The sequence below is a fragment of the Schistocerca piceifrons genome, chromosome 2 (assembly GCF_021461385.2).
Source record: "Schistocerca piceifrons isolate TAMUIC-IGC-003096 chromosome 2, iqSchPice1.1, whole genome shotgun sequence".
Classification (NCBI taxonomy): domain Eukaryota; kingdom Metazoa; phylum Arthropoda; class Insecta; order Orthoptera; family Acrididae; genus Schistocerca; species Schistocerca piceifrons.
This window is the reverse complement of record NC_060139.1, coordinates 544,147,566-544,291,744: the sequence shown is the minus strand read 5'-3', so window position 1 is coordinate 544,291,744 and position 144,179 is coordinate 544,147,566. Positions and strand designations below refer to the sequence as shown.

Sequence of the window (144,179 nt, the reverse complement as noted above, 5' to 3'; positions counted from 1 at the left end):
TCTTTCCGTTTGAGCTCTAATTTCTCTTATTTTATGATGATGATCATTTCTCCCTACTTAGGTGGGTATTGCGTTCGGAAGAGAAAGTTGGTGATTGAAATTTTGTAAATAGATCTTGCCGCAAAGAAAACCGCCTTTGTTTCAGTGACTGCCACCCCAACTTGCGTATCATGTCAGTGACACTCTCACCCCTATTGTGCGATAACACGAAACGAGCTGCCCTTCTTTGCACTTTTTCGATGTCTTCCATCAATCCTACCCGGTAAACATCCCATACCATGCAGCAATATTCCAGCAGAGTACGGACAAGTGTAATGTAGGCTGTCTCTTTAGTGGGTTTGTTGCATCTTCTAAGTGTTCTGCCAACAAAGCGCAGTCTTTGTTTTGCCTTCCCCACAATATTATCTATGTGGTATTTCCAATCTATGTTGCTCGTAATTGTAATTCCTAGGTATTTAGTCAAATTGACAGCCCTTAGATTTTTGTGATTTATCATACACCCAAAATTTATTGGATTTCTTTTAGTACCCATGTGGATGACCTCGCACTTTTCTTTGTTTAGTGCCAATTGCCACTTTTCGCACCATACAGAATTTTTGAATCATTTTGTAATTGGAATCGATCATCTGATGATTTTACTAGACAGTAAATTACAGCGTCATCTGCAAACAATCTAAGGGGCTGCTCAGATTACCACCTAGAACGTTTATGTAAGTCAGGAACAGCAGAGGGCCTATGACACTACCTTGCGAAACACCAGATATCACTTCTGTTCTACTCAATGATTTACCATCTATCACTATGAACTGTGACCTTTCTGAGAGGAAATCACGAATCCAGTCACACAACTGAGATGATACTCCATATGCAAGCAATTTGATTAATAGTCACTTGGGAGGAACGGTATCAAAAGCCTTCCGGAAATCAAAGTAGGTAACGGTCAGAATTAGCTCCTTGGAAAGTGCGCTCATTTTGCATACCACATGCTCACATCTTTGATATAAATATATGGTCTATTTGGTTTGCTTCATTTGTTTCTGGTATTTTCCATGTCCCTTTGTAGATATTTTTCCTTGGAAAACAGGTACTTACTGCCTTCAACTTGTTTGCAGAAGCAAACTGGGCAACCCTCATACCATTATTATTACTTTCATCATGCAGACTTTCCTTACCAAACACACTTCCGAGTGCCTCTTCCTTTCCCAGTGTGGCATTCATAGGTCATATCGACAATGAACAACTTAATCTTTGACCTTAGATCACTCTTCCGAGCCGCGATATTAATTCATTCAGTCTGCATTTGTATCTCGTGTCATGTACATGTGTCCGACTACAGTAAATATATATATTTATGTGCAGACATTTGTGGAAAAGTTTGTTCAGTATACCTCTATACACATCCCATTCCCATACCAGTTTTCCATTATAGTCGCCAAAACTATTTTGGGATCATATCTGGGTATTCTGTCGCGCACTTCCTGTAGTTTATCATACAAGATGTCTACAGTATCTTCATCTGATTCTTCTGTTGGTGCATATACATTAACAAAGGTCACACTGTAAAATATGCCTTTCATACGCAGAGTACATATCTCTCATTATATGGGGTAAAGGTGATAACTGATTTACGCATATCCTTGGAGACTATAAACCCAACTCCATACTCCCCTAGTCTTTCATCTTTTCCTCAAAAGTACATCAAGAATGTCTGCTTATAAATCTCTCCTCTTCCCTTTCACCTGATTTCGTGCGGTGCAAAATCTCCCATTCCATACCTTAGCACCTCTTCTGCAACACTATTCATCACTCCTGTTTGCAACAGCGTGCGCACGTTCCATGATCCAAATATAAGCGTTCATAAATCCATATTCCCGTTTCCTAGCAGTTTGTCTACGTAGGGGCAGTGTGGCATTCCTTGTTGAATTATTCACAATAATAGATTTTTTACAAGGCACACAAACCCTGTGCTCAACTCCCAACCTGGAAGACCAGGCTTTCATTTCGGGGTTAGCTCCCCTAGAGGGGTTGACAACCTATAGAGTCCCCCCTACCCTATGGTGTGGGACACACTTCGTCTAGCTCCTCAGTCGAGGCCACTCTGGCTTGGGTGATCCTGCCAGTAGCTACACTACCACTGGTACAGCTCTCAGCCTCATCACAGCAAACAAAGCCTCCCACGCAGTGCTGTAGATGCCTACGATAAGGGGGTGTCCCCTGAGAGGGTATCATTAATCATTAACAGAAACAATAAAGATCCGAGCACTGACACTTGTAGCATTCCAGATCTAATATAAACCAAATTTTACTTCTCTCTACCAATGCACACAACTTGTTGGCAGTTCTCTTGAAAGATTTAAACATATTTATACTGTTGCCATCAAAACTATAATAGAGTACCTTATTCAACAAAGTATTATGCTCTACACCAGTGGTTCCTAACAGGTGGTCTGCGGATCCCCCGGGGTCCGCGAGCTATGCCAGAGCGGTCCGCAAGATGCTATTAAAATAAAAAATATATTTCATATGATAACAGATTTTTTATTTTGGCCGCTTCCTGCATGAGCAGAGCTTTAGCGAATGCTAACTTCTGCATCTAGCATCTTCCTAGAGCCAACTGACACTAGCACACTTAGTGCACAACTAGAATTAACTAGAGGCAAATAGTTCTATTGTATGCTGTTAGACAGTGTGCGCTGCCTCTTTGCAGCTGACAACTGACAGTCACTTTACACAGAAACTCGCATTTCAGATGACAATCGGCCATTGTTAATTTATTGCCAGAGCTTTCACAGACCACGTTGTTTACATATTCAATATTCTGTATTAAAATAGTAGTGTTTGTAAAGCATTGTTTTTCATGGAAGCTACGGTTCGCGTGGTTAAAAACAGACCGTTGGTTAAAAAGTGGTTCATTAAAACGAGAAAAGCCTACAGATGAAGAGGAAGATAATGCATCTGATGTTCCAGCAAGTAAGTGAGTGACTCTCGAACCGAAGTTGTCAGTGTCCATTGAACCTAAATTGTCAGCATCCCTTAAACCTAACCCTTCTAAGATCAGTGTTAAGCTTACTGGAAAAATTAGAAAATATAACTCTGATTACTGGGAAATCGGTTTTACTTTCACTTGATCTGAGCAACAGCCTTAACCTCAATGTGTAATTTGCTATGAAAGCCTTTCGAATGAATGTATGAAACCAGCAAATCTCTGGTGCCATCTTGAAACAAAGCACGCAGAGTACAAAAGTAAGTCATTAGATTTTTTCGAAAATAAATTAAGAGAGTTGAAAATATCTCATAAAACAATTACCAAACACTGTGGTGCAAAAATAAATGAAAATGCAACACTTGCGTCTTACGAGGTGGCTCAGCTTGTTGCTAAATGTGGGAAAAACCACACAATTGCTGAGGAACTTATACTGCCATCAGCAATAATACTTTGCAAGAGAATGTTAGGTGATGCAGCTGCTAAGATAACAGGAACTGTCCCACTCTCAAATAATACTGTTCAAAGACAAATTACTGATATGGCAGTTAATGTGGAAGAAACATTGCTGGCTAGACTTTGCATGAGTGACATGTACGCTCTACAATTGGATGAAAGCACAGACATATCAAAAAAAGCCATAATGTTGGTTTTCGCATGATTCTTATGGGAGGGCCAAGTGTTCGAAGATTTTCTTATTTCATGCGAACTACTGCATACAACAGCAGACAATATTTTTACTGCATTAAATAATTATCTCAATGAACATGATGACACCTGGAAAAAAGTGTAGGCTTGTCGACGGATGGAGCAAAGTCAATGGCTGGCAAAAAAAAAAACAGGACTTCTACCTCATATCAAAGCAGTAGCCCCTGAGGTGAAATGGACTTACTGTTGTATCCTTCGTGAAGGCTTAGTAGCCAAAAGATTGCCTGAACCTTTGCAAAAGATACTTAACGAAGTAGTTCAAATCATCAACTACATTAAAACTCGACATCTGCAATCCAGATTATTTCATTTGTTGTGTAAAGAGATTGGCAGTGAGCATGAGCAACTTCTTATTCATACGGAAGTAAGATGGCTTTCTCGAGGTAAGATCTTGTCAAAAGTTTTTGAATTTAGAGATGAGCTTCATCTCTTCCTTCTTGACACAAAGTTCGCGGATTTTCTCACTAACTTCTCTTGGCTTTGCTCAATTGTGTACTTAGCTGATGTATTTGAACACTTGAATGTGTTAAACTTGAGTTTACAAGGAAAAATGTAGACATGTTCAAAGTTGAGGATAAGATTAGTGCTATGGTCAAAAAGTGTCAGATCTGGGTGTCAAGGATAGAAAACGAGTCACTAACTGACTTTTCTACTTTAAAACAATTCTTGGAGTCATCAGAGGAGAGTTTGCCTGACCAGATCAAGATCAATGTAGCCGAGCATCTACGCAGCCTAGCCACCACTTTTAGAGAGTATTTCCCTGAACCTGACGACAGATGGATTCAAAATCCCTTCAACTGTGAAGAAATAGACAAAATCCAAGGCCTCACTGAAGAAGAGCAAGGTCAGCTTGTGGATCTGTCCAGCTGTGGTATGATGATAAACATTTTCATTGGTGATAAAATTACAGACTTCTGGGCAACAGCACGCAAGGACTACAAGAAACTTGGAGATAAGGCAATGATAAAAATCTTTCCATTTGCAACCACATATTGGTGTGAGCAAGCATTTTCTTCCATGTGGTTCATGAAAAACAAAATATGGGAATCGGCTCGACGTGCGGTCGGATTTCAGAGTGAAAGTTTCAAGTTTGGAACCTAATATTTCAGAAATAAGGGACTCAGAGGTCAGATTGAACTCATCTCATTAACAACTGAAAATTAAAACTAATTATATACTGATGGAGTACTCTGTTGTAACTGTATTTTTTCAAATAAATAATACTTTGTATGAAATTAGTGTTTTCTTATTTTTCACGTCTACTCAATGCAATCTCAAGTGTAGTACACTTGAAAGACCAATACACTCAGTTTAAATTTTTTCCTGTCATTTTCAGTTCATACTCAATTTTTTTTTTAGGACTTTGTTATGCTAAACACCTAGATTTGAAGGCAAAGATTTTGAGCATTAATCAAAAATTTAACAATAACGATGATGGCTAAATTGAAAAAGTTTTAAGCTCAATATTTTTTCAATAATGAATATGTCAATGTTTTTTCTAAGTACCAGAAATAGAAAACTTATAAAAAGACTCTTAATTTGGCTTTTTAGGTACTTGATACTGTGATATGACAAGGTACCAATCATGTTCGATGAGGGGGTCCTTGAGAAAATTTTGTTGAGAAGCCCTGCTCTACACAATCAAAAGCTCTGCTCAGGTCACAAAACATAGCCGGAGCGTAGTCCCTAGCGTCGAACACAACTAGGACAAATTTTACTTGCGAATCCATTGAGTCAGTTGTGCATTTACCTTTCCTGAACCCAAATTGTTTATCATTGATTTGCCGAAATAATCACTAACTTTTTTATACATTATTGTTTCAAAAATTTTAGAAAAAAAAAGGAGTTATGGATATGAGCCTATAGCTAGTGGGACAGTTCTTTTCAACTTTTTTATATATGGACACAACTCTAGAAATTTTTAGTTTCTCATTGAACTTATTTTCATCTAGAGATTTATTTACACAATAAGTTAAAGGATAAATTACACAGTCAATAGCATCTTTAAACAAATTACATGACAAATCATAGTAATCAACACTAGCTGAAGGTTTGAAATTTTTACCTATTTTCGGGATCGTACTTGGACACACTCCTGTGATAGTGCTTGGGAAAGGCTTTTCAAAGCAGTTGTCGCTGATACTAACTGCACTTTCGGGAGGTCATTTATTAACTACTAATTTCTTCAAGAAAACCAGTGTTCTATGAGTTGGAGCTTGGAATGTCAAAGTGGCAGGTAGGTTAGAAAATTTAAAAAGGGAAATGGTCAGGTCAAAGCTAGATATAGTGAGTTAGTGAGGTTCGGTAGCAGCGGGAACAAGACTTCTGGTCAGGTGAACACAGCATTATCAATAGAAATTCAAGCAGGGGTAATGCAGGAGTAGGTTTAATAACGAATAAAAAACAGGAGCACGGATAAGCTACTACGAATAGCATAGTGAATGCATTATTGTAGCCAAGGTAGACATGAAGCCCAGGCCTACCACAGTATTACAAGTTTATATGCCAACTAGCTCCACAGATGACGAAGAGATTGAAGAAATGTATGACGTTAAAAAAATTATTCACATAGTGAAGGGAGCTGAAAATTTTATAGTCATGGGGGACTGGAATTTGATAGTAGGAAAATAAAGAGAAAGAAAAGTAGTAGGTAAATATGGAATGGGGGGGTAAGAAATGAGAGAGGAAGCTGCCCGGTAGAATTATGCATGGAGCATAGCTTAATCACAGCTAACAATTGGCTTAAGAATCATGAAAGAAGGTTGTATATGTGGGAGAGGCGTCAAGACACTGGAAGATTTCAGATATGTTATGTTATATAGTGGTAAGACAGAGATTTAGGAGTCAGGTTTTGCATTGTAAAACATTTTCAGGGACAAATGTGGACTCTGACCACAACTTATTGGTCATGAACTGTAGATTAAATCTGAAGAAACTGCAAAAAGGTGGGAATTTAAGGAGGTGGGACCTGGATAAATTGAAACAACCTGAGGTTGTAGAGAGTTTCCGAGAAAGTGTTAGGGAACAATTGACAAGAATGGGTGAAAGAAATATGGGTGGGTTTGGGAGATGAAATAGTGAAGGCAGCAGAGGATCAAGTAGGTAAAAAGACGAGGGCTAGAAGAAATCCTTGGGTAACAGAAAAGATACTGAATTTAATTGATGAAAGGAGAAAATACAAAAATGCGGTAAATGAAGCAGGCGAAAAGGAATACAAACGTCTCAAAAATGAGATCGACAGGAAGTGTAAAATGGCTACGCATAGATGGCTAGAGGACAAATGTAAGGATGTAGAGGCTTATATCACCAGGGATAAGATAGATACTGCCTACAGGAAAATTAGAGAGACCTTTGGATAAAAGAGAACAACCAGTATGATTATCAATTGCTCAGATAGAAAACCAGTTCTAAGCAAAGAAGGGAAAGCAGAAAGGTGGAAGGGGCATATAGAGGGTCTATACTAGGGTGATTTACTTGTGGGCAATATTATGGAAATGGAAGAGGATATAGATGAAAATGAAAGGGAGATATGATACTGCGTGAAGAATTTGACACAGCGGTGAAAGGCCCCAGAAGTAGACAACATTCCATTAGGACTACTGGTAGCCTAGGAAGAGCCAGGGCCAGGACAAAACTCTACCATCCGGTGAGCAAGATGTATGAAACAGGCGAAATACCCTCAGACTTCAAGAAGAATATAATAATTCCAATCCCAAAGAAAGCAGGTGTTGACAGATGTGAAAATTACCAAACTATCAGCTTAATAAGTCACAGCTGCAAAATATTAACACGAATTCTTTACAGACGAATGGAAAAACTAGTAGAAGCCAACCTCGGGGAAGATCAGTTTGGATTCCGTGAAAACACTGGAACACGTGAGGCAATACTGACCTTACGACTTATCTTAGAAGAAAGATTAAGGAAAGGCAAACCTACATTTCTAGCATTTGTAGACTTAGAGAAAGCTTTTGACAATGTTGACTGGAATACTCTCTTTCAAATTCTGAAGGTGGCAGGGGTAAAATACAGGGAGCAAAAGGCTATTTACAATTTGTACAGAAACCAGATGACAGTTATAAGAGTTGAGGGACATGAAAGGGAGCAGTGGTTGGGAAGGGAGTGAGACAGGGTTGTAGCCTCTCCCCAATGTTATTCAATCTGTATATTGAGCAAGCAGTAAAGGAAACAGAAGAAAAATTCGGAGTAGGTATTAAAATCAATGGGGAAGAAATAAAAACTTTGACATATGCCGATGACATTATAATTCTATCAGAAACAGCAAAGGACTTGGAAGAGCTATTGAACAGAATGGACAGTGTCTTGAATGGAGGATATAAGATGAACATCTACAATAGTAAAATGAGGATAATGGAATGTAGTCAAATTAAATCAGGTGATACTGAGGGAATTAGATTAGGAAATAGACACTTAAAGTAGTAGATGAGTGTTGCTATTTGGGGAGCAAAATAAATGATGATGGTTGAAGTAGATAGAATATAAAACGTAGACTGGCTATAGCAAGGAAAACGTTTCTGAAGAAGAGAAATTTGTTAACATTGAGTATAGGTTTAAGTGTCATGATTTCCTGAAAGTATTTGTATGAAGTGCAGTCATGTGCGGATGTGAAACATGGACGATAAATAGTTTAGACAAGATGAGAATACAAAGTTTCAAAAAGTGGTGTTACAGAAGAATCCTGAAGATCAGTTACATAGATCATGTAACTAATCAGGAGGTACTGAATAGAATTGGCGAGAAGAGGAATTTGTGGCACAACTTGACTGGAAGAATGGATTGGTTTGTAGGACATGTTCTGAGGCATCAAGGGATCACCAATTTAGTATTGGAGGGCAGCGTGGAGGGTAAAAATCATACAGAGAGACCAAGGCATGAATACACTGAGCAGATTCAGAAGGATGTAGGTTGCAGTAGGTGCTGGGAGATGAAGAAGTTTGCACAGGATAGAGTAGCAGGAAGAGCTGCATCAAACCAGTCTCTGGACTGAAGACCACAACAACAATTTCTTCAATGGATTGGATACAAAATTTCTTACATTTGTCTGGGGTTATGGCAATATCATCTTTTTGGTTAGGGTAGACAATAGAGTTAATTTCACTTCCGACTTCTTTGCATTTTTTCTGTTACTATTTTATTTATTTATTATTTTTTTAAATTTTTTTTTTTACTTTTCAATGTTTAGTATATCATGTAGTTTCTTTGCTTCATTGATTGCCTGCTTATACTTACACTTAGCTCTACCATACAATTCTTTATACATTTCTGATTTACCAGTTTAGTACAGTCCAGAATATAGCATAACAGTAACATGGTTATAGAAAATCCATGGATAAACATTGAGAAACTTTCTATTCATCTCTAAGCTACTGCAAAAATATTGCATGCTGTAAGAAAAGCAAAAATATAATGAGAAAGAAATGGATCACACCAGTCATTCCATGGGGAGGAGGGGGCCTGAAACATCCATTTGAGAGGCACAAAAAATATTAAAAATCAAACCAGTAATGAAGACTGCACGAACAGAGAGAGAGAGAGAGAGAGAGAGAGAGAGAGAGAGAGAGAGAGAGAGAGAGAGAGAGATTACCGCAGATTGCTAAAAGAAATGAAGACAATGTTCTTCAAGAAATCAATTACCCACTTAATATGGCAAAGACTGTCTGGACTTTGATTAGCACAGACAGAAAAGAAATACTTGCCAAAAATAATGAAAACATAATACCTAAAAAAAATAAGGAAATGAATTTTTGGACCCACATTTCATCGATTTCATTTTCTATGAACACAATTGTAACTGTGGTAGACAATCTCGTATGACAAAATCCCACAAAACAAAACAAAAAGAATAATATATTTCTTTAAGCATTGTAAATGTAACAGAGTGTTTATTTCTGTTTCTCACAAATGATCTGTAAATATAAAAAATAATCTGCAAAATGAAAATAAAGAAAAAAAAAAAATGCTATAGGGCCCGATGACATAAGTACAAGAGCAGTTAATTATTGTTCAGAGTTTCCAGTGGAGCCACTGATGTTTCTAATAAACAAGTGTAGGGAAGAATCCCTGAGCCTCAAAGCCAACACAGTATTGGGTCAACTGCTTTTCATTCTCCATATAAACGATATGAGTACACTAAAGGGTCCAAATGTCATTATATATGCTGATGACATGGGTCAATGGAGGTGGCCAATCCCACCCGTCAGCTTTGGCCCATGACGTAAAGGTGTTGTGGTGTGTGACGTATTATGGTGCAGAGTTTAGTTTATGAGTGTGTTTTATTTGTAGATGCTGTCTTGTTGCGGTTGGTGGTGTGTGTATGATCCGCATGTTATGTGGTGTACACTGGCTTCGTTTGGGACTCGGTGTGGAAGTGTACTTTTATCAGTCGTGACTTCTATAGAAGAACGAAAATTGATTTCAGTGAGTTAAGAATTAAGTTTCTGTTGTGTTTATGATTATTTGTGGCTTCTATTGTTAGGTATGGATATGACTTCTAGGTTTAATAGTGTGCATCTGCGGCCTAAAATGGGGGACGACATATTGTCCTTTATTAAGATTCTGCAACTTTTTGGGCTTGTGGTGGAGATAGTGAAATGTGGCATATGCAAGCTGAATATGTGATTATCCAGAGTTCTGGCATCTCTGACCAGGGACTGTTGGTGGGTTTTTGTTTTTGGGGGGAGGGTGAAGGTTGGGTGAGGGGCGTTGGTAAGTTGTAGGTGGGTTGGGAATTGGTTTTTGTTTTGTTTTTGTGTGTGTGTGTGTGTGTGTGTGTGTGTGTGTGTGTGTGTGTGTGTGTGTGTGTGTGTCAGAGAGAGAGAGAGAGAGAGAGAGAGAGAGAGAGACAGGTATTGGGGTGGCTGACCTAGTGTGTAGTGCTGGAACTTTTTTGGGGTAAATAGTCATTGTTTTGGGTCTATTGTCCACGTGTTATGATCTTTGGTGGAGTTTTTATATGTTCTTCGGCTGGTGTTATTTACTGCATGTGTTGGTAGTTGATGTTTTGGTATTGGCACTTGTGGTTGATTTATGTATCTTAGGGAAAGAACTCAATTCCAATTTTTTTGGTATCGTCAGTTGTATTTGAGCCATATAGGTCATGGGAAGTGTCTGATTCCAATTTGTCATGGTAACTATGTGAGTTTTTGTATCATGAGCTGCTGTTGACTTATGTAGGTCAAGGGAAGTGTCCGATTCCAATGTGTCGTCATAGCTGTTTTGGTATCGTAAGCTGCTGTTGACCTATATAGGTCAAGGAAAGTGTGTGATTCCCGTTGTTTCATGTGTTGGTTTTGTGGTATTAATAGTTGTGGTGTGATTATAATTTTTGGAGTAGTTGGTTTTTATTTTGTGGTATCGACAATTGCGGTTGAGCTATGTAGGTGAAGGGAAGTTACCGATGCCTATCGATATTGTGAGTGTGGCGGAATTTGTGGTGTTTTTATGTAGTCGTTTAGTGTGGTTTGGGATCGTGGTGTGTGGCTGTATGTGTTTATATTTAGTTTGTCCCCACCCATAAACTCCCAATTTCCCGCACTGGTCTCGTTAGTTTGATTATATTTTTGGAGGAAGATGTGTTTGTTGGTTTTATATCTATTTTTGTGTTTATGTAATGACGTTATAGGCTCTATATTGGAGATATTGAGAATGGCTGTTTCCACCATATTAGTGAGAGTCAAAGCAGACGAGTGGAATCGGACGCTTCTGTAATCCACATAATACATATTTTGTAGTTAGTGATAGCACTTACAATGACCTGGAGAAAAAACTTACTCTGAACATAGAAAATGCAAACCAGTATTTCAGTAGTAACAGTTTGTTCATAATTGGTACAAACACAATGTACATGCAGTTCCAAGCCAGCAGAAATATGGGAACACAGACATACAACAGACAAGTAGCTATATTTAAGTATTTGGGTGTGGTGATAAATCTGGGAAAATTATGTTGATAATGTGTATCCAAAAATATGTACAATTCTTATCAGTCCTGTAACGTAAAACTCTGTTTTTCTTGCTTGTTTCAAGCTGTCATCATGTAAGATGATCTAAAGAGATATAAACGTAAACGTTATTCTTGTCGGTTTATCAAACATCGTGTTTGTTTGTGTTACATGTGCCTGGGATTCATCTATTAATAACGCAGTAATCTCGCACATACAATCTGTGTTCGGAAATTATATGACAAACTGTCACGTGAAACAATAATACCGTTCTCTATCAATACAACCAACGTAATATGGCCTGGTATATCAAAATGTGAAGTTGTGAGAGATCTTTAATGTTAAAGTTACTCAATTACAGATGTTGGAGTTATGTTTCGTACAAATACACTATAAGACATTGTAATACATTCGATCTCTTTTATTGAGGGATACAGTCAGACTGGAATTATACTGTTACTAGAAACCTTGCAATGCATTAATTTAATCATTTTTAGAATGTGGAGGAGGAGGAGGATATTAGTGTTTAACGTCCCGTCGACAACGAGGTCATTAGAGACGGAGCGCAAGCTCGGGTGAGGGAAGGATGGGAAGGAAATCGGCCGTGCCTGGGATTCATCTATTAATAACGCAGTAATCTCGCACATACAATCTGTGTTCGGAAATTATATGACAAACTGTCACGTGAAACAATAATACCGTTCTCTATCAATACAACCAACGTAATATGGCCTGGTATATCAAAATGTGAAGTTGTGAGAGATCTTTAATGTTAAAGTTACTCAATTACAGATGTTGGAGTTATGTTTCGTACAAATACACTATAAGACATTGTAATACATTCGATCTCTTTTATTGAGGGATACAGTCAGACTGGAATTATACTGTTACTAGAAACCTTGCAATGCATTAATTTAATCATTTTTAGAATGTGGAGGAGGAGGAGGATATTAGTGTTTAACGTCCCGTCGACAACGAGGTCATTAGAGACGGAGCGCAAGCTCGGGTGAGGGAAGGATGGGAAGGAAATCGGCCGTGCCCTTTCACAGGAACCATCCCGGCATTTGCCTGAAGCGATTTAGGGAAATCACGGAAAACCTAAATCAGGATGGCCGGAGACGGGACTGAACCGTCGTCCTCCCGAATGCGAGTCCAGTGTGCTAACCACTGCGCCACCTCGCTCGGTGTAGAATGTGCAACTACAATTTATCTATCAGTAATCACTCAATAATACTAGCTTCCTCATGCACAAATGAAAGACCGAATTAAAAATGCCACTGTTTGGAGAGATCTTTAATACGGTGGATCATTACTTTCGTAATACGCAAAATCGAAGGCTTCAATACGAGAAACACCGAATACGTCAGCAACTTCGGAAACCTTGACATTAAGAAGGCGACTGTTATTTACTTGCGTCTCGACTAGAGTCTTGCGACCCGCTGGTCGCAATGCTGCGCTTCTGATTCGCTACTGCATATGACGTCATGAATTTAACTGTCAACCAATCAGCATCGCGCCCAGCGGGTCGCGAGACGCAGGTCAGCGGAAGAGGACTCGGCGTGGCATTGTATACGTTCTGACATAGGGAAATCCACTCCACCACCAATCAAAACAAAGAAGAGGAAACACACATTTTCGAAAGAATATCTACATTTTATTTATATTTTATGTTTCTTTATAAAGAAATTTTAAATTAATGTAAATTTTTTTCGTTTCATGGTTCACTCAAAAAAAGATTATTCATATGTTATTACTTTAAAAATTGTTTTATTAAAAAGAATATTCGTCATTAATATATACGGTGAAATAATAACAGATGCACAATTGTTATAGGTAGAGGGCACTTTTTCCTGTTACCAATCAGGTTACTCTTAAAAACTGCGGTATAAGGTATTAACAGATTAAAATTTACTTTACTTATGACAGTGAACCGATTGTTCTGTACGGACAAGTTACTCTGTAACTGCAACATATGGTATGTTGGCATTTAATACGTTCCAAAATTTCATTTTGTAAACTAAGATATTTCTATCACTAACTGTATCTCTCTTTTTAATTATATTTTTAATTTTGTGTAACAGATCTGAAGATGGGTGGCTAGCCTGAAACCGGTAATTGAAAATAAAGAACAGCGATCAAAGACTGAAATGCCATATTTTAAACCCCATATATTGCAGTACCCAGATTATAATCATGACTATATTAGCTAGGATGTGACTGGTGCTCTTCCTCACATTTAATAAAGTTCAGATTGAAATTTTGATTACAAAATTGTATACAAACAGGGCACAAACAATCAGGTAGCTAATGTGCTGTTGAAAATAAGGAAAGCACAGTCAGCTGATACCAAAACTGGGGCAGATGAAAGAGAGGAAATGCCGATACATGAGGATGAAGAACAGCATGAGATAAGGGCTGAAGACAAAGGTCAAAGTTCGCTACAATTCCGTTACGCACACATAGGTGATAATCAAGGGATTGTGAGATCATACAATCAAATTAGGAAATATCAAGCATGGATCAGTATGAAGAAGGAAATTGAGAACTATCAAAAAATGTGTTAGTTACCAAAAGAATAAGATAAAGCGAAACAAAACAAAAATGTCGTTTGTTATAACACCAACACAAGAAAGCGGAGATGCTGAGTCATAGACAGGCACAACAAAAAGACTGTTGCAAATAAAGCTTTCGGCCAGTAAGGCCTTCATCAAAAATAGACGACGCATGTGCGCACATACGCAAGCACGCACGCGTGCGCGCACACACACACACACACACACACACACACACACACACACACACACACACACACACACACACAAAACTGAAACCACATTATAAGCAGCAACACCAATGCATGATGGGAGTGGCGACTGGGTGGTGGGTTAGGAGGAGGCTGGGGCAGGGAGGGGGAGGGATAGTAGGGTATGAGTGGCGGACAGTGAAGTTCTGCAGGTTAGACGGAGGGCAGGACAGAGGTGGGGAGGGAAGGGGGGAGCAGAAAAGGAGAGAAGTAAAAAGACTAGGTGTGGTGGTGGAAAGACAGCTGAGTAGTGCTGGAATGGGAACACGGAAGGAGCTTGATGGGCGAGGACAGAGAGTAACGAAGGTTCAGGCCAGGAGGGTAATGGACAGTGAGTAACAAAGGTTCAGGCCAGGAGGGTAACAGGAACATAGGATGTATTGCAGGGTAAATTCAGAAAAACTGGTGTTGGTGGGAAAGATCCATGTGGCACAGGCTGTGAAGCAGTCACTGAAATGAAAGATGTCACGTTTGGCAGCATGCTCAGCAACAGGGTGGTCCACTGGTTTCCTGGCCATAGTTTGTCAGTGGCCATTCATGCGCACAGACAACTTCTTGGTTTTCATGCCCACATAGGAGTATTCTATGTAGGCATGACAATCAACAAGCTGTCTGTTCTCTGTGCACATGAATGATCACCGACAAATTGTAGCCAAGAAACAAGTGTACCACCCTGCTGCTGAGCACGCTGCCAAACATGACATCCTTCATTGACTGCTTCACTGCCTGTGCCATATGGATCCTTCCCACCAACACCAGCTTTTCTGAATTGCGCAGATGGGAACTTTCCTTGCAATACATCCTACGTTCCTGTAATCCTCTTGGCCTCAACCTTCGTTAGTCACTGTCCTCACCCATCTAACCCCTTTCCTGTTCCCATTCCAGCACTATACAGCCGTCGTTCCAAAATCACACCCAGTCTTTTTACTTCTCTCCTTTTCCACTACTCCCCTCCTTACCCACCTCTCCCCTGCCCTGTCTAACCTGCAGCACTTCACTGTCCGCCACCCCTACCCTACTATCCCTCCCCCTCCCCGCCCCAACCTCCACCTTACTCCCACCCAGTTGCCACTCCCATCATGCACTAGTGCTGCTTCTCGCAGTGTGGTTTCAGTTGCCTGAAACTGCAGTCATGTGTTTGATCATCAGCCAGTTGACAGTAACAAATGGAAATAATACATATGTATATACTGGTACTAACATTCCAGGAGGACCTAGTAAAGTTCATACCAGAAGAACCAATAGAGAGAAGCAGGATGCTGATACAGTGGCTTTTGTCTGAGTGGAAAGAATAATTCTGAGATCTGGGATACCCACAATAATAATGATTGACAATGGCAGAAATTTTCTGGGCAACACATTAAGGATAGTTTGCAGATTGTTAGGGATTAGTAGAGTACAGGTCTCCTGTTACCATCCATAGTCAAAAGGAGCTTTGGAAAGATAACACCTGACTATAATGGCTTTCCTGAGACACTATCAATAGGGGGCAATCATATTGGGATCAATGGCTCTGATTCACCGTATTTGTGTATCATATCACACTCCATAGTGCAATGAATTACACACCACAAGTTGCTTTTTATCTGAGAAAGTAACATACCGATGACTATGTACTTGAATTATAAGAAGAAATAAGACAGAGGCACCAGTGCACCAGAGATTATAACAAACAGTGCAAGGAGAAGAATACAGAGTACTATGAAGAGGTCAAACTTCAAAAGAATTTCAAATGGGTGATCATGTTCTAACATATAATGAAAGCATTAGAGGGGGCAGAAGCCATACGATATACACACAATCATGTGGCCTGAGAACACTATAGTAAGGGCAAAGGAGCCAAATGTGGACATTCGTGTACACAGAAACAAATTTTTACAGTGCTTGCCAATAGGCTACAGGAGTTCCACTAAAACAGAACTTTTTTTGAATTTCAGAAGAGGAAACTGATGAGAACGTTGCACCTGATGAACTGTACTACAGCAGTGTACACTCTTGGACAATATCAAGATTTTAACATAGAGAAGTTTACTTCATTGATGGGCTTGTACAAGGCATGTCTGGAAAGGAAGTACCGTTTTGGAAAACAACTCATAAAAAGTGTTTCTTTCTTTTTTTTTCGCCCCCAAACCATTATATCTACAAGAGAGATCATGTCTTAAACTATTTTCCTACATAGTTGTCACCACTGCTCAGACATCTGTCACATTGGGAAACAAACTTTTTTATGCCCTCTTCATAGAAAGATTGCAACGAGAGTCTTGTTTAACCCCTGTCCACAGTACGAGCAGCCCTTAGCGGCTCGCCATCTGACAAGTGTTCATGACGTCGCCTTTCGGGCAGAGATTTTTTTAATACGTGACTTGTAAGTACTGCATCTTTTCGAGTCAGTACAAACTTTAATTTTATTAATGTACTATATACCTAATGTTTTAGTACAGTTAGTCTAATTCTGAATACGACGCTCATAGTAGCGTCGAAAACAGGTCAATTTGACTTAATATTTGTGACCGAGGGCTTATTTGTTACAATATAATTCTGACACAGTCACTGAACCTTAGCAGCTATGTTCAAAGTTTCATTATTATTTATTTATTACTAGCTGAGTACCCAGTGTTGCCCCAGTATGTATTCCAATCCTGTTAGTCCATTTTCTCCTGTCTCCTTTGTGATGTTCAGAGCCCATTTAGGTGAAACCACAATGGAGGGATATCTGTTGAGAGGCCAGACAAACGTGTGGTTCCTGAAGAGGGGCAGCAGCCTTTTCAGTAGTTGTGGTGGCAACAGTCTGGATTATTGACTGATCTGGCCTTGTAACACTAACCAAAACAGCCTTGCTGTGCTGGTACTGCGAACGGCTGAAAACAAGGGGAAACTACAGCCGTAATTTTTCGTGAGGGCATGCAGCTTTACTGTATAGTTAAATGATGATGGCGTCCTCTTGGGTAAAATATTCCGGAGGTAAAATTGTCCCCCATTCGGATCTCCGGGCGGGGACTACTCCAGAGGACGTTGTTATCTGAAGAAAGAAAACTGGCGTTCTACAGATCGTACTGTGGAATGTCAGATCCCTTAATCGGGCAGGTGGGTTAGAAAATTTAAATAGGGAAATGGATAGGTTAAAGTTAGATATAGTGGGAATTTGTGAAGTTCGGTGGCAGGAGGAACAAGACTTCTGGTCAGGTGAATACAGGGTTATAAAAACAAAATCAAATAGGGGTAATGCAGGAGTAGGTTTAATAATGAATAGGAAAATAAGAATGCAGGTAAGCTACTACAAACAGCATAGTGAACGGATTATTGTGGCCAAGATAGATACGAAGTCCACGCCTACCACAGTAGTACAAGTTTATATGCCAACTAGCACCACAGATGACGAAGAGATTGATGAAATGTATGATGAGACAAACGAAATTATTCAGATAGTGAAGGGAGGCGAAAATTTAATAGTCATGGGTGATGGAATTCAATAGTAGGAAAAGGGAGAGAAGGAAACGTAGTAGATGAATATGGATTGGGGGGAAGAAATGAAAGAGGAAGCCACCTGGTAGAATTTTGCACAGAGCATAATTTAATCATAGCTAACACTTGGTTCAAGAATCATGAAAGAAGGTTGTATACATGGAAGAAGCCTGGAGATACCAGAAGGTATCAGATAGATTATATAATGGTAAGACAGAGATTCAGGAACCAGGTTTTAAATTGTAAGACATTTCCAGGGGCAGATGTGGACTCTGAACACAATCTATTGGTTATGAACTGTAGATTAAAACTGAAGAAACTGCAAAAAGGTGGGAATTTGAGGAGATGGGACCTAGATAAACTGAAAGAACCAGAGATTGTACAGAATTTCAGGGAGAGTATAAGGGAACGATTGACAAAAATGAGGAAAGAAATACAGTAGAAGAAGAATGGGTAACTTTCAGAGATGAAATAGTGAAGGTAGCAGAGGATCAAGTAGGTAAAAAGACAAGGGCTAATAGAAATCCTTGGGTAACAGAAGAGATATTGAATTTAATTGATGAAAGGAGAAAATATAAAAATGCAGTAAATGAAGCAGGCAAAAAGGAATACAAACATTTCAAAAATGAGATCGACATGAAGTGCAAAATGGCTAAGCAGGGATGGCTAGAGGACAAATGTAAAGATGTAGAGGCACATATCACTAGGAGTAAGACAGATACTGCCTACAGGAAAATTACAGAGACCTTTAGAGAAAAGAGACCCACTTGTATGAATATCAACAGCTCAGATGGAAACTCAGTTCTAAGCAAAGAAGGGAAAGCAGAAAGGTGGAAGGAGTATATAGAGGGTCTATACAAGGGCGATGTTCTTGAGGACAATATTATAGCAATGGAAGAGAATGTAGATGAAGATGAAATGGGAGATGTGATACTGCATGAAGAGTTTGACAGGGCACTGAAAGACCTAAGTCGAAACAAAGCCCCGGGAGTAGACAACATTCCATTAGAACTACTGACAGCCTTGGGAGACCCAGGCCTAACAAAACTCTACCATCTAGTGAGCAAGATGTATGAGACAGGCGAAATACCCTCAGACTTCAAGAAGAATAAAATAATTCCAATCCCAAAGAAACAGGTGTTGACAGTTGTGAAAATTTTGCAAAAACAGACATAATGTCTTATGGGATAACAGCAATCAGTGATTTTATAATGTTACTTTAAATCCGTCTTGATTGCAAATTTTTTTTTTATTATTCATATGACCGGTTTCGGTTTATTCAGAACCATCTTCAGATCTGATATTTAAGTTACAGGAGTAACCCGTCCAATTCAGCAACTTTCACATGCTACGTCACATGTGAAAGTTGCTGAATTGGACGGGTTACTCCTGTAACTTAAATATCAGATCTGAAGATGGTTCTGAATGAACCGAAACCGGTCATATGAATAATAAAAAAAAAAATTTGCAATCAAGACGGATTTAAAGTAACATTATAGTTGTGAAAATTACCGAACTATCAGTTTAATAAGCCATGGCTGCAAAATACTAACACGAATTCTTTACAGACGAATGGAAAAACTGGTAGAAGGTGACCTCGGGGAAGATCAGTTTGGATTCCGTAGAAATATTGGAATACGTGAGGCAATACTGACCCTACGACTTAACTTAGAAAATAGATCAAGGAAAGGCAAACCTACGTTTCTAGCATTTGTAGACTTAGAGAAAGCTTTTGACAATGTCGACTGGAATACTCTCTTTCAAATTCTGAAGGTGGCAGGGGTAAAATACAGGGAGCGAAAGGCTATTTACAATTTGTACAGAAACCAGATGGCAGTTATAAGAGTCAAGGGGTATGAAAGGGAAGCAGTGGTTGGGAAGGGAGTGAGACAGGGTTGTAGCCTCTCCCCGATGTTATTCAATCTGTATATTGAGCAAGCAGTAAAGGAAACAAAAGAAAAATTCGGAGTAGGTATTAAAATCCATGGAGAAGAAATAAAAACTTTGAGGTTCGCCAATGACATTGTAATTCTGTCAGAGACAGCAAAGGACTTGGAAGAACAGTTGAACGGAATGGACAGTGTCTTGAAAGGAGGATATAAGATGAACATCAACAAAAGCAAAACGAGGATAATGGACTGTAGTCAAATTAAGTCGGGTGATGCAGAGGGAATTAAATTAGGAAATGAGACACTTAAAGTAGTAAAGGAGTTTTGCTATTTGGGGAGCAAAATAACTGATGACGGTCGAAGTAGAGGATATAAAATGTAGACTGGCAATGGCAAGGAAAGCATTTCTGAAGAAGAGAAATTTGTTAACATCGAGTATAGATTTAAGTGTCACGAAGTCGTTTCTGAAAGTATTTGTATGGAGTGTGGCCATGTATGGAAGTGAAACATAGACGATAAATAGTCTAGACGAGAAGAGAATAGAAGCTTTTGAAATGTGGTGCTACAGAAGAATGCTGCAAATTAGATGGGTAGATCATGAAACAAATGAGGAGGTAGTGAACAGAATTGGTGAAAAAAGATATTTGTGACACACCCTAATCACATAACTAATGAGGAGGTATTGAATAGAATTGGAGAGAAGAGAAATTTGTGGCACAACTTGACTAGAAGAAGGGATCGGTTGGTAGGGCATATTCTGAGGCATCAAGGGATCATCAATTTAGTATTGGAGGGCAGCGTGGAGGGTAAAAATCACAGAGGGAGACCAAGAGATGAATACACTAAACAGATTCAGAAGGATGTAGGTTGCACTAGGTACTGGGAGATGAAGAAGCTTGCACAGGATAGAGTAGCATGGAGAGCTGCATCAAACCAGTCTTAGGACTGAAGACCACAACAACAACGGGTATATTCCTAATAGAAATGGTAGTAAGCTAAAATAAATATGAAAAAATATCTTAAGATAAGGTATGAGATGATTAATAGTATCTAAGGGAATAACACCAAAAATATATAAAAATAACAAATGAGCAGGGACCGAAGTGTAAGCTGAGAAAGACAAAAAGTTAAGTAGCTGTGGAGAGAGAACCCAAAAGGGACCGAACCCTATTGTTTGTTAATAGGTTTTTTATACATTTCCATAACAAATTTTATTTTATTTTGGGAGTTTGTTGCGTCTCAAAGCACAGGATATTGTTCATAAATATTTATGAATTTAATGGCAAAATCGTCTGTTCACTCCGTTATAAAAGAAAAGCCAATGTCCACAACACAGAAAAAGAATAATGCCAAGACCAAGCTGTACGAGTGCAGCGAACCAACTGGTCAGTGCTTGTTGCCGTCCACACTACTCGCGCAGCTCGCTGCACATCCCTTTGATGTACTGACAACGGCCGGAGCCAGACAAGCCATATGCTCGGGCGGCTCGCAAGCCTGTTTCGCGGAAAGCCCTTGGAGCCTACCTCTGTCCACATTATTCGTAAGGCTCGCAAGTCTCACAAGTACACGAGCCACATGAGTAGTATAGACGCACCTTCAGTCAGATTGCTGGGACACCCAATCTGTGGTGCTCAACACCAGCCTTGGGTAAGCTTTGATTTCTCTCACTCCACGGACTCAAACCAACTTCTGTTGTGTCAACAGTTGAACTGATCATTTCTTCTAATGTTGTAGTTCACCTGAATACAACAAACAGGGGTACTTCAGACCCCTGAGTCTCCTACAAGCAGCTTTATCGAATCACAAAATCTGCAGTTCTCATAGGTGCCTTATGAACAGTGTTTGCTGCAGATCCCATCAATCACCTGCCACCATTGGAAGTTCGTGTTTCTGCATTTGCTCCTAAATGACCTGAAATTGCAGACTGATCTGCAGCCCCCTTTAACTGTAACAAGCTTCCTCTATCCTATGCCAGGACACAAGCTGTTACTGGATAATTTTCTCACAGTACCTTTCAGTTCTTTGTAGGATGTTGGCAGGTATGCTTGGATAAGTACCAAGTCTCTTCCTGTTGCTTTCAGTCTTATAATTATCAATCTGACGTTTATACATCTTACTTCCAAAACCTTTCCTTTCAGACTCTTGTCTATTAGTACTGTGACTCTTGACCAAAATAGTAAAACGTATAATTTCTACTGTCTACCTCTCTACTCTCAACCCACTTTCTTAGTTTGTTCATAGCATGTATGTCCAATTTGTTTTCGTCCATTTCATGTATAGACATTTCTAATTTGCCTTGCTGTTGAAGTGCTGGAATATTCCATGTCGGAAGTGTTATACACCTCCCTTGCCCCCTTTTACTCTATTTCTTCTTATTTTCACCCTCTTCACTCACAGCATGTGGCCTTAATGTATTCCCATCCATGAGATCCACGTAAAGGGAAATTCAGCTCCAGAATATTTTACATAAATGTCTATACCATGCGTATCTAATGAAACACAATACCTTCCTACTTATTTCTACACATGCAAAAAGAGCAGTCAGCCATGGTCAGCGCCCACTCTGGATCAGACGCTGCGATCCTCTACCCATTCACCTGCCCTCTGTGAAGGCAACTGGAAATTTGAAGGGGGAGCTCCTTATTCTGAGAACCAGTTTGCACTAATATCAAACCCTAAATAGAGTGCTGTCTTTTCTACTGACTCCACCATACCACAATTCACCTCCTCTGCTGTTCAAATAACTTACGGGTTTGCTGCCGGGTGACGTCGTCAAACACCGCCGATATTTCGACAGGAGCACACCCTGCCATTCTCAAGGCACAAATGCAAGGAAGAAAAAAATGTGCAAGCAAATTTAATACCTTGGTTCACAGAGGAGAAACATGGAAGACACCACACACAGAACTGTCAACACAACCAAAGATAACCAACGTCAGAAATATCGATAGTTACTATTAATCAACAGGTGAGGTAGCACTAATTCTGTCCCTCTGATTTTTGATTGTGCCTTGAGAATGGCAGGGTGTGCTCCTGTCGAAATATTGGCAGTGTTCAACGACGTCACCCAGCAGCAAACCCGTAAGTTATTTGAACATTCGATTCGCCGGGAAAAGTTAAGGTAACACTTCCTCTGCTGTTGATGTCATTGATATCTTCACCGTCATACCGGACATGTGCTCTGCATTGTACCCTATGAGATTTCATCCCTACCTGAACTTAGCCACTCTTGTCTCTCTAGTTTATTCATGTGTGCAGTGTCCACCCCCACGACATGGGATGTGCCAGAGAGGATTTACTGAAATGGAGGAATAAGGAACATGATCCAATCTTCCTTGTGCCGGATTAATGGCTGTGTACGACACCTTAACCAGATGCAATATGGAGCTCAGTTTCAAAACATTGTCCAGGTGTCACAGGCCCCACAGTTGAGCTACAAAGGTTCCATCTGAAGAGGAATGTGAAGACTAGACACAACTTACTGATGAGTCATATCATGCCAAATGCAATGCTCTAATGTAGAAATTGGGACTCTGAGCATCTCTCACTAGTGACTGCAGAGTTCATGGATACTGTGACTATGGAACACTCAGTCAGAGACACCTTAAACAAAAATATCATGGTAAGTTTTAAGATTCTGCAGATGACACACCTTTGAAGCTGAAGTGGCTGCAGTTACTGGATGTAAATATGTGAGAAAAAGCTGTTCTTATATACAGCCACTGTTCTGCTGTATGAATGAATGAAAATAGTGAGCTTTTCTAATTAAAATGGGAAGACTATATATAAAATATATGATAGTTGCTTATATCACACAATAATCATAAAATGTCATTGAATTTGGTAGAGGAACAAGGTGACAATTTATAGGCCAAGATGGTATGACACCATACGAGAAGAGCTCTTGTTGACATTTTTTATATGTTTATAATATTCTCCTGTTAACATTGACTAAGGAGGACTTGACATTGATGTAAGTACAGAAACAATGGAGAAAAGTTCAGCTCCTGACAGACTTTGTGATTCATAGATGCCCCTCTATTTTTCTCTTCCTCTTTGGTACCATAAGAACACTGTAGTTTTGAAAGATAGAAATACTTTAAATATATTGTTATCAATCAGTACAACTGTTGCAGTACTTTTAGCAAGCAGACTATTCGAGACAGGGTTAGCTTACACAATGTATTTCTATTCCTGACTGTCTTTCCTGGATGTTATCAAAGAAATAATGCAACAGTTATGAAACAGAAAACACTGCAGCCAATCTGAAGTGTAAGTATATCTAGCAAAATAATTTACAGCAAAATAGCAAGTGAGGACTATGTCCTGTTTGTGTAAATAAAGGACATCAAGAGAGTTATAAAATTTGAGCAGGTTCACAACCCAGATTAACTTAATTGTGGATAGAAAAGATATTTTTAGTAAAATAAAAAAAAAATGATTAACTTAACTGTGGACACATAACATGTTTGTCAAAAAGATAACACCTGAAGTTTGTGCCAGAATTTGATCCCCAATTCTCACAAACAATACAGAAGATATTTTAAGAGAGAGTAGTCATGGCAATGACTTCCAGGAATAAGATATATCCATAATTAGCATGAAGGGTACACTCTGCCACACACTGTGTGGTGCCTTGCAGAATATGCATGTGGATATAGTCTTGTAAATGTTACCAGTATTTGGAAGCAATTAAAACCTTGCAGTTAGAACAAAGCTATTAAATTTCAAGCACATTTCAAATTCAATTTCTCTAATGTATTGTGGATCAACTGAGTATCCCCAAAATTAACAGTGTATTCAAATAAGTAGGCTATACAAAGTACCACGTGATTTCAATTACTCCCACCCTCAATTAGTGTGGAATATATTTCCAGCAGAACCGTACAAATGTTGGCCTGGTTCCTGCTTTCATGTGGTATGATCAGTCCCAATCGAGCAGCTCTGTCAGGAGGGTCAATATGGAATAGATTGGCGGCTTGGTGCGGCTACTTTGTCCGGTGTAGGTTTGGTTTGGTTCCTGTTGATGCTATTGGTAGGTGGCCTGCATCTCAGTAGGAAAGGGAATGGTGAATTGCCTTGGATGATATCAAATTCTTTAAAAAGAGGCACTGAAATTCATGGGAATACTTTTTTTCAGGCTAAGAGCAGTGTCTAATTATTCAACATTGATTGAAATTAAGCTTAAAGAGAAGCTCAGACAGGCAGGTAATACAAATGTTGAAAATATCACAAGACACAAGAGTATAGTGAAAAATAATGTTAGTATGTCACAATATTCTCATAAAAGCACAGTGAAAAAATGTTAATATACTACATCAGAATATCAGTGGATTAAAAAAACAAAGTAGATGAGCTTCTTGTTTGTTTAGAAGATATAGAATTTGAGAATGGAACAGATGTACTACATCTGTATGAATATCATATAGTCACAGATACGGAAAAGGTAAATTAAAGTATAAATAAGGTTTTCACACATTTAAGTAGAGACACCATGGGCAGAGGAGTAGTTTACATGTTTGTTAAAATTTATCATGGTGTGAGAACTTAAGAAACTAAAAAAAATTGTACAGAGTAATGTACAGAATCATGTGCACAAGTGTGTGTGTGTGTGTGTGTGTGTGTGTGTGTGTGTGTGTGTAAGCCTATACTAAATAATGGTACTTTTATTATTGTAGCTGTGTATAGGTTCCTACTGAAAATTTTCAATTATTTCTGAAAAACTTGGGTTCTTTGTTGTTCTATCTGTCAGAGAGAGGGATTTCAATGTAGATTTTCTGAAAGAGTCTGGCAGAAAGTTTGATCTTGAAGTATTACTTGTTTCTTTCAATTTGACATTAGTTATTGATTTTCCTACTCGTGTAGTACAGGGAAGCACCACACTGATGTACAGTGTTTTTATGAACCAAGATAAATTTAATCAAATAAAAACTTTTCCTTTTAAGAATGGCTTGTCTAATCACGATGTACACCTTGTTACATTATACGACACAGCTCCATACAGTAATGCAAAACAGTCCCCCAAAATAGTGCATTCAGATAATAATTTAACAACTGAAAATTCTAGGGAAAGCTTGCAACAGTTAGATTTGGATGAGGTGTACAGGGAACTGACGCCAATTTAAAATTTGACCTATTTCATGATAATACCTTTGTGAGGGTATTTGAAAACAGTTACCTTCAGGAAACAGTGCACCATGATTGTAGGAACCATCTAAAAACAGATGGATTATTACAGAGATAAAAAATATTGTAAACAGAGAAGAGAAATGTATCTTGTAGTCAGAAGGAGTAACGATGCAGAAACAGTCAAACATTATAAAAACTGCTCTGTATTACGAAAAGCTGTTAAAAAGTTCAGAAGTATGTGCATTATGTCTGAGATTTGCACATCTGATAATAAAATTAAAATAATTTGGAATATTGTTAAAAGGGAAACAGGGCAACCAAGAGTACAAGAAGACTGTATTTCTATCAAACTCAATAAAAATGGACACACAAAAATCTATTCACCAAGCCGTGGCACGGGAACATACACACAAACAGATTTAACTTTGAAGAGGAAGGAAGAGGTGTGAAGAAAAAGGACTGGAGAGGTTTAAGGAATGGGGTACAGTTTAGAAAAATCACCCATAGCCCCAGGTCAGAGGAGACTTACCAGACGGGATGAGACGAAAAGACTGATTGTTGGGAACTGCACTGGATGTAAACCTGAGAGCTTATAGGTCTTCCACCTTTAAGTTGTCAGGTTTTCAAATCTAATACGGTGCAGTTCCTAACAATCGGTCTTTCCTTCTCTTTTAAGCTCTCGGTCCCCAAGAATCAGTATTTCCTTCTCATCCCATCTGCTAAGTCTTCTCTGACCCGGGGTTCTGGTGACTTTTCTAAACTCTAGTCCTTTCCCTTCACCCCTCTTCTTTCCTCTTTCTACTCTTCCACAAGAAGATGGAGCCACTGGCCCCAAAAGATTGTAAAATTTAAACCCTTTTATGAGTGTGTTCCCCTGCCGCCACTTACTGAGTAGATATTTTTATCTGTCCATGTACGTTATATTATCAATAACTGATTATTTTTGTTGTTATAAACTAAATGAAAAGTTTGTTAACAAAATGTCAGAAGTGGAAAATATTTTTTAATAACCATTTTTAAGTGTTGTACGGAAAATAGGATCCAGCTATTCATTAGAAAATGCAAGAATGTGTATGGAAGAGGCAATGCCTATACAATTTGATAAAACTGAAATTCAGCCTACCTCTCCTACAGAAACTACCAAAATAACAAAAAATGGCTCTGAGCACTATGGGACTTAACATCTATGGTCATCAGTCCCCTAGAACTTAGAACAACTTAAACCTAACTAACCTAAGGACAGCACACAACACCCAGTCATCACGACCAAAATAACAAATTCACTCAAAAGTGAAAGCTTACATGGAATTGATGGCATTTCCCTGAGTACTAAAAACTTGTTCCCAACAGCTAAGTATGATTCTCAGCCACATATGTAGTGGCCCACTAACAGATAACTAACCAACATTTAAAAACAAATTAAAAGAATTTCTGAATAACAACTCATTCTACTCAATAGCTGAATTTCTAGATATGAAGTAGAAACTGAAAAAAACAAGTGTAAAGAAAACTTATGTTAACCTGGCACATCCCACATCATTACGAAATGTTGTATTCATGATCTATTGAACACGTACTAATATAATGTAATGCAACTTCATTAAGTGCAAAATGAATGTCTAGATGTGCAAGACTGGGATTATATGATAAAGTTCAGTTTTGGCTAAAAATTACATAGTGGTTCCCCTTGCAGTATCGTACCTATTGTATGACATATGGAATATGTATTAAAATATTCGTTGGAGATTTATCCATTACTTAACACTCGTTTCCCACTTTACTTTGCAGTTTTAAGTTTTGGTTAAAGGTACATTAAATATGGCGCTACAAGTCAGCCTGATACTACGTAGGCCTACTTTATTTTGAATTTACATTCGTTGGCTTTGTCAACTCACAACCAAACTATGACCTTTCAACCTAACCAAGACTTCAAGCTATGCTACACATCAATTTGTCAACACAACCAAAATTTTGAAACGGGTCCAACATCAACACACTTCGGCCCACCTCAGTATGAAACCTTATGAACGATACCAAAGTCTGTTACCTTAAAATTATAGGATAATGGGAAGTGCCAAGGAATTGATAAGGATAAATATTACATAACATGAATACCCATCCGAATCTTGCCCAAAAATTGGTTAGGCATAGGGTGAAGTGGGGTAAGTGTAACCAAGTTTTGGCATAGTTCAACTTTGACACCAAATTGCCAACTTGTTATTGAAGATATGATTTTGAAATTTCTCATGCTTAGAGTTTGACTTACTGACTTTTAAACATTTTACATTTTGTTTTTGAAAAAAAAAAAAATGGTCAAATAATTGTTTTCAAAATTTTGTGTTGTGAGGTTACACTTGCCCCATGGTTCGGGGCAAGTGTAACCCCGCATTGTTGTACCCATACAGAGAATTGTAAAAGAGACTTGGGGTAAGTGACCTGATTACCCAATTTTTACTGAATTTGAGGATTTTTAAATTATTAAAATATCTTAAATTTTACTCAAGATATGAACTTTTTTGCACACGCCTCTTTGTGTATAATGAAATACGCAGAAAATGTTAGATAAACTAAAAAATAAGTGTTAGCCTAAACCATAAAACACTGAAACAGAATGCATCATAGATGATTTATTTTTGTGTTAGGCCAGTAATTTATTAGTTTAAATTCTACAAAAGTGATATTTTTTCTTTAGTAGGCAATTTAACAAAAATAATAAAATATCTAGTCTCAAGAGAAAAGAAAAATTCACTTTATAAGTTCACTTTCTATTATTTTTCATGGTGATTGAACTAAAGTTGTTGGCAATTTGTGTTTAATGCTAAACTGCCCTAATTCAACTTATTATATTCACACTTAGGCCCTAACTATTATTTAGTCACTGAATATTGTATGAATCAAATGTAACACCAAATGTCAGGTCTCCCTTGTGACCCAAAGTAGGCTCAGGCAGTACTGAAATGACATCAGAGGATGGAACTTCCGTCTCATCTCTTCTATCAGACCAGTAGAATGTGGTGCCATGCTTTGTCTTATTTTTGCATCTGAGGAAAATCACTTCTGGATCTCCTAAATCACTCATTTTGGTAACTTCGCCAATAAAATGAACTTTCTTACATTTTGTTGCAAAAGCTACTAGAACATAGTTTCCAACTGTAATTTTATCTTTGGCTTCAAAAAAGTTTGCCTCTTCTTCTTCACAGTTTATCATTTCTTTCCTGAGATCATCTAGTGTTATGGTCCCATTTTCTTCATCACTACTTATTAAAGATAGGCCTCCTTCAGTTTCACTTTCTTCATTTGTTGATTCAACTTCCAGTCTTTTTTTCTTGTTACCCACATGAGCAACCAGGGATTTTTTTTTTCCACAACATTCTGAGATCCCATTTCGCATAAAGTAACAGCACTTTGTTTGGAAGATTTACTTTTCATTACCAAGCCCTTTTTTATCCCGATAATGCTATTTTGTTTTGATTTCTCCTTATTATTCTTGTTTCCTTTAAAATCTTTTTCTTTATTGATGGCATCTTGAAATTCAGCTACTGATGCAATCCTTTTTTTCTTTGTTTTACCAGTGGTACTACACAGTCGGACTGTTTCCAATAATAAGTTCCAGAACATAATGAAACATTGGTTAGCTCGGGAACGGTTGAGAAAGAACTCTGATACTGGGAGAACTGCAGGGCTCAGTAGACGTAGGCCTATAAAATTCTGGAGGTTGTTCAACTGAAAGCTTCCCAAAAATCTGAGTACTTTCTGTTAAGAGATGTAGCTTCCACACAGTCTATGGCTGCATTATCGTGAGCTGGCAATGGATTTGTTTCTGCCAAAGATTTGGTATGAGCCACATATCTTTTATATGCCTCCGGATCATATTTAGTTTGATCAATTACATCTCTACTGTAAGGGAATATTCCTGCTTTTTAAAAACCACTTTTCAACAATTCAGGTGGTGTTTCATTCCACACAGCAGTGAGGAGATTGGAAAAGTCACGTTTGCTAAATTTTACCCCTTGATGATGTGTCTGGTGACAAGTTAACTTTTGGTCCCAAGTAGATTTCACACTATTAAACACTGCTACATCCTTTGGCTGCAGGATGAATTATCATGCTCAACACTGTTGTCAGTCAAACAATGCTTCACATACTGTACTGTAATTGAAATGGTGGCATTCTTTACAGTTCTGTATCATATTTTATAAAAGGAAACGTGGTTTAAAAATATAATAGACTTAAGTAAAAAATAAAATATATCTCTCTCAAACTCAGTAGATCTACAAATCCAGCACATCAGGTATTCTGGTATCCATATGTACAGGAAGGCCAGTTTAGTTGATCTAGTGTGATGGCAAAAACAAGGTTACGGCTTAAATAAATTAATATGTTCTGGTAAGTTTGTTTGGGGCAAGTGTAACCCCCCCTGGTTACACTTCCCCCACATGGGAAAAAGTTGGGGTAAGTGTAACCATGTCTGGCATATCAAGAGCTTTTATCAGTAGAGTAAAACGAAACTCATATTTGAAATTATCATGCAAAACTTGGTTTGTAACCAAAAAATTGTGCAGTTATCTATAAAACTGCAGAAATGACAGACCACCAAATTCTGAGCATGTCACTCTCTCGCAGAGTGAAAATGTAGACGTCAATTCAAGTCCAAAAATTAATTACAAATTTATGCCAGATTTGACAACTTATGGTTAAATATAACAAAGAAAGGAGTAAATTAACATGTGATAGGTCAGAGATAAAAATACAGCTTCTTTAAGGCACCATAAGCCGTGGTTACACTAACCCCATGGTTACACTAACCCCACTTCACCCCATTACATTTGTTACTCTAAAACGCTATTTACACAATATGAAAATTAGTGTCTTTAATATATCGCAGACACGCCGCGCGTTGGGCAATAGTCAACTAATGTCTTTCTTGCGTTGCAAGCTCTAATAAACAAACTCATGGAGCTTGGAAGGTCTCCCTTGTAATACGTGTTTCTTGAAGAAGGTGTCATGAAGCGAAGTTTCTTTTTCCATAGATTTCGATAATACTGACAATCAGAAGTCACTTCAAATCCCACAATACAAACAAATGAACGACCTCCAAAAAACAATAATGTAAACTGAGTCAATATTCGAATACAGTACACTTGTTTACTTAGAGCATAGCCCGTAGAAATCAATTAATCCCAACAACGCACATCCACGATTTCACTAGAACGGCAGTTATTTCGTTATTTCCATCGGCAGTACATCAAGTGAAAAATAAACAAACACTATAGTGCTCATGGCTCATAGAAACTAACAAACGTAAACAAAACACAAGGTCAGGTACAACACATTTCGTGAAAGCTTCAAAACAGTATACATTCGTTATATTATAAACTTCAATGCCCATTTTCCGTATTTTGCCCTTCCAGCTCATAATAATGAATCTTGTTCCCAAGGTTTTCTTTTTTCTCCTCTCTGGCTGCACATTCTGTATTCCTCCTTGTCCATAGACTTTACATTTAGTTGTTCAAATCTTCTGTCCAGGCCATCACGTGGTCTCTGCCACCCACGTCTGGATTGTGGGTAAACAACAGGCACACGATCCAGATCGCAGAGATACTTAGATCGGCTGCCAGGAAGCCATATTCACCGAGTGATGTCTGCACATTCACGGACACAGGAGAGCGATGCTTGGGCTCTTTTAGCCCTAAAATCGGCACCAGCTAGCCCTTCGAAGCTGCAATGGAGTTCAGAAAGCAAAGGAACAGCAATTGCTCGATTAGAAGGGAGGGAATTCGAATATATGGTGCGACAGAAGAGGATTACTATTGGTCGGAACAGTTCGCGAGGCGAGGTCGATGTAAACATGGGACATTCAAGTTTTATTTCTAGAAAACATATAGAGATTTTCTTCGAACATCCTCATTTTTATATGTCCTGCAGTGGGAAGAACGGCGTTTTTGTGGATGGCGTTTTCCAAAGGAAAGGAGCGCCTTCGTTGCAGTTACCTAAAGCGTAAGTAAAGGCATGTGTAAACAACATGGGTTAAAGTGGGGGGTCGTGTCGTGTCTGATGAAAATATTTGTGTAATGTTTCGAAGGACATTGACTGTCTTCAATTTCTGTAACCGGTCGTGTATAACATGTTTTGCTGTAATTTGATTTGTTTGTTTATTACAGCTCCTGACATCTTTTGGTAGCTATTTATATAACTGAAGCGAATTGTTGACATCGTGCGTAGGAATTGATTTTCATTGCCGGTTAAACATCAACTATTGGCTATTCCTATTTTTATCTGTATTGCGTTTATATCGCCACCGAATACACACATGGAATATATTTTCAACTGGATTTAAGAAAATTGCTGATGGATTTAGAAAATTGATAAACGGTTGAAATGAATGAAAGAATCCACGTGAAATATCTAAGTTTAACTGTGCATAAGTTCTGCGAAATTACTGAGGCTCTTCAAAAGAGAGATAATTACAATATTTCGCCAAATGTTATTGGCCTTCCAAAAAATCTGCTATGAAAATAAACACAGACTGCATCTAAGCTTTTTCTTCTGAGATATAAGTCAAAGCCAATAAAATAGTTATACATTTATTTTTCTTCTGTTGTTAATAATATTTACGGTTCAAACGGATCAGTTTTATTTGAAACCTGTTAAATCACCCTTTCCCCTCCTTGCCTTGCATAGTAGTCTTTCCAATTGGTAGACTTAACTTTCATTGTTTCTATCACTTTATTTAGTTTAAAGTAAACAGGTATAACTTATACAGTGTTAGGCCTCTATTTCAAAATGTAGTAAGTCCTTAAGTTTTTCCTCACATTGGAATATCTGGAAAAGGTCACCATACACATATTCTTTTGTGATTTACTACGATACAGATCAATACAAACGCCTTGGTAAATAAAATTAAGGAAATACTTTATTGCAAAGTCAGAAATCTAACAAGTCAGGGTAATTCCAGCAGTATATAAATGTGGTCTGTTGTTATGCTATCACTGGGATCATTATTAGTTCCAGTTAAGATTTTATGACCACTGTCACCAGTTTGAAATTATGGAGGCCCCCAAGAAGTCAATTTATGAAGTATACGCATATAAAGTTTTTGAGACCTTTGTAACAATAGTTGTAAACAACCAGGACCATTGTGTAACTGTTGAGTTTTTAACGTGTGATTTATATGGAACATTTGTTGCTCTGGATTTGTTTCTGTGGTGGATCTAAGCTATGTTGAAGTATGAGATTTGACATCTCCTATGTTGTCACATAGACTGAACTAGTTATTGACAACATGAAGAAAACTTTCTGCTTTATTGTTCCTTACCCAAAACATCTGTGTTGTAACAGTTTTAGGAAGTATTTTATTAAACATTGATGAAATAACAATAAAGTAGATGAACTGCTGATTTGTATATCAGAGCATCATCTATATCGTGAAGAAATACTAATTCATTCTATGGAGGGATACATCTTGTCTAATTTCTATACCAGGATTTTGTTGCAGAGGGGAGGAGGGGCCAGTCATGCCAAATGTAAGGTTTCATTCAAAAGAATTATTTATATTGAAACATTGTAAAGGCCAAATGTTTGGAGGTTAAGCAAGATAGATTGAATTTTCAGTGAAAAAACTTTTAATTATAGGCCTCTACAGGTCTCCCAGTTTAGACTACCAGACTTCCCTCTCCAGGCTTGGCACAGTGCTTGGCTCACTTTTTAAAACAAGGCATAAAATTAATTTTGTGGGGATTTCAATATAAACTTTGATTTTCCAGATAACCTTACAACCTGGTGCAGACATTATATTCCAACTAGAGTTCAGGGAAACCACTGTGTGATCATAGACAGTATCGTCATTGGTTGTTCTGTAGTTTAAAGGCACACTGTGAAAAAAATTAGTAATGACCTGACGGAATAAGAAGCACAGACAGTGCTGAGAGGAATGAAGGCAAAGTCATTCCACGGTAGCAAGAAAAAGATGTACTGGTATGAGTCCTCTTGCGATGCTGATGTAATTATAAAACAAATTTTGAAGTCCAAATTTGTCGGACCTATGTTGCTTGAGAAGGCAATTCCTATTAAAAAATTGCAGGCAGATATGCAGTACTAGTAAGCAATCTATTTAGATAACTAAGAGGGTTAGAATCCCGCATAAGAGGAAACAGGAGCTATATTATAGTACGGAGGATAGTCACAGCCCGATTACAGAAATTCACTGCAAGGTATACTGCAAAGTGCTGAAGAATGTCATCGGACATGTTAAAACCGTGCATTATACCAAGAGAATAAAAAGCTCTCTTGAGCAAAATTAGAACTAGACATCAGTTGTGAAAAAGACATTGGAGCACCATGTGCATGCTAAACATATTACACCTTTTTTGTGTGAAAGAGAGGCTGTTGATGATTCACCAATGCTGTGAAAAATATGCAATAATCTCCTCTTTTCAGTAGTCAGAAAGTTCAATTGAAATTTAATTGGTATAGGTAAGTATGCAGAACTCTCAAAAGTTGGGGTTCTGAGACAACTGCATCACGTATCACAACTGATGGCTAAAGTTTTGTATTGTACTACCCCCCACACCTTCCTGAAATCTTGGTTGTGGTTATAGACTGATATGTAACTCAGCACGAGGACTAGGTTAGGTTGGAAGGTGACAATTTGTTTGTGAGCTTGCAAAGCCAGTGAATCTCAAAGCAGAAAATCTGGTTTTGGTAAGAACTTGACCAGTAGAAAAGCATATTGTTTACATCCCCAACGTGTTGAAAAACACAAGGAGGTGGGAGGGTTCAGTACATAACTTTTGCCAAATCAATTATTACATCTGTTAAAAGACATCTCATTGTAAATCCAGTTGCATTTCATATTGAACACCCCCTCCCCCTCTGCATTTTCCAATATTGTGCAAACATGAACACTAGATTTTGCCAGTGGGTGATTTGTTACCACAAACAGAGTGCTTTCCCATTCATTGGCTTCACCAACTCTCAACCAAATGTGTTACCTTCCAACCTAATCTAGACCTTGGGTTGTGCTACAGATTAGTCTGTCATCACAACAAAGATTTCAGGGGCTGGTCTAATACCACACTTTAACCCATTAAAATATTTAATTGAAGACTACATGCCAGACTACTGATTTGGCAACTAAATATTTTAAATGGAGCTCATGGCATACAGTAAGATCTTTTTAACAAATACAGTACTTACAGGCTGTGGAGCACCTAGTATGTAACTACTGTGGGTATGATGAAACTTCAAGTAGGATCACAGAGATTAGTGCACTGATTACTTACTGTGTAGTGTGTCTTTTGGGAGAGTCAGTTTCATGATGAACTGACACTCTCATTAGTAAAACAACTTTGTAAAAAGGGTGAAAGAGGTATTGTAGATAATTAGTGACCAATTTCCTTGCTATCAGTAGCTATTTTCAAAATTGTTTGAGAAAGCAGTTTATATGAGAGTACTGGTACATCTCGGTACACACAATTTACTGTCAGGCTTGCAGTTGGGTTTCAGTAACGGAGTATCCACAGGAAGTCCAATTTGTTGTTTTGTATATGAGGCACTATCAGGACTAAGCAAAGTATTGGGGGCAGTAGGCATTTTCTTTGATTGTGTGGTCCATGCAATACTTCTGAGTAAGTTGGGACTTTATGAGATTGTGTAAAAAGCCCAACAACACCACTCCATATCTGGGAAGTAGGAAGCAGAAGATTGTCCTCCAGTGTCAACAAACAAGAAAGAGGTCTGAATGTGACTAGGGTAATGTGAATTGGAGGTTGCCACAGGGTTCTCTTCTGGGCCTGTAGCTTTTCTTGGTGTATATCAGTGATCTGCCAGTCAACATTACAGATGTCTCAAAAATGTTTCTCTTTGCAGGTGATACAAATGTTGGTGTGAAAGATGTGAAATGTAATATTAATTATGTAGGTAATGAGTTACCTGTAGTATCAGAACATTGCTTTCAAGGGACATATTAACATTTACATGCAACAAAAGACTGTGTCCAAAGGTGGTCAGTCAGAGAGCAGGTTTCCTTTTCAATTGGGCTTCCTCCTCAACTATAAAAGAAATGTGATAAACTCTTAAGGATTCGTATCAAAGTTGAAAAACTGCCTTGTAGCACACTACCTTCATTCTGTACAGGAGTTCCTGGAACGTGTTATTTATGTATGCACTGTGTCGTGTTTGATTAATTCTGCAATTCATTTGCTTATAAATTTTTAAGTCGGCTTTCTGTAAACTGTGTATTTATTTATTTCATGACCAAGTAGCTTCTACGAAAGCTGATAAATAAATAATAACAACGGACTTATAAACAGTTGGAATTCTGTAGCAGAAATTCGATTGAGACAGTGTGAAAGTGCCCTCCCTCCCTCCTTGACCTCCCCCTCCTGTTCCCCCTGCCCTACTCTCTGTTCAAAATCTTGGATTTAGTAACAGATTGATATATAGTGTAGCCTGAGATGTAGATTAGATAGGAGAGTGGCTACTTGGCTTTCATGTTAGCTAAACCAACAGATTACGTTGTGAAATAGCTGTGGTAACAGATTGCTCTATAGCGTAGCCCAGTGTTTGCATTCATGCCATACTTAATGCACTATTTGTTATGAAATCTAAAACTGCAACATATATTTAGAAAAAAGGTGTATTAGATAACAGGCAGACTTCTGATGAAAATTTTGATGCATATTATTTACATTTATTGTGCATAAACCACAAAAAATACAAGAAGGTTACTATGTGCCTTTTAATCAATTCAGTTCATGTGGTAAGTTTCTTCCTCTTATTGCCCTGCTGTGTGTAATCAGATCTTCTGTCTTGTTGACACTGTAATTTTATTGTGAGTGACATTCATAGCACCCTGGTGTTGAACATTAAAAACACCTATTGTTCTTACGGGTGTGTGATGTTGATTATAATGAACTATGCTTTAGTGATTTTCCTCGTGCAGGAACAATAGGCATAAATATGAAAGGGAGCATAGGTGCCACAACTTATACCATGATTAGAACATTGTGCACACATTTATATCAACATTTTCCATAAAATAAATTTAAATTTGTTTTAGCGCTTTCTGTTTTTGTATATCCTAGAAATCTTCAGTTCAAACCCACAGATAATTTTGTTGGGTGTCCTGTTTCAAATCTGCTAAACAGTACATATATTTGTATATTCCAAGCATCTAATTGATAATAAAGCCAAGATTTATTAATGGAATACTATTTTGCATAGCAAGTTGTACAAAACTGCTTTTTGTGAGCGTTTCTTTCTGTTACACGCTACAGTGTGTCATCCATTGCTCTACGAAAGAATACGGAACTTACAAAGAACTAAGCTTGCTAAGTTGAATATGATCTTGTAAATTGTATCAATTGCTTTTAAGAAGTTCCATCTTTGTGGTGGTATGAGCCATGTCAGTTTCCTGGGTCTAATTTCTGAACTGCAACAACATTCTCATCTGTGAGTAAAGCAGTTAAGTCAGCCAGAGTAGGGATTACACTTGATGTTGAGGTATCCCTCATAAACTCTGAATCATCTGGAGTGATAGGCAGTGACTATATAAATTATGTTATCTCTGATAAAAAATATTTATTTTCCAAAACTACAATTTGTTAAATAGGTTTGAAAGTGCAATTTATCAGTTTTGATTATTCATTCAAATGTTGGATTACATTACATTTGTTTGAAGATGCAATTCTGCTTAGTTACACAAAGATGGGTTTATGGAGGTTATCAAGTGCTGTAGTTTTCATCTATAATTTGTGCTGTTGTTAGTGATGTTGGATTATTGGTATATTAAAAAGATGCCTCAAGGTTGTGGAAAGTACATATGATAACTGCCAGGACTTGGTTTTATTTCAGGACTGTCCGTTGTGAATAATATACTCAGCAGTTTTGAATGAATGTTTAAGTGTGCTCTTTTGTATGTACAGTTGAAAGTTAAGCACAAGTACAAGAAAAGCATGTTCTGATTTGTTTATTAGTGTCAGTGCATTTTTGCCTTTATATAGTTATTTGTATCTCACACGACTGATGTTGTTGTAGTCTATTACCTATGAAAGCGTAATCGCTTATCTAGTATAAAAACTGAGAGGTGTGGTTAGTAATAAATTTTTCTGGGCAATCTGTTTAAGGCTGTTCCAGTCACGTATTTCCTTGGTTTATTGGTGTTGGGACAGTATCCTCACATCATAAGCATTTTAAAAATAAAAAATTGTTTTTCTATGCAATGTAGGTTGTCCACAGGAAACGTCCTCAATTTGCAAATGCAATAATAATAATAATAATAATAATAATAGTAGTAGTAATAAAAACTACCAACAACCATCACAACACTATGAGGCATTGATATTCACAGTTTGTTGCATCATATAATAACTCATAGTTTTGTACAAAAAATTAAAACACTTCTATATAGGCTTCTTTCATGAACCTTAAAATGTCTGAATGGTGCTGTTATCCCAACCTATGTGTGCATAAACATGTCTAGGGTGACAGAGGCTGTTGACCCTAAAATATCCTTCACATGATTACACAGGAAGAAATCCGTAGGTACTATGTCCAGAGATAGTTGCAGTCATATGGTTGGTCCATCACGTCCTATTCATGTTCAGTCCAGGAAATCTCAAACAGATCAACTCTGGTGTGGTGGTGCATCATCTTACTGGAAGATCACATTTGGTTGAAGGGGAAGAAACTGAGGGGCAGAAAATTGCTCAAGCTTGTCCATATATACGGTTCCTGTTACTGTTTCCTCAGTGAAGAAAAATAGTCCAACTATGTTTCAACAACGCATACCACGCATTGACCTTTTAGCTGTCTCTAACATGTTGGCAAAAATTGAGGGTTTTGTGAATCCCAGGTGTGAATGCTGTACCAGTTAACCTTTCCACATGTGTGGAAGATTGGTTTGTCAGAGAAAATGACATTTCCGAAATAGCTGCGGTTGTGTGCAATATGCTCCAACATATGTGATGACGCTCCAAGTCATTTTACCTAAATGCTTGCACTAATTTAACTCTGTAAACATGCAAACGAAGTTGTTTATGTGGTGATTTTGAATTGGTGAGTGAGGGATGTTTGGCTTTTGTGATGCTCACTGAACTGACTTTGATGGGCTTCGTTAGAAGGTCTCTCTGTGCTCCTGTACAGTTTCATTAGATGTGCACTTTCAGCCAGAAAGTGACTGTTTATCACACTCCCAGGGGCTAGGAACTTGTGATATCAAGCCTTAACTGTCTCAATTGTGGCTCTTTTGCAAATGACTTTGGGAGTTTTTGTGGACATCAATGGGTGACACCGAACAATAGGAATTGTTTAGAAAATAATCTACACAACACTTTTTGGTTTGCTTTATGTTATGCTCCAGACTGTCTCATAGTTTGCATTTGGAAATTGAGGTGGTTTTGTGTGGACACCCTGTATGTTCCTCGTTGTTCTGAGGAACACTGTCATCCTTGTACTACTGAGGTCGGGCTACTACCAGCTGTGCATCATCATAGTTATTTCTTTATTCTCTATATCAGGAACAACATTACAGAATGTGTCACGAGGGAAGAAATTTACAAGCCTGATATCAGAAGTGGGACAACATTTTTGGCTTTCAGACAACCAATTTTACAATATGAGAGATATCTATGACATGCAGAATATTGGCTGTACTTATTTAATTGCTTTTACTGTTCTTTAGTGTGTAGACATAGCCTATTTAGTGATAAATGGATAATAAAATTCTCGATTTAAATTCCTTTAAAAGCAGATAAAGATTCATAAATTTCGTCTTCTTTTTTTCTAGTAATACATTTTTTGTGCCACAGTGACATGCTATTAGTTTTCTAACTGGGTGATATTATTTGCAGGTGTACTTTCCGGTTTCCAAGCACAAATATAAGGTTGTTTTTCCAGTCGCTTGTTGATGAAGCAGATCCTCCAGTAGCTGTACGGCAACTGTCTCCAACAAAACCACGTGCTCCCCTACCACCACTTAGAATAAATATACCAGATCCGGATGCAAGTTTCAGCAGCCCATTCCCTTCTCCAACAGGCACTATTAGGTGAGAATGAGAACATTAGTAAGACTAGTTGCAGCTTGGTGTTCCCTTTTTGTCACTAATTTTTACCTTTAATGTTTTAACAAACCAAATGTTAAAATAAGTTGTACAGACTTGCATAAACAGTGAAAATTCATTTCATACAAACTGATTTTGTTGTTAATATTGTGATATTTAAGTATTTGCTGGTGTCTGTTGTCTTTGTATGGCTTTAAGATACATTCCTGTTGATACCATCTCCTGTTTCACTTATAATTATTTCTTTCTAGTGTGATTTACATTCTCAGTTATAGAGCCTCAAAAATAATTTCTCAGAACAGACGTGATTTGTTTGTGATGGGTGAAGATGTTGCTCTGCCTGTAGCAGTTTCAAGGAAATCTTCAATGTTCCTTATAATTTTTCAGTATTTTGCAGCAGTGTAAAGTGCTTGCTTAGACCCAAAATGGTGTCTGTTGTTACAAACTGGTGTCAAATAATATAAAATATTTTGTTTTGTACCAGGTTTGTGCATCCACAACCTACTTTCCTCCTATACCCCAATACACCATCACTCCCCTTTCTTAATGATAGATCAGTGATCGTTAAAATAGGCAGCAAAACACGTTATTGTCAGCTCCTTGTAATGTACTTTAATTGTAGAATTGCTAAGAGTTATCTACTGTTAATGGTTTGCCTTCAAAGAGGGAAAGGGTTCAGCTGTAGCTGATCATACCACATTGGCAAACCTATGTCCCTCACCTCTCTTGACTAACTTGAAAAAACTGTATGTTCAAAAATCAGTGATCTCATTCACCAGTGCAAGTTCTTTGCTTACAGTTTACATGTGGAGAAAGCAATAGGAATTTTAATTAGCTGCTGAGTTCAGGTGGCAAAGTGATTAAGGTACTGGACTCTTAATCAGGAAGTATGTGGGTCATATCTTCATCTGGCTGTCCAGATTTAGATGTTATGTAGTTTCTGTCAATGGATTAAAGTGAATTCTGGGATGGTTCGTTTTGTACAGAACATTGGATGTTAAACCATAATCTCCCTTCCTCCTCTCCTACCCCTCCTCCCCCCCCCCCCAAACTTTTTATTTGGTATAAAAAGCTGTTGGGTAAAATACAATCTTTTTTGTAGATATTTACATCAAAGAGGAAGAAAATATTAGAATTCTTGGATAAAAATTTAATGTGCAATACTTTTTGTATTTTCTGTGCCCTTATTCTTGCAAGCAGCTGTGGTTTTCTCCTCTAATCTCTGTGTATTGGTTCGAGGAGTTGCTTATAGCCTAGCCTCCCATATAAAAAATACAAACCACTTCCTGCATCTACTCTTGGGCATGCCCACCCAGTTAGCCTTTGAAGGGAATGCCTCCCAGAGAAAGTTAAGGTCATGGTGAACAGGTGTGATAAGACACTGTATGTGCCATTACCTATGAGGAGCTTTGATGTTTATGCTTTGGGCGTATGTCATCCCAATGCACGGCAGACCCAAAATATGGCATCTGTGAACAATCAGTCTATGAAAGTTGTCATTGTGAACATCCATCTTTGTGTGTCAACTGTATGGAACATCACCCTCCACATTCGTCAGTGTCAAGAAAGAACAGGAGATCCAGTCCAGGAATACAAATCTATTGACTGCATGCCATATTCTGAGTATTCTGAGGCACAGACCCCCCCACACTATACCTTCCTCAAACCAGATCTCCATAACTCTTGTCTCATGTGGTTCTCATGGTACCTTCTTTGGAGCATTTACTGCTCCCAGCCGGAGAAGCATTCTCCTTCTTCAGCACCTTATGGTGACAGGACTTCCTCTCAGGATCCTTGTCCCTGGCAACCCCCTGAACAGAGGTCTGATGCCAGACACTGAAGGAGCCATGGCTTGAAGGTCCCAGGGCTGTCCTCTCTTCATTCTCACTGTGCTCAATGCAGGTAGCCCCTTGAATGAACCTTGTCTACCAAATGTTAAGAAGAAAAAGAGGAGGAAGAATAAGAATTGGGACAAGGCTCCTGCTGTGCCACTGGAGGCACCAAATCCCCCCCCCCCCCCCCACGCAGTCAGACTCTTGAGCCAATGTTCATGGAAGTGTTGCTATCCCCAGGGGTGACAGGCAGTGGTCCTGTGGCATGACCCCTTCACACCTAACCTGGCCACTAATCACATGACCATCCAGTAGAATTGCAGTGAGTACTACTGTCATCTGCCGGAACTACAACACATTATTTCCCTTCCTCTGCAGTTGTCATTGGTCTCCGTGAAACACACTTCACTGATGACCATTCTCCAACACTCCATGGTTATCATGTGTTCTGTCATAATGTTGTGGTGTGGGTGCAAACAATCTCAGCAATTACCATTTACAATGTTTACCTACCTTCAGCCAGGCCACTTTTTTTGTTGAATTGACCATATTAATCAACAGTTTGCCCTCCTTTTCTCCTTATTGTGGGCTTATACACACACTGCCCGCTGTGGGGGACTAACACTTTGTCTGGTAGGGGTCTTCTAATTGACCAGCTTCTCACAGACCATGATCTGTGCATACTGAGTGACGGTTCTCCGTCCCACTTCAATACCGCCTGTGGCGACTATTCAGCTATCAGTCGAACAGTCTCGACCCCCAATCTTATGGCTTCACTACACTGGACACTGTGCAATGACCTTTATGGCTGTAATCACTTTCCAGTGATCCTTTGATTTCCTTGACATACTGAGATTGTGCAAGGTGGTGATCCACGCAGCTGGAACTGCTCTTCCCCTTTGTACAGGTCTGCCCTCACCTCCCAGTGCTGTGGTGGACCAAAGATATTGCAATAGTTATTCAAGATAGCCGACGAGCCCTGCAACGATTCAAATGACATCCTTCACAGAGTAACTTTATCGCTTTTAAGCGACTTTGTGCTATGGCTCACTATCTAATCAATAACAGTAAGATGGGATGCTGGGGTTGCTATGTCTCCTCTGTGGGTATGCCTCTTCATCTCAGGTGTGGGTCAAACTCCATGGTCTTGTGGGTGGTCAGTGATCAGTAGCTGTTCGAGGTCTTGTTGTACAGCATGGTTTTTGTACCAATTCCTTGGTTCTTGTAAGACGCCTTGCAACCCACTTTGCAACAGCATTGGCATCTTCTACCTGTCCAGCTACTTTCTACTGCAGAAGTGGCAAGTTGAAAACGTCCCGTTATGTTTCACTCCCCACCAAGCTGACTCCTATAACGAACCCTTCACTGACTGGGAATTACTTCAGGCTCTTGCCTCATCACATGACTCAGTCCCAGGTCCTGATTAAATTCACAATCAGATAATCCCACATCTCAGTGTTTTCCAAAGGCAACATCTCCTCAGAGTGTTCAACCATATGTGGCTTCAAAGTGCCTTCCTCTCGCAATGGCAAGATAGTGTAGTTGTCCCAGTCCTCAAGACAAGCAAGAATCAAATGTCTCTCAACAGTTACCGGGCAATTACCCTGGCTTGTACCCTTATCAGTGTGGTTTTAGGAAGAGACGATTCTCAACTGACACTCTGCTTAGGTTGGAAGTAGCATTCCGACAGTCTCTTTCTAAATGCCAACATCTAAGTTTAGTCTTTATTGTCCTGCATAAGGAACACAACATGGCTTGGAGTCATCACATTTCATTTATCCTCCACGCTGGGGCACCCTACTGATTTTTATTTGTCAGTTTGTATCCATGTGGTTGTCCCAGGTTCAAATCGGTACTTCATTCAGCTCCACACAAGTCTAAGAGAATGGCAACTCATAGGGCTCAGTGTTGAGTGTCATTCTCTTCCTCATTGCCATCAGTGGGCTAGTGACCTCTGATGGGCCACCCTTGCATTGTATGTTGATGATTTTTGCACTTGGTACTGATCCTACTCAGCAGCTTCTGCTGAACATCAGCAGCAAGGTGCCATCTGGTGGACCTCTGCAAAGGCTCTTTCCCGTGCTGTCCAATTCTTTCCTACAAAAACGAGGGTCATGCGTTGCTGCCATTGCACTACCTTCCTTGCCAACCCAGAACCCTACTTAGGTATCCAGCATGTGGCCGTTGTAGCACAGTCCTGTTTCTTGGGCCTCTTTTTTAATAAAAAGCTGACATAGCTGCCCCATATTCACCATTTGAAGACTAAATGCATGCAGAAGCGTAATGCTGTCTGCTTTCTCACCCACACACTTTGTGGTGCATCTTGTGCTGCTCTTACCTGTGTACATGGCCTCGGTTTCATCCTGACTGGATTATGGTGGTCAGGTTTACGGTTTGGTGGCTCCTTCAGCTTTGACACTGTTAGACCCTGTCCACCACCATGGCATGCATCTGGCCACTGGTACCTTTCAGGTTAGTCCCGTTGACAGTCTCCTTGCCAAAGTGGGGATCTTTGGTGGTCATATTCGACAGTACCAGCTCGTGGTCTGCTATGCAGTCACCATTCAACAGTTCCTGGATATTCCCACATGTCCTATCGTCTTTGCATGTGAGTGGTGGTGTCCTCCTGACATCAGCCCTTGGGCGGGAATGCCAGGATATCTGTTTCCTCTCTCTGGACTGTGCTCCCCGTGCAGAAATCACGCACTCCCCCTTGAATGTTGCCCAGGCCACAGAATAGGGCTGATATCTTGCAAGGACCTAAAATCTCGGTCACCCCATGTCCTTTTGGCGTCTGTTATGTGCAGTTCTTAAAGAGTTCCAGTGTGCCTCCATCTTTTACACTGATCACTCAAAAACTGTGTATCAGATAGGATATGCTTTTGTATCTCCTACTGGTATGGAACACCACTCACTGCTGGGAACGTGTAGTGTGTTTACAGCAGTGCTGACAGCCAGTAACAGAGTCCTCCATTTTATCAGAAGGGCCTCCCTTAACTGTGTTTTATTATGTGCAGACTCAGTGAGCAGTCTCCAGTTTATTAACTGATGCTGCTCTTGCCACTCTTTGGTTTCTGCCATTCAAGACCTTCTCATTGATCATCATAATGCTGCCTGCTCAGTTATCTCTCTCTGGGTTGCAAGTCATGGGTATCCTGGGGAATGAACTAGCTGACTGTTTGTCTACAGGAGCTCTTACTCTCTTCTCGGTCGCTTTATCAGTCTCAGGTGCAGAATCGCCCCATCTAATAAACTCCGCACAATCAAGCAAACTACTGCAACATGGCACTCTTCCTTCTGCTTCTCCCGGAAGGAATCCACAGTCCTATGTCGTCTCTGCATTGGTCATATCAGGTTGTAGTAGGGAAGGTGAATGGTCAAGTTAGGTTTATTGAGAAAATTTTGGGGACATGTGGTTCACCTGTAAAGGAGACCACATATAGGACACTAGTATGACCAATTCTTGAGTGCTGCTAGAGTGTTTGGGATCCACACCAGGCCGAATTACAGGAAGACATCAAAGCAATTCATAGATGGGCTGCTAGATTTGTTACTGGTAGGTCTGAACAACATACAAGTGTTACAGAGATGCTTCGTGAACTCAAATGGGAATCTATGTGAGGAAGAAGACATTCTTTTTGAGGAACACTATTTAGAAAATTTAGAGAACCGGCATTTGAAGCCGACTGCAGAGCAATTGTGCTGTCTCCAACGTACATTTCATATAAGGACCAAGAAGATAAGATATGAGAAATTTGGGCTTGTATGGAGACATATGAATAATCGTTTTTCTCTCCCTCTATTTGCGACTGGAACAGGAAAGAAAATGGCGAGTAGTGGTACAGGGTACCCTCCACCATACATCATACAGTGGCTTGCTGATTATTTGCGTAGCTGTAGGACCCATAGTTTTATTTTGTGTTACAAGCTGCCTCCACATTATGGTTATTGAGCCCAACAGACAGTAGCTCATATCGTGGTGGAATGCCCCTCCTTTTGGTCCTCCATGCTAAGTATGGACTTCTGGATTCATTCTCTGTCATTTTAGTTCATTGAATAGTTGACTTTGTTCTCAGTTTCTTCAGTGAAAGGGGTTTTTATTCTCAGTTGTAAAGTTCTAATCTACCTATGGAGCAGGGGCAGGATGGTCAGCGAAGGGGCTTCTCTCGCTGTATGCTAGGTCTTGGGGTTCCCCGATCCTACCTTCTTGACCAGACCACTCTTTCATCCTTCTTATACACTGTTTTAATTGCTTTTAGATTCTGTTTGCCTTGTTTCTGCTGCGCCATGTTTCCTGTTCTAGGTGGCACACAACGTTATATAGTGGGTGTGGGACAGCTATGGGTGGGACGTTTCACATCGTGTGCGGAGCCCATCTGCTGACTTCTCTGTTCCCTTCATCTTACTTTTATTATTAACTGTAAAAGATGTCCATTACATTTCTAGCCTTCTTACGTTAACTGTTATGAATCTACAGACTAGATCAGAAAACATTTTTGGTGGATGTCTCTACTTCTGGATGCGCCACTCTTTGATTGAGAGACTGATGACCTTGTTGTTCAGGCTCTTACAGACCATCTCCCTCCCCCCCTCCCCATTCAACCAACCAACTGTCTGCACTCATCACTATTGGTGACATCTCCTTATACCGCTCAGGGGCTGATTCATTTGCTGAGTATGATCTTGGCGATCCCAGGGTTCCTGAGCTAGGGACTGGTAAGCGCCACCAGCTTTCTGTCGCCGTAAGCTCTGGACATGCTTCAGCAACCACTGTGTGGTGCAGCGGTGGAATGTTGTGTGTTTTGGGGAATGGGGCCTTGGCTTCACCACCTGGGCCACGAGGAGGATACACACCTCTTAAAAACAACCTTAACCTCAAGGTGTGCTAAGTGCTGATAACGTGAATGGCTCTTGTGGTAAAACAGTCTCTAGTGGGCAAACTCTGGGGCACCTGCCACACTACAGTTGTATAAGGCTTGCTCAGGCATGCAGGGCTCTGCCTCGTTTGATGGTTGTTTCCCTAGGGTCTCGTGGGATCCCTATGGAATGGTCTCATCAAACTACTACTCCTGAAGGGATGGGTGTCTCATCAAAGAGGGCTCGGTTGATCAGTCCTACTGAAAAGAAGTCTCAGAATCATAGTAACAGGGCATTAGTGTGCCATAACACTTTCATTGTAATCAAGCAAACAGGGGGAGCCTTTGAGAAGGTCTTCCTTTTTATATTCACTGGACATTGGAGGGTATTGCTGGATCTCTAAAAAGTGTCAAATGACTTTGTAATGCAGGCAACGGCCTTGCCGCAGTGGATACACTGGTTCCCGTCAGATCACTGAAGTTAAGTGCTGTTGGGCGTGGCCGACACTTGTATGGGTGACCCTCCGAGCCACCAAGCGTTGTTGCCATTTTTCAGGGTGCACTCAGCCTCGTGATGCCAATTGAGGAACTACTTGACCGAATAGTAGTGGCCCCGGTCGCAGAAAACCATCATAATGACCAGGAGAGGGGTGTGCTGACCACATGCACCCCCTATCCGCATCCTCAAATGAGGATGACATGGCGGTCGGATGGATCTAAGCTTCTGGCCTGTAAGGCCTTAGATGAATACCCAGTCAAGGCTGAGTTGCATAATACCCTTAACTTTAGTAATTGTGTGGTTACCTCCTCCGATATAATGAAGGTGGACCCGTAAAGTCACGTGAAGAATGGAAAAATATGGGCGTCACGGAAGTGCAGAACTACATGAGGAGAGTCAATGGCAAATTGGCAAAATTGGCAACATTATTCTAACATTTAGTACTCCAGAATTACATTAACATATCCTTGCAGGCTATATCCGTCTTAAGTTTCTCCTGTTTATTCCTAACCCAGTGTGATGCTTCAAATGTCAAAGATTTGGTCATACCACTATGGGATGTAATGGGAGGGCAGCGTGGGGCAATTGTGGAGACCAGCTCACGATTGGGCAATTCTTGTACACTTCCTCTGAAATGTGTAAACTGCTCCGAGGATCACATAGTGTGGAGCAGCAAGTGTGGGGTTTACATCGAGGAAAGAAAAATTCGGGAGTTGAAAGTCTAGGGACGTATACCCTATGGGGAAGCTAAAAAAGCTTTCAAAGCTATGCAACCTCTGGTTTTTGCTACTTGTTGTGCATTTCCGTTAAGATGCCAATTGCCAAGTGTGATGCCTTCACACAAATTCAGACCACCGACTCAAATACGAGCACATGCACTTGTCGGTGTACCTGCTGGGGGGGGGGGGGGGGGGGATGCTCTGCTTGAAACTAGTCATTCAGAAGCTGTCAGCAATGGGCTTACTACCTAAGCCACATATCACTGTCCACCATCAGAAGCCAACTAAGCCGACCTTGCAACCCAGGCAACCACCTCCTCCAAAAAGTACAGAAAAACATCCTTTGAAAAGTAGTTCCAAGAAAGTGGTAGTTAAACCTTCGGATCGGCAAGTACTCTCTCTCTCTCTCTCTCTCTCTCTCTCTCTTCCCCCCCCCCCCCCCCCCCCTGATCGGGATTATGCTCTTGAGAGTATGGACTTCTAGTCAGAGGAACCAGAAGGCTGGGGACCAGCTAACATTCTCGACCTCCCCAGTAAGTCACCACCTCTGAGGGAGAAAAACACGAACAATCTTTGCTAAACGATGGCTTCCACAGGGACTCCTGTGTTGCAGTGGAGTTTAAGTGGATATTGCTCACATTTAGGAGAATTACCGCTCCTGGTCCAGGAGAAACAGTTCTGCATCTGTTTACAAGAAACGCATCTTAAAGTCACCGACACACCTGCATTACGGGGTCACCACCCATACAGAAAGGATGATATTACTGAAGACAGGGCTAAAGGTGGAGTGGCTGTTTCCATTGATGACAGAGGCCACTCATCTCCTGTCCCTCTTACCATGACCATACAAGCAATTGCCGTGAAAGTCCTAGCACCCTTTAATATCACAGTGTGTTCTTTGTATCTTCCACCTAATGATGCTTTCAATGCAGATGCATTGACAGAACTCATCCGGCCACTCCCATGCCCATTCCACCTAGTGGGTACATCAGTGCACACAATGTGCTGTGGGGCTTGGCTGCCACTTACTCTGGGGGTCGGATGATCGAGTGACTCGTCCATTCTGAGAATATCTGCCTTCCGAATGTGGGTCAGATGGCACACTTTTCCACAGCTACAGGGTCTTTTTCAGCCATTGACCTTCGTTTTTGTTCCCCAGCTAATGCAGACTCAGTTCAATGGGAAGTGACTACAGATTTACATTCTAGGGACCACTTCCCAGTGTGGATCCGTCTGCCGACTAGGATGGTGACTGACAGGAGACAACGCAGATGGATGATACAAAGGGCAAATTGGTTGCAGTATAGTTGACAGGCTATTTTTGAAAAAAATGATTGTGCCCATGTAACTTGTTCCACTGCATGAGTTTGGGACTCAGTAAGATGGATTTCAGGCAAGGGCAGTACATGTCCCTTTATGGCCTTGTCAAGTAATGGTGTCTTGGTGGACACGCCAGAAGGCGTAGCTCGGGTTTTAGCAGAACACTTTTTTACTGTTACTATGTCTTCCAGATAAGCTCCTGCTTTTCAGGTGTTCCATAGAAGTGCAGAGATGAGGACCTCAGTTTCTTCTCCCATAACGAGGAAGTCTACAAACCGTCTGTTCTCCATGTGGGAACTGGAATCAGCTTTGTCTGCAGCCAGAGACACTGCTCTGAGATAAGTTATTCCACACTTCATCATTTGTGCCCCGAAACAAAGGGACGGCTCCTCTCTTGTTTCAGTCAGGTCTGGTTTGATGAACAGTACCCCACAACTTGGAAGGAGGCAATATTAATTCTATTCTGGAAACCAGGCAAGGACTGTAGCGCCCTCAACAGTTACCAGAGTGTAGCCCTCAGCAGTTGTGTGGGTAAGACTCTTGAATGAATGGTCAACTGCCGCCTCGTCTGGCTGCTTGAATTCCGAGGGCACCTGAGCTGCTCCCAATGTGGTTTCAGGTGCTACCATTCCACCCTTGACAACTTAATTCTACTGGATACGGCATTACAGTAGTCCTCCTTATGTCAAAACCATTTGGTTTTTGTGTTTTTTGACCTCGGAAAAGCATATGACTCTACTTAGAGGTACAGCATTCTTTGTCAACTTCATGAATTGGGACTACATGGATACCTGCCACTTCTTATCCAATCCTGTCTCGAGGATCGGCTGGCATTTTCGATACCGTGTTGGCGATGCAATGTCTGACTGCTATGTTCAAGAGGATGGGGTCCCCCAAGGTAGTGTCCTCATTGTCACATTGTTTGCCATCACTATCAGTGGCATTTCCTCCGCAGTCAAGAGCCCTGTCAAATGCTCTTTGTTTGTGGATGACTTTGCAAATCTTTTACTCTTCCTTTTATATTATAACAATGTCGAGGTACCTACAACTGACCATTAGGAGGCGGGAAACCTGGGCCAGGACAACTGGTTTTTGCTCCTCACCCGAGGAGACTACATGTGTCAATTTTAACCATGCTTGACGATGTTTTAATCAACCAGTACTCGCAATGAGAGACAATATTTTATGTTTTCAAGAAACTGTGTGCTTTTTGTGTTTGTTATTTGACTTGAAATCAACTTGGCTCCCACACGTGAAAGACCTACGAACAAAGGGCTTCCAGTCATTTAATATTTTGAAATGCCTTATCCGAAAAACTGAGGAGCTGACAAGTCCTGCCTCCTGCAGTTTTATAGGACATTTTTTCGATCACATTTAGATAGTGGCAGCGTGGCCTATGGATCAACCTGCACTTCCTACCTCAAGATGTTAGATGCTATAAACCATGAGAGCAATCGAATATCGACTGGAGCCTTTTGGACCAGCCCAGTTCAGAATCTGTGTGCAGATACTGGTGAACCACCACTCTGGATTTGTTGTTGTATCCTTTCGGCTCATCAGGCACTGAAAATCTTTGTGTCAACTCAGTCAGTGGCATTTAATGCAGTGTTCCAACCCACCTTTGAATGGCTGTTCAGGAATTGGTTCATTGGCATTTAATGCAGTGATCCAACCCACCTTTGAACGGCTGTTCAGGAATTGGTGTCATGTGACCAAGCCATTTAGGATGCTTTCTAGAGACTGTCTCAAGGATCTGGATCTATCAGGCATCAAAATACGCAGCCAGGGATGGAACGCATTGCCGCATTGGTGTCTTCAGAGGCCCAGAGTGATATTAAGCTTGACACAGTATAAGAAAACTTGTACTCCAGATTGTGTTTTTACAACTTTGTTTTCATCTATTTTAAGTACGTACCACAGTTTTATTGTTGTTTATGCAGATGGATCCCGGCAAGAGAATGTCCTCAGTTGTTCTGTTTTTTTTCCCAGATAGAGTTTTTAAAGCACATCTTCCCGAACAATTTACAAATGATGATGTGGAATTATATAGCATTCTGATGGCACTGGAGAGGATCCAAGATATCACTGTACAAGATTTCTTGTCTGTTCCGACTCACTTAGTGCACTGCAAGCACTTCACCAAATGTACCCAGTAGACCAGGTGATTCAGCTCATCCATGACTCCTTAACTGCAGCTCCAACACCATGGCAGGGAGGTGATCATTTACTGGGTACCTGGCCACATCAGGATACAGGGAAACAACATGGCCGACAAAGCCACCGAGGAAGCATATGTGGAAGGTCCTGTCCAATGAAGTCCCATCCCATTGCACGCCATCGTCTCATTTTCTGACAGATGCATCACTTGTCAGTGGGAGACTGAATGGTTGCAGATGACAGAAAATGCATGTCAGCCTCACTGTTTGAAGGGGATTCTGCTTACAAGACTGTGCATCGGACATAGCCCTTTAACACATGGCTTCCTCCTCTGGTGGGAGCATCCACCAATCTGTTAAGTTTGTGGCATGCCACTTTCAGTTAAGCATATTTTGGCAACATTTGTCCTATATACTGATATTAGGGCAGCCCTCAGTCTTGATAGACATCTGCCCACCATCCTCACAGATACTGATTCCAGTGTAGAGTGGTGAAATTTTGTGAATTGTCAGGCCTCATCCCTAAATTGGTGGAGAAAGGAGGCAGACTTTAATACATTATAACCTGCCCCGCGTGTGGGGATGGCCTTCGTCCCCACCCATGAGATTGGTAAGCTGACTTTTCGTCAGGGCACTGATGACCATGATGTTGAGCGCCCCTCATCTCAGATCACCACCACCCACCCCCACCTCTCCGCTGTGGACCTTGGGGTTAGAATAGGCCCGAGGTGTCCCTGCCTGTTGTAAGAGGTGATTAAAAGGAGTCTCACAGCTTTTGGCCTTTGTGATGGCCCCCCGTAGGGTTTGATCTCCATTTTCCAAAAATTTTCCGAAGAGTGAGCCAATTGGGGAAGAGTGCCTTACATCATGCATTGTGTCTATCGCGCATTGAGATCTTTAGCCCACTTTCTCATTGTGGCATTGCAGTCCCACTCATCCTCCATCTCTTGAGCGAGGACACCCTCCTGGGTGCATTTTCCTCCACCCACTATACAGTGTTGTGTTCTGTGCCAATGATGACCATGGAATTCTTTGCACCTCATATCCAGCATGGTAGACAGTCCATTGTGGTGGGGCTACCATGTACCCTGTTGGTTGAAGCCCCCTGACTATACAGGTATCGCTCTGCTGATGCCTGCATCATTAACTCCTCACGTATGCCAAGGATTAGATGCCCGTCACCCTGGAGCATCGGGACTCCCGGCAATGGCCATCCTGCCAGGCGGTCTTTGCTGCGGCTAGGTGGCACCCGTGGGGAGGCCCCCTGGTTGAAGTGGGTGGCATCAGGGCCAATGACACACGATGAAGCGTACCACGTCATTACTTGCTGGTGATCAACCGCCAGCAGTCTCTAAGTGTCCCAAGTCTCAGTACAATGCAAGCAAGTATGATCCTAAATCATACCCCTCCCTGGCCACACTGTGGGAGGAATGCGAGGCTAAGGATGGCAGGGAACCTTATTCACCCCAGTACCTCGTATGTGTGAGAGATGATGGGGACTCCTTTGTCTCGATGAAGCCTCAGTTTTTTTGTACAGCATTTAGAGGTCAAGCTTGGGGAGGTGGAGGGCTTGTCCAAAATGCTGGCAGGGTCAGTCTTGATAAAAACGAAGTCCTCTGCCCAGTCACAGGCATTACTCACTTGTGACAAGCTGGTGGATGTTTCCGTTACCATCACAACTCATAAGAGCTTAAATATGGTCCAGGGTATTATATTCCACAGGGACTTTCTTTTGCAGTCTGACTAAGAGTTGTGCACCAACTTAGGGCGCCGAGGAGTTCATTTCTTCTGGCGCGTCCATTGGGGTCCGAGGGATAATCAGGTTCCCACTGGTGCCTTCATCTTGGCCTTTGAGGGTGACACATTACCCAAGAAGGTCAAGATATTGGTCTACCACTGTGATAGTAAGCCATATATCCCTCCCCAAATGCAGTGCTTTAAGTGCTGGAAGTTCGCCCATATGTCTTCCTACTGTACTTCCAGCATCACATGTCGAGATAGTGGACATCCACCCCATTCCCATATTCCATGTGCCCTGCCTCCCATTGCTGTCAGCTGCAGAGAACATCATTCCCTTCCTCACCAGACTGCAGGGTTTTACAGCGAGAAAGGAAAATCATAAAATACAAGACCCTGGAGTGACTGACCTACACTGAGGCCAAGAGGAAATTTGAGCACCTTCATCCTGTGGCTACGACCTCCTCTTATGCCGCTGCTATGAGAGCAGGTGTAGCCCCATCAGTCTGCAGGTTCCAGTTCCAGACCCTTGGGTCACTCCCTTCCCAGGTTTCTGCTAGAGGGAAAGGTGAAACCCGCCAGTGGCTGAAGAGCCCAAAAGCAACTGTTCGTAGGGCTTCACCATGATCCTCAGTCCCGGAGACTGAATCAGTGAAACCCTCCCAGCCAGAGAAACCCAAGAATCAGTGAGAGAAATCCAGAAGGAAGATCCCCAAGACCAAGGAATTTGCGGTGGCACCCACACCACCGCTGCCTACAAGCTCTGTGTCTGTGTCTGAGGATGAGGTGAAGATTCTAGCATCTGCTGTGGACCTAGATCTCGTCAGGCCCTCAGACGCAATGGATATAGCCTGTTGAGGAAATAAGTCGTGGCAGCAGGTGACTCTGAGGTGTAGACTGCCTCATTGAGTGTTTCACGCCTTCCCAGTCTCATGATCACATCATCCCCCATTGGAATTGCGGCAGTTTTATCCACCACCTGGCTGAGCTATGGCAACTGTTAAGCTTTACACCTGCTTTCTGCATTGCGCTCCAGGAAACCTGGTTCCCGGCAATTCAGACCCCTGCCTTCGCAGCTACAGGGGATATTACAAGAACCGTAGCAAATACAATGTGTGTGTCAGGTGGAGTTTATGTTTATGTCCTGAACTCGGTATGTAGTGAACCTGTGCCCCTTCAAACTCCTCTTGAAGCTGTGGCTGTTAGGATACGGACAATTCAGAAAATAACTATCTGCAATGTATATATCTCCCTCCAGATGGTGCGGTACCCCTGCACATATTGGCTGCACTGATTGATCGACTCTCTAAACCTTTCCTACTTTTGGGAGATTTTAATGCCCATAACCCCTTGTGGGGTAGCAAAGATGTCGAAAATTTACTGTCCTAACTCACCTCCGCCTCTTTAATACTGGGGCCAGTTGGGCTTTAAACGAGGCAGCATTCATGTCTGCTGTCACCGTTGAATCTCCCCCACGTGGTGCCATCAATGTTGTGATTGAGCAGGTCACTATATTTCTGCAGTGGAAAATGCAATCCCTTGTTCTCTAGGGTGCCCCCAGCAAAAGATAGTCCCTTGGTAGTCGCCGGAAGTCGCTGAGGCAATTAAAGAGCGTCAGCGAGCTCTACAGCGACTTAAGCGGCACCCTTACCTAGAGCACCTAATAGCCTTTAAGCGGCTCCATGCCCGGGTTCGCCTGCTTGTAAAACGACGGAAACAGGAGTGTTGGGAGAGGTACGTGTCGACCATTGGGTGCCATACATCACTTTCCCAAGTCTGGACGAAGATCAGCCAACTTTTTGGGTAACAGATCCCAACAGGTTTTCCTGGTGTTAACACCAATGGTGTACTCTCTACCGATGCAAACGCGATTGCCGAGCACTATGCTTGAGCCTCTGCACTGGAGAACTACTCCCCGGCCTTTTGCACCCTCAAACAGCGGATGGAAAGGAAAGTCCTCTCATTCACTACATGCCACAGTGAACCCTATAATGTCCCATTTACAGAGTGGGAGCTCCTCAGCGCCCTTGCACATTATCCCAACACAGCTCCTGGGCCGGATCAGATCCAGAGTCAGATGATTAAACATCTCTTGGCTGATTACAAGCAATATCTCTTTGTGATCTTCAACTGGATCTGGTATGATGGCGTCTTTGCATCGCAATGGCAGGAGAGCACCATCATTCCGGTGTTAAAACCTTGTAAAAATCCGCTTGATGTGGATAGCTGTTGGGCCATCAGCCTCACCAACGTTCTCTGTAAGCTGCTGGAACATATGGTGTGTCAGCGGTTGGGTTGGGTCGGGTCCTGGAGTCACGTGGCCTACTGGCTTCATGTCAGAGTGGCTTCCACCAGGCTCGCTCTAGCACTGATAATCTTGTGTCCCTCAAGCTTACCATCCGAACAGCCTTTTCCAAATGCCAACACCTGGTTGCCGTCTTTCTTGACTTAAGTAAAGCAAATGACACAACCTGGCGACATCATATCCTTTGCCACTGCATATGAGTGGGGTGTCCGGGGCCCACTCCCAATTTTTATCTAAAGCTTTCTGTCGCTCTGTCCAAGTCAGTGCCTCCCGTAGTTCCCCCTGTATTCAGGAGAATGGCATTCTGCAGGGCTCCGTATTGAGTGTATCTCTATTTTTAGTGGTCATTAACGGCCTAGCAGCAGCTGTAGGGACGTCGGTCTCCCCTTCTCTGTATGTGGATGACTTCTGCATTTCGTATTGCTCCTCCACTACTGGTGTTGCTGAGCGGCTCCTACAGGGAGCCATTCACGAGGCGCAGTCATGGGCTCTAGCCTACAGCTTCCAGTTTTCAGCCGCAATGTCATGTCTCATGCACTTCTGTTGGCATTGTACTGTTCATCCGGAACCTGAACTTTATCTTAATGATCATTCACTCACTGTAATGGAGACGTATCGGTTCTTAGGACTGGTTTTCGATGCCCGATTGACTTGGCTACCTCATATTCGTCAGCTTAAGTAGGTGTGCTTGGCAGTACCTCAATGCTCTCCGCTGCCTGAGCAACACCAACTGGGGTGCAGATCACTCTATGCTGCTGCAGCTCTACAGAGCCCTTGTTCAATCCCGCCTTGACTATGGGAATCTGGTTTATGGTTCGCGCTCAGTGTTGTGTTTACTCAACCCAGTGCACCACTGTGGCATTCGCCTAGCGACAGGAACTTTTAGAATGAGTGCGGTGAGCAGTGTCCTGCTGGAGGCCAGAGTCCCTTCATTTCAGATCCAATGTGCACAACTGGTTGCCAGTTATGTTGCACACATTCGTAGTTCTCCTGAGCATCCGAATTACCGTCTCCTTTTCCCACCTGCCTCTGTTCTTGCGGTTCGCGTGCGATCCCTTCTCTCCGAACTGGAGTCCTTCCCTTTACCACCTCTACTTGAGGTCCATTCACGTACACCTCCATGGTGTACACCTCGGCTGAAGCTTCGTCTGGACCTTTTGCATGACCTTCAGGACTCCGTTAACCCCGCCGCTCTCCGCTGTCACTTCCTCTCAATTCTTGACATGTTCCGGGGCTCTGAAGTTGTTTACACTGATGACTGATGGTAATGTTGACTTCGTCTATGTCCACAGAGGCCATATTAAACAGCATTCGTGGCCCATTGGCCGCAGTGTATTCACTGCAAACCTGGTGGCCATATCTCATGCTCTTCAGTACATCCATTCCTGTTCTGGTGAGTCGTTTCTTCTCTGTTCTGACTCCTTGAGCAGCTTACAAGCTTTCGACCAGTGCTACCCTCACCATCCTTTGGTAACGAACATGCAGGAGTCCATCTCTGCCCTGGAACGGTCCAGTCGTTCTGTGTACGGACCCCGGGACACGTCGGAATCCCAGGTAATGAGCTTGCTGACAGGCTGGCCAAACAGGCTAGGCGGAAACCGCTCCTGTAGATGGGCATCTCTGAAACTGACCTACATTCTGTCTTACGCCACTAGGTTTTTCGGCTTTGGGAGACAGAGTGGCATAACAGTATGCACAACAAACTGGGTGTCATTAAGGTGACACTGAATGTGTGGAAGTCTTTCCTGCGGGCTTCTCGCAGGGAATCGGTTGACCTTTGTTGGCTCTTCATTGGCCATACGTGGCTCACACATGGTTACCTCCTCTGTCGTGAGGACCCACCGCAGTGTTGCTGTGGCTCCCAAATGATAGTTGTCCACCTCTTGCTGGACTGCCCACTTTTAGCCATTCTGCGGCTAACTTTTAACTTTCCCAGCACCCGACTTTCAGTGCTGGGTGACAATGTCTCAACAGCAGCTTTAGTTTTATGTGTTATTCGTGAGGGTGGGTTTTATCATTTGATCTGAGTTTTAGTGCATGTCCTTTGTCCCTCAGTGTCCTCCACCCTAGGGTGGAGGTTTTAATGTTTTGTAGACTGGCTGGCTTCTCCTTTTTTATTCTCTTGGTCAGCCAGCCACGGTAATCTGCTTTCTTGTTTTTAGTCTCTTCTCCCTGTATCTTGCGTCTCTCGATTGTTTTCTTGTCCTGTTTTGTCCATTGTAGTGTTTGTTGTTCTTCTGGTTCTTCCTTTCTCCTGTTATTGTGCCGTACGTCGTTTTAGTTTTCTTTTTTCCCTTGGGTAATTGTTCTACTGGGAACAAGGGACAGACGACCTTTCAGTTACATCCCCCCCCCCCCCCTCTCCCCTCACACACACACACACACACACACACACACACACACACACACACACACAAAAATAACTATCGTCTAACTTTCGTCTTTCCCTCTCCTTCCCTCTTTCCTGATGAGGCAACAGTTTGTTGCGAAAGCTTGAATTTTGTGTGTATGTTTGTGTTTGTTTGTGTGTCTATCGACCTGCCAGCGCTTTCGTTCGGTAAGTCACCTCATCTTTGTTTTTTATATATAATAATTAGAAAACATTAGCTTATTGTTAGTGCGATTGTCCTTGTAAATTGTGCAAGTAATGCATAATGGTTAATATTTTTATTTTAGTGCTGCCAACTCATGCCCAGCTAGTCCCCGAGGAAGCCATGGAAAACGCAATATTAGTGCAGATCTTCAGATGGTGGCAGCGTATGCAGCAGCAGCTGTTGCTAGTAGTGGCCCACATTCAGTTGTTAATACAGTCACTGTCGCTACATCAAGCTGTGATGATAGGTAATAATGCAGAAGCACAATTATAGACTGTTTATTTAGGGCATACTGATCATAACATATTATTGTAATGAAATACAAGGAACCAAAGATAGATGAAGTCCTGACTCCAAATGTCAACGATGTGTAGACAATGGCCCATGAATAACGCATTTTGTATGTCTTCTTTTTTTCTTATCAATGATATATTTGCCAGGACCTGTAGTTAATATAGGAATGATCTGTTACAGAGTCACCGTGATATGTTCTGCTCACTGATAAGCATTTTTGCTAAAATTGAAATGTTCAGATTTTAGAGTAAATATAAATAGTGAAATATTGGATTGAGAGTTGTACAGTGAATGTTTTTGAGTGATTAGGCGGCAATAATTCCACAAGATTTAGGAATTCCTACTGAGAATGAAATGACAAATTTCAGAAAAAAAAACACTGCAATGGAGGAATGAGGACTTTGTAGAATAGAATCTTGATTGTATTGAGATTGTTTTATGAAACTGTTTTTTGTACTTCCTTCAGTGACATTGATTTGTATCTTATTAGTGTAGATGTTTTGTGGTCAGTTTTAATTGGTAAATACAGGCAGGGGTTCCCATTATCTTCAGTATCCTCTGGGAATAAAGACACATCAGTTGAAACATATAAATGATGGACCCATTACTAACTTTGGTTATAGCTGTTCTTCATAGTATGATAATGCATAATCTTTCTTTCAGGCCAGACAATGGTTCCTCTAGTCATAGTGGCCTTGCAGCCTTGACATCAAGCCCAGAAAATCAACACAGTTCTGGTGTGGACACCATGGGCAATGGCCACAAAGTGTACAGACAAGGTGGTCACAATGGCACAACTACATGTCCTCCACCAACTGTGGTCGAACCTTGCAGTCCACCAAAGGTTAAATATTTAAGATTCTTTTTGATATATTGAACAGGAAGTGAAGCAAAATTACATCTACATAGCTAATAACAATTCTTAAACTGCTCTCCCTCATCTTCTATTTTAATAGCTTTTTCATTATCTTTGTCTGTTCAGCTTGTAACTTTGACATAAATTTAGTGTTTCAAGTGTCTGTTGAGAAAGTAAGTGAATAAAATACACTAGGTTAGCAAACTCTGTGAATTAAGATAACAACCAGCTTATGAAGTGTTTACTTTAGCATTGTTTAGAGAGGGGTGAGAGATTTATCTGGAGCTGGTCTATGTCCATAGTATAGGTTGTAAAATTTTATTTTTGTAGTAAAATACAAATAAGTACACTATCTGTATTATACCTTTGAAATTCAGAGCAATATGTGGAATTTTGTCAGCTGACTGGAAGAAGATGGGTCATTATGGAAAGCCAGAAGATCGAAGTTAGAAATTCCATCTAATTTCCTGTTCTGCAATAGTAAATCTCTGAACTATTCATTTCTGAATGTATTTTTCTGTTAGAGGTACAGAAGACTATGTGGGTGCTACTAGTATTGCCAGCAGTAGTTGTAGTAATGGTAGAAATAACAACAATAGAAAAAGAAGAAGAACAAGAAGGAGAAGCAGAGGAAGAAGAGTGATTATTGTAAGGAATCAGAAGTATATCATAGTTTTTATAGCTATTTTTGTTTTTCTTTTAGTTGGCTGCAGATTTACGCCATGCTAATGTCTCCCAGTTCATTTTTGTCATCAGCATCCCTTGACACTTGGTTAAGTGAATGTTGCATTACAGTTGCTATGTCTTAAGCTCCTCTAAGTGTTATTTATTATCAAATGAGTACTTATATTGGTCTGAAGGGTTTAAAGCAAAATTTGGGCGAAGTTAAAATTCCATAAACAAATTGTAGAGAAGAAAGCTGTAAACAATTAAAAGTACAACTAAAAGGTATATGTATTTTGGTTCTGCCACTGGGTAATGTTGCATAACTCTCACAATATTTCTTAGAGACAGCAGCTCATCACTGTCGGGTAGTTGTTGCTGGAAAGTAATCCACACTGACATTCTTCCTGTGGAGACCTCGTTCGAAAGTTGCACATGTGCAACAGAGTTTGTTTTAGATGGATGACAGTAACGTGTCCAAACTCCCGACCCCCTACCAGGAACCAAAGTGTGACCTCTCGTTGGAAACTGTTGCTTTCCTCTATATCTTATGACAGTAAGTGTGAACACCGGGATTTACTTATTCAGAATCTTAAGTCCCTTTTTATAAGTTTATATACCATGTGAATATGTATTTACATAATGTGATCTGGTAATCAATCAAGGAGCTGTAAAGATCTGGTGATCAATCCAGGAGCTGTAAATTGAACATTTTCTGTAGAGTCATGTAACTAAATATGATAGTAAAGAGGCCTTTAGGCCTTTACACCAAAAGAAAATGTCAGCAGTTTTCTTCTGCTAGTTCCTTGTATAGCATCTTGAGTGCAGCAAGCTGCGAACCAGTTTAAAATGTTCCTCCAAATGCTATGACATCTTGTAGTATTCCTGCAAACTGGGTTCAGCAAGGCATAGGTTCTTATATGGTACATGTATGTATACTCAAGGTTATTGTTATTATTATTATTATTATTATTATTATTATTGATGTTATTATTATTATTATTAGACAGTGCATTGAAACTGTTACGGTGGTTCATGAGTTTATCTCGGACAGCTCACACAGAACATTTTCAATAGAAGGCCATATGTAGTTTTTTTTTTAATTAGATCATAATTAAAAGTGATTTTTCCAACTCTCAGTTTCATCCATGATACACACAAACATATGTAATTTTTATCTGCTGTTCATCAGGTCACTGGTATGTGTAACATTAATAGTTCCAAGTAAATTATTTTCAGTGTTATAACAGTAGAAGTAGAAGTATGTACTTTAAAGAAAGCAAACCTGCACATAATTTTCAATAAAGAATGTCCTTTTTGTTACTCATTCGTGAAGGCAGGAATACATATGTTGATATTAAGCTAGAAAATGATTTCTCATGAAAGCATAGCTAAATGTTTGCTGTACAATAGATACTGTAAACTTCACAGCTGCTGAGTGGAAGCAGCTCATACTTCGTTTGGTATAACTAATTTTAAAAAAATAAATTTAAAAAATTAGCTTGCCTTCTTGCTGTCCATAAGCATATATGTTTCAATAAATATCTTAATTTAATACTAAAGTGCAAATAGATAACTTTAGCTATGGTGTATGTATAACAGTAATATCCTATTTCATGTACCCGTATTTTAAGTATTCACATTATCTTATTTATTACTTTTAAATGTAAAATTTGTTTCACTATGTATCGTTATAAATAGCTTACGCTGTGCGGGTCCTTCCAGTGACTTAAGTGTTACTTTCGTTTTAATAAAACTATAACATTTATTTGATAAAGTGAAACATCCTTGCAGTTTTGTTGTTTCATTTTGTAGATTATGTGTTACATAGTAAATGTGTCCAGAGTGTAATTTACAGTTTTTTGTGTTGTTTTCCAGGATGATACAAAACCACCATATTCATATGCCCAGCTAATTGTACAAGCCATTGCTTCAGCACCAGATAAGCAACTAACACTTAGTGGTATATATTCGTATATTACCAAAAACTATCCTTATTATCGCACAGCTGACAAGGGTTGGCAAGTGAGTATTTTCATCATGTCTTAATGCTCGCTTATATCATAAAATCTCAGGTTGTTATTATTATTATTATTGTGTGTGTGTGTGTGTGTGTGTGTGTGTGTGTGTGTGTGTGTGTGTGTGTGTGTGGGCGCGCGCGCGTGTGTGTGTTTTTATACAGTGTGACTCCAGTGATATTAGTATTCATTGCAACACTTTTCTATTGTAATAGTACTGTTTTTGTTATTTTTTATTGCTTTACTTCTATTCTGCAAAGTAATCTAAAAAGTACAAATTTATGCCATAGAAATTTCTTCTAGTGTGCTGTTGGATTGTGGTAAAAAGCACAATATCTTGTTAAATACAGGTGTATATTTTAAAGGTCAAAGAAATAATCATGGACACACTGTACAACACAAGGAATATTAGTATCATTACTGTTCTTCCTCAATTGTCAGAACCTGGGGTAAAACGCGCTCAATATCCATGACACAGCAGGGACTGGCTTACTGGTTGGAAGCACTAGCACTTGTGCAGGCAGACTGCCTAGCCAGTGTTTGAATACAACTGTGTGTATGTTATGCCTCAAGGTCACTTGTTTACTTTCCTGGCGGGAGAGTTTGTTTTGATGACAGTGGGCTTCACTCAGTTGGCAGAGCTACTGGCAAGAGAGCCATTATATCATCATCAAATGCATTTCACACCTCAGATGTCCTGTGAGAGGGCAGTTATGGTGTTGCGACCTATGAATACTTTATTGCATATTGTAGGTCATAAAAAAATAAATATCTGTTAAGAACCATGTTCCATTAGGTTTTCCAGTTATAATTTGCAAATCCATGGTCTCATCTTCTGCATAAAGTCTGACAAGCAACCGGGTTGTAGTGTTTAGGTCTTTAACACTTTGAAGTCCAGCTATTTAGAAAAATTTCAAGCACAGAAAAGCAGCTATTTATGCCATTATTTGAAATGTTATTGGCACATCTTTGTCTGAGATATCTTAAAGGGCGGCACACATTAAAAAAATGCTTTTTCATCTTTATTTTAGTTAAGTGATACGTAACAAATTTTACAATGATGATGCCAGAAAGAACTCCTACCATTAAAAAAATAAAAGTCATGCAGAATGAGTTCTTGTGTGATTTCTCGCACAAGTGACTTTTGTATGGAAAAACCTGAAACGTAGAGAAACATGTTGCAATCAGGGCAACACCAGCTTGATTCTTTTCAGCTTGCTTTGCCAATAGACTTTAGTTTTCAAAACAAATTTTGCAAAATGACATTCTGTACTGTTTCAACTCAGTTGCAGGAATTTTATCAGAAAAATGTTGTCCTACAAGTCTGTTGCTGATAGTTGCACTAGGAACAGTTCATTGAGCCATTGTTATGCCGTTCGGGAAAAGCCCTTCACCTATTTTTCGAGACTGTTCCCACTCAGATATTTCTCCCTCCAATTGAGAAAGATTCTATTTTTTCTCCAGAGTTTAAAAAATTTCTTACTCGCTCAGCAAACATCACTTATTTATGACAGAATTACAGAAAACATCAAAATCTAATGAGTATATGCAAAATTTCATGACAGCGAAGTGCATAATGGCTCAGTCAGTTGCAACAACAGCTTTTATGTTTGCTACTGCTTCTATGAAAGCATTTCTTTGAACTGACAAACAAAGGGCAACACTCGTCAACAGACACATAGTGAGACATCTATACGTTGTTCTCGCACAAAACTATAGTCGAGATGGTGTAAGTAGATCCCTGACAGCTCGCAGCGCTGTTGCCAGCAGTCAGCTGTGGAGTGCTAATGGCTGCAGGTGAACACAGTAGCCATCAACAGAGCTGAGACAACAATGAGGCATTGCCAGAGAAACATTTACAAAATCACAGTATGTTACTGATTGAGGTAGGTCCGCAAAGCTCTCGTACCCAGCCTTCTACGATTGTCCGTGATCAATTTACTCTGACTTATACTGGAAAATCTCTGCTTTCACAAACAGACAAGTATTCAGAAGTGGTTCATATTTAGATGTCAGAGATGTAGGCATAATAGGGCAGGGAAAAAAAGAACAAGTACTACAAAATCTAGTTTCTTTTGTAACTGCACTAGTGCAAGATTGTGTGTCAGCTGTCACATACTGTGTGTCTCAAGATATTTTGTATCCTTAATAAACTTCACAGTGCAATCTAGATGTTATAGTAGACATTTTTTTCTGCTGTATTGTGTCGTACAAATGTCATTAGTTGTGGTCAGTGAAAAGTGTTATGGGTCAACCTTTGAGCTTATTTTGAAGCATTTTAATCATTGAATAGGCCAAATAGAGCTTGCAATTATATTTTTACCAGTTCAGTTGGTATAAAAAGAGTTCTTGGCTGAGAAACGTTAAAGATTAACAAAGAGATAGAGGGGCTGGCCAGTACTTACCTCAGCTCAGTACAGCCGATAGATACACAAAAAACAGAACCGAAAATTTACGCTCCTAGCTTTCGGAACAAATGTTCCTTCATCAGGGAGGAGAGAGGGGAAAGAAAGGGAAGAAGGGAAAGTGGATTCAGTTACTCACAACCCAGGTTATGAAGCAACAGGGAAAGGAAAACAGGGAGGGTAGCAAGGATGGAGGCATGGTTGTCAGAGGGAAGCCAAAGATATTCTACTGTTAAGTACTGTGCCAGCTTCAAACCAAAGAGGATGCATACAGAAGTAAAGAGGTATATAGTATAAAGATAAACACAACTATGTAGGATGAAAAGATGCGTGAATGGCTAAAGAGGAAAGGGAAAGAGGAGAGGACTGAAGAGTAAATGGGAGTGAGGTTGTTTAATGTAGGTTCAGTCCAGGGGGATGGCGGGATGAAAGGATGTGTTGGAGTGCAAGTATCTCCGCAGTTCAGAGGGACTGGTGTTGGGTGGGAGAAGCCAAATGGCGCATACGGTGTAGCAGGTTCCTAGGACCCTAGAATTATGCTGGAGGGCATGCTCCGCTACTGGGTATTGGACATCTCCTAGGCGGACAGTTCGTCTGTGTCCGTTCATGCGCTCAGCCAGTTTAGTTGTTGTCATACCGATGTAAAAGGCTGTGCAGTGCAGGCATGTCAGCTGATAAATGACATGTGTAGTTTCACACTTGGCCCTGCCTTGAATTGTGTATGTTTTACCAGTAGCGGGGCTGGAGTAGGTGGTTGTGGGGGGATGCATGGGGCAGGTTTTGCAGCGGGGTTGGTTACAGGGGTAGGAACCGCTGGGTAGAGAAGGTGGTCTGGGAATATTGTAGGGTTTCACAAGGATGTTACAGAGGTTAGGGGGACGACGAAAGGCAACTCTGGATGGTGTGGGGAGAATATTGTTAATACACTCCTCCCCGTCCAACAACAATTTTTGTACCCCCAGACTGCACAGAAGCATATTGTCAAGGGATGATCTCATTTCAGGGGTTGACTTGAGAAAGTCATATCCCTGGCAGAGTAATTTGTTGATGTATTCGAGGCCAGGATAATACTGGGTGACAAGGGGGATGCTTCTGTGTGGTCTGGGGGTAGGAACATTCTTGTTGGACGGGGAGGAATGTATTGCTCGGAAGATCTGTTTGTGGACAAGGTCTGCAGGATAGTTGCGGGAGAGGAAAGCACTGGTCAGGTTATTGGTGTAATTGTTGAGGGATTCGTCACTGGAGCAGATAAGTTTGCCACGAATACCTAGGCTGTAGGGAATGGAGCGTTTGATGTGGAATAGATGGCAGCTATCAAAGTGAAGGTACTGTTGTTTGTTTGTGGTTTTGATATGGACAGAGGTGTGGATGTGAGCTTCAACAAGATGAAGGTCAACATCCAGGAAGGTGGCTTGGGTTTTGGAGAAGGACCAGGTGAAATTCAGATTCGAAAAGGAGTTGAGGTTATGGAGGAAATTAAGGAGTGTTTCTTCACCATGAGTCCAGACCACAAAGATGTCATCTATAAACCTATACTAGGCCACGGGAAGCAGCTGTTGAATCTTCAGGAAAGCCTCCTCCATGCGGCCCATGAAGAGGTTGGCATAGGACGAAGCCATCCTGGTTCCCATGGCCATTCCCCTGATTTGTTTGTAGGTCTGGCCTTCAAAAGTGAAGTAATTATGGGTGAGGATGAATGGTAAGTGTGATAAGGAACGAGGTTTTTGGAAGATCTTCGGGTGGGCATTGGGAGAGGTAGTGCTCAAGGGCAGAGAGACCATGGGTTCGTGGGATGTTTGTGTAAAGGGATGTAGCATCTATGGTGACAAGAAAGGTTTCAGGTGGGAGAGGAGTGGGAATGGATTTGAGGCGTTCTAGGAAATGGTTTGTGTCTTCGATGTAGGATGGGAGTCTGCGGGTCATAGGTTGGAGGTGTTGGTCTAACAGATCTGAGATACGTTCTGTTGGGGCTTTGAAGCCTGCTACAATGGGACGGCCAGGATGGTTCTCTTTGTGGATTTTGGGTAATAGGTAGAAGGTAGGGGTACGTGGCTCAGGTGGAGTGAGTAAGTCTATGGAAGCCGTTGTGAGGCCTTGTGAGGGACCTCGGATTTTTAGGATTTTCTGTAGCTCAGTCTGGATGGAAGGGAATGAGATCCTGTGTAACAGCTTTGTAGGTTGAGGTGTCAGAGAGTTGACGCAGTCCTTCTGCCACATACTCCACACGGTCAAGTACGACAGTTGTGGAGCCTTTATCCGCCGGGAGGATGACAATAGAACGATCTGTTTTCAGCTCCTTAGTGGCACGGGATTCAGCTGGGGTGATGTTGGGGGTTGCCGGGATGTTCTTCAAGGAGGACTGGGAGGCAACACTGGATGTGAGGAATTCCTGAAATGTCTGCAAGGGATGGTTTTGGGGGAGGGGAGGAGGATCCCTTTGAGAAGGCGGTCGGATCTGTTCTAGACAGGGTTCAACACTGGGTCTAGTATTTGGGGCCTGTGTTTGGGTAGTGAAGTGATATTACCAGTTGAGGTTCCGGGTGAATGAGAGGAGATCTTTAACCAGGGCAGTGTGGTTGAATTTAGGCGTGGGGCTAAAGGTTAAGCCCTTTGATAGAACAGATGTCTCTGGAAATGCCACATATCACCAGTCCCAATTCAGTTCTAAACCTCTCATCCAGATCCCTCTCTCCTGAGCGCATGAACAGACACAGACGCACTGTCCGCCTAGGAGATGTCCAATACTCAGTAGCGGAGCACGCCCTCCAGCATAATTCCAGGGTCCTAGGAACCTGCTACACCGTATGCGCCATTTGGCTTCTCCCACCCAACACCAGTCCCTCTGAACTGCGGAGATGGGAACTTGCACTCCAACACATCCTTTCATCCCGCCATCCCCCTGGACTGAACCTACGTTAAACAACCTCACTCCCATTTACTCTTCAGTCCTCTCCTCTTTCCCTTTCCTCTTTAGCCATTCACGCATCTTTTCATCCTACATAGTTGTGTTTATCTTTATACTATATACCTCTTTACTTCTGTATGCATCCTCTTTGGTTTGAAGCTGGCACAGTACTTAACAGTAGAATATCTTTGGCTTCCCTCTGACAACCATGCCTCCATCCTTGCTACCCTCCCTGTTTTCCTTTCCCTGTTGCTTCATAACCTGGGTTGTGAGTAACTGAATCCACTTTCCCTTCTTCCCTTTCTTTCCCCTCTCTCCTCCCTGATGAAGGAACATTTGTTCCGAAAGCTAGGAACGTAAATTTTCGGTTCTGTTTTTTGTGTATCTATCGGCTGTACTGAGCTGAGGTAAGTACTGGCCAGCCCCTCTATCTCTTTGTTAGTATTTGTTTCACATCTTTATATGAGACTTCCCATTAATCATTTAAACCTTAAAGATTGTTTAACCCAAATTGAATACTGAAATACTGAAAACTACATTGTAAATAAAGTTATTAGTAATAGTTTGTCTTCATTAATGTTATCATATTTGAGGGTATAGTCTCTTAGTTTTCCACTAAAAGTGGTGTCGTTCTACTCAGCGTGGATACACCATATTCTTGAGTGAACATAACATATAACTTTTGTGTCACCGGACGCAAGCTGGAAAGTGCAGTATTGTACTATGGAGGACATACACCTTATGCTTCTGTGTGACTTGGCATAGTAATCAAAGACACCTTGACAGCTGTGAACTAAATGAATGTTATGCAGACCACCTGCATCCCTTCATACTTCGTGTCTTTTTCCTGGTTGTGATGACATCTTCCAGCTGGAAGACTCACCATATTACAAGGCCAGAATTGTGTTACAGTAATTTGAGAAGTGTGATAGTGAACTCATGTTGATGTCTTGAACACCAAGTTCAACTGACTTGAACTTTATGGAACACCTCTCAGATGCTGCTGAGTGCCATCTCCTTTTCTACAAACCACCGGCAACAAAATTAAATTAGTACCCTGCAGTTATGGGGGCTATTCAGAAAGTAAGGAACGTTTCTGTCTGACGCCGCTAGGTGCACGCCGATCGCGTATGTGTGTGCTCGGCAGCTCAGTCGGCATCCATCTGTGATAGTGGGAACGTCTCTGCGTGTCTGGTTTTTGAGGTGCAGTCTGTGATACAGTTTTTGTTGGTAAAAAAACCTAAAATCTATAGAAATTTATCGTGAACTGTGCGAAGTGTACAGAATCAACGTAATGAGCGAATGTTCCGTCTGAAAATGGTGCATTTGGTTTAAAAATGGCTGAACCAATGTTCATGATGAAGAGAAGAGTGGACACCCGAGCATTGTGACTGATGATCTTGTCATTAAAGTTGATGAAATGATTTGTGAAAACCGTTGCTTCACTATAACGAAGCTTTTTCTTCCTTTTCCACAAGTTTCATGGACTTTTTTGTTTGAAATTGTCACTCAAAAGCTAGGCTGCCACAAATTTTGTGCATGATGCTTACAGAGCACCATAAAGAACAGCAAATGGGGGCAATGTTGACATTTCTGGAGGGCTACCACAAACATGGTGATTCATACTGGATTGAATCATAACCGGTGACGAGACTTGGATGAAACACGTCAGTTGCGAGACAAAATTACAGTCCGTGGAGTGGGGGCACACAAAAACCATAAATTCTGCCCGGTACTGTCAAACTTTGCACAGTCTTAGAAGATCAGTTCAAAACAAATGCCGAGGAAAGCTGACATCCAAAATCTTGTTTTTGCACGACAATGCTCGACCTCACACAGCAAACCGCACTAAAGAACTCCTTAATTCATTCACATGGGAAATTTTCCCTCATTCGCCCTACAGCCTCAATCTCGCACCAAGCAACTTCGGCTTGTTTCCCAAGGTGAAGAACAGGCTTGCAATAATGCAGAGCTTTGTTGATGACATGGAACTCTAGGTGGGCGTGACTCACTGGCTGAAGTCTCAGGCGGCCGAATTTTACGACGAGGGTCTTTCAAAGCTTGTCCGCTGCTATGATAACTGCCTCAGTGTGTTTGGTACTATGTGGAATAGTAGTGTGTCAGTTGCCACTTCAGATGTATATAATAAAATGTATTTTTTTTTTTTTTTTGCCAAAGTGTTCCCTACTTTCTGAATAGCCCTTGTAATAGTCAACAACTGAAATCTTTTGAGGTCTGTGATAACTATACCTCTGTGTATATAATTTTATTTGTTAAGATATTATTGTGGTCCTTTCCGTAAACAAAATGCATGTTTGGAATTTTAGTGGTGCTGCACTATCATAACACATACCAGTTGTGACTAATGTGCCATCTATTATGAAAAGTCTGTTGGCAGATTATTGTTAGTTGTATTATGTGACAAAGAGGTGGAATGTCTTTCCTGTAGTATGCCTTGCAGTGGTAGATAATTTAAATCAAGAAAAAACTGTTTTGTGGACCACACCTCATGAATACAGATGTCTGCAAAAGTCTTATGTGCTTGATGCTCCACAATTGTAAGTATTTGTTAAAATACATATTTTTAACATCATTAGCTGCATGTAAAATATTTAATTGCAAGACTGGTAATCGGGCATAGAGTGAATCGTCAGTGGAATCTGACAGACATCTGACACAGAGGACAAACAAAAAATTATAGGTGGATGTAAACTTTCCTGGCGATACTGCTGACAAGATATTCTCAGGCTTCCACCAGTGTGGCCATGTTGATATTCCACATTGCTTGACATTGCTAGATTTCATCAGAACAACAATTGTATGCTATCAATTTTTACTACATAACAACATTTGTATACAAAACACTAGACACATAAGTTTGCTTGTGTATTATGTATGACTATAGCAAATGACATTTGTGTCAGTTATAGATTATCCATGATGTCAAAATCAATTCTGATGTAGAAAAAATCAAAAACTTCTGGATATGTAAAATCTAATTATAATAAAGTCTTCGTGCGTTTACAGTAAGATACAACATCTGTCGTAACTCACAATACAAAGATTACGTGCTTACATGTTACAGCCATCAGATGTTCAAACAGTGACTTTTTTTGGCGACATTGGATGCTACTGTCACAGAATGCAAACATGAAACTGACTGATAGGTTAGTGTGTTTGTATTGCAGCATTTCTTGTTATTCCTGAGATTGTTTCGAGATATAGCTGTGGTGGATTAAATATCATGCTTGGACACTTAGTATATAAGAGTAGAATATACTTAAAGATAAAAACTGATGTAAACTGTCATGAACAACATATTGAATAAGATGGACGTGATGAAAAATGTGTGTGTACCATATAATGAGGTTGTCAGCTCTGACCTGGATATGATGATGATCCAACATATCAGGTCAGATTAGTCAATTTAACATGCAGGAAATGGGGCGAACTCTAAACTGAACCTGTTTGGTTAAAACACAGTTAATATTCTGGATATACATCTGATTTCATAACTCAGTTTGTTCATGAAAGATGTTGTCTGGGTGTTACCGTATTTACTTGAATTTAAGCCACACTTGAATCTAAGCCGCACCTGAAAAATGAGACTTGAAATTCAAGGGGAGAGAAAAGTTTTAGGCCGCATCTCCAAATCAAAACAAAGTTGGTCCATTGTAATATGAGACACAATTTAGGTCGAATGAATGACGATACAGCTACAGTAGTTTGGCTCAAGTCGTAAACTTAGCAGTTAAGCTTTACCAGGTAGCCGTTGCTATGCGTCAGGCGCTCTGTCTGTATTTATATGGGTACCCTTCCTTTTTCACGTGCTTCGTCTGGTTTGAATTGATTGCTTATTTTTCTTTGATCTGATAAGTGCCATTCTCTTTGTTATAGGTGTTTACGTCACTCAAAGCTGAAAATGCATTACTGTACTGTGTCATGCATTGTTTGTCGCACTCTGATAATGAGTGTTTACAACCTGCTTGCTTTTGTGCGCGCTACCGCCAGTTTTTTTTCCTTCCTTTTTTTTTTTTAAAAAAAAAAGTAGTAGTCTCATTAGCAAAACAATGGCAAGAGAGTGCTATTTGTTGTTACTTACACTGCTTCTTTCTTTCATAATGATCAACAAGAACCAAATAATAGACTGCGTATGATAGAAGATGCTCTGAACGAGAGTTTAGCGAAAATTTTTCTCCGTTTGAAAATCTTTGCAGACGCCACTTTAGTACATTACATTCTGCACAGAAATTAGTCATCTTAGATTTAAAAATCTAATCAATTGCTGTGCTTGATTCCTGATTGTATCACTATTCGACATAAGAATAATACGAATATAAACACGACATGATATGTATATTCTTCTGCGTTTGCTGTTGTCTCACTCTAGTTTCGTCGTATATTAGGCAGACAAAATTTAAATGAGATAGCAGCAAACACGAAAGAATACATGGCAAAATGTTTATATTCATATTATTATTATGGTTAAGAGAATACTGCATGTGATTCACAATTCATAAAAGTTCCTATTAGCAACCATCTCTTCTCACAGGTAGGAAAAAATTCAGAACGTTGTTCTAGGGTGTTTAGTGATCTACTTTCTTCTGCCTTTTGAGGAATTGTGATGTTTTTACAGTGTCATTAAAAAATTGCTTGCAATCTCCAAATGAATGCTAGGTGTTGAGGTATTGTATTGACTAACAGTAAAGTGTTCTGTAACCCTCATTTTGAAGTTTCTCTATGTGTGCCCAACATAAAATTCATCACAGTCACTACATGTTATTTTATATACTCTTGAGCTGTTATATGCGTTGATCTTATCTACTATCCTACAGTGTTCTCTGCCCAGAAGCCAATTTGCAGCCTAATTTTTTGAAACAAAAGTGGCTTATGTGACCACAGTATGGTAATGTTATAGATCTGTCTTTCTTCTTTCACTCTCTTCCTAGAGTATCCCTCTGCTGCTTTTTGGTGTACAATCTCATAACTGGTGTTGGGTCAAAGCCATAGCTCGATGCTACCGTTTTCAGTGTGTGTAATTCAGTCTTAATATTCACCACACTTAAAGGATTTTGATTGTCCTGTGTGTAACTGAGCAAAAATAGGTCTCTCTATGAGACTGAGGATGGTAGGAACGGTTGTGAATTGTGCAATCAGATGTAGTGGGTTTTTGGAATACATTGAACAAGTGGACATCCCATTCTCTTTTGACTTCAGGTCCAAAAAAATTAATTCTTCTGTTGTCTTTATACTCTTATGAAATGTATTAAATTGTTGGCAACATTTGTTAGCCTCATCAAGAGTGCAATTGTGCAAGACAAGTGTATCATCTGCATAATGGTGGTAGTATATGACATTTTGTTCAGGTCATCAGAATGTTCAAAATATTTGTTTTCACCCCAATCCAAAAATATATTTACGTTCATTCCTGATAAGCAGTTCCCCATAGCTAGACCTTCTTTTTGTTCACATTATGTGGCCTCTGAAGGTAAAATAATTGTGACATACAACTAAATGAGATCTACTGAATTCTGATGAGTTCATTAACATGCACATTTATACAAGGGTTGCCCAGGAAGTAAGGCACCACATTTTTTTTTCTCAGCCGAAAACAATTCTACGAATGCGAAATGTTACCTGTGTGTTGTTTGAAATCTCCTGAGTGAGCATGCCAAGTTTCCGTCACTTCCGACAGATGGCGTAGCTGCAGGATAGTTTCAAAATGGTGTCTGTGGGTGATGCATGTTACAAGCAACCTGCCATCATTTAATTTCTCACTGCAGAGAAAGAAACTGTGGGCAGTATTCACAAATGCTTGTGCAAAGTATATGGGGCATGCTGTTGACGGAAGTACAGTTAATCGCTGGGCACGGAGGGTGAGGTCATCAGAAGGGGATTTGGCAGAGCTCCACGATTTGCTGGGGAGACCATCCACGGCTGCCATACCTGACATGTTGCATCAAGCTGATGTTGTCATTCACGATGTCAGGCGCATTACGACTTGGCAATTGGCACTGCATCTGCCAATCAGCAAAGGAAGTTCACATAGTGAAGCACTGGCTCTGCCACCAGGACAAGGATTAGTTCCGGCATGGCATATATGCCCTTGTTTGATGCTGGAGGAAGGCCATAGAACAGCATTGAGGTTATGTGGAAAAATAGGGTGTGTAGATAAAACACCGTTCTTTCTTGTGTGTAATTCTCATTATGTTCAGTAAAGAACTGAAGAAAAAAAAGAGGTGCATTACTTTCTGGGCAACCCTCGTAATATGTAAGTATGCTTGTGTTTCTGCTGCTATATATGCAAATACGAGAGGCATTCAATAAGTAGTGCAGCATGTTTTTTCCTTGGTCAGTTTTGGTTGAAAAGATCCGGAATTGTTGCAGGATATAATGGAATATTCCCCATGAAATATTTCTGCTTCCGCACATATAATTTCCTGAAGTTCTGATAGGCTGCAGCACTATACGTAGCATTCAAAAAGGTGTCTATAATGGAGGGTCATTCCAAGCAGAGAGCCGTCATTGAGTTTCTTTTGGCGGAAAACCAGAACATCGCAGACATGCATAGGTGCTTGCAGAATGTCTTCGGAGACCTGGCAGTGTACAAAAGCATGGTGAGTCATCGGGGAAGGCAGCTGTCATCACCGCAGCTAGGCCGCACAAATCTGTCTTGATCTCCTGCATGCTGGATGTCCACATAAACGTGTGACTCCTGCAGTGTTGGAACGCGCAGCCACCCTTATTCGAGGTGCTTGATCGATAGTGCTGACACACTTGTCCAGGAATTGGGGTACTCGAAGGTGTGTGCCCACTGGATTCCTTACCCATCTGACAGAAGAAAATAAAGACCAATGAAGGACAAACTGTGAAGAATTTCTTGCATGTTACAAGGCTGATCATGACAATTTTTTGGCGAAAATTGTCACAGGCGATGAAACATGGATTCATCACTTTGAATTGGACACAAAATGACAATCCATGGAGTGGGGCCACACCACCAATCCTCCGAAGAAAAAGTTTGAAGATGCACCTTCAGTCAGTAAATTCGTGGTGACGTTCTTCTGGGACTCTAGAGGGGTTATTGTGATTGGTGTCCTCCCTCGTGATGGAATGATCAACTCTGAAGCATTTTGTGCTACCCTCAGGAAATTGAAGAAACCACTATCAGCCTGACAATGAAATATCTACGTGCAGCTTATCGTTTAAAAAGGTGCCTTTTTAATAGGGACATCTGCCTATTTAGAAAGGAATTTTTCAATTGAACCATCCATGCAAGTGTTACTGATTGACTTGCTACTATTTTAATCGACCAATAGATAAATAGGCCCCAGTTCTAGTAAAGTTCTTTAAACCCACATTCTGTGACGTAACTTCACAGACACCACATTCCGTACCTCAAAATGTTGAGCAGGATGTTCCTCGTCCCCATTTAGTTTTGCATCTTTTTATGGAATCACACTGTATAGAATTGTTAACAATGGAAAATCCAGGATGGAATGGTAACAAGTGTGGTTTCAGTTGCCCGAAACTGCTGTTGTGTGTGGGAGTTGCGATTCGTGTGTGTGTGTGTGTGTGTGTGTGTGTGTGTGTGTGTGTGTGTGTGTGTGTGTGTGCGTGGGCGCGCGCGCGCGTCTGTCTATTGTTGACGAAAGCCTTAACGGCCAAAGCTATAATTGTGGAGAGTCTTTTTTTTGTTGCCTATCTGCGACTCGGTATTTCCGGTATATGGTGAATAGCAACATTGTATAGAATTGTTAGCATTTAACCTTCTTATCCAATGTGTGTTAGAGAAGATTTAATATTCTTCTGGGTAGATGAGGTAGTCTTGTTATACTGTAAGAGATTTCAGTTATACTTTCTGCGGTGATAGGATAAGAATGTACATACAGTTATTTTGCTTGTTAACAGAACTCCATCAGACACAATCTCTCACTCAACCGATATTTTATTAAAGTTCCACGTTCGCAAGAAGAACCGGGGAAAGGTTCTTTCTGGCGCATTGATCCACAGTCTGAAGCAAAACTGATTGAACAAGCATTTCGCAGAAGAAAACAGAGGGGAGTATCCTGCTTTCGAGCACCCTTCGGTCTGTCTTCAAGGTATGTAGCAGACAATGTTCTTGCTTTGCTTTATCTATTTCTGATCTGATGTATCTGAATTAGCAGTATAATTGATAGAAAGGGATTCTCCACGAAGTTGGTGTGAAAGATTAGTGAGGGTCGTAACTTGATATTTTACAAGCTATGATACTAAACCTTGCAGAACCTTAAAATTTTTTAGTAGCAGGTGTTGAATAATAAGTCATGCAGAATTTTTTTAAAGTTACATGTGTAGTCTCAAGTAATTTTATGTTGCCAAATAACCGTCTAAAGAAAGTGTGCATTGTACAATTATTAAAATTCTCTAGGCTGTTGTGCTGCAGCCAGATGTATTTTCTTGATAAATCTGAAGTTTTGTCAGTAACTGCAGAAGACATCACCAGGGCCTAAGGGTGGGAGGGTCATGATTTATTTACTGCATACAGAAATTAGCTATTGCTGAAGCGAAATTTTGTAGTGAAGTCCATCCACACAAAAGTGTAATATCAAACACTTTTGACATGCTAGCACAATTGGATCCCAGCTACAGGTATCATCAGATTGGATGTTGTGGTTTCCTGACTGTAAAGTGTGATTTGCTACAGCTAGTCCTCATATTTTTCCCTTCTGACACTTGCCTTCAAGCTCTCCTATTCAGTTTCCCACTTTTATCCATGTACAGAAAAATGCACCTGACAGAAGTGTGACAGTGTAATAGTATGTTCATTGTGACGTGATGTAGGCAGAAGAGTACATGTTCTTCTAAAAACATTTTTATGAATACAATTAAGTTGTGCATTGTAACTGTGACTGACTTGATAAAGTTCGAGCAATGTAAATATATTAAATTGTCTCCCTCTTCAGTTCACTGACGCTTCTGAAATAACTTAAGTCATATTCTCCATTTGTGTGCACTTGGTATCAGTAGCTGCTGTGGCAATAATTTATTAATATTAGCATTGATTATGCAAATATTTAAATATATATAAATTTTTTCATAGGAAATACTTTTTTGCTTGTTGTTGTTGTCTTCAGTCCTGAGACTGGTCTGATGCAGCTCTCCATGCTTATCATCTCCAATAGTAGGGTGTTCCAATCTGTGTCTTGCGTGCATTGTGTATGTGATGCCTGCGTACATGTTTCACTAGTAACCTCTTCTTTGTCATTGGTGCTGTGCATAAAAAGTAAATGAAAGCGGGACTGCATCAGATGTGAACAATGAAACAAAACAAGGCTGACAATGGTGTCAGTGGTCACACATTACTTTTTTGACTCCCAATAACACAGACAACCGGAGTGAGGGGAAAGACTTACTTCCCCACTCACAGTCTCACCTGTCGCATGTATCCTTCTCAGCTGGGTCCTCTACGCCTGCTCACAGCTACACGGTATCCTGCCATAAGATTCTGCTTTTTCTACTGCTTGCCAGTCTTCAAAATTCATAACCTTTACTTGTGAATTTGTGTACTACGGTTGTCACATCAACTACCAAGGTACATCGGGCATTTCTTATATGGTGATTCAAATCGCTATCCATAGCAGCATCAGCAGAAGCAGCAACAACATGGGATTGTGAAATTTTTGTGGGCTGAGTGAGAAAAGTCTACAAGCCTGAGTTGCTTAGACAAGAATGTGGATCTCAGTGGGTACTTGTCTTCAGATATAAAAAGGACATAACAACTATCACTGAGATGTAACTGTAACAATGGTCAGTCTGTGAATACCCAGATCTTTTTATCTTTCATAAAAAAATATTTGTGGCTGTGTAGGTCAGATCTTAGAAAACACGCAACAAAGAGGTTGTGCACTAGTCAACACTGAAGAACAGTAGCAGTAGTGCACAACAGTTGAAAGCTGTCATCTGTTCTTGAATTTTAAAAACATGTGCACTCCTGTGCAGATGTTCCTCAGTGGAAATTTCACTTCAGTCAGCAGTAAGCCATTATGTGCAGTGAATTGAAGCCGTAACCCCCAGAAGATATCATCTGCAGGTGAGGATGAAACATATATGAAGAAAATCTGTTTGACCATGATATAATAGAATGGAAAATTTTAATAATTGTAATGTTCGTGGTTGTGAGAGCTTACATTTTACGGAAATCTACATGATGCAGCATATTTGGCTACATAAAAACTGTTTATACAAGTGAATCACTGATTTGTATTCAACTAAGGCAATATTGATGTGTGAAGTGTGTTTTCACCAAAGATGAGAGTAGTTGTTGTGTACACATTAAAATATAGCCAGCTGTTGGATCAAGAATCCTTAATTCACAGCTCACAAAGGGGAAGGGAAGTAAAAATAATTCATAGCTAAACCCGTAGTATTTGCTTCTATTTGGTGTTAGATAAATATGTACATGATTAGTGGTGTAAGTAATAGGAATTATTAGGTTGTTTGTACATATGTCTAGTATATTGATAAAAATATTTCCCATTACTTTGGTACATTGTGTGTAGAGATGAGACTTCAGTAGATGATCATAGCCAGTCTTAGAATGTATACACAGAAGTGTATTCCGTGGTGGCTTGAAGCGGCAAGAGTTAAGAAATCAATAATGGCATTGTGCAAAAACCCACATCAGCAGTATAGGGACACTAACATTGGTAAAGGATATAAATTTGTTGACATGAGTGCCCACAAACCAGTTTTTTGGGTTGGTCAATAAAAATAAATAAATAAACATTGATACTTCCTCGCAGAAATTGGGAGAGTTTATCATTCGGAGATGATTATGATATTGTCTGACACATTGTAATTTGATCCCTTCTAGTGTTATACCTGTCAAGCTGGTTGTTCTGTGAAGATTAGTACATGGCCAATTTCTCAAGTAAAATGTCAGCCAGGTGTGACTGAAGGCTATGCTATTTGTGGACAGTCTTAGTTGCTCCCTTGGTTTAGAACAGACAGTCACTGAGATACTATAGCACACATACTGCTGGTCACAACACGGATGTTGGTACAGACTATTGGACGTTATTGGACACATGACTCTGTTGCTCATGTATTTTTAAGAAGAGAATGATCCATCTTTGGACGCTTTACATATTGTGAAATGAAATTGTAACATTGAGATCAGTCTGAACGTGATGATTATATGCTGTTCAATAGTTGAACCTAATACCTCTGAGGCATATATGACCCTGCCTTTCAGACAACTGAGTTCATCATCAACCATGGAGCTCAAATAATATTTCTCCAATTAAAATACTGTAGCATTAACTTTTCAAGTGACAGTGGTGTTAAGAAAACATAGTATAATTTAAATCTGTCTGGTGCTAAAGTCTATCGGAACACAACAAAATATGAGCATCCCAAAATAGGTCTGTGAACTTGATAATGAAGAGAAAATGTTAAGAAAAAGTTTAAAAAATTCCCTAATAAAAAAAGTATTATATAAAAACTTTTTTTGGGCAGGGCAGCTTAGTTTTGACAGGATTACTTATACATCACAGTTGTCACTTTTTGACTGATTTGTCACTGTAAAGTGAACCATCATATACACGAATGTATTGTACAAGTATGTGTATTTAACAGTTGTCATAGTGTTCATCAGACATTAAAAAGTTATTGTAGTTTCCTCTTGTACCTGAATTCGTATGTGAAACGAAGTAAAACCACCATGTGTATGGGAACGACATACAGTATTATGTTTTATAATATTGTTCTTGTACTTACTATTTTTGCTGTTTCATATAAGAACTCAGATATATGCGGAGTACAACATATGTTGCTAATATATAAGGAACACTCTACACAGCCTTTAGATCAACATGCTTTATCATATATTTGTGAGAGTAATGCTTCTCTTGAAAATGATGTAGATGAAATTGATCAGTTGTTACATGTAAATAATACTTTTCTCTTCAAGGAAAATGATTCGTTTTAAGAAATTCCCCATAACTGTGGACCCACACACAAAGAAAAATGAAAACCAATCATGGAAATTATTGGATGGAGCAGTATGTAAATACAGACACTCAAACTTACACTGCCATGGCCACAATGTAAGAAACAGCCACAGTAATTGTAATTTCAAAAGTGCTGTAGAGTTGATGATATGACAGCAAAACTCACACACACCAGTTAAATTTATGAAAGATTTAACCACAAAACCTATGAACCGTATCTACATACTTACCAATGAAATAACAAATACAGAGTTACTGTTGCAACTTCCTGTGAAGGAACAATCTTTAACAGCCGTGCAAGGGAGCATTGAAACAGTGGTGGTGGTATTATGGGGATGTTTTCAGCAAATAATTTATACAAGTACTACTTCCTCAGTCTGCAGCTGTTAAAGGTACCATACCAATCAGTACATTACATGTACATCTACATGGATACTCTACAAGCCACTGTATGGTGCATGGCAGAGGGTACCACATACCATTCTAATCGTCTCCTTTGCTTTTCCTCTCATAAATAGAGTAAGAGTGAAATGATTGCATTTATGCCTCCATATGAGCCCTAATTTGCCTAATCTTCACCTTCCTTACACAAAATGTACTTTGGTGACAGTAGAATCATTCTGCAGTTGGCCTCAAATGTCAGTTCTCTAAACTTGTTAATAGTGCCTCATGAAAAGAATGTTGTCTTCCCTCCAGGGATTCCGGTTTGAGTTCAAGAAACATCTCTGTAAAACCTGTGTACTTATCAAACTTACTGCTAACAAATCTTGCAGAACATCTTTGAATTGCTTTGATGTCGTCCTGTAATTTCTCCTGGTGGGGATCCCAAACACTCGAAGTACCGAAGAATTGGTTGTACTAGTATTCTATATGCTTTCTCCTTTATAGGTGAGTTACACTTTCCGAAAACTTGCCCAATAAAACAAAGTTGACCATTCACCTTCCATACTACCAAACCAATGGTCTCATTCCAGTTCACATCACCCTTGCAACATTACATCCAGGTATTTAATTATAGTGACTGTGTCAAGCAGCACATTACTAATGCTGTACTTTAATGTTACAAGGTTGTTTTCTCTACTCGGCCACATAAATTTAAATTCATAGCAAGCTGACAATCATCACATCAGCTGTAAATTCTGTCTTAAGTCCTCTGGCATAATTCTACTGTCACTCAATCATGACACCGTCCCCTTACATCCAGTATCATCAGCAAAGAGGCATAAATTGCTACTCACCCTGTCTGTCAGATAGTTTAAGTATATAGAGAATGACAGTGGTTGTATCACACTTCTTTGGGGCACCTGTCATTGAAGCTCTTATTATGGAGAATGGAAATAATTTTGTTATCATTATTTCATATATCTACCCAGTTGTATTTATTCTTTTCTTCACTAATTTAAATCAGTTTCAAAGCAGAAAGGCTTCATCTTCAGGCACATAGCATGGCAACGATCGATGTACCTAAGGATGAATCTTCTGTGCTTTGTTATCTATTGCTGTTAGTAAAAAAACTATAAATACAGCTGTTTTGACATAAAAAATAATAATAAAACAAAATAAAGAGTTTTGTCTTGATAATAAGATATTTAGCAGCTGATGACCCTATCTCTTCAAGTGTTGTGGAAGCAACAAGATAGTCATGGAAGTGGTGGTGAAGATGGAAAATTGATGGCAGTTGGTCTAGATGACCCACCTACATAATGATTAAGATTGGACTATTTAAACTGTTTTGATTGAATAAACAGGTTTTTCAGGAACACTATTGCAAACATAAAAGTGCAGTCAACTGGGAAAACAGCATAGTTCAAGTACAGAACAAAATAAGCAGCTATATATGTTTGAGTATTGAGGGTTAACAAGGTAAGGTGAGGGAGTGTTGTGCTATTGACAGACAGTGTAACACACAGTGCGCAACCTAAAAGTGCCACTTACCATTACATGTCTGTCACAAGATTTCAGCTTTCATAATGAATATTTTGATTTGATTTTCCTGTTAGTTCACTGTGGTGACAGCTGTTTTATTGTTGTGGTGTGCGGTTTTATTGTTGTAGTGTTGTGTAAGAGCGACTTATAATAAACACAACAAATATTACGTAAACAGTCAAGAGTGACCTCATTCTGTATGTATCAGTTTGTTGAGAGAGAGAACCAGGAGCAGACTGTGGCTGCAGCTAAATCAAGGCTTAACACTGCCGGTTGCTGAGAGAAACAGTAACATGAGCAAGTGGTGTTGAACGGAGACAGTTAGAGCAAAGGAGTACTACAACAAAGTATTCTGTTTCTTTCTTTGGACAGAGTGCATTGTGCTCCTGCTAAGTGCACACCCCTTAAAATCTTGACAGATACACAATTTATGACACATATTTTGTAATGTCAAACAATGGAAAATCCAGGATGGAATGTAACAACTCCTGCCCTCCGTCTAAACTGCAACACTTCAGTGTCCGCCACTCCCACCATACTATCTCTCCCCCTCCCCACCCCAGCCTCCTCCTTACCCCCACACAGTCGCCACTCCCATCATGCACTGGTGCTGCCGCTCACAGTGTAGTTTCAGCTCTCTGAGACTGCAGGTGTATGTGCAAGTTGCGCTTGCGCGCGCATGTGTGTGTGTGTGTGTGTGTGTGTGTGTGTGTGTGTGTGTGTACTGCTGACAAAGGCCTTAATGGCCAAAAGCTATGATTGTGTGAATCTTTTTATTGTGCCTATCCCGACTCAGCACCTCCGCTATATGGTTATATTTTGTAGTGTATTATACAAGCAGTATCTGACTGACAGGGTCTGGCAAAACTTATTCGAATGATGTATAACAAATAGAGATAAAAATTATTATTCATTATTTGTAAATAACAAATTCAAATATTTGTTCTAAACATTATTCATTTGAAAAAAGGAAAAAAATTTGTCATCTGTGAATGAATTAGTTGTAAATAATAGATACGTTTGAAATCCAATTAGTGCTTCAATTCTTTGTCATTTATCAGACGAATGTATAATTTTTTAAATTAGTTTTCAGAACAACACTTTTTTTCAAACTTCTCATCATAAAGGGTTTTTTGCTGTTGAGACATAAAAAGAGAATATTCTACATATGCAGAGAGTATAGTGTTGTGTTATAGCTTGTGAAATCATATTTATTTTAGCATAATGAAGTAAGACTTCAGAAAAAATTGAGAACTCATCAATTCTGCTTTAGTTTTTTTGTAAATAACTGTGTTGTAATTTCACATTGGTTTTACCTCACAAATCACATTCAGGATTGAAACATAATTTTTTTTTCTGTCATAACATTGTTCGAAGTTTTGACCCTCTTTCTTCGACATTTCTGTGGTTATTATATGTTGGTAATTTTGGGTAAGCCTCACTTGGTTATGCACAGTAATACATAAGAACTGTATTTTTATAAATCATGGGTAAGACTTTACTGCAATAGTGGCAGTTGGAGCAGAAAGTTGAAAAAAGTAAACTATTCTCATGACACTTCCTCTGTATAAGAGTTACCAGTGTGCTAAAATAGTATGAAGTCTTTTTTTGTACTCAAACCATGTGTTTTTTCTGAGATTTATAAATCCCAAAGTTTTATGTAAGTGTTTGATCATACTGAATTGATTTAAATATGATAATGGAAGTCCTTGGTGGAATATAAATAAAGAAAAGAGTGAAAGTAACAAATCAGGTTATACATGAGGCATTTAGTGCCCAATAGCCATGTGAATAGTACCAAGAATGTTGCCTTTTGTGTGTGTGTGTGTGTGTGTGTGTGTGTGTGTGTGTGTGTGTGTCCTGTTAGTTCTGAGGAAGGTCTTGTCTGAAAGTGTAGCAAAATTCACTGTCTTGTTTCTGTACCTGTCAATAACAGAACAACTCCTTATTGGTATTCCCTTCATTATGAATTGATTCATAGCATTTTGTGATTTAGAAGTAGTGCTATATGGTGATAGATGGATCTGCAAAAGCCTTATATGTAATTATTGTATTAAGTCTAGCACACATGGGTGTAATCTACATAGACTTAGCAATAATTTTTAAATCAAAGTTTATCCTAAATTTTCCAGGAGTGCCCCTGCTTCTCCAAGTCATGTTGGTGTAAGTGGATTGATGACACCAGAGTCCCTTTCTCGAGAAGGCTCACCAGCACCAGAACAGTATCCTGAATGCTCTGTCCCATCACCGGCAGTCCATAGCTCACACCTAGAGGTCAAGACCAGCCAGTCAGCTCCTGGTTCTCCTGGAAACTCTGGTATGCATTTATTCTGTAGATAATGGCATGAACTAAGTAATAAACAGTTTGTTGAGGATCTTGTTCAAACATTAGTTCTTTCAGAACATTTGACCTCAAATTATAAAGAATTTTGTGGGCCTCCTAGATTCTTAGAGTATAAGCATAAGTAAACAAAATTCTCGATAACTGTGTTTTAGCCGGCCGGAGTGGCCGTGCCGTTCTAGGCGCTACAGTCTGGAACCGCGTGACTGCTATGGTTGCAGGTTCGAATCCTGCCTTGGGCATGGATGTGCGTGATGTCCTTAGGTTAGTTAGGTTTAAGTAGTCCTAAGTTCTAGGGGACTGATGACCACAGCAGTTAAGTCCCGTAGTGCTCAGAGCCATTTGAACTGTGTTTTAATAGTTGCTGCAGGTGTCACTGCTCATTATTACCAAAATTAAGATTAGGTTTTCATACATTGTGAAAGTTTTTGTTCAGTGTCAGATTACTATTTAACTAAGAGCTGCTCATGACAGTTTGGAATGATGTTTCTTTAAAGAAGAAGAAGAAGAAGAAGTCATAATATTACTTTGTAAAATACTATTTGCATCTATCTTCCACAATGGCATATTTCAACAGACAGAAAATTTTGTAATCATAACTCTGTCAGTTTAAATTTAATAGTATTTATGCAACTACAGTGGATGGAACTGTTATTTGAAAGTGAAAATTCTCTTGTTGAAGTTCATTTTCAAAGCAGTTCATTTGGAGAAATTCATCAGATGCAACAACCCATGTTGTTTTTGTCCTACTCTCTTTACTTTCCCCTTCTTGTTCCTTCACACAGCTACCTTATGCTGTAAAAAAAAGTTGTCCTGCGGTGAAGTGTATGCTGCTTTTTGACAGACTGAATATACAATTTATCGCCAGAGTACTTCATGCCCTTGTATTGTCCAAAACGACAGCAGAATGTTGTTTCCGGTCTCTTGACTACCTTATTAAGGAGAATATGCTGACATTGTGCCTCTAGTCACATTTTCAACATTCCATGCTGTTAGAATTGAGTTGTTTTTCATTGTCTTTCAAACTATTTTTGCTTTACCTGGTAACACCAACTGTTAGTTTGTCAAAAGGAGAAGATGACTGACCAGAATTTAGACATCTTCTTTATTAGATTATAACCTCATATTAAGACCTGCATTTAATAAATTTCCACTTTTAATGAATATTTTCATAGGTGCTAGTGAAATTCCATGCAAACAGTGTTACTTAAATTCATTTTTAATGAACCTTGTTGCAAGTAGTAACGTGCTACTGAGGAACAAACATGAAAGATTCTATAAAAAAAATAACACTTGGTTTAGACACACATCCAATTTGCATCCGTAACTTAATTGTCAATGCAGCTGACAGCCACGGTGAGGTCCCGAGTTTTATTCGTGGAAAACCCCCAGGTTTCTTGCTGGGAGGACCGAAACAGGGCGCACTCAGCCTTGTGATGGCAATTGAAGAGCTACTTGATCAAGTAGCAAATACTCCAGGTCACAATGACTGACAGTGACTGGGATGGTGGTGTGCTGACCGCACACTACTCCTTACTGCATCCAGTGATGCCATTGGCGGAAGATGACACGGTTGTTGTCGGTACTGATGGGCCAGCCAGGTTGTGTGGATGTAGTTAGACACAAATCCTAACATGGAGTTTGTGAGTTTTCTGTCATCATCATCTTTTTTGTGATAATTTTTCATCCTCCTTCAAGCCACCGAAATAGAATAGAATTCAATGGTAAATTGATATTATCAAGTTGAACCTGATCTGCGACTTTAAGTGTGACCTGACATATTAAACTTACATTCTGAGCACTGAAACAACCACACTTTTTGTATAGTCCTGTCGAATTATGTGCTGTTAATACTTTAATGTGGTCTGTGATAGAATAAAACTTAAAATTTAATAGAAGTTGACAGTAAGACTATGAACTTACTGATATTGCTAAGAAATGTGATTGGCACCATCTTCTTTGTTTGGAGTACTGAAAGATAAAGCAACTCTCCTGAATGGGTAGGTGCAAGGTTCTGGTTTGAAGAGGAAAACCATCTGTACATAAACTTTGGAATTCTTGGAAACAATCCTTTAAAATGCTTTCAAGGAATGAGAGTAGGCAACATTCCAATAACCAGAGATGCACTGTTGTAGACTTCCTGAAGAGTGGTTTTGAAGATTTTTTTTTGCACTGAGATGCTGTCTATGTTGTTATAAAAAATTCATAATGTCTTCTGGTATGGTTAAGTGTAGAGCCTGAGACTGTGGGGTTGGAAAGTGTCGACTGTTGGATTAAAAAATAATAATAGTAAAAGTAGTTTGCCGCAGTTAATTCCAAGTTATGAACCAAGGAACATTTTTGACACTGATAGAACTGATCTAAATTATAATTTATGGGGGGAAAATTGTCGCAGTGGTCAAAAAATGAGGACAAGCTTTGGCACTGCCCTTTATGAGCAATGATGATGACGATGAAAAATTTCTGCCATTAATAATTTTGAAATGTAAAACTCCCTGTTGTTTTAGAGTGTAGAGGCATTGCGATGCATATGTGACTTAAGTAGTAAGGCATGCATGATGGCAGAAATCTTCAAAACTTTTCTGAGCAACATAGACGCAAATATGGGTGAAGCAAGAAAAAAGAGTGGTGTAGTTGTAGTAGTAATAGCAGCAGCAGCAGCAACAACAGTCTTCACCACAAACCCCACCAGGTTTTGCTGCAGCTGTGCAGGGACACATTGTTGGGAACTAGTTTTCTGCTTTCAGTGCAGATACCAGATTTCTAGCTGGCATCAACACTATACTAGGGAGAAAAAACAAAAACTCCCTTGATTTTTTAAATAATGAATGAGTGTTCTTAAAGTTTAACGTTAATTTGTATTGTTATGGGGTGAATCTGTGAAGACACTTCTGGCAGCAGTTATTGCAGGATGGCAGCCCCATAAGTGTCAGGTGCTCCAATTGTCATTGACATTGTAAAATGTCAAGTGATAACTCAGGATTGTGAGTATGGTGACCAGTACGGAGCACAAGTCCCCTGGTAGCTGTGGAATCAGAACTACGATTATATAATGTACTTAATTCAGCAAGAGCTCGTACGGTAGCAGCTTTTGGCATCTGGATGATGTGCTTCAACCCCAGGTTAGCAGAGCCCATGTTAGCATAACATGCACTATCACCAACATGCAGCTAGGCAGCCACAACGGATTCACTACATAAGCGGTTTTGTGAACACATTGCTACCTCAGGCATTCTGCCGCCAACAGGGCAAAGAAGCACTGGACAGCCAATAACCTGGAGTAGGTGTGGGATGCACCCAGGTGCAAGCTGTGAATCCAGGACCCCTTGGAGATGTTCGCAAGCCTGTTGTTGATAGTTGAGGGGAAAGCCCAGTGGGATGGTGCCTCTTCAGATGTAGGGCCTAGGAGCAGCCCATAAACCAACAGCTGGCAGATGCAGTGGTTAGTTGAAGATAAGAGGCGACCTACATTGCGTCATCAGCTGCCGTGTAGTAATCGTCAGTATAGGCAGCAGACAATGACAGAAACTGTTAGGCCTGAGTGACTAGTATTTATACTTCCTTGTCGTGGTTTTGTTATGACAAGGTGCCACTTTTGGATACGTAGAGGGGCCGAGTCAGCGCAGCATGTGGTAACTCCACTCGCTACTGTAACAGGCAGGTGTCTTGCATCATGCCGCCTTGGCAGTATCCCGTGAGCTTGAAGACTACTATTGTTATTCTAAAAAGTCACCATCCAATCTCCCTCGTACCTATAATATCCTAGGTAATAGACATCATATTAAATTACAGCTTTGCCAGTACTTTGAAGATCACAGTCTGATTTCCACTTTGCTTTTTGGTTTTAGGGCAGGTTCATCTACAGTAAACAGCAGTAGAAACTCTTGTTGCAGATATTCTTGATGGTTTTGAGATCAATTTCTTCACTTGTCTCTTACTACTACAGCTGAACAAAGCATTAGACATTGTGTCACATGAAATACTCATAAATAAGCCAGAGTTATGGTATCAAGAATAAAGTATTGCCACTGATTAGATCATATTTGACTAACAGGACACAGATGGTTATGGTAAATAACAGTCAATCAAATGCACTCTCAGTTATTAGAGGTATCAGGCTTGGTGCTTGGACCCTTCCTTTTCCTGGTGTACATGAATGACTTGTACACTCTCATGCTTCACAAGTCCACAGTACATGCTGATAACACTACCCTGATTACTGTGGACAACAACTTAGACAATGTGGGAAAAAAAAGGCAATGCTTGAAAAGTCTACCATATGGTCCCCCAGTAACAAGCATTTCTTAAACAATAGCAAGCTGAAACTGTGTATTTGTTCCTGCAATAGCTAAATGAAGAAGTAAATGAATCTGACTCTATTAGACTCCTTGGAATCTGCTTGGTTCCCAAGCTGACTTGGAACAGCCCCACCGAAGTGAACAGTTACACGCCAAACTATCTAGAGCAGTCTTTGTTAAGCAAATTAAAAAAAAAAAAGTTAGCAAACCACAACTACTGCCATCTTACTATGCCTTCTTTCAGTCTCATCAGTAGTATGCAATAAAAATGTGGGGCAACTCTCATGGTGCTTATATAATGTTCAGTGGACCATATCGGTTTGACAGTTACTAATCAAATTCTGACAATAAGATAGTAAACTATTAAATGTGATGTCGAATCTGAATTATAAAATTGTCTATCACAACAAATGTTGGCTAATGACATACAAATAAATAAGAAATCCTATGAGCTGAATTTCCTTAGCACTATTCTGGTCCATCTGGCCACAGGTTATAACGTCTGCTAACAAAGGTGTTGTCACTACAGATTATTAAGATTCTTGAAGGGCAAATTATATTTATGTTAGGGTGTATTTTAATTTAATTTGTGGTTAAAAAATGCATTCTCTACCTGTGTCAGGTTCTGAGTCACTTCTATAGTGTGCTTGAGCTAAACCTCCATTTAATGAAAAAAATCCCTTGGCTCTAGATATTCTTTAAAAATCATCATTACTGTTCATTTGTGTTCCTCAAAACTGACAAGAGAAACATAGTGTAGTTATCTTTGTTAGTTGACTTATGAATTGGGAGTGGTAAAAATGCTAATTTCTTCACTCATTGTGTGCTCACTTTTAGTATTTACATTTGGCACTGCATTTGTCTTCCATCGTAGAAATTATCCCCAATATCTGAACAGTTTGGATTCCTGAAATAGTAATTATTTTCCTGCTTGACTATTTATGGAGCACAAATTGGTTATTAAAAAATTTTCATTAATTTGTTTATTTTAATGCAGTTTTATTGAGATGTAGAATGAAGTAATCTGTTAAGAAATCCAGTATCTAATTTTAAGAGAAAGTCTTTGCTATCAATAGATAAGCTAGTTATTTGAGTTTGTATCACTTATTAGAAGATAAGCCATTCACAGAAAGTTCAGGACTGAAGGTAATTGGAGAAGGTTGAGCTTTGTGCAGTTTTGTGTACTTACATTCATTCATCATCCATTCTAAAGTCAGCCACCTGTAATACGGCATATTGTGGAGAATTATTTTTCTTCCTGCCTATCATTCCAGTTATGGATAGTGAAGGATGAGAATGACTGTTGTAATACTCCTTGTAACCCCTCGTTTATGTAATTTTACCATTATGATTATTACAAAGGAAACAAACTTGAAGGCAGTACAGGGTGTACCAAAAAGAACCATCCAGTTCGGCACTTCTGTATTTCAGAAACTAATAAACACATACAGTGAATTATTATTAATTTTTTTTTACTGAGAAGCTAAGGGGGGGGGGGGGGGAAATTCCATTCCTTTTCATAGGTGATGTACAATATACCCCCATTGAGATGCACGGCATATGTCAATGCGGTATTCAAATTGTTCCCACCCTGCAGTGAACATGTCTTGAGTTAATAGTTTTTACAGCTGCTGTTATGTGATGTCTCAGTTCATTCATTGTTGTTGGTAATGGAGGCACAAAAACAGAGTGTTTTATAAACCTCCACAAGAAATAATCACATTCAGCCAGGTCCAGTGTGACCAATCCATTGTTCAGTAATCCTTTGATTTAAAAAGTCCTGCACTTCCAGATGCCAGTGTGGCTGTGCAACACATACTAGGTGGACATCTGGGGCATGTTGAGCTGTCGAGCTGCATGGCGAGTGGATTTCTGCGGACTCCTTGTGAAGCTATGGCAGATCCATTTGACGTCTGTGTCAGAGACTCGGGGACAACCTGGTGATTTGTCTTTACACAAACAACCTATTTTTCAGAATTGTTCATGCCATCATCTAATGCTCTGTGCTGCAGGAAGATCCACACCATACCTAGTATGAAAGTCATGCTGAAGAGATATTACTGACCCGCACTGTGCAAAACGTAGAACACAGAATGCTTTCTGTTGTCCCAACACGATTTTTACTAGAACTGAAGTGGGTGCACACTGCTGCTACCTAGTGGGAACCATGTAAAACTTGAGAGTTTGCTCTTTCCAACAGTATGTTGAGCATGCACATATCTCAAATAACATAATAATTATGATTTTGTTTAAATCGGATGATTCCTTTTGATACACACTGTATTATGGAATTTGGGGGAGGGGGACACGAAATAGATAGATGAGGTGGCGGTTACAGTACTATTGTAGAATTTGATAGACAATTTAAAGACCTAAATCAAAACAAGTAGACAGAATTATTGAGATCCTTGGGAGACTCAACCTTGATGAAACTGTTCCACGTGGTATACAAGGTATATGAGACATGAATAATGCCCGCAGACTTCAAGAATAATGTAATAATCACAGTTTGAAGAAGGCAGGTGCCTGAAAGGTGTGAATATTACTGACCCACGAGTTTCATAATTAATAGTTGCAAAATAATGACACTGTTTATAGTAGAATGGAAAGACTGAAGCCAATGTCAGAGAAGATAAGTTCAGGTTCTGGAGAAATGCAGGCACATATGAGGCAATACTTGACCCTATGACTTATCCTAGGTGATTGATAGAAGTAAGGTAAATCTATGTTCACAGCATTAGTAAATTTAGAAAAAGCTTTTGCCAATGTTAACTGGAAAATACTATTTGACATTATCAGGGTAGCAGGGTTTAAATACAGAGAGTTGTGAGTGAGCTACAGCTTTTACAAATACCAGGCTGTAGTTATGAGTGGATGGAAGGAAGGGAGTAGTTGAGAAGTGAGTTGGGCGGTAGCCAATCCCACATGTAATTTAATTTGTATATTGAGCCATCATTGAAATATATGAAGTGAAGTTTGAACAGGGGAATTAAAGTTAAGGGAAAAGAGACAAAAACCTTAAAGTTTGTCAAAACATTGTAATTCTGTCAAACTGTGAAGAACTGCTAAGATCCATGAAATGTATTCACAGTTGCGAATATGGACAAGCCTCAGTTGTATAATGGAATGACGACAGTGAAAATTTGTTCCTGACCGCGACTCAAACACGGATTTCCCACTTATCTCTAGTGGTCACCTTACCTTTAGGCTATCCAAGCATGCATCGTGGCCAGACCCAAACTTCCATACGTCGTCATGCCTGCTTGTATAAAGGAACATTGCACTGTACTTCTGAACAACAAAGGTGCCACAGTATTGTACTTCTACAATCAGTTGAAGAGAGTGGATAGTGTATTGAAAAGAGGTTATTAGATGAATAGCAATGAGTGTAAAACAAGAGTAATGGACTGTAGCAAATTAAATCGGGCACTGCTGAGAGAATTAGAATAGGAAATGAGATGCCAAAAGCAGTTGGTAAGTTTTGGTTTTTGGGACTGATGATGATTGAAGTAGAGAGAGTGTAAAACACAGATTATCAGTAGCAAGAAAAAAGGGAAATTTGTCAACATCCAATATAAATTTAATTCTTAGGAAGTCTTTTTCGTAAGGTATTTGTCTGGACTATAGCCTTGTAGATGTGAAATGTGGACAGTTAGCAGTTCAGACAAGTAGAGAATAGAAGCCTTTGAAATATGTTACTGTAGGAGATGCTGAAGAATTGATGTGTAGATCAAATAATTAATGAAGGTACAGGGAGATACTGCATTGATTTGAAGAAAGAAGAAATTTATTGCATAAGTAGACTAAAAGAAGCGATCAGATGATAACTCTCATCCTCAGGCACCAGGGAATGAGCAGTTTCATAATGGAGGGAAGGGTGATGGTAAAAATTGTAGAGGGAAAATAACCGTTGTCTTCTATAAGCAGGTTCTAGTGAATGTAGGTTGCAGTAATTAATGCAGAACTCGAGAGCCATGCACAGGATAAATTAATGTTGCATCAAATAACTCTTAGAACTGAAAACCACTGCAATGACAACTGTTACAAACATCTTGGAATGTACAGACTGGGAATTTTTGAAAAGTAAGCTTTTACACGATTCAGTTGGTTTGTACCCAGAATTATGATACTACATGATATTAAATAGATCTGTGTTTTGTGCTATGCTTTTAGAAATGTTCTGCAAATTCACATTCAAAAAATCATATAAACTCTTCAACAACGTTCTTTCAAAATATGATGGATAATATTTTTCAATTTACTAATCATCACATTTGAAATATTTGAAATTCATTTTGGTAATTTTAATTAAGGCTGTCAAGGTCGGTCACAGGTACAAATCCTGCCCCGGGCATGGATGTGTGTGATGTCCTTAGGTTAGTTAGGTTTAAGTAATTCTAAGTTCTAGGGACTGATGACCTCAGATGTTAAGTCCCATAATGCTCAGAGCCATTTGAACCATTTAGCTGTCAAAGTTTTAGCCATCTGTTTGTGTGATTTTTACCAGTGGTTTGCTATTGTACTAAGAGTTATACTACCTTTAATAGATAGTATCAAGCAGTAGAAAATCCAGGACTGAATAATGACATTATTATGAAAAGGATAAATCGCTTCTCACCATGTAGAGGTGATGTTGAGTCGCAGAGAGGCAGAACAAAAAGACAAGTTTTAGCTCGTCATTAATATTGTTTCTTGATGGTGACAGTTTTGGCACTTCCGGACAACTTCATGTTTTTTTTTTTTTTTTTTTTTAAAGTTTGGGATTTCCACAGAGTGAATCACAGATAATTTTGCAATCTAAATAGACTTTGTATTATAGTTTCATTCATTGATTAATAGTTTGTTTGTAAATACGAAGGTGAATCAAATGTAACAGGATTTTTGTTCCTGAGCATCAATTGTTGCTAGGACGGGGCCATTAGTAGTGGGGAGAACCAGCCGTTATGTACTTCCAACAGCTCTGTCAGTAATGCACAGGATGCCATAGCAACAGATGCACCTCTCCACGGTGCAACACACAATTATAAAATTTCTTGCTTGTGAAGGAGACCATGCAACAGTAATGTTCCAGAGATTGACTGTGCAGTTGGTGATCAAACATTGTCAAGGACACATGCATTCGTCTGGCATAAAGAATTCAAGGAAGGATGAAAACTTGGAAGATCAGCAACATGATCACTGGCCCTCAGACCAGCATTACAGACAAAAACATGCATGCGGTTCGAGATGTTGCTGAAGGCAATCGATGGGTGAGAGTATCAGATATTGCAGAACAGGTCGGAATAAGGTATGGGAACTGTCAAGCAATCATTGCAAATGACATACCGTTCCGTAAAGTGTGTTTGAGATGAGTCCCTCATCTTATGACCGAAAATCAGAAGTTGAGATGTTTGGAAGTCTGCCAGAGGCTTAGAGCAAAGGCTGCAAAAGAAGTTGATGCATTTTTGAGTTGGATCTTCACCTGCAGTGAATTGTAGTGTCCACTACTACACTTCTGCATCCAAAGGAGCCAGGAGTGGCAGAGGAAAGGCTAGTGAGCTCCAGTGAAAGCCAAGACTCGACTGTCACCTGGGAAGGTTTTTTTGCAACCATTTTTTTCTCAACTAGTGAGACTTTTTGCTCATTGATTTTTTGCGTGAGCAACACAAAGTCTGTGCAGCACACTACTGCGAGTTGTTGAAGGAGGTGAGGGATTTATATCGCTCCAAAAGACAAGACCAACCAATTTGACACATCGTTCTCTGCAACATTGACAGACAAGACTCAACTTGATCATCCTCCGTAGGACCCAGACCTATCACCCTGTGATTTCATTTTTTTGGACTGTTTAAATGTCTGGGAGGGCACTGATGTGAGGATGATGAAGGTGTCAAGGAATTTGTGCCCAGTTGGCTCCTGGTGCAACCAGCTTCATTCTATGGTGCCGTGATAAAAAAACCTTCCTTTTCACAGGGAAAAATGTATTTCTTAAGTGGCAAACTATGTGGAGAAATGAATTGTAACTACCTTCTACTTTTCAATAAATGGATTTTTTAAAAATAAAATCCTGTTTCTATTTGATTCATCCTTGTAAATTATGTTGGTCAAGTTTATTTCTGTAAACTCTGTGAATTTCAAGAATGGTTGTGATTTGTGAGAAGTTTAATTTCCTATGTGTATTTTTGGGAGTACATTTTAAGGTGCACAGTAAAATAATGCAAGTATGACTGTGTTAACAGGTGTCACTTTCGTGACAAGCAGTGTTACTGGGCAACCACAGCAAGTCACAGTAATGGGAAAATCACGGATCATGTTGCCAGCACAGCAGATTGCTGTGGTTACCAATGGAGTGAGTGGAGAAGTTACTAGAGAAGGTACACATACTCTATCAACACAGTAGCAAAGTTAAATCAATTTTCTTGTAATTTTGAATTATATTTATGTTTTTTATTTTGGAGGAACTGCAGCTTTTGCATGACATGAATAAGTGTGTTAGAAAATAACTCCAGTCGTTCTCCTAAGACATTTATATGAAGAATGTATAACCACAGACATTGGGAAAGCATTTATAAACTTGTATCCTTTATACACCTCATTTTAATTTAGCTTGAAATAATGATGTGAGTGGATGAGCGGTATTGCATAAATTTTTGTAACAGTTGAGAGGTACGGAAATCCACAAGATACAGTGGGCAATGGTGTTAACATTGGTGTTACAAACCACATATGGAAATTCATGGTCATTTCATTTACATATTGACTAAATGCCAAATTGAAAGAATGTCGTTGTCGACAGTGGAGAAACCGAAATATGTTAAAATGCTGTAAGAGTTCATCATCTTGCATGGTATATGTGTAGTATTGATGTAGTGCTTAAATAATGTCCAATTCCTCCCAAAATTGGTGCTGAATCTGTTGACAGTAGGACATAGTAATACCATGCAAGACCCACTGTGTACCAACAACAGTATAAATTCTTGTAGAACGTGATATTTTTAAGTTGTGCAATGTGGATGTGAAAGAAAGGAATGTATAATTCACATAAAAGAATAATTCATCATCTGCAAGACACACAGAAGTAGTAATCATACACAGCGGGGTTAAACAAATCTTGACTGCCTCTCTTATTTTTGTTTTTATTTGCATGCACTAGAACAACGAGGTGTCATACAATGTTGTTGAAGTATTTTCTGCCCTGTTCATCCTGTTAAACCTTTGGTGTCATTTATTTTTTGTGAATTTGATGCATATCTTTCTGACAAAGTGCAGCACTGTGATCAATTGGCAGCTTCCTTCCTCCTCAGACAGTCTCATCTGAGATCTATGAAAGCAAAAATTCCAGTGAAGATCTCTTGTTTTGAAACATCCAACTGTCAAATGAAAAACCATGAAGTAGATATTGGCTAACATTAATAAGCTTTCAATAAATGAACTGTACTGTGTAAATATGGGTAGACCTAATGTGAAATGTTTGAGGAAATTACTATGGCAGAGCAATAGTAACTGAAGGCCTCAGTAGATGTCATTCTTTATTCATATTCTGAGATACGATTCCGTTTGGCCATATCTTATTTAAAGCACATATGCAGTGGGACTCATAATAATAATAAATTTTCTTCTATGTTCCTTTCAAACATTTGGGTGAAACACTTTCATTTATGTTTACACATTTATAGTATAATGTAATTATTAAACTGTCTTTTTATAAATAGAGAAAAAAAGGAAATTTGTATTTGAAAGACATCTTTAAATGAAGAAAAAGAGTAATAAGCCATATAATTAGTTCATGTAATGTATAGAATATTGTTTCATTGAAAACAATTTACTATGCTAGTGGAATGAATTTAAATACCCATTTCTTCCCTTAAAATTATTATTGTTGGTTGTTAAGTATAGTGTGAAAGCTGTAACAAAACACTTGTATTTGAAAGTTGATTGTTAGATTGGCAGTAAAAGTGAATGTATTTGTAACTGCAAGAAATTATTTGTGGAAAGTTCAGAGTTCTTTTCCAACATGAATATTGACAGAAAAGAATATCTATTTACTAATTGCTGAACTATTGCAGCTAGAACAGACAGTAGTGGAAGAAGACACATATTGAGTACCCAACTTTAAGAGCTGCCTCTAAATTGCTTGCATATTGTGTGCTTCCTCATCTGTTTGGAATGACATTTTCCTTTCATCCAGATTCCACATAACTTCCTTTTAGATGTTCTGAGTCTTCTCATGCCTGGCAAGAGGAGTGCATAAATAGTTGTGAAGTCCGAGGATGTAATGTCTGTGGTTTTTATATGCATTCAGTTAGTGAGTGTGCATATGCATAACTGGTATCAATTCTTTTGTTGGAAGCTGAAGTACTTCATCCAACTTTCATAATATTCTGTGACAAATCTACTTTTTGAAAAAATAAAAAGACACGTAAGGCTTTCAGCCACAGGCTTCATCAACAAACACACACACACACACACACACACACACACACACACACACACACACACACACATATAGTCTGGCCACCTGGTGACCGTGTATCTGCAGTGACAAAAATGCCCTTGCTCAGTATGCTGAGGGTCTCACCAAGGCCTTCACAGACAGACACTACCCTCTACCTAGTCTGCAAACAGATCTCCCATGCCATTTCTCCTTGCACGCTCAATCCTCTTACCAACTCCAAGAACCAGCCACTAAGGAGTGTCCCCTTCATCACCCAGTACCATCCCGGACTGAACAACTGAACCACATACTTCACCCAGGGCTTTGATTACCTACCATCGTGCTCTGAAATGAGGGACATCCTACTCGAGATATTTCACCCCTCCTAAAGTGGTATTCCATCACCCACCCAGCTTCATAACATCCTAGTCCATTCCTATGCCACTCCCATTCCTAACTCTTTGCCACAACTATCAACTCCTTGTGGTAGCCCCAGATGCAAAACTGCCCTATCCATTCACCCAGCAATTCCTAATTCAGTCCTGTCACAAGTATATCCTACACCATCAGGGGCCGGGTCACATGTGAAAGCAGCCATTTCATTTACCAGCTCTGCTGCAATCATCGCACATCTTTTTATATTGGTATAACTACCAATCAGTTGTCCATCACGATGAACGCCCATCGTCAAACTGTGACCAAGAGCAAGTAGATCATCCTGTGGCACAACACACAACTGAACATCACACACTTGATTTCAATGGCTGCTTCGCTACCCGAGCCAACGGGATTCTTCTCTCCACCATCAGCTTTTCTGAACTGCGCAGGTAGGACTTATCTTAATACACGTTCTCTGCTTCCATAATTATCCTGGCCTCAACCTATGGAACATACTGTCACTGCACCCTCCACCGACCAGTTTCCACCCACTCTGTCATATCATCTCCTCTCCGTTCTCGTCCCCCACCCTGTTTATTTGCAGCCCTCTGCCAATGCATCCGTCCGTCTTTCCTTGCTTCTCTCCTTTTTTATTCACTTTTTCCCTCCTTGTTGCCCTACAACCTCCTGACACTGCGCCTGTCAGCAGTCTAGTCCTTGCACACTCCATCAGACAGAGTTTGTCTCTCTCCCCACCCATACACTACTATCCCTTGCTTTAGTTGGCAGTAGTGTGTGTGTGTGTGTGTGTGTGTGTGTGTGTGTGTGTGTTTTACTGACGAAGACTGTGGCTGAAAGCTTTTAATTGTGTCTGTCTGCAACTTTACATGCCTTCTTTACGGTAAGTAGCAATCTGTCTTTTCCTTCATTGTTCATATTCCTACCTGGAGTTTCCATTATTTGATTTTGACAAAATAATGACTTTGTACCGAAACTACTCACAATTTTCCAGTTTTTACCAGTAACTTCCTTTATCCAAAAAAGTGCATTTTCTTAAAGCTAGATTTGTAGATGTCTGAGTGAGTTTTGATGTCAAATGCAGTAGACGGAAATGATGTCCAAATTTAATACGTGCTTTCTGTTAACCAGATAATGGGCAATAACAAAATATGAGGGCTATCCAGAAAGCAACAGATGTTTTGAAATAAATTAACAATTTGGTAAAAACAAATTTTATTATTTACATTTTAAATGGACATTCTTAACCTGTTTTCCTACATAATCACCACTCAGACTGAGGCACTTATTGTACCGTGTCAAATGTTTTTCAGTACCGTCTCTAGAAATCTGTCGCGTGCTATTGCAACCACTGGTTTACACCAGCATGCAGTTTGGTGTCAGTATCAAAGTATTGTATAGAGAGTCATGTCTTCATTGCTGAAATAAGGTGGTAGCTGCTTGGTGCCAAATCCAGGCTGTATGGTGGATGATCAGACACCTCCTATCCATACTCCGTAGGAGCTCTCAAGTACATTTGGCTGTGTGTGGACATGCGTTGTCATGAAAAAACAAAATTTTCCGCTAAGTTTTCCCTGGTGCTTGTTTTGCATCATCCACCTTACCTTTGTCAGTGTTTGACAATACCTCTCTGAGTTAATTGTTGTGCCACATTCAAAGAAATGAATACAAATTCCTCCCTTAGAGTCTCAAAACAAAGTAGTCATGATATTTGTTGCTGACAATATTTGCAACCTTTTCCTTGGTTTCTTGGTAGAATTTGTGTGACCCTATTCCATAAACTGCCTTTTTCTTTCACAGTTAACATTCTTCATCCAAGTCTCATCCCCGGTTATGATACAGTCGATAACTTAGTTACCATTTTTCTCACAATCTGTGAGGAAGGTCAGTGCTGCAGGCTGCCCCTGTTTTTTGTGGTCTTCTGTTAGGCTTGTGGGAACCCAACTAGCACAGAAATTTTGGTAACCAAGATTCTCCACCACAATTTCATGCATCAAAGTCCTTGAAACTTGGGAAAAATGTTGCAAAACGTAATCATTCAGTATTCCTTTTCTGTACACATCACAAAGGTCGCTATAAATTTCAGTTGGTTTGTAGTTTTTTGCCAACAGAAACTTGTTCCCAAAATAATCTTCACAAGTCACAGAAAGTAAAGTATCAGAGACAAGGACCATACTTTACTACCACTGGATGCCCACTGAGTGTAGGAATGTTATGACACCAAGATGGCGGCTATGGCTCCATCCAGAGCCGCGATAGATCAAAATGTGTGTTACTTTCAGGATGGCCCTTGTGTTTAATGATCCCAAAAAAAAATGCCTTGATTTTTTAAAAATTTTGTCACAAAACTGTATTTTGCTTTTTGTACAAGGAAGGGTTTTTATGTTTTGCCAGAAGTATCTTATTGCCACATGGCACATACAGAGTTCTGGAAAAAGCAAAAAAAATTCTGTAAGGGGGGAGGGGGAGTTAGGAAGTAGTCAGTTGTGAGAAGGAAGGGGGAGTTTTGATGTGCAAATCAGAAGGCATAATCTGACACGAGGTGGTCAAAAGAAAAGCAAAATAAATTTATGGCCATGGTTAGTGTTTTGAAATAGTAGTTATACTGAAAGCTGGACAACTGCATTTTATTAACAGGTAGAGAATAGCCACCAGACATACTTCCACATTCTGGTCAGTACACTCCAGCAAAGGCTATGGAAGACTCTTTAATTGTTGCTTTTGTATGAACCATGGATCTTACCGTCTGTGGGGTGGCTTGCGTGCTTCAGATTGACTGATCTGGCCATATAACATCAACCAAAATGGCCTTGCTGTGCTGATACTGAGAACAGCTGAAAGCAAGGGCAAGCTAAAGCTGTAATTTTTCCCAAGGACATGCAGCTCTACTGTGTGGGTAAATGATGATGGTGTCCTCTTGAGTAAAATGTTCCGGAGGTAAAATAGCCCCCCTTTCGGATTTCCGGGTCGGGATTGCTCAGGAGGATGTTGTCATCAGGAAAAACAAAATTGGCATTCTACAGATCAGAGCATGGAGTGTTAGATCCCTTAATGGGCAGGTCGGTTAGAAAATTTAAAGTTGGATATAGTAGGACGTAGTGAAGTTAGTTACGAGAAACAGGACTTCTGTTCAGGTGAATAAAGGGTTACAAATAGGGGTATTGCAGGAGTAGGTTTAATAATGACTAAGAAAATTGGAGTGGGGGTAAGCTACTATGAACACCATAGTGAATGCATCATTGTAGCCAAGATACACACGAAGCCCATGCCTAACACAATAGTACAAGTTTACATGGCAACTAGCTCTGTAGATGATGAGGAAGTTGAAGAAATGTATGATGAGGTAAACAAAATTATTCAGATAGTTAAAGAAGGCAAAAATTTAATCTTGATGGGGACTGGAATTCGATAGTAGGAAAAGGAAGAGAAGGAAAAATCGTAGGTGAATATGAACTGGAGGAATGGAATGAAAGAGGAAGCTGCATGGTAGAATTTTGCACAGAACATCATTTAATCATCGCTAACACTTGGTTTCAGAATCATATTACAAGGTTGTGTATTTGGAAGAGACCTGGAGACACCAGAAGGTTTCTGATTGATTGTGTAATGGTTAGACATAGATTCAGCAACCGATTTTAAATTGTAAGACATATCCAGGGGCAGATGTGGACTCTGACCACAATTTATTAGTTATGAACTGCATATTAAAACTTAAGAAATTGGAACAAGGTAGGAAATCAAGGTGATGGAACCTGGATAAGGTGAAAGAACCAGAGGTTGTTGGGAGCTTCAGAGGGAGGATTACACAAAGGTTGACTAGAACAGGGGGAAGGAACACAGTATAAGACGATTGGGTACTTTAAAGAGATGAAATAGTGAAGGCAGCAGAGGATCAAGTAGGTAAATAGATATGGCCTAGCAAAAGTCCTTGGATAACACAAGAGATATTGAATTTAATTGATGAATGCAGCAAATGAAGCAGGCGAAATGGAATACAAACATTTAGAAAATGAGATTGACAGGAAATGCAAAATTTGCATAGCAGATTTATAAGTATATTCCAGTAGGAGAAAGATAGATATGCCTACAGGAGAATTAAAGAGACCTTTGGGGAAAAGAGAACCAGCTGTATGAATATCGAGTTCAGGTGGTAACCAGTCCTAAGCAAAGAAGGGAAGTTTGAAAGGTGGAAGGCATACATAGAGGGTCCGTATACAAGGGAGGTGAACTTGAAAGCAATATTATAAAAATGGAAGTGGTCGTAGATGAAGTTGAGATGGGAGATATGATGCTGCTTGCAGAATTTGACAAAACTCTGAAAGATCTAAGCCAAAACAAGGCTTCGGGAATAGATGATGTTCTGTCGGTACTACTGATAGCCTTGGGAGAGCAAGCCATGACACAACTCTTCCATTTGGCGCACAAGGCGTATGAGACGGATGAAATAATGTCAGACTTCAAGAAGAATGTAGTAATTCCAATTCCAAATAAAGCAGTTGCTGACAGGTGTGAAAATTACCGAACAGTCAGTTTAATAAGTCATAGTGGCAAAATACTAACACAAATTCCTTGCAGAAGAAAGGAAAAACTGGTAGAAGCTGACATTAGGGAAGATCAGTTTGAATTCCAGAGAAATGTGGGCACACGCAGGTCAATACTGACCGTATGACATATCTTAGAAGATAGGTTAAGGAAAGGCAAATATACATTTATAGCATTTGCAGACTTAGAGAATGCTTTTGATAATGTTGACTGGATTACTCTCTTTGAAAGTCTGGAATAAGGAGGGAGAAATTACAGGGAGCAAAAGGCTATTTGTAACTTGTACATAAACCAGACAGCAGTTATAAAGAGTCGAGGGGGCATGGAAGGGAAGCAGCGATTTAGAAGGGATTGAGACAGAGTTGTACACCTCTGATGTTATTCAATCTGTACATGGAACAAGCAGTAAAGGAAACGAAAAAACAAAAATTCAGTGTAGGAATTAAAGTTCAGGAAGAAGAAATAAAAACTTTAAAGTTTACTGATGGCATTGTAATTCTGTCAGAGACAGCAAAGAACTTGAAAGAGCAGTTGAATGGAATGGACAGTGTCTTGAAAGGAAGATATAAGATGAACATCAACAAAAGAAAAACAATGCTAAAGGAATGTAATCGAATTAAATCAGGTAATGCTAAGAGAATTCGATTAGGAAACAAGACACTTAAAGTGGTAGATGAATTTTGCTATGAGGGCGGCAGAATAACTGATGATGCCTGAAGTAGAGAGGATATAAAATGTGGTCTGGAAACAGAAAGAAAAGCATTTCTGAAGAAGATAAATTTGTTAACATCGAGTGTAGCTTTCTGAAAGTATTTGTATGGACTGTAGCCATGTATGGAAGTGAAACGTGGATGATAGTGTAGACAAGGAGAGAATAGAAGCTTTTGAAATGTGGTGCTGCAGAAGAGTGCTGAAGATTAAATGGATCAGTCACGTAACTAATGAGGAGGTACTGCAGAGAATTGGGAAGACAAGGAAGGGATCGGTTGATAGGTCATATTCTGAGACATCAAGGGATCACCAGTTTGGTATGGGAGGGAATTGTGGGTGGTAAAAATTGTAGAGAGGGAACAAGAGATGTTGGTATGGGAGGGAATTGTGGGTGGTAAAAATTGTAGAGAGGGAACAAGAGATGTATACAGTAAGCAGATTCAGAAAGATGTAGGATGCAGTAGTTATTGGGAGATAAGGAGGCTCGTACAAGATATAGTATCAGGGAGAGCTGCGTCAAACCAGTCCGCTGACTGGAGATCACAACAAGATGTGTACGAGGTGAAGTTTCTGCAAAATACTGTACTAAAGGACAAGTAACACTTCTATGCATTTTGTTATTGCTTCAATGAATCAGTACACACATTTGCACCAAAGCAGATTTTGTTCTCTGCTTAAGGCACATAAGATATATTTGCTGCAGTAGACAGGCATAATGTCCAGAATCAATAGTCTGAGTCACTCCTCAGTATCATGGACACACAAGCCCTAAACTGATCGTTGTAACTTTAGATTCAGACAGTTAGTAGACAGGTTTTGCTTGTACTAATATATTGTCAGTGACTCCTCATATGTATTTCTTTCACATACAGGAAGCTGCTGCTCCTTGTAGATCAGATACAACCCTCTACTTTTCCTGATACCGTACAACCTGTTATAAACATACTATGTTTTCTGCTAACAGAGTCTTTCTCACATTGCTTACAAGGGAACCTCCCCATTGCACCCCCCTCAGATTTAGTTATAAGTTGGCGCAGTGGATAGGCCTTAAAAAACTGAACACAGATCAATCGAGAAAACAGGAAGAAGTTGTATGGAACTATGAAAAAAATAAGCAAAGTATACAAACTGAGTAATCCATGTGCAAGATAGGCAACATCAAGAAGAGTCTGAGCTCAGGAGCGCCGTGGTCACGTGGTTAGCGTGAGCAGCTGCGGAACTAGAGATTCTGGGTTCAAGTCTTCTTTCGACGAAAAGTTTAATTTTTTTTCAGACAATTATCAAAGTTCAGGCACTCACACATAATCAACTTCGCTCTCCAAAATTCCAGGACAGATTTGCTTGGACATATGCAGGATTTGACGGTCTACACACGGAAAAATTTGAAAACGTTAAAAACATATGTTTTGACAGAAAACAGGGAAAACTGTGCAACTGAGAAACTGTTGCATTCATTTGTTGCAGTTTGTGTGACAATTCTTATGTTTTCATCACTTTTTTGGGAGTGATTATCACATCCACAAGAAAACCTAAATCGGGCAAGGTAGAAGAATATTTTTACCCATTCGCCAAGTGTACAAGTTAGGTGGGTCAACAACATATTCCTGTATGTGACCCACATGCCGTCACCAGTGTCGTATAGAATATATCAGACGTGTTTTCCTGTGGAGGAATCTGTTGACCTATGACCTTGCGATCAAATGTTTTCGGTTCCCATTAGAGGGGCACGTCCTTTCGTCTACCAATCGCACGGTTTTGCGGTGCGGTCGCAAAACACAGACACTAAACTTATTACAGTGAACAGAGACGTCAACGAACGAACGGACAGATCATAACTATGCGAAAATAAAGAAAGTATACTTTTCACTCGAGGGAAGACCTGAACCAAGGACCTCTTGCTCAGCAGCTGCTCACGCTAACCACGGGACCACGGCGCTCCTGAACTCACACTGTCCTTGATATTCCATATCTTGTGCATGGACCACTCAGTTTGTATATTTTGCTTATTTTTTTCATAGTGCTACACAACTTCTTCCTGTTTTCTCGATTGATCTGTGCTCAGTTTTTCAAGGCCTATCCACTGTGCCAACTTATAACTAAATCTGAGGGGGGTGCGATGGGGAGGTTCCCTTGTTAGTACTATGTGAAGTGTGTTAAATTATTATTATTCGAGATAAACCAAACTTTCAATTGGAAATACGAATTTCAGTAACTAGTTACATTCACAGCAGGTTTATTTATTTATTTATTTTAAGAAAAAAAGACAAACCAAACTGTTCCTTGCCTTAGGAACAAATTTACCAAGTGGAGGCACTGGTCTTGAATTAGGGAGAGTAGTGTTCAAACCATGATTCTGATTTCGCTTAAACAATTTTCAGAGTTCTTCATTTGAAATGGTTATTTTCTCTCGCTATATGCGCGCAGTCCTAGCATATGCACCATTGTCAGTGGTGTTGTAATTAATGAGATATTGATTTGCAACTATCTGACTAGGTACAGCCATCTTCAAACCTGAATTAGTACATTTTGTTACCTCAAATTTGAGTAACAAATGTTACAAATTTTGTCAGATGGAACTTGAAAAAAAAGTTTACTAAGAAATACTTAGAAACTTACCCTATCTGAGAAACACATTTTTTAGATGTGAAACAAATACTAACAAAGAGATAAAGGGGCTGGCCAGTACTTAGCTCAGTACAGCCGATAGATTCACAAAACAGAACAGAAAATTTACATTCCTAGCTTTCGGAACTTTGTTTCTTCATCAGGGAGGAGAGAGGGGAAAAAAAGGGAAGAAGGGAAAGTGGATTCAGTTACTCACAACCCAGGTTATGAAGCAACAGGGAATGGTAAACAGGGAGGGTAGCAAGGATGGAGGCATGGTTGTCAGAGGGAAGCCAAAGATATTCTACTGTTAAGTACTGTGCCAGCTCGAAACCAAAGAGGATGCATACAGAAGTAAAGAGGTATATAGTACAAAGATAAACACAACTATGTAGGATGAAAAGATGTGTGAATGGCTAAAGAGGAGAGGGAAAAAGGAGAAGACTGAAGAGTAAATGGGAGTGAGGTTGTTTAACATAGGTTCAGTCAAGGGGGATGGCGGGATGAAAGGATGTGTTGGAGTGCAAGTTCCCATCTCTGCAGTTCCGAGGGACTGGTGTTGGGTGGGAGAAGCCAAATGGTATGTATGTTGTAGCAGGTTCCTAGGTTCTTAGAATTATGCTGGACAGCATGCTCTGCTACTGGGTATTGGACATCTCCTAGGCGGACAGTTCGTCTGTGCCCGTTCATGCGCTCAGCCAGTTTAGTTGTCGTCATACCAATGTAAAAGACTGAGCAGTGCAGGCATGTTAGCTGATAAATAACATGTGTTGTTTCACATGTGGCCCTGCCTTGAATTGTGTGTGTTTTACCAGTGGCGGGACTGGAGTAGGTGGTTGTGGGGGGGATGCATGGGGCAGGTTTTGCAGCGGGGTCGGTTACAGGGGTAGGAACCGATGGGTAGAGAAGGTGGTCTGGGAATATTGTAGGGTTTCACAAGGATGTTACGGGGACGACGAAAGGCAACTCTGGGTGGTGTGGGCAGAATATTGTTAATACATTCCTCCTCGTCCAACAACAATTTTCGTACCCCCAGACTGCACAGAAGCATATTGTCAAGGGATGATCTCATTTCAGGGGTTGACTTGAGAAAGTCATATCCCTGGCGGAGTAATTTGTTGATGTATTCGAGGCCAGGATAATATTGGGTGACAAGGTGGATGCTTCTGTGTGGTCTGGGGGTAGGAACATTGTTGTTGGACGGGGAGGATTGTATTGACAGTATTCTCCCCACACCATCCAGAGTTGCCTTTCGTCGTCCCCTAACCTCCGTAACATCCTTGTGAAACCCTACAATATTCCCAGACCACCTTCTCTACCCAGCGGTTCCTACCCCTGTAACCGACCCCGCTGCAAAACCTGCCCCATGCATCCCCCCACAACCACCTACTCCAGTCCCGCTACTGGTAAAACATACACAATTCAAGGCAGGGCCACATGTGAAACAACACATGTTATTTATCAGCTAACATACCTGCACTTCACAGTCTTTTACATCGGTATGACGACAACTAAACTGGCTGAGTGCGTGAATGGGCACAGACGAACTGTCCACCTAGGAGATGTCTAATGCCCAGTAGCAGAGCATGCCGTCCAGCATAATTCTAGGAACCTGCTACAACATACATACCATTTGGCTTCTCCCACCCAACACCAGTTCCTCGGAACTGCAGAGATGGGAACTTGCACTCCAACACATCCTTTCATCCCGCCATCCCCCTTGACTGAACCTACGTTAAACAACCTCACTCCCGTTTACTCTTCAGTCTTCTCCTTTTTCCCCTCTCCTCTTTAGCCATTCACACATCTTTTCATCCTACTTAGTTGTGTTTATGTTTATACTATATACCTCTTTACTTCTGTATGCATCCTCTTTGGATTGAAGCTGGCACAGTACTTAACAGTAGAATATCTTTGGCTTCCCTCTGACAACCATGCCTCCATCCTTGCTACCCTCCCTGTTTTCCTTTCCCTGTTGCTTCATAACCTGGGTTGTGAGTAACTGAATCCACTTTCCCTTCTTCCCTTTTTTCCCCTCCCTCCTCCCTGATGAAGGAACAAATTTCCGAAAGCTAGGAATGTAAATTTTCTGTTCTGCTTTGTGAATCTATCGCCTTACTGAGCTGAGGTAAGTATTGGCCAGCCCCGCTATCTCTTTGTTAGTATTTGTTTCACATCTTAATATGAGATTTTCCATTAATCATTTAGAACACATTTTAGAAAAAGTTCAAAATTAAATGAATGCCAAAATATTGTTTCTTAGATTCTGAAGGGAAAAATCAACCAGTAAAATTTATTTATTCTTAATTTATTTATATGGGATGTGCATTCATGCAAAATGTTGCTGTGAATAAATGTAGGTGAAGTGACAGTGCAAGAGGTATTGTAGAACAAAACTACCAATCAACGTTTAACTGTTGCTAGGGTCATTCCACATCAAAACCTGCAATAATTCAAAGATTTGTAACGCTCCATCTCAGATTTTCACAAAACATTGCACTTTTGCTTTTACTAATAACAGAGGAACTTCTGAAATATCTTTTTGGTCTCAGACTACAACTTTATTTCATATCGAATTTTAAATGTAGCGATATTCTGATAACTGGGCTCTGTAGGAATGCCACTGCAAAATGGTAATTACCTACGTAAATTCCCATGACTAAGATGTTCATGAAGCTTTTGATCTGGATTTTTTTTCCAGAAGTTAAGGCACATAATTAACAGATATCCAGTTATTGAGGCAGTAAAGTTACAAAGAAAATTTAAAAAAAAATTGATGTATGTCAATTTTTGATTTCAGAAAAATTGAGGATGTGGAAAAATGCTTAGATCATGTTTCTCCAACCTGCTTGGAACCTGATTTTGGTCTTAAATAATCCCTTAGATTGTAAGCTTTCTAATAAAATAAATTTTATGGAGCTTCTGTTAATTGACACACCCATCAGAAATCAAAATACTTTTTGCTGTGATAGAAAGGGTCATTTTAAGTAAGTTCATTCACTCACTGTCTCACTGCCTCAGATGCAAGAATACCAAATTAGCATATTTACGTATAACTCATTCTAGGCAGGCAGGTTAACTTTTAGTGTGAAAATTTATTTCCTTTCATTTGACTAATTCAGCTATTCTTTAAAGACTATAATATGTGTTCAGCCAGTCATCTGCTCACAGTGATAAAGTGTTTTTTTGACAGCAGTAACTTGTTTGAAACCTTTATAGACATGAAAACAAAGCAACTATTGCTGAAATTCATTGTTGAGAATAAGTGCCTTGCAACAGTTAGTCTATTTGGCCTCAGTTTCTCTTTGTCTTTCTGTTGGAAAATTACTAAAAACACCATGACATTTGACAACCTATAGCTTAGTAAAAAAAGATTGAAGAACTTAGTGAAGATGAAGAGATTTGATCCACCAAAATGTAAAACTGCTTTTGGATGTGGAACACATTGAAGAAACATACAAAGAACTTATAAAATTTCTTGTATGTGACTCTGAAAACTAAGACAGTATGCAGATGTGATGATTGTCCCAGTGGTGACCCTGTCACAGTCATTAAAACAGAAATTAGCTTATAAAGATGCTGATGATGAAATTGAATTCAGCTAATGGATAAACACAGATCATTGGGCAGAGTTGGTAAAGCAGTCTGCAACTGTTGGTGAATACATAGACGTTGGTAACAAAATTGCAGGTACTTATACCACACTAATTTCTATCTAAGTATCAGACAAAATCATTGAAAAAATTAAAAGAAAATGTAACCCCTGAAAAAGCAATTCTGTTAATGGACTTTGCTGAAAACTACAGTTTTATAATTTAGAATGAAATTCAGAGTTACCACTGGACAAAGAGCAACAGTACAGTCCATCCCATGTGTGTTTATGTGATAAATGAGGAAAGTAAATTGGTAATAGTGAACCACTGCTTTATAAGTGATGTTGTGGAACATGTTGGGTTTGTAACGTCCAGAAATAAATGGTTAAATGGCTGGCAGAGCATTACCCACAAGTGAAGAAAGTGCTGATTTTACTGCACAATATAAGAATAGAAAAAGCTTTAAAATTTTGTGTGAGCAGAAAAACAGTTTTTCTGTTGATGCTGAGCATTACTTTTTTGCTAATAGCTATAGTAAATCTATGTACGATTGTTTGGGAGGAACTGTAAAAAATATATTGAGAAGAGCTAGTCTTCAACTAGTGGATGAAGTGCAAATGACAACTGCATCTGTTTTTTATGGTTTATGCAGAGATAATATTGACAAATGTTTTTTTTCACTTCTTAGAAAAAGTCATTGTAGATTTCCTACACAAGAACCTCAAAGAGATTTACAACAATCCGGACAATATCTGGTACCAGGAATTTTCACCATTATAAACCACTTTCCTGTGATTCTTTAGAGATTAGGAGAGTAAATACTTCTAAAAAGCTTCCGTGATTTTTTCAGTCAGTGAAAATGCCCCATAATGGACATGCATTTGTCCTCAAATAAATTCTTTTGTAGCAGCTGTATATGACAGCAGGCGCAGAAATGTCAGTGATGAAGAAGGAGACGTTGAACTACTTTTTCTCCACCCACCTATACCAACAGTGTTATTATTTTGATCTGAGAAGGAAGATTCTTGTTTTGTGCATTTGGAAAACATTTTATGTGGTGTTGGTGTACCTAAATCAACATCAATAGGCAGAATGTATTACTTTAATGAAAAAGTTACGAAGTTAACAGAATATAATTTGTCGCAGTGGATTAAAAACAGAGATGCTCTTAAGAAGTTTCATTGATAGTTTCATGGATCTTCACTGCTGAACATGTACATTTTAAATTAACCCGTGTAATGAAAATGTTTCACTTAAATTAATAACTTTTGGCTCAGTACTTTCATGAGGAAGTCGTGCTGTAGGTTGTGGTTTACATAATCTAATTTGAATGACCTTCTGAACAGTGATTTGATGTATGTTAAATGAACATCCAGTATCTGTCAAAACCTCTCTCTCTCTCTCTCTCTCTCTCTCTCTCTCTCTTTTTAAATAATAATATCAGAGTTTTGATAAAAATATGCCTTGTCTCAGTTGTCAGAAAGTGTTTTACATGTTTGAAAATCATTGTTTGGACTACAACAGCTTAACAGCTTAAGATGATTTTCTATATTTCCATAAGTCAAGAATAGTTATTAATTTTTTTCCAATAAAGATACATCTGGGGAAATATGACAGTGACGTGTTGAAAATAGATACTTTCCGTTATTATTTTTGTCTGGAGTAATGCGATAAAAAAAGAGTAGATAAGATAGTTGTTGAATCAGTGCTGTGCTATGGATCAGAACTATGGATCTTATATGCTGATCTCAAAAGAAGACTAATAGCTGTGGAAATGGATTATTTGCATAGGAGTGCCAAAATATCAAGAATCAAAAGGAAATCTAATGATGAAGTAAGAGCTAGAATGAAGGAAAATGATCTAGTGATAGATAGAATAGAAAGAAAACCACAAAAATGGTATGGACATATGATGAGAATGGCAGATCATCGGTGGCCAAAGAAGGTCTGTGAATGGAAACCACCCAACAGATGTAAGTGCTGAAGCCCATGGCGTTCTTGGACAGACCATATAAATGGAGTAACGGAACATTGCAGCATCGACGAGGAAGATGCGCTGGATAAAGAGTCTTGGCGGAGGATAACAGGAATATAACAAGATGTTGTTATTAATTGATCTTTGTGTTGATTAATCCTGTAATAATAATAGTAATGCAGTCCTAATGACAAACTTCAGTTCTGTCATTTACGTGTGTAAAAAATTTCCATTTATTCCCTTCAAACCACATGAAATATGTGGTGAGACTTTGCGTTGACTATTGCCACACAGAAATTAAAAAGTAGAAAAAGTTTCATGAAAATCTGAAGCAGTGTGTGTCAGGTATCGATAATCTTTCTTAGAATTATTATTATTATTATTATTATTATTATTATTATTATTATTATTATTATTATTATTTTCATCACAACCAAAGTACTGTCATTTCAGATTTATTTGTGTGTCCATTTGTAGAAAACCCATTAATAATTTTATTTCATTACAATGTGTACTGTCTTGGGAATTATTTAAGACCAGTAATAAATCCCCACCAAGTTGGAGAAATGTGATATAAACATTTTCCAATGTGTTTGTACTTTTGCCAGAAATTGGAAAGTGACACACATTAATTTTTTTGTACTATCCTTTGTAACTTAACTGCTTAAATAATTACATGTCTGTTAAGGATATGCTTCTCTTATGGTATGAGCAAAAAAATCCAAATTGAAAGCTTCATAAACACCTGAGTTACGGCATTTATGTACATAAGTACCATTTTGCATTTACATTCTTGCAGAGTCCAGTTACCAGAATATCACAACATTTAAAATCAGTTATAAAAAAATTTTCAGTCTGAGACCAAAATTATTTTGCACAAGTTCTTATAAATATAAGCAAATGTGCAAAGTTCCATGAAAATCTGAAATGATGGCTGACATAACCTGCGTGATTTGACATGGAATGGCCCGCTAGACATTTAGTGCAAGACAGTGCTCCACTTTTAAAAATTTTGGCATGTATGCTGTTGCTCTTTTTTTCTGGTGGCCTAGTGTCATCAGTTTCAAGACAATTAAGTGGAGAAATTTTATTTTAATAAATATTTTCTATTATGCTTGCTGTGAACCAATCTACTTTGCTACATGGTAGGGACACTATAAAGAGAGATATACAGGCATCTAAAATTTTGATAGACGACTCCATTCATTTGAAATAGGCTACAAAAGTTACGACTTGAATATCCAGCAGTAAAAGTTTAAAAAAGGTGAAGAATTCAGCCCCATAGCACTGTCAAAGCCACATAAGTAGAAACACCACAAAGTTTTCTAAGTTATTAGGGGAAGATGGATTTATCAAAGAATGTTTGCAGATAGTTGAAGGTATAATTGTGTTTCAAGAGAAGAGAGGACTTCTTGAATGTTAATTGCTCAAACTATACTCTTCACAATCACAGGACTGAAAAATTGTTTATTTATGTCTCACTTGTGAAATGTAGCTGACTCAGATAATCAGCTTTAACTCATCAAAAACTGTTGTATCTTGCAAAGAAAATATGTATGCTCTTACAGAAGAATTTAGAATTACCGAAATTATAAAACTGTGTGCCATACTGGGACCTGAACCTGAAATCTTGCCTTTTGTGGGCAATGCTAATCTTGACTGAGCTATTCAGGTACGACTCATGACCCATCCTTGTAGCTTCATTTGTGCCAGTACTTTTCTCATATTTTCTGTTCTTCATATAAGCTTTTCTGTGTAAAAGGACTAGCATTCCTGAAAGGAACCATGTCATGGAGCAATGACCACAGCCAAGGAGTTGAATCTGTGAGTGTAGATTGAATGTCATACTGGGGTAAATCAGTTGGTAAGATTAGATATAGGTTTGAGTCCCAGTTAAGCAAGAAGTTTCATATCCGTGCACACTCTTCTGCAGAGTGAAAGGTTAATTCTGCCTCAAAATTATTGATTATTTAGTTGTTAAAGGGCACATCTACCAGTTACGATTGTTTGCACACAGTCAATAATTTTCAATAGATTCGATCTCAAATGGCATTTATTATCTGTCATATGTGCAGATGGTACACATCTTTTTAAGTGCTTAATTTGATTATCTTACATGTTAACTGTTAAAAGCTTCCCCACTTCACTGACATTTGGCACTATTCTTCCTCACATGTATAATTTAATGTGAGTGAAAATAGTTTTAGACTACAGGCCTTGTATATCACATGGGGAACCCAGATAGATATAGTTTATTTTATTTTAATTATTATTTGCATACACAGTAGCTCAGATTATCATAGATGAATGTAATATAATTCTACAATTTGCACAGTAATACAGAAACTAAACCGTAGGAGTAAGCAACATGATTTTTCAACACACGGCTGGACATAAAATGTTTTATTTATTTTTCTTTTATTTTTCTATCCCTCCCCTCTCACTTACTACTCTTTTTTGAGTGATCTTTAACATCACCATTTTCTAATGAGTACAATAGAGTGAGTCATATACACAATGTGTCAAAAGTTCTGGAATGGTTTGGATTAGGTAATGTCTCACTTGTTCTGCTTGAGCAGTTTTTGACTTTCACATTGTCAAAATGGCAAGTGTATGTCACTTGTTAACAACAGTGCTTATCATACAGATCTTTTCCTTGCAGCTGTATCACTAGTAAAAATTCAGCAACTGCAATGAAAATAATTTATAGACTTTAAAAATCTAAAAATATCTCATCAAAGTACGTTGTGCATGAAAGAAGACTTAAGTCACACACAGTTACCTTTTAAATGTTTATATATGTTAAACACTGTGAATTTTCATATAAGTGTTGATTTTGGAGTAATGTTAATGGTAAATGTTACATGAGAATTAAATATGTAATAAAATATGAAGGAGATTGTATCAGTTACTGTTTTTGTGTTCTTCAGTCCAAAGACTTGCTTGATGCTGCTCTCTTGCTAGTCTATCCTGTGCAAATGTCTTTATGTCTGAATAACTACTGCAACCGTCATCCATATGAACCATCTTACTGTATTTAGGCATGCCCTTCCCTCCATTGCCTCAATGATTATTTTCTGAGGCCTCAGGATGTGTTCTATTAACCGATCTCTTCTTTTAGTCAATTTTGCCATAAATTTCTTTTCCTTCCAATTAAATTCTTTTCCTGCTCATTAGTTATTTGACCTACTTACCTAATCTTCAGCATTTTTCTATAGCACTCTATTTCAAAAGCATCTAATCTCTTTTTGTCTGAGCTGTTTATCGTCCACATTTCATTTCCGTACAAGGTTATGCTCCAGACAAATGCCATAAGAAAAGACTTCATAACATTTAATTTTACATTAGATGTTAACAAATTCCTCTTTTCCAAAAATGCTTTCTTTGCTGTTGCCAGTCTTCATTTTATATTCTATGTTATTTCACCGTCCAAATAACTGATCTCATATATTACTTTCAGCTTTTTATTTCTTAATCTAATCCTCTCACCATCATCTGATTTAATTTGAGTACATTCTGTTGCCTGTGTTTATATTTGTTGATGTTCATCTTGCAACCTCTTTTCTCAGACACTATTCATTCCATTCAATTGATCTTCCAAGTCCTTTGCTGACCCTGACAATTACAATGCGATCAGAAAACCTCAAAGTTTTTATTTCTTCTCCCTGAACTTTAATTCTCATTTCAAATTTCTCATTGGTTTCCTTTACACCTTGCTTGAATGTACTGATTGAACAGCTTCGGGGACTGGCTACAATCATGTCCCTGTCACATCTCAACTACTGTTTCCTTTCAGATCCTTTGATCCACATTACTGCATTCTGGTTTCTGTACAAGTTGTAAGTAACCTTTTGCACACTGTATTTTATCCCTGCTATCTTCAAAATGTCGGAGAGTGCAGTACAGTCAGCATCATCAAAAACTTTCTCTAAATCTTCCTATAAATGTAGATTTGTATTTCTTCAGCCTACTTCTAAGATAAGTTGTTGAATCAGTATTGCCTCACATGTTCCTAACATTTCTCTGGAAACCAAAGTGATCCTTCTCAAGGTTGAATTTCAGGAAATTTTCCAGTCTTCTCTAAATAATTTCTGTCATTATTTTTGCAACCATGACTTGTTAAGCATGTAGTTCAATACTCTTCACACCTGTCAGCACCTACCTATTTTGGAAGCCTTGTTTTGAATCAGATGTTTCAGTGCTGTGCCATATTTTTATTTTTTTGAATTTTGTAAAAACACCAGAATTATCAAAGAATAACAACAAAATTGGCAAAAAATGCCAAATTAAACTGAAAAATTACATCAAATTTGGCATCTAATTATTGTTGGACATTTGATACGTGTTATAAAAATGTACATGTGTATGTTCCACGTCTCCTCCTATTAACCCACTGAACAGATTTCAACTAAACTTGATTACACTGTTACTGTTCGGAACGATGTGCTGTGGGGGTAAGAACTATCTACATATCAAAGAGCTCAGTGTGTGAATTAAAAGACAATGTACGCATCGCTGTGCGAATACCCGTATGGTATTCATCCAGTATTTGACAATGAGAGCAAGTAGTGATTCACAGCAAACATTACAAATAGCTTTAAACCTTTATGAAACTTTCCTTTCTGACAACCCCTACACAATGATGAAAGGAAAAAAGCTTGAGGTTGGACTCCATTGGGAACCATGTGCTCAGTGACTGCAATTTTAGTATTGCAACAAGAAAAATGGCAGCCTCAATCATAAGAGGTTTGAAATCATTCATTACAGCAAATCAGTTTCAGTTACTGTGTGACCATCTTCAGTGCAAGTATTTAAATCTTGAAGACTCAGGGAGTAATAGCACATATTACAATTTCAACATGGCGTCAATACGAAAAACATAGCAGCTACCAAACAAATTTTGAACTGAGTCTTCAAGACTAAAATATTTGTGCTGAAAATGGTTACACAGTGACTGAAATAGATTTGCCATAATAAATGGTTTCAAACTTCTTACACCTGTGGCCACCATTTTTCTTATTTATGATAGGAAAAAGTTTGTCTCTTAAGAAATATTTGCTATTCATGCATTAAAACTGCCGCCTGAAGCATGACGTTTTAATTTATTACTTCTGTACTACTGTGTTCACAACACATTTTACAAACAAGATTTACATATACTACTGAATGTACCTGCAAAGTAAACATTGTACCAACACATTTCAGGAGTTACATCATTGAGATCCATGAAAATGAGACTGCAGGGCGAAATTAGCAAGAAATACAGGTGGAATATGTGTACAAATACTTGTGAAATATTTTAAATAGATGTGAAATGTATTTGGCATGTGCATACACATGCAAACCACGTCTAGAAAGCTTATCCTAAACCCCCATAATATTTCCAATAAAATTTGATACACACATTAGTTATGATCTGGTGCCAAAAAGAACCATCAGCTTCCTATTGGGGTGGGGGTGACAACATGGAGAAAGTGGGGAGGAGGGGCAGGAAGAGATGGACAGGCAAAGAAGGGGAAGGAGAAGATGGATGCAGTTGGGGAAGGGAGAGAAGATCAGAGGGGGAGGAGAAGATGGTCAGAGAGAGGTGGAGAGGAGGAGGAGACGAACTAATAGAAGATTGGAATAAATACATACCCAGGCAATGCCAGGTACTCAGGGGGGGAGGAGGTGAGCTACACTGCATATAAGAAGGCCACATCTTTCTTCTTCACCTCAGTGACACCATCTGCGTTCCGAAAGATGTATCTGAGGGCTTAATTTGAGCATAGTTTGCCGATAGAAAGAAATTAGGTGTGAGGTTACAGCTATTGTATCAGTACAGACAGTAGGCTAAAGAGAGATAAAAAGGTAATGTTCCTGGAGATAGTCCCATTTAATTTGGGATTCAGAGATAGCTGCATGGACATCACACATTAATTTTAAACACCAAAATTTGCTCACATGTTAGTGTCACTGGCTGTTATATATTCTCATTTTTTTGCCTGCAAATTATCTGTGGTTTTGTTAGTGAATGATCACCAGTAGTACTCTTAAATATATACATTCTTGACACTACATTTAAACTAATCAGTGAGAAATCAAAGTAGATTTTGGCCTTTAGATGTAACCCTTCTGTGAAATGCAGCAGTTGCTTCTTCCTTGGTGGTAGGTACTTTCATAGAGCACATTTGATACTGGAAACAGGAAATTATCTGTCTGTTGTCATGTTATACTTCGATTATAGAAATTTGTGCTACTGCAGTTATTACACAAGAAAATGGATTGTTTGGCAAAAAGTGTGAAATTTCTCCTTCCACTAAACTCTCCATCAGGGTTGGTTTATTGTAGTGGTTGTGCCAGGCTAGTAACGCAGTGGATCAGGAGAGAACGCATCCTCTGTATGGGCACAGACTGCACCCAGAATGACTGAAGTCAAGGAGATGTTTTCTTAGAACATAGACCACACTTAGAAACACTGCCATAAAAGTTAGATTGCAATTTTGGAGGACTATGATCTACCTTCCCCCTGGCTGGAAAAGAGTTTCAGAAACTCTACCTCCTGGGCATGATGAGGAGTGGATACCTTAGAAGTCCCTGAGTAGACTGAGATTTGGAGTTGGCCTATCAAACATTAATTTAACAAGATGGGGCTTCACTGATAAACATGATATTCAGGGTGACTGTGTAGAAGACCAGGCTGTTTATCATACACTTTAACGCTGACTGTGACCAGCCTCCTGCACAGAATATGTTCAAGGAACAGAAAATGAATTGAAGCTGGCCAAGTTTTGGGAAAAAGTAATAAGCTATAATTGAGTATAATACATATGTTTTTGATAGGAATGAAAATTTATCTTATTGTTAAGAATTTTTTGTAATGTGCCGAAACTGTTGCTGATCCCCTGAGAGACTCTATAGAGAAACAGAAAAAGGCGTGAAGAAGAAGCATGGCATAATGCTGAATTAATTTGGTTTCATTCAGTACAAAAGATTTTGTGTTTGTATTAAAGCGTATTGCCATGGAAGTGGAGTCAGTCAGCTCTGACTGCATACAAATGATAAATAATTATTTTGTTCTATGTCTTGTATTTCACTCATGATATTTCCACATACAAGAATTTTGTTGTTTGATAAGCTGCATGATATAATTTTGTCAAGATGCACAGGTATCCTGAATGTGTGAGCCATTATACTGAAGTTTATTCAGTGTGCAGATCGGGACTTGAAGAAATAGCTGCTTGGATGCGCAAAAGTGCAAAATTCTACTGATGGAATTAAAACTTTCTGTCAATGAATATTTATACCCTTTACATCCCTGTTAAAATCTCCAGTAAATTTTGAAGAGAATAATGCAAATTTTGAATGGTTTTTGTAATGAATTTTCGTCAAAATACTATAGAAATCATTGACTGATTTATGAAGAATAGACTTCATTAGAGGTTGCTTGTAATTGCGAGCATTGTGCTGTAGGTAAAGAAGTTTGCCAAACTTTGATGTTGATCCCGTATTCCATTGAGATGCATTAGTTACTCACATACCCAGTAAAAACAGTGTGACTCAATGTTTTACATAGGCAGGGCTACCCATTGACCTAACTTTGAACCACTTATTATTGAGGACTTTAGTTCACTGTGAAGCATTTCCTCCATTATTCCCGAACAGTTCCATCTCATTCGTGTAATAACCATGTTTTTGGACAACACTCATGACAATACCATGCCAGGAGATTTACTAAGCAAATCATAACAAAGAACAGAAGTTCTACTTTTTAAATCACCAATTTACAGTAATTCACTGTTCTTGAATAGAACACACTGAAAGTTTACCAGGAAATTATAGGGTTTATGTGCTCCAGATAAAGTAGATGTGCAAAAAATTGCTGCAGGAACTACTACAGCTCCTATTTGGAGAGCATCTCAGTGTAATTAACCCAAATAAAGTACACCTCTGAAATTGTCAATGAACTGTGCACCAGTGTCACTGTGGCCATCAGTTATTTGTTGGAGAAATTGTCTGGATGTAGAATATTTTATAATGATATTGGACTCTCAGATATTAAACACTTTTTATCTCACTTCTGTCACATACTTTTTCAGTCCCTATTAATATTAATGCATCCAAAACTCGAGACTAGTGAAAAACTGTCATGGAAGATTTTCAGTGATATAACTTGAATGTGATCCAGATTTAAAGACTTTATTTGCAGTTTAATTTCATGAAGATGCTAGTCATTTAATTAAATGCATGTATTACACAAATATTTTGAAATGTTCCAAATTACTTATAAATCCATTAATAAATTATTTCCACACTCGTGGAATATGGAGTACAATGTTATTGACAACTGCCTCGCCTCTTCTATTAGGAACAGCTGTATTGCAACAATGACCATTCTTGCAGTGGACAATTGTATTTTCTTCAACACTGTCTGAAGATTCGTCAGACTCGTAATTTTTACCACTGCAGGAACATCAGTTTCAGGTTCACTTTCATCAGGGAAGTCGTTTGTCACTTTCAAGACTGAGTTCATCTAAAAATGCTTCCCATATAGCATCTACCGTTAGTAAAATGTCACTTCTACATGCTGTTTCCACATAAACATTTTTCACACTTAGTGACAGAACAGTTACACAGTGTGTACTCCAGGGTCACAGGGACCCTTAAAAAAGTCTGTCTGCCACATTAATTAAACAGCAATGTTCCAAAACTAAGAACATTAGTCCTCTACTAGGTCTCACTCAATGCTGAATGGTCAGGCTGATCCTGACGTACCCTTCTAGGATTAAGGGACTATAAAATCGAACAGAGACCAAGTGAGTATAAGAATACTGTAGAACCATCCAGACTAAAAGTAACAGACAAGATGACTTTACTACATAGTCGACCATGAATCAGCTGCAAAACAAAAGAGGCTTTCACCATCAGTTCTCCATATATTTTTTTTTTTTTTTAAATGAAGAGTGGAGAATATTTTATATGCAGATAATGTTGAATGTGCTGCTAAGAAACAGTTGAGTAGTGTAAGAGGCATCAACAATGACAGTTCACGTAATTCAGATAGAAGAAGAGATAATCAATATTATTCAGGACCCCAGAGCTCTGGACATACCTTTCTTTTTGAGAAATGAGTAAGAAAATGGATATTTCTGTACTTTGTACAAGTGGCACAGTCAGATTATTCAGAGTGACATTTACTGCTGGTCAAGTAATTAAGGGACTAGTTGACATAACCAAATATATCCTGAGGCATATTGCATTCAGGACCACTTGGTGTGCAACTGATTAATACTAGTCCGCATCTCAAGGTCTTGTTCTCGCTTCCTGAGCCCGGTGTCACGGGTTCAATTCCCGGCGGGGTCAGGGATTTTCCCCTGCCTCGAGATGACTGGGTGTTTGTGTTGTCCTCATCATTTCATCATCATTCATGAAAGTGGCGAAATTGGGCTGAGTAATGGTTGGGACTTTGTACGGATGCTGATAACCGCGCAGTTGAGCGCCCCACATACCAATCATCATCATCCTGATTAATACTATTAAAGATAGAGGAAAGAAACACAAACATTGATCACTGCTTGAGGTAGCAAATGTTACTGGAGGATTCCATAGTCCAACTGAAGACTGTTAACTCTCTTTCCAGTAATAGATGTATTCGAAGATGAGGACAGGGTCAACCATGAGTGACTATAGATGACTGTGTATTTAAATCAGTATCGGCACTTTGCAGTGATGAACCATTGTTACAATTACTTTACCTACTTCTTAGCTACTCCACTTTTCCAAAAAGTGTTCTTTGCACTCTTGAGTCATGTAAACAATGATTCTCCTTTCCATCTTTGAGTTGTGTAAATAATAATTAGAGAAAACTACATCAGTACGTATGTCTTAGTCAGTTTGTGCAGCGATCATATCCCTTATGAAGCTAAAGTTTTATCTGTTCAACAGTTCTGATACACAGCCTACATACCTGGTATGAAGTCTTATAATGGCCCACAAAGTGAAGGAATGCTGAAATACAGTGTGTAATGTTGACATTTTAGTAAACTATTTGTGGACTGACACATATTACAATGTGTATTGAAAACACAAATTAAGTGGAGACAATTGATTAATGATTGTCCTATAATGTCAGATAAGAAGTGGTATGTGAAAGTCTGTCGTTCATTCAAAGGTCAAACCGGAGTAAATGCAGGGTTCTGTTCTTTTTCTGAATAGAATTCCATGCTGCAGCATGGAGATTGTGGATTAGTACTCATACTTTCTGCTTGTCGTGCAGTTTATCTGACATTTAAACCTATGGCTGTTGTTTTAATTAATTTTGTGTCTGTGACTTCCAGATTATCTGGTGATATCAGGAAACAGATTTTTTTACGTAATGAAAATTTTTACATTTGTGCAAATACTTCAGGGCAAAGTGAATGAGTAAGTGAATATGTGTACTTCAGTGCTGATCTTCAGTTTTTAAGATGAGCAAAGGTATCCGTAGGTTTTTAAATTGTAAATACATACGGCATACAGACACTTTCAGATGAATGTGCAAAGAAGTCTTTGTACAGAAACACAGTGTCTGTACTATGTTGATTTGTTGACAGTAGCCAGGCTTGGAGAGCAGGTTACTGCTGTGTTATAGGATTAATGATAGGCTCTGTGAAAACAGTAGTTCCACATGAATTGAAGAAATCTGAGATTAAGAGAGAGCTCTCCCTTTCCCTCTGATCTACCCTCTACCCCCTCCTCCCCCCCCCCCTCCCCCCCTTTCTCCCACAGTATAGTGTGATCTCAGTAAATTTGTTGGTTTGGGTCTTCTTTTGGCCATTCATATAAATACCAGGTGGTATTAAAGATAATTTATTATTAATATTTCCTGTTCGCCTGATATTTTTATATCATACGCACATATGTACTTAGTCTGCCACTGTGTAGGTTTTCTTGATTTTAGTGTCTCTCCCCAAGTGTAAAAATTATACTACAAAAAGCTGTCAACATGTACGAAGTTTTCCTGTTCAGTTATTATCTCAGTGGTTAAAATTTTGTACTAACAAAATTCAGTATGTGCACCCACTATTCTGAATGTTATTACCTTTTTGATGTGAATGTGAAAAGAATGAGGATATGTGAAATGAGAAGCACTGATCCACTGCTGGATAGGGGCTGTTCTCACATTGCTATGCTAAGATGATCATTAAAATAGATGATACTTTTACGTATCTTGGTACTGTTTTTGACATAGGAGATTTTGTAATTTTGCTTAGGATTTTGATTTGGTATTTTTTCCCAAAACTTGAAATAGTGATGGGGTGGATGATCCTACTATATGCTCTGCTTGTGAAACTACTTAGAGAATTTGAAAATTTAAAAAAAGTGTTTTATTTCTTATATTTTCTTTCATCATTGACTAGTTGGAAGACTTTTAAGTATTTGATTTATCATCATTGTGTGCAATAATTGTATAAGATAATGTGTAGTTTGCTTAAATCCTAAATAGTAACCATTTAATTTTGATTTACAGAGAAGTACCTAATGCCAAACAGCACTACCACCCTTGTGAGTATAGCTGAGGAACGCTCTTTGTCCCCAGCTACTTTTACGCCAGCTCCTGTCATTGTGCAGGCTGCATACTCTAATTACAGGTGGGTTTATGCAATTATTTACAACAAATTTTCACATATCACAAATTAATTCATTTTCTGTTTGATGGAACTGAAATATAACTGCTTTATTGTTGCCTGCAAGGGACACGGTGATTGCAGTGGAAATTTGTGGTATTAATTCTCGTGTAACCTATACTTTTCTTTCTCATCGATTTTGCTCTTACCGTGTGGATTATAACAAAATTGCGACTGGAAATTGAGTACAACATACACAATGAAAAGAAAGACTTGAAACAAAATTTGTCAATTGAAACACCTACGAAAAATTACTGTACAGTGTATGTTCAAATTAATGCTGTGTCATAGATAATGATTAATAAAATGTGAACTTTACTGGTTTAGCTTTTTTTCTGAATTAAGTTGTTTTCTTTTAATGGGGTGCCAGACCTGTTGTAGCAATGCAAATAGAAGGTGTTAAAAGCATAATGAAGATAAGGCAAGGAAGAATGCATGTAGAGAAGAAATACATAACAAAGAGGGAAGATTGGAATTACAGAAACACTATTTTAGTGAAAACATCTTGTCTGTCAACAGATATCATGCTGCATTAAAAATCAGTAACCTGTAATGTATCATCAGCAGAAATGTCATGAAGGCTTTACTTATTGGACAAGTTAATTTATAATCAAAGCACAAAACTTGTAGTTAGGCCAACTTACATACATTAGAGTTCACCATTTTGCCTTGCAGACCTCTTATGTTTCCAAAGCAATTTATGCAGTGGTAATTGTACTTCATGTTGCATTTCTTGCTTATATAACTTGATTGATTGATGTTGTAATGCGGATTTTATTTTGTAACTTGCAGTAACTCATACGTCACAACTACCACCTCAGCTGAACAATCTCCCCAGCAAACAACTGTTAAGAGGGAACTTGAGGTGGTTGAGGAGGCTGACACAACACTAGAAGAAGAAAGTAAAAAGAAGATGAGGATTGAGAACAGTCAAGATGTCTCAGGAGATAAATGATGAATGTTTGAGACGTTTGTGTGGTGAAGAACAGCATGTTCTAGTCCACTTCATACGGTACCAAGTGTAGTTCTCATTTAATAGTGAACACTGTTATCATGACTGACTGTTACATCAATTTTAAATCCTTTCTTAACTCAGTTTATTTTTAAATGTCAGCAGTTGTTCCTTCCCTGTCCTATCCTTCCCTCTTCATTCATTTTATACCTAGTTTATTAGGATTGTGTGACATCAATAGTGTAAACAGTGGATTAATTGTCACAAAGTACAAGGAGTTTAATTTTTGTAGCAGAAACCTGTTATTGGCCGCAGGTGAGGCCAATGTTATTATGAATCAGTATTTTGCTTGTTTGTGTTATACAAGGAAAAGAGGTACTGGTAAAGGCTAGCACAGAATTCTTTACCTTCTTTGGTTCCTGTTCTTAAGTAAAAGTTTTAAGTTGCAACTCAGAGTCACTTCATTGATTATGAAGAAATCCTTATTGTACTTGTATTTCCAGGAACAAAATGCAAGTAACACCAGTACAAATCTGAATGAATCCTACAGTAATTTTTTAGTTCTTTTTTGAAAATGTGAGTGCAGTGGGTATATTTGACTTTTCTTGTAACAGAAAATGAAATGTCTGATGTTTTTCATGTGAATAGTTTACACTATAAAAATATTATAATCTTAAATATAAAAAAAACTTATCACTGAGAACAAAACGCCATGATAAAATGCTTTTTGGTATGAAGTAAACACCTGAAGCATTCACAAGTGCTGAAAAAACCTTGCCTTAAAATATTTAATCATTCAAAATGAAATTCAGCAGAATATTCAATCCAAGACTCAACTGTGAATGAACTTGGGCATTACGTGTTAGAATAATGTGATCGTTGGAACTAGTTTTAACTTACGGTAAGGACGTAGAGTAAAAATTCTCAACTAATGATCATAAAATTATTTAGTTTCAGTTAGTTTTGAGTGAATTTTATATGAGACACATTTCAGTGATTTTCATTGAACTGAAATAGTTCAGCATCCATGTGCGAGCTTTTAGTTATACTTATTTTTCAATTTAAAGTTTCTGTTACAGAAATTTCTCAATCGTTATGCAAATATGAACTACAGCAAGAACTGTAGACAGGTATGTGGAAGTTTATCTTGCTTATTTATAATGTTCCACAATGCAAAATGTAGGAAAAGAAAATATAACATTTGTATACATTTAATGTTTACAGACTGCAGCCTCATACATAATCACCAGATTAATAGTTATTGGAAGTGGAAAATTTTTATAAATGGCTAAATATATGCATTATGAGAAGAAATAGTTTCTTTAAAAATAAAAGCCTATACCAGTTTTGTTTTTTACTGTATTCAGATGTATTAGTAGATGTGACACCTTTAATAATAATGATACCATTGTTAACAATTTCTCAGTTCTGCCTTAAACTTGTTAATGGTGACTACACTAAGCAATGCAATAACTGTTGTTTCATCACATGGTGCTAGTGTGCTGTTGAAGCTGTGATGTCTCATTGCTTTCATGCTGTGCAGTTCGAAGGTCCATACTGAAGGAAATTGTTCTACATTGTGGTTCCTTCCCCTTATCATAACAATTTGATGTACATATATTTTGGAAGTTCAGAATTAACTGATACTATGTTACATCTACCAAATACTGAAATAAAATCTGTGGCGCTTTATTGTTGGAAAGAAGATATTAAAGTACAATGTTAGATGAAATGCTTTTAGGACACCAGGTCTTGTTAACACAACTTGTTGTGGGGAAGAATAACTTTTGTGTCATATTTTGTCAAATAATGTAGATTTGCTTGTACAACGTTGTAAATGTTATGATTCTTTTGTTAGGTAAAGAGTGAAAAATGAGATACCATTATTTACTTATGAATATATATATGGTAACATGTATAGATTTATAGTGTCTTCATTGTTTCTTATTTCTGTGATTGGTACACTAGTGAAGAGATTATTTTGAAAAGTGTGATTGTTTCTTGTGCTCATTAGTTTCAGTCCTTGTTATAAATTCTGAATTCTATGTATATTTTTACATGCATTCAGTAGCTGCTTGTGGCGTGGAATATACATGTCATTACACCACACAGAAAATTTACTAAATGCTTAAAATAATTGTAGAATATTCATCCTGAATGCAGGTCCCTTATTCTGTATATATCATTGTAGATAGACACTTTCAACAGCTGTTGTTTATTTTAATAATAAAAGTCCTTTAAAATAATGGAACAGTAACTTAGACAACACACCTGTAGTCACATATTCTTGTTCTGTTTCTGAGTGCTATTGTTTGACAAGAATTACATTAATCTCTCTGTCTCTCTCTCAAGTAAAAAGTATCCAGAAATAAAACTAAAAACAGTCGGCAGTGCTGAGAAGATTGCTTTGAAGACTCATTGCTGTACACACCATATCCTAACAAATGTATTGTGCCCCTACTCTATTATGATGTAGTCAAGTTATTCAGCAAACATAGTGCATGAGGAAAACTGTGAAATAGCTTGGCATTTTTGGTACTCCCAAACTTTCCCAAAGGTAAGTTTTACATTAATTCTATCACTACAGAAAATGATGATCAATTGTTACTTAAACACACATACTGATATCAGATGTTAATGGCTCACAGTTAATGATTATCATCATCTCCTTGTGTCTTCTTCTTTGGAATATTTTGTGTCAGAAAAATTTGCATATGCTATTAAAATGGCTTTTTAATTTTCCATTCCACTTTTAATCTCTTATTTCAAATTTATGCCTCTTCTCAATCTCTTCTTCCTACATTAGTGGATGACCCTCTAGAAACTTGATATTTAAACAGCTGCTTTGTTTTATTCAGCATGGAGAGTAAGAGTATAATTCACTGTAGAGGCTTTCAGGGCAGGGTACTGGCATGGCTACATTTACACTGGCTAACTTTTAACCTCTTTTTTTATCAATATTTGGAAGCCAGAACAATTTTTTAACTTGTGTATGCAGCCCATAATTTGTCAGCTTAGTTTCTGTTTCTGACTAGAACACCAACTATGTATACTGACTTCATGCTGCGAGGAAAATAAGATTTAGTTGACTAGTTAATAACAACAGAGGCTGTTAATAAGCCAACCTCACCACTATAACTTTCTCTCAAAAGTACTAGTCTCAGAGTATTGTGGAAGACCCATATCAGAGTTGGGAAGTATTGCTTGAATGGCACACAGCCCATGGCTTGCAATAGACAGGTTTTGAATCCTGGTTTTAACTTGCCACACTTGTTCAGTCGAGCATATGCTCTCCGTAGATTGCAGTTTTCATTTATCTCAATTGAAAGCAGATTTACCAAAAGAGTCATCTAGCTATAACCTCTGAGGTTGGTTGATGTGGGAGAGGGGACCAAACAGTGAGGTCATTGATCCCATTGGATGAGGGTAGGATGGCAGAGGTAATCAGCCATGTCGTGCCAAAGGAATCATCCCTGCATTTACCTGAAGCGATTCAGGGAAATTACAGGAAACCTAAATCAAGGTGGCTGGACGAAGATTTGAACTGATGTCCTCCCAAATGTGAGCCCAGTGTGCTAACCACTGCGTCATGTCGCTCGGTTAGCTCCGAGTATAAATTGTCTTTATTGCTTCAGTAATGTGAAAGCAACATTTGCCAAGTTTCCTTAGAAAAGATTGTATGCAACTACTAAAAGAAAATGCCATGTACAAAGTTCTAACATTAATAATAGTGAGAAAAAGATAGATTGATAATATTAAAACAAGATTGACACAGTCCTGTATGTCATGAATTAGATTCAATGTATATATCAGTCCAGAATTTTCAAAGTGATTTGTGCTGTGAGCTAATAATGGATGTGTTCACATTTAGTCTGCATGGATGCCTTTGCTGAATTGCACATTCAGTTTGTTTGTTTGTTAATTGAATTCATTAGCATGTTACTGTACAAAACTGTTAAGGGTTCCTTTTATAAAGCTTGCGAGACAGCAGGCAGGTAGCTACATCCTAGATAATTTTGTGTGTTCAGTATGGAATTATTGAAACATATCTACATGATTTAAGAATCTGACTGCAAAAAACTCTAAGAGCCACAGGAAAAAATAGTACATTATTGTGTAGTTTTAAACGGATGTTATCAGTGTACAATGTAGCTGTCATATGCAACATGAAAAATGTATGTTCAGCTGGCAGAGTGTGACTGCACAGGTGTATGTTGTGTGTGTGTGTGTGTGTGTGTGTGTGTGTGTGTGTGTGTGTGTTTTCGTTTACTTGGCTTATTACAGGATTTTTCCGAAACCTACCAAATTTTCTTTCTTTTTTTTGTGCACCTGTTGACCGCTCAGCTTCTCCTATTCACTGAATGGTCTCTTGTACTCTTAAATTATTTATTTGTATTCTAACTTTTTCCACACAACTCCCAAACATGTGACAGGAATTATATCTTGCAGCTGGTATGATCTTGGAGAAAAATTCACCTAGAATTTTGGTAGGTAACTAATGAAAGTTGTACAAGAGGAGAGTCATCCCAGCTCTAATGGTCCATTTTCTTACTAGTAAATTTTTTGGTTATTAGACCTGTTGGTTGATATCTGGTATGACATCTCCTGTGAACTGTCACAAATTTATTCTCATTTTGCAAATTCTCTATTGACTGGTGTATGTCTTTTTTATGTATACCTGGTAGTTGTCATACAGTTATATATTATGAAGTTTAGGTTAGATATTATGTTCACTTGAGAAATATGGTATGAGAAGATCCTTGTACATATGGAGTACAGTATGAATATGTAGGAGTTAATGAACAACCCGGTATTTCAGTATTACAGTGTACCTTGAGAATAGCAGTAGGTTCTTCTACTGAACGTCTACACACCTTCATTTTCGGGAGAGTTGTAAACAATTAATGCACCTGAAGAAACTCAAATACACTTTCCTAGTGTCTCATAAAGATTTTAATTTGTAAATTAATATATTAGAGAAGATAAACATCTTTGCCAATATCACTAATAATAACATTTAATCTTGGTTACTGGTTTTGGTAGTCAGTGTTAGCATTTTTAGATCTGGGAAGCACTTATATTTTGTAACTACATACAAAGCATTTGTAACAAGCAGTATCAGGTACAATATGATATACAAACCAGAAATACTGTATTAGCTGCAGACACTTCTTGTTGAAAAGAATTTGAGAGCGGAATTTTATAATTTTCTGCTGCAGTGTGAAGTGTGCTTCCCTTAGCACCTGTCATGGACTAGTAACCTTTAGGTTACTCATTTTGAGCTGCAGGGGGTGATCTGTGATAATAGATTAGAGAAGATAAACTTCTTTGCCAAGATCGCTAATAATAATCGTTACTCTCAATAACTGGTTTCAGTAATCAGTGTTGCCATTTTCAGATCTGGTTTTTCTTTTATATTGTACCTGATACTGTAGACTACAACTGCTTTGCATATAGTTACACTGTATAAATGCTTTCCAGATCAGAAGATGGTAACATTTATTACTGAAACTGGTTATTGAGAATGAAGGTTATTATTAGCAACTTTTGCAAAGAAATTTTATCTTCTCTAATCTATTAACACAGATTGCCTTCTTGCAACTCAAAATTAGTAAACTAAAGAAATTTACAGATGTTATTTACACTGAATAGTCAAAGAAACTGGTACACCTTCCTAATATCATGTAGGGCCCGTGCGAGCACACAGAAGTGCCGTAACACGATGTGGCATGGACTTGACTGATGTCTGTAGTAGTGCATGAGAGAACTGACACCATGAATCCTTCAAGGCTGTCCATAAATCCGTAAGAGTAAGAGGGGGTGGAGATCTCTTCTGAACAGCACATTGCAATGTATCCCGAATATCCTCAATAATGTTCATGTCTGGGGAGTTCATTGGCCAGCGTAAGTGTTTAAACTCAGAAGAGTGTTCCTGCAGCCACTCTGTAGCAATTCTAGATGTGTGGGGTGTCGCATTGTCCTGCTGGAATGGCTCAAGTCTATTGGAATGCACAGTGTACATGAATGGATTCAGGTGATCAATCAGGATGCTTACATACATGTCACCTGTCATAGTCATATCTATACATATCAAGGGTCCAGTTGCACACAGCCCACACCATTACAGAGCCTCCACCGGCTAGAACAGTCTCTTGCCAACTTACAGGGTCCATGGATTTATGAGAATGTCTCTGTGCCTGTACACGTCCATCTGCTCGATACAATTTGGAATGAGACCCGTCCGATCAGGCAACATGTGTCCAGTCATCAACAGTCCAATGTCGGTGTTCATGAACCCAGGTGAGGCATAAAGCTTGTGTCATGCAGTCATCAAGGGTACACGAGTGGGCCTTCAGCCTTGAGAGCCCATATTGATGATGTTTCATTGAATGGCTTGCACACTGTAACTTGTTGATGGCCCAGCATTGAAATCTGAAGCAATTTGCAGGAGGGTTGCACTTCTGTGACATTAAGCAATTCTCTTCAGTTGTAGTTGGTCCCATTCTTGCAGGATCTTTTTCCAGCTGCAGCAATGTTGGAGATTTGATGTTTTACCAGATACCTTATGTTCACGGTACACTCGTGTAATGGTCTTCGGGAAAATCCCCTCTTCATCGCTACCTTGGACACGCTGTGCCCCATTGCTCGTGCACCGACTATATCACCACATTCAGACTCACTTAAATCTTTATAACCTGCCATCAAACCAGCAGTAAACTGTGCCACACACTTGTTAGCTTATGCAGGCATTGCTGACTGTAGGGCCATATTCTGGCTGTTCATATATCCTTGATTTCAATCTGCATGCCTATACCAGTTTCTTTGGCACTTCAGTGTACAAAACAATACAATTTGTGTCACAGTGGTTTGTGATTTAGCAGCCAAATCCTGTTTATTGTGTGAAGAGCTCATTGCAAGACTGGTATCCTCCCCAATGTCTGCTGAAACATGACCAGCAGCTACTGTTCTTTGGCACAACCGTGTATTGGAGTTGGTTGGCATCTGTAGGCAATAATATTCCAAGGAGTGATACTTCATTTCTTTTGTTCCAAAACATATTTACTTGTCATTGGATTATCCCCAGCAACACAAATTCTATAAATTCAGTGCTGATCAGGCTAAACTATTATTTGAAAAATTTGGCAAACATACATCCCTTATTGTAATAAACAATGATAAAGTGTACAGACTATTGAATTTCCATAACAGAATATAATATTTTCTTAACAACAGTGACATTAACTCTTTAACATGTCTGTGGTATCCTCATGAATCTTGTTTTCAAGTTCTATGTGACAGACACAACGAACAATACAACTGTCTTATTTACTATTATCCAACCAATTTTCTCCAGTGTAAGTTTAATCCAGAGTAGCACCAGTTTAATAACAATTATTCATTAGGATAACCTGGGGTCAAGTTCTGGCATACTACTTATCATAATTTTCCTGCCTTTGCCTTTAAAAACAGTCATTTTCCTTCTGTAGCTGAACAATATGAGAAATGGTTTAGATTACAAAAATCTTTAATGGTAGTGATAGCAGCATCATGACAAACACAAAAAAAGGAAACCTCATGATCAATCTCAGAAGGCCATGCACTAGTTGACAAACCACTTTATCATCATCAGATGCCATACAGAGGGGCATGAGTCAGCACACCGCCCTCCTGACTTGTCAATGTTCCGACTTTGGAGCTTCCACCTGTTAATCAGAGATCTCCTAAATTGGCATCACAAGGCTGAGTCCACTCCAGTCCATTCCTGCCACCAAGGAAAAATCCCATGCAGTATGCAAGTTGTCTGCATGAGGGTATGTCGCATTGAGCACTCTGCTATGGAAGTGGGCAACACAACAAATGTGGTAATGATAATGTGGTAATAATAATTTAATAAAGAGATTGAAATTTGATGCAAAAAAATTACACACCAATTTAAAAAAGGAATAGGGCAAAAAACAGCCACACACTTGGGAAAAATTGCAACAAAAAATGGTAAAAGGCTAAAAATTAATCCATTGCAGAAGAACAATCAATCTTTATGGTGCAGTTCAGAATGTGAAAATACTCTGCATACATGAAAAAGTTTGTTCGTGAGGGAAGGGAAAGGGGGAGGGGGACATGCAGATGATTTGCTTAAGAAACTCGAAAGGGCCTGCAGAAGAATTTGTGATGTGTAGCAAAAAATGTCTCTCTACACATACAAACATCAGGCATTCAACACAGTTATCAAACCAGAAGCCCTGTATATCAGCAAAACTATCCACTTCACATAAGGATGACATGGGAAACATCGTGAAAGAAGAGTACAGAATTATGAGAGATTCTCAGCCCATATAGAACAGAAGACGGTTACAGAGAAACACATCAGACATCATCAAAAATACTCGACCCTGAAGCAGTAAATTCAATATTTGTGGACACAGCTTTAGTCTCCCAGCAGCAAGACTTACCCACTAAATTTTAACACACACTGAATGACAAAACTGTTTCATGGTTTCATCAAGTCAAAAAAGATCTAGAAAGAGCTCAGATAAGTTCCTTGGAAGTTTTGGACAGAACTTGTAGAATCAAAAAATTGACAGGTAAGAGGTGCAGTTGGAGAATGAAACTTCAAGGAAAACATGAACAAAATGCATTGAAGAAAGAGAATTTACAAATAAAAACTGAGAGCTGCATGGAAACATTGTAAATTTAATAATATTGACTTTAGATCCAATGGGGCCCTGTCACACATAATAATAATAATTATAATAATAATAATAATAATTATTATTATTATTATTAAGTCTCCACATATCCTTTTTATTCCAGCCTATTGGATGACAGTCTGCACCTCCACCAGTAATAGCAATAATTTTTGCATACCATGACAAATATTTAAGCAGAAAATGATGGAAATAATACACTTGTAGTGGGGAAATTTGAACATTATCTAACCTTTAATCTCACTAAGGACCTTAGCAAGTGAACCAATAAATTTGCAGGTGGGATATGGAACTGAAGTAAAATCTAAAACTTTTACCTTTGCTAGCTTTTCATTTGTTCTGATTTACATGTTCGTGATTTGATCCTTGTGTGGTCTACTGGTGTGGTGGCTCTGAATTTGTTTCACAGTGAGCATACCATATTTTTCTGAAATGAAAAGTCTGGAATGGTCTCCTCAGCCTCTTGAAGACAGATGAAAAGCTGCTTGAACAAATAATCAGTGAAACCGATAAACAGGGTATCGTAGTGGTATCAAACCTACTGTGTTGTACTAGGCTGCAGACTGCATGATACTTATTTATTTCATTTTCAGGAAAACCTATAACTTTTGGGAAGTTCTGGCAAAACCCTGAGTTCATATCAACATCACAGTAATGTATAAGTAAATTACAGCTGGAAAGAATCATCAGCCATAGTAGGTCAGACAGAGATGTCAGAAAAATGCATTGAGAGCATTGTTGTGCAGTACATATTGAGTGCAATTCTTCCTCTGTATATGGACAAATACAGTGGTGTGTAAAATAATTTTGGCATGATTCACATGTAGAAAATTTTGTTACTTTTGTGTATAGTATCTGTGTAATTATCAATAACATTGGAATTGACACTGATTCACCAAGACAGTATGGATCGTTGCCACAAAATGAAACATGAATGTATCCTTCCAGGATCATTACAGCATCTTTTTCCTGTGTACTCTGAAGATTGCACAGTGGTCTTATGTCATGAGTGTCTAAAGGTGACTACTGACCATTTCTTTTCTATTGTTACTGGAATGCTTTTAAGTTTATTTATTAATCATAAGGAAAGGGTGAAATACAGATAAATCAATTGCAATAGTAAATAGGTTTATTAACTCCTTGACGTAGCTTTCAATGTCTTGAAAAATATCTTCTTCAGAAGGATCAATGATTTTGACACTGATTACATAATTTTGTGGAGGTGACCAGTGTCAGTCATTGGTCCTTCTGAAGATGATGTTTTTAATGATGTCAAAATCTTAGTCCAGAAGTTTTAAGAAACCTTCTTACTATTGCAACAGATTTGTCTGTTTTTCTCCTTTTCCTGCAGTTTACATTTGCTGCCTCCAGACATGATCAAGATTTTAAAAATTATTTATTCGTTTCATAATTGAAATTATTCCTGTGTCTGTAGCTTGGAAAATGTTGGCCTTTTAAACAAATTAAATTATTTTATCCTCATCCAGCTATTTCAAGGCCTCTTCTGTAGAAACCTACAACCACAAGGCATTGTTCTAATTATAAAATGACATGTGGTTCTTCTTTACAAAATGTTCATAATTCCCTTCTATTAGCAGTACCACACTAATTCCATAATGCTATGTATTTCTGATTTACACAAATGATGAATTTCATTCTGAAGCAACAAGGTACTTCTGGTATGTGGCTGTTAACCTGTCGCCAGTTCTTTGCATTTGGCAGTGACTGGTGACCAGTGTGTCCAGTTGAGATATGTAACTTGCCACTTCATCTTTAAAGGATAACTCTGATACTAAGATAGTAATGTGATCAGTATACAGCAAAATGAAATAATATGTCTTATTTTTTCAGTGGCAAGTTGTGATTTGTGACTAGTGACAAAGGGCAGGCTTATGTTATGGGACGATTGTGGTGCTATCAAGACAACACACAAAGCTCTTCTGCTGCCACTGTCTGGAGGTTTCCAACAAAGTCTGAGCTGAATGTCATCTGTTTTTCTGATTCAGACGCTAGAGATTTTGTATACAAGTGTGCGTGAATCATACCACACTCTGCCTCATAGCAGCTTCCATATCAACACATATTAGTGGTATGGGATAGTCCTGTTCAGCAGAGTTTCAATATGTCTCCTATATTAGCAGCAAATTAAATCTATTCATAAATAACTCCAAGATACTTTGACATCAATAAATAAAACTTAGCCCTTATTCTAATTACCTTTGCTGATAATAGAAAACTGGACCAAAATAGTCACACTAATGTTTAAGAAAATATTTTTTTTAAAAAAATGTGTAACCAGTTATATCCCCATGAATGTCACTAGAGGCCCCTGTACAAACAGAAATCTAGGTTAGCGCCCATCCTGAACACAAGCAACCTGTAAATCTATATCTGTTTTACATGAAGATAATATGTCATTAAAAAGAAGCAAAGTTTCATCCGTCAAATGATGAAAAGGCATTTTTGAAGGACTGACATGTCGTATTAACAATATCTCTTTATTTTGAAATGAAAGTCAACATTTTTTCTCCCATCCCTTCTCTGCAAACAGTGCAATGGAGAATTTTTTGAATGAGTTGTAGAACAAACTGTGGCTCTTTCCAAAAAAAACGTTACAAATGTCATATACAAATAACTGAAAACTATTAGGATTGACATCGTGCATCCAGGACAAAATTCAGTTTTTTTTTATCAGTAGGAGGTAGTACATGGACATGACACTGATTTTGTAGCAAGAAAATGTATAAATTAATTTTAAACAATTGAATATGACAATATTACAAAAAGGATAGTTTCTACACACCATGTAGCAGAGATACTGAGTTGCAGAAGGCACAACAAAAACACTCTCAGGAAGTAATCTTTCAGCCAACAAGGCCTTCACCGGAAATAGACAAAATGTCCCCTCCCCCTCACACACACACACACACACACACACACACACACACTTAAACGCAACATGCACATACATGACCACAGTCTCTGGCTGCTGTGGTCAGAAAGTGGCCTGTCCCCAGCAGCCAGAGTCTCTCTCTCTCTCTCTCTCTCTCTCTCTCTCTCTCTCTCTCTGTGTGTGTGTGTGTGTGTGTGTGTGTGTGTGTGTGTGTGTGTGTGTGTGTGTGTGTGTGCATTGAATATTGGTGAAGGTAACCACTTCTTATGTAGTTTAGGTGTTGACAGGCAAATAAACAAAAATGAAATCATTGCTAAGTTTTCAGACACACTCCTCCTCTGAGAGCTAATAAGGTAAAAACTATACACACAGCATTCTCATGCTGCAACCTTACAGGGCTTCTGGGACAATATAGTTGTAGTTATTGAAGAAGAGAGAGAACTTTTTTTTACCTTATAGGTTCCATTTAGTTAACTTTAGTGGTAATACTCCACTGGAATAAGTTTGTGCAAGTTTCAATTTGCTCCCTCCCCCCTCCCTCTAATTAGTCTGTCAGCTCTGAAGGACAACCTCAGCACTAATTTAAAAATTGTATACATGCCCATTGACTGCACAACACCTGGAGTATTCAGTGGGCGATTACTTTTATGTCTTACACTGTTTGTGCTCTGTTCAGGACTTTCCAAGTTCTAGCATTTGTTTGTGTGTGAAGAGACACTTTTTTAGTGGCATATCATATGCTGAGTTTCATGCGTAACATGGTTAATCAGATATCTGAGAGCTGTTCTTTCTTTCTTTTCTTGAATAAATGGGGTGTGGGCAGAGCTGCGAGTTCCCAACCACCCGTCCTTATAGTTTACTAACAGTGACATGTTATTACTTTCTGTCCTTCGAAGATCAAACATATGTTGTCCCACTATGTCCTTTTAACTGTGAGATACAGCATGACTATTTTTGTGAGTAATTTGCATTTTTAAAGATTTGATTAATTTCTTACAAATTTTGTGTAAATTCTTAAGATTGATAGTATTTCTAGTGAGGCTACATCTAAAGTATATGATACAATCAGCTTTGTTCCAGTTTGGTTGGTAATCACAATAACTGTACTTTTGCATTTCTTTCAATCATTACTGGTCAGAAATGGCATCAAGAAAAGAAGTATTTTATTTATACACTGCATAAGATATCAGGGAAATAGTCTGTATGTTTGTTTTCAAGTCCGAAAATTGACATGAGATATTATTTGAAGATTCTAATGATTAAAGGAAAACTGTTTAACCAAATCTACTTGCCAAGCTTGCAGATGTGACAGGTAGTCAAAATTGTAAACTGAATTTTAGGAACCTCAGAATATTTGTTTGACGACTGAGTAATAGACTTACTATGAAATTCTCCAGTCAGTACATTGATAGCATCATATACAATTAATCCGACGTGTGTGGTGTAAAGTCTCCTCCATCCGTACTTCCTTCTCTGTGAGTCTCTAAAGGTTCAGATTTATTTTCCAAGTCATAAGGTTCGATAACTAAGAGGTAAGATTGCAAAAAACGAAGAAAGGTCATTTTACACCTAGCTGAGGTATGTTTCAACAATTTGTGCCAACTATCAGCATGACTACTTTCTTTTTGCACATGTTATTCTTGATGAAAAGCTTGAATTATTAAGAGGAAGATGCTCCTTTGCCCAATAGAGTCCGTCTGTACCAGATAAGTTCAGTACAAAACTCTTTGCTCCCAAAGACATTAGAACATCTTACACCAGTAAATTAGAGATTTATGCCTGAAGGCTACCAAATTGTGTGTATGCACCGAGTTATAAGAGCCTGGTTGATGTCAAATGCGTGGTTGCCTCGTGGTTTCAGTCCATAGAGTATCTTTGTGTGTTTAATGTTTGATGTCAGAGTTTAGATATTCTTCATTAAAGGTAATGAATAATAGTTATTGATACAGTAATTATTCTAGATGTTTCAAAATCATGTTAGTTTGGCATTTCTAATGTGGTTTCATGTTTTTTGTTGTAGGTGTACAATTAAATTGTTTGGTGTTGAAGTTATTGCAAAAAGGTCTTCATCCATCTCTGAAACTGATATTAACTACTACAGTAAAAAAGGACAGTGACAAGTATAAGAGTATTAGGACAGGTGTAACAACACTGTGTAAGACAAAGAATTGCGATGTTTGCTGTTGTAAAAATATATATACTGAAGTTTAGATGAGAAGGAACTTTGCTTGATGTACGTCCAAAAAAATCAAGCACACACATTCTCACTGGGCCTGATTGATCAAATATCACCATTATGGAAGCAATCACAAAAGAAGCATCAGTCAAGTGATATAGCATTTTTGTTTATCATTTACTGAAAGGCACTGAATAATAGGAGCAAGCATGGCCATTGCAATACTGAATGGCATATGTGCTTTTATTGATGAACACATTAATGAAGACAGGATTCATTATTACTCAGATCTCTGCTGAAAGTATCCTGGATTTTAAGAACTGGTGACCTCTGTTTGGGGTGGGACGGGTGGAGGGTACGAAGTTCCTGGAAAAGTCCTTCAATATCCAAGTACAGGCCGTTAGAACACTTCTTACCTAAGGTTATTTAACCACAGCTGAATTTGGCATACATTGGAAAAAATCTAATACCAGACAGGAAGATCCAGGTTGTACATGACATAGTTACTTGCATTCCATATGAGTAGTCTGTTTTATGAGAAGGTACTGATGAGGCCAAAAACAGTGAAAGTGAAGGGCAGTAATTATATTTAAAATAAATTTCATAGATAATGGTTTCAAAACCTTTGAATAGTATAGACATTTCCTGTAAATGTTGTATTATGAAAGTTTTATGAAAATATAACTATATCTGATGTTGTAATAAGAAGTTTTAATGCCTAATACATAATCAGTTTGAAGAAGGAAACAAATCCTCAGTCTTTAATTTGCTGATGTATCTTTCTGGACAAAACATTTCATCTTTCCATGCCACTGAGATGGCTGGTTAATGTAAACAATCTTGTATAATTTTTTGGTTAAGACTAAATTACAAATACGAACAGGAGAAGGTTTTTTGTTTTTCCTACAGATGGGGTTTTTGGATTTGTTACTTCTTCAAACTACCGATTCAGTTCCGATTGTAATATTGTTGTTGTCAGTTGGGTCAGTGCCATAACTCTTCTCAAGGAGTGGACACAAATAATAAACTGTCATATGTAGAAGTTCTAAGGAAAAATATATGGCAATTTCAGTATTATATTGAGGACATTAAAAAGAAAAATTTCTCAAGAATCTTCACATGTCTAAAAGAAGGAACAATAGTTTCCTATGTCACTAAAAATAAGGAAAAGTACTTCTGCCATATATATTTCCAATATCTTTTCTTCAAGTATTGTGTATTTTTATGCCCTTGTGGACTTGTATCAGTGCTTTTTTTAAAGTAAAGAAGATCTCTGAAAACTGTCAGTGATAGACAAAAAATACATAATATTGACTGAAGATACTTAAATTGAAATAGCTTTTAAATTTTATTTTTTGTGTTATTTGGAAGTTTGGAATAAATATCTTCTAAAAAGTTGACGGCAAATTTATTCAGTCATAGTTTATGATTTAATATATAAGAAATGAAAAGTATATCTCAGAGGTATGTCATGAGCATATTTGTCTGGGCATAGGTGCAATCAAGAGAACATAAAAGTGTTGAATATCCTCTACTACGAAATCAGCAGCTTTTGTTGGTAATATCTAATAGTGAATCAAGAGGTGACTATTTTTCAGAAGAGTACTTTAACACATTGACTGCTGTGTGGCTGGAGGCAGCCACAGCAGAATTTCATGCCTGATGCCCTGTGGCTGGTGGCAGCCACAGGTGAGCCTCATGCCTAACACCGCATGCCTGGCCTATCACTAAGCGTGCGGCAGCAGTCAGCACGTTAAAGAGTGTGCGTGCTGCCCCCACCCCCTTCCACTCCTACACACACACACACACACACACACACACACACACACACCGAAAAGAAATCCCAGAATAGGCTACTGTATGAATCTATGTTATTTCCAACAAAATTATTTTTTATTTTTCTGAATTTCAGTGTCAACGTGTGCGAGTGTTCCTTATTTCAGATGCAACCTGCAATGACTTCTCTATGTGCCTTACAGTCAATGAAAGTGTGAAAAAGCTATATTACAAATTTATATATATAAAACTGTTTTTGTTTATGTATACTCCTGCATTAATTTTGTTGCTGCTGCCGTTTAGTCCAAAGATGAGTTTGACGCAGGTCTCCATGTTAGTCTCTCCTTTGCAGACATTTTCATCTCTCCATAACTACTGCAACCTACATTCATTTGAACTATTTACTGTGGTCTAGCTTTTGTTGTCCCTCAACAAGTTTTAAGTTTTACCGCCATCCCCCTCCCCCCACTTTCTTCATTACCAAATGACTATTTCTTGATGCCTCAGGATTTTTCCTGTAAGTTCAACTTTGTACCATAAATGTCTTTTGCTCCCAAATTAATTCAGTACCCCTCCTATAGTTGTGCGATCTATCCAACTAATCTTTAGAATTTTTATGTAGCATCACACTTCAAATTTCTCTATTCTCTTCTTGTCTGATCCATAATTGTTTATGTTTTACTTCTGCAGATGGCTATACTTCTGATATGTACCTTCTGTCTCAGAAAAGTTTTTCTTGCCATTGCCAGTCTGCTGTTGATATATCCTCTCTACTTTCGGACATCATTAGTTATTCTGATGCCCAAATAGCAAAACTTATCTACTACTTACATTGTCCCATGTCCTAATCTAATTCCCATAGCTGTGTCTGATTTAATTGACTACATTCCATTATACTTGTTTTACTTTTATTGATATTCATCTTGCAACCTTTTTTCAAGACACTATCCATTCTGTTCAGCTGCTCTTACAAGTCCTTTGCTATCACTAATAGAATTACAACATTGTTGCCAAACCTCAAAGTTTTTATTTAATTTCCTTGAACTTTGATCCCATTTCCAATTTTCTCGATAGTTTCTATTACTGCTTGTTCAGTTTACAGGTTAAAGAATGTGGAAGGTAGGCTACTACCCTGTCTCACTCCCTTCCTTATTACTGTCTCCCTTTTTTATTTCCTTGTAGTATAGTTTCTGTACAGGTTATAAATAACCTTTTGCTCCCTCTGTATTATGACTAGTAACTTCTGAATTCCAGAGAGTATCTGAATTTCAGAGAGTATAATTCTGTTAACATAGGCAAAAGACCTTTCTAACTCCACTTATGCTTTAGAAGTTGTTTTGCTTTCTTCAGTCTATCTTCTAAGATAATTAGTTGGGTCATTATTGCCTTGTGTGTTTATACATGTCTTCAGAACCAAAGGTGATCGTGCCCCTGGTTGGCTTCCATCAGTTGTTTCGTTCTTCTACAGATTATTTGTGATGGTATTTGCAACCATGACCTATTAATCTGAAAGTTCAGTAATATTCACACCTGTCAGTACTTGCCTTCCATGGGATTTGGATTACTACTTTGATATCTGTGCAACTGCAAATAAATAATAAACTGCATGAGAGTATCATTAATGAAACTTACTCTAATAAGAAATTTTAGGAAAAAGCTTTGTGGAACTAAGGTAGTGATTAAGGCTTCATAGCTATTAATAATGTACAGCATATGAGAAAGCAGGCTTCATCAATGAACTTGTGTGAAGAGTGTATCTTGAGTTATTGTGAAAGTCACATATTATGAAAACAGAGACTGCAAAGAGTTTCAGTCATAGTTTTTGTCGCACTTCAAGGGGGGAAACAAATAGTTTGTGTTTACATGAAACCATCTGTTACCAGATACACTAAAATTCCTGAGTCTCCATTAATGTGATTATGGAAAAGTCTGAGGGGGAAAAAAATAAGAAGAAAAAGGCGTGGGAAGAGACAGAAACCACTTACTATATAGATGACTGAGCGATAGATGGCTACAGAATGCCAAGTTCCAGTGTTTCGGTTTGTGTTCCTATCTAGAGTGCACTCAGTATTTTCTCTGTATGGAAGTTGTTATGTTTTCTTGTGCCATTGTGAATGTTCACTGTTATCGATGTGTCTATTTTATGTGAAACATGTCACCTTGAAACCCTTCCTTTGTATTTTGAACTCATTTGAGAAATACTTCTCGTTGTCAGAGGTGCTACATGGCAACTGATAGCGTTTTACATTGTTTTGATACCTAGATATAACTGCTGCTACTTAAATTAGATGTACTTAGCTTTTGGAAGATCCTGATTAAGCATTGGAATAATTTTATTTAGATATTTCAGTGTAACCCTATGCAAAGGTATACTTGAAAAATGGGTTGTGATAGGGGAGAGGGGGGGGGGGGGGAGAGAGGGATGGGAATAAACTGCCACTTAACCATGAAAGCATAATTACTTACAGAAATAAGAAATATTTTATACTGTAATGTCTGTGAATTACTGAAAGCAAGGGGAAACTACAGCCATAATTTTTCCCGAGGGCATGCAGCCTTACTGTATGGTTAAATGATGATGGTCTCCTCTTGGGTAAAATATCCCGGAGGCAAAATAGTCCCCCATTCGGATCTTCGGGCAGGGACTACTCAGGAGGATGTCATTATCAGGAGAGAAAAACTGGCATTTTATGGATCGGAGTGTGGAATGTCAGATCCCTTTATCAGGCAGGTAGGTCAGAAAATTTAAAAAGGGAAATGGATATGTTAAAGCTAGATATAATGGAAATTAGTGAAGTTCGGTGGCAGGAGGAACAAGACTTTTGGTTAGGTGAATAAAGGGTTATAAATACAAAATCAAATAGAGGTAATGCAGGAGTATGTTTAATAATGAATAAAAAATAGGAGCTACTATGAACAGCATAGTGAACACATTATTATAGCCGAGATAGACACAAAGCCCACATCTAACACAGTAGTACAGGTTTATATGCCAACTAGCTCCTCAGATGACGAAGAGATTGATGAAATGTATGATGAGATAATAGAAATTATTCAGATAGTGAAGGGACATGAAAATTTAATAGTCATGGGGGACTGGAATTCGATTGTAGGAAAGGGAAGAGAAAGAAAAGTAGTCGGTGAATGTCGAATGGGGATAAGGAATGAAAGAGGAAGCCTCCTGGTAGAATTTTGCACAGAGCATAGCTTAATCATAGCTAACACTTGGTTTAAGAATCATGGAAGAAGGTTGTATATGTGGAAGAGGCCTGGAGACAGTGGAAGGTTTCAGATAGATTATATAATGGTAAGACAGAGATTTAGGAACCAGGTTTTAAATTGTAAGACATTTCCAGGGGCAGATGTGGACTCTGACCTCAATCTATTGTTTATCAAGTGTATAGTAAAACTGAAGAAACTGCAAAGAGGTGGGAATTAAAGGAGATGGGACTTGGATAGAGATTAGATTATTACTTGTTCCATAGATCATAAATATGACACTTCGTAATGATGTGGAACGTGTCAGGTTAATAAAAGGTGTCTATACAAGATATTACATTACACAAAATATTACATGACACTTAATATTATCTTTTTTTTTTGTGGGGGTTGGGGAAATTACCCACTTACTACATCCAAAAATTCATCTAATGAGTAGAAGGAGTTGCCATTAAGAAATTCTTTTAATTTCCTTTTAAATGCTATATGGCTATCTGTCAGTCTTTTGATGCTATTAGGTAAAGGACCAAAGACATTTGTGGCAGCATAATTTACCTCTTTCTGAGCCAAAGTTAGATTTAACCTTGTGTAGTGAAGATCATCCTTTCTCCTAGTGTTGTAGCCACGTACGCTGCTATTACTTTTGAAGTCGTTCGGATTGTTAATAACAAATTTCATAAGTGAATATATATATTGTGAGGCTACAGTGAAGGTCTCTAGCTCTTTAAATAAGTGTCTTCAGGATGATCTTGGATGAGCTCTAGCAATTATTCTGATTACTCGCTTTTGTGCAATGAACTGAGTTACCCTAGAATATGATGCCATACAAAAGCAGAGAATGAAAATAGGTGTGGTGAGCTAATTTACTCAGATGTATATCGCCAAAATTTGCAGTGACCCTGATAGCATAAGTAGCTGAACTCACACGTTTCAGCAGATCCTCAGTGTGTTTTTTCTGGTTCAACCCCTCATCAATGCATACACCTTGAAATTTTGAATATTCTACCTTAGCTACCAGTTTCTGATCGAAGTCTATATTTATTAATGGTGTCATTCCATTTACTGTGTGGAACTGTATATACAGTGTTTTGTCAAAGTTTAATGAGAGCCCATTTGCAGAGAACCACTTAATGATTTTCTGAAAAACATCGTTTACAATTTCACCAGTTAAGTCTTGTCTGTTGGGTGTGATAGCTATACTTGCATCATCAGCAAAAATTACCAGCTTTGTATCTTCGTGAATATAGAATGGCAAGTCATTGATATATATTAAGAACAGCAGAGGACCCTAGACCGAACCTTGTGGCACCCCATTCTTGATCGTTCCCCAGTTTGAGAAATCACCAGTTTTTTTGCATGTTATGTGAACTGCTTACTTCAACTTTCTGCACTCTTCCAGTTAGGTATGATTTAAACCATTTGAGCACTGTCGCATTCATACCACAGTACTTGAGCTTATCTAGAAGTATTCCATGATTTACACAATCAAAAGCCTTTGATAGATCACAAAAAATCCCAACAGGTGACTTCCGGTTACTCAGAGCATTTAATATTTCATTAGTGAAAGTATATATAGCATTTTCCGTTGAAAAACCCTTCTGGAAACCAAATTGACATTTTGTTAAAACTTTATTTTTACAAAGGTGTGAAGCTACTCTACAATACATAACTTTTCCAAGAATTTTGGATAAGACAGTCAGAAGAGAGATTGGGTGGTAGTTGTTGACATCAGACGGATCCCCTTTTTTATGCAGTGGTTTAACAATGGCATACTTCAGTCTATGTGGTAAAATACCCTGCTTCAGAGAGCTATTACATATGTGGCTAAGAATCCCACTTATTTCTTGGGAGCAAGCTTTTACTATCCTGCTGGAAATGCCATCAATTCCATGTGAATTTTTATTCTTTAGAGAGTTTATTATCTTCCTAATTACAGAAGGAGAGGTGGGTGAAATTTCAATTGTATCAAATGGTGTGGGTAAGGCCTCTTCCATTAACTGCCTTGCTTCTTCTAATGAACGTTTAGATCTTATTTTATTTACAACATTTAAAAAATGATTATTCAAAATGTTTACGACTTCCGGCGTGTTGTTTATCAAGTTTACATTTGCTTTGATGGTGATGCCATCATCCTGTACTCTCGGTTGCCCTGTCTCCCTTGTAATAATATTCCAAATTGTTTTGATGTTCGTATCAGAGGTATTAATCTCAGACATGATGCACATGCTTCTGGACTTTTTTATAACCTTTCTTAATGTAGCACAGTAGTTTTTATAATATTTGGCTGTTTCTGGGTCATTACTCTTTCTTGTTGTTAGATACAATTCCCTTTTGTGGTTACAAGATATTTTTATTCCTTTAGTAAGCCAAGGTGGAAAAAACTGAAAGAACCAGAGGTTACAGAGAGTTTCAGAGAGAGCAATAGGGAACGATTGACAGGAACAGGGGAAAGAAATATGCTAGAAGAAGAATGGGTAGCTTTGAGAGGTTAAATCGTGAAGGCAGCAGAGGATGGAGTAAAAGCTGGGGGCTAGTAGAAATCCTTGGGTAACAAAAGAGATATTGAATTTAATTGATGAAAGGAGAAAATATAAAACTGCAGTAAATGAAGCATGCAAAAGGAAATACGAATGTCTCAAAAATGAGATCGACAGGAAGTGCAAAATGGTTAAGCAGGGATGGCTAGAGACAAATGTAAGGAGGTAGAGGCATATATCACTAGGGGTAAGATAGATACTGTGTACAGGAGAATTAAAGAGACCTTTGGAGAAAATAGGAACCACTTGTATGAATATCGAGAGCTCAGATGGAAAACCAGTTCTAAGCAAAGAAGAGAAAGCAGAAAGGTGGAAGGAGTATATAGAGGGTCTA

General features: G+C 38.9%; 1 protein-coding gene across 2 annotated transcripts; it reads left to right on the top strand.

Moving 5' to 3' along the window:
* Positions 1–31,536: 31,536 nt before the first annotated feature.
* LOC124774776 (forkhead box protein K2) lies at positions 31,537–124,785 on the top strand. 2 transcript variants are annotated; one of them, XR_007015503.1, is made up of 11 exons: positions 31,537–31,928; positions 39,782–39,976; positions 58,092–58,256; positions 58,967–59,147; positions 61,701–61,847; positions 75,062–75,252; positions 83,202–83,386; positions 93,927–94,061; positions 121,431–121,551; positions 122,380–123,669; positions 123,764–124,785. XR_007015503.1 is itself a non-coding variant. In XM_047249508.1 (10 exons), exons 1-10 carry the CDS (start codon positions 31,570–31,572, stop codon positions 122,540–122,542), a joined length of 1,842 nt encoding a protein of 613 aa, XP_047105464.1. In that variant the 5' UTR covers positions 31,537–31,569; the 3' UTR covers positions 122,543–124,785. The 2 variants fall into 2 exon arrangements, 1 of the variants encoding a protein (XP_047105464.1); XM_047249508.1 differs by having other exon boundaries at positions 122,380–124,785.
* The last annotated feature ends 19,394 nt before the right edge of the window (positions 124,786–144,179 follow it).

What these genes read in the sequence shown, in the direction of transcription:
- LOC124774776 (XM_047249508.1), top strand. Translation starts at nt 31,570, where the DNA reads ATGTCTGCACATTCACGGACACAGGAGAGCGATGCTTGGGCTCTTTTA. An exon ending in CCCTTCGGTCTGTCTTCAAG is followed by an intron (nt 75,253 to 83,201) that starts GTATGTAGCAGA and finishes TAAATTTTCCAG; the next exon opens with GAGTGCCCCTGCTTCTCCAA. An exon ending in GCTGCATACTCTAATTACAG is followed by an intron (nt 121,552 to 122,379) that starts GTGGGTTTATGC and finishes TGTAACTTGCAG; the next exon opens with TAACTCATACGTCACAACTA.